Below are 144,179 nucleotides of genomic sequence, written 5' to 3'. Positions count from 1 at the left end.
AGCAACCCTCAATGAGAAGTACCAGTGGTACCTCTCAGCAAGACTCCCTTTTGTTGTAAACGCTCTGGTACATGGAAGGCAGGAGTAGAATACCTTGATAGTTGATAGGACTTATCTATCTGGAGTTGGAGACAACTGAGTGGGACTGTGGTTATGTCCTTCGGGACACCAACGGTCCCCATTGGATGTTACACAAGACGACGTAACATGGGCGCAAAGTGAGCGAGAGTATATAGGGGCGATTTCCAGTCACGGTACCAAGTTTCAAAGGGCTTACGATGAGCAACAGGCTACAGAAATGTCCGCTTATCGTATTTGGAGCTGTGTCAACTTGGACGAAGACTGTTTCCCTTACAAGCTTCATCAGGCCGCAAGCACCAGTGTTGGTACGTGTGATGACGACCACGTCACAATCACGTCTAAAGTCGAGGACAGCTATGAGCTCTACCACGGTCGCCTGCCGACTGTGTCGGCTCCAAACGGCAGTTTTAACTTGTTGGCTGAAAGATGAAAGTCACTGAAAAGTTTAGCCAGCTGTAGGGATCGAACCCACATCTTCTGGATTACTCAATTGGTAGAGCCCTGGACCGGTAATCCAGAAGATGTGGGTTCGATCCCTACAGCTGGCTAACCGTTTCAGTGACTTTCATCTTTCATCGTTGATTACTTAGGCAATTTGAGGCTTTGTTTGTTTCTGTCCCCTCTATGTTGTTCCAGCCTCAGAACATCAGTTTCTCTCTTGTTATGTGTACCTCCGCGTTGGCGCCTGATTGGGTGCTACAATTCTTGAAATGACGTAACAATGGATAGAGATATCTGAATGGCGGTACGTCTACTCTCCAAGACGCCAAACGGAGTCGTTCGCCAGACGCCAAGCGGAGATACTCATCAAGAGGTCGCGACGCAAGTGGGAATGCAACCGCATTTCGTCAACAGCGGTGTTCAAGATCTGTCTAGCCATGATGACGAAAAAGTAAACGCACCAATACATAACCAACGCGACACAACTAAACCCAAAGTACGCAATAGGGGCGAGCGTTAATTAACCCCGCCAAAACGTTGTTTCAGCCGCTTTTCTGATAAAGTGAACCCTCATACAGCGGACAGGGCGTCTCGTAAATCGTACGTAACGTCATGAAATTGGCGTAGAAGCCACGATATATATGCATGACGGAATCATACAAGCTTTCGTCTGTATGCTTCTCTGCCTTTGAGGTCATTAAAGTGTCGTTACAAGGTTTTTTTACGCTATACGGCTGCTATGCGTATCGACCGCCTACTAATGGCAAACCGATTGTCGGCGCCATCCAATTAGAAATGGGGAGGCAATGGATGTGTCGCTTACTTTTATTGCAGGGTCTGGCACGTTGCCGACTGGGCTATACTGACGGACTTGATGGCGTTTTCAAACCGAGTGCAAGTTTTATCGGGGTGAAACATTGCGAGGATGTTCGGGTTGAAACGGATCTTCCGGTTTTGACTATACTTAGTTTAGCTCGAGGAATGTTAGGCCTACTGGGTGTTGCGGTATACACCGAGCATGCATACAAACGTAACCGGAAGGAAGATATAAAAGAGCAAATAGCAACAGGTAAAAACATGATGTAGGCTGCGATAAGTACGTCAAAAGATAAAGAGTAGTAGAGAAAAAAAAATACTTGCGACGAGCCTTTGGTATACAACTGACTAAACGTCTTACGCAGTGCATTCCATGAGAATGCAGGTGCGCGGATGTTGCCGACAGAAACCAAATAACTATATATACATTTCTTGTACAAAGTGAGCTCTCCGTAGACGTACATCCCGTGGGCTTTGACGTCAACGAACGACTGGCCAATAACATTAACACTGTTCTGCGTCCTGTCCTCAGGTATACCTCTAACATGCCGGCGGGCCTTGAAGCGGCAGGGAGCGTGCAAAGCCCAACCGGATCCACCGCTCCGCTTTTTGTCCCGGTCGTTATCGTGAAGTGTATCGTACTTGTGCTGTATCGTACTGTGTATCGTACTTGTGCCGTTGAAGCAACGAAGAACTTCAGTACGAGTACTCAACAGATGGCATGTGCCTTTTCAAGCTCAGGTCTATGATGAGCCATGCACACTTCTTCTCTTTGTTTGTGGTGTGGGTATAGGGCAATTAGAAACCTTTGGGATTGACACATGGCTCTGAGGCACTTTCATCCTTTCCCCGACCAACGTGCCGCCTATCTAGGCAGGCAGACCGCTCGAAATCCCCACGTCAACCCCCCCTCCCCCACATATGGCGGCAAATTCAGTCATGATGGCCATATCACGGACATCATTCACCGCCACCTCATGGAGAATGACGTGATGTTCAGTGATAGGCTGGCATATAATGTGACGTGATGTGATGTGATATGATGCTGAAGTTGAAGTCAAATGACTGTTTTTTGAATTCGATATCCAACGAAGGGACGTCAGTCAGGTGTACCGTGACGGGATGTTGAATGAATTCCTTGAAAAGCGCAAACCAACGAATGGCCTATACGAATGCAATAGCACACGTATATATTTTTTTCGAATCCCTGTTAGCTGTGGCTGTGGCTGTGAGGGGCGTACAGACGTGGACAGTTGGAGAGAGGACTACAGGAAGGAGTGGGGGACAAGGGGTTAGTGTGCGTCCTGGGCCGACTTCAGGGAGAAGTGTGGCGACATTCTTCTGGAAAGTGTGTAGGAGAACCCAAGAAAAACCTCAGACAGAACAGCCGGTGGTACGATTCGAAGCCACCACCTCCCAATCTTCAGCACGACCATTGTTACAACCAACAAGCGGATCGATGCTTTAACCCGCTCGGCCATGCCGCTGGCCGCGGGAGCGGGATTGGCAGGAGAAAAGGTGGAGGGGAAATGCTACTTAAACCATGGGAGAAGGGCACGGCTTGTGTTTGGTGAAAATGCTGATAATGCATTATACATTTAACACACACATAGTGGCTGCATCTTTGAACGTTGTACGAAACGGGTTCAATATGTAGCATTAATGGGTACCGTCACATGGCCATATCACGTGATCACGTCACGTGGTCATAGCGTGTCACGTAGTGGTTGACCCTACATAAAGCGGTGGTTAGCGATTTCTGCACGGTGGTTAGCGTCGTAAAGCTATCGTTTTAACACACATATATAAGCGTGTGAAATGTAATCAGTGAAGCATTACATTCTGAACGCACGTGTTGCTCTCTACCGGGTCTCCCAGACAATGTAACTTGTACAATTCTAAGCTTGAAATGGAGTTCTACACACATGTGCAGAGAAATGTCTCTGCAGAGTCAACCAAGTATTATATCTCGCCTCTGCCGTCTTGCGAAGGGCGTTTAGAAGCTCCTGACAATAGTTCTTGAGCAAACAGGAAAAGGATATTGAAGACCGTCAAGTCTGGCTCCTTTGCGCTCGGTAAAATGGGCAACGTTGTGGGCAACAATATAGATGAAGACGTGACGAAACTTCAACAAAGACGTCCGTTTGCCTTTTACTTTGTTCAAGCTGAAGAACATCAGCGTCACGTCACCATGAAAATCGAAGGATGTTTTATTTACCACAATTCCAGTGTTTAGACTGCGCGAGCCCTGAGCTAAAATAGAAAAAAAAAAGGAAAGAGAATTAAAAGAAGAAGAAAAACCGACTCCTCAGGAGTTGGAGGTTTACTGAACGTGGATAAAGTGGTCGCAAGTGCGAAGGGTGATGTGTCAGGCAGAAGTTTCGGTGACGCCGATCTTAGACAAGACCTTGTGTTTACTTTCTTTTACAGTGTGTGTCTTTGACGTTTGGTGTTCGGTGTAGAACGTGATATACCAACTGTAACCCGGTGCGGAAAATTTAGGATGGGAAATAAGGAGGACGTGACGGGAAAGAACAATTGCAGAAAAAGCGGTGCGAAAGGAATTAATGGAAATGGAACGTTCAAGAAAAAAAACAAAGCAAAAACACGAAGCGTCAATTTAGATTCTACATGTCCGAAATAATGTTTGAAATTCACAGTAAAAAATACCAAATTATGAAAAGCTGATAAGTCGTGATTCGAGCTGTGCGAATAGTAATTTTCGAACCGAAGTGCAGTCGAGGCGAATATAGCTATGTATTGAACCGAACATACAAACTGCTAGATATACGGCACATGTATATAATACGTATACCGATCTTCGCGTGAAGCAGCGCTGACTTTGTTTTGTACCCTCTCTTGTGGCATTTTTGGGTACAACGAGTGGAACCTTGGAAGTGTTCGAATGTATTCAATTCTGAATTCGAATCGTACATACCATTATTCGCTTCGGTATTCGAAGTAGCATCGAAGTAAACTTGAAGTAAACATAGTATGAAGTAAACATTTGCAAGGCCCTATTACTGATAATGCTTGACTTCTCGTCACGAGGCCCCTATGACCATGAGCGACTCGAGTGGGCGGCCTGTACGTTAATTTTGCCCACCAGAAGGGGGTTCCTTAATGTGTGCCAAAGTCTCTGCACACGGCACACGCGGAGACAACGTATCTAGGAACGTGTATCCTGCTGTCAAGTGGCAGTCCTCCTCGACCAGGTTCGAACTCGCAAGCTATAGTGATCTGTAGGCCGATACGTGAATTAAGAAACGATGTAGGAAGTTAATGTCTAGAGTAAACTTTAACGAACAACACGAAATATGTACAATATTCGAGTGTATAAAGGGCACTCAGTGAAAACCCTAACAATTTCCCGCGTATTTATATTGAAATCGAGCTCTATATTGTTTATTTATGACATTCGACATTAAAATATCGTAATCAACCAATCAGAAGCCTCTCTGATGCCCCTCACCTCACACAACCTCCTTGACGATGATTTGACACCTTCCGACCATTGATTCACGACCTTCCTGTCTCCTCGTTGAAACGGCGTAATGACCTTCACCCTGCAATGGCCTGGGAACATACACGTTATTTACATATGTGCGCGCGCCCTCCATCACTTCGCTTTCATTTATCAATATTACCTTTTGTCCTTTTGTTCTCCTATCTCTCTTTCGAAGCGTAAACACGAGAGAATAAATTATGCCCGGCACTGGCGAAGGCATACCATCTATCACTCCCAATTTCTCTGTTTCTGTTTCTTCTGCCTCGTCTTCCGCAAACACGGCGAGAAAAAAAAAAAAAAAAAACTTCCTCAGGAGTTACATGCTCGTGTTCCGAAAAGCAAAATACAGCCGTGAGAATCAATAGAAGGGGGAAAGAGAAAAAGCTGAGATTCTGCGGGAATTATTTACTTCGTGTTCCGTGTGTAACCGACGAGTCCGTCAACCACTGTACTTTTGTAACGTAAAATGCTCTGTCGGTTTGTGGTCTTCTTGCAAAACACTTCGTGTTCTGTTCATCCGTGAAAAGGAAAAAAAAGGGAAAAAAAGGAAAAAAGGAGAAAAAGGAAAAAAAGAAAGAAGAAACGACAAATGCACCAATTTAAGCAAGTGACTTGCAGATAATGCACTTATGCGGGAACACTTGACTCCTGAAGTCATGGTGCAAGTAATGATACAAGTAATGACAATAGTGCAAGTAATGATACTGATATAATGATAGCTTGCGTTGCACCGGTAATATGCCGGTAACTGGATTGCACAGAGCTGCATAATTAACTGGGGGGGGGGGATATGTTTATTAGAACAGAAAGGGAGAAAGGGGGGAAAGGTCAGCGAAACTGTGTCGGCTTTCTATTCAGCAGGAAAATAAAATAAAAAGAGAAGAGAAGAAAATAATTAGGAAATAAAGGATAAACTAACAAAAGGTGAAAGAATGGTGAGATAGCCTAAAGACAAATAAGATAATAAAAAAAAAGATGAGAGTAATGTGTATGAGGGCGAGAGGTGAGGGTGGGCACTGACGAATGAGATGACAACATTACAGGACGATTAAGTTGCTCTTACAGTTATTTGACTCAGAAACTAATTTAGTTACAGAAAAAAAAGTTTCCGAAACCGAGATGTAGGTCGGTTAGTGAAAAGTAATTGAGTTAATCTTGAGTTTTTTTCGGACGGTGTTCGTTTAAAGTGGCCAGACATTACAACATTCCCACAATATATTTAAGAACCCGGTTGTTCACGCCAGAAATTCATTCATAATTTATACAACAAACTATAGATAACACAAATGCGTATCTCAATCGCGAAACTTATATGCCGAAAAGAGGACACCTCCACGAAAGCAAGAACGCGTATCTAACAACCATATTAATATTGTCGCTATAATGCTATTTATGAAAACACAGGATCAAAAAAGAGCTACAAATTAACTTGGGTTGGTTGGTGTCCTCGTCTCTTTTTGTCTTCCAACCTCGTCTTTCCCTGCACTAGGCTACTCCATCACACGTGCATTAGTGTTCACTATATCTCAAACAATTTAAACAAATAAGCAAAGTCAACCTAATCCACTCGCAACTGTTTGTAAGGAACAACATCGTTGGTTGGGTTGTGATGAGTGTACATCTAAACACTTCAAACCTTCTTGACTATGTGCTTTAAACAAATGCTAAAACACATGATGACCAGCAGTTACAACAAAAATGGGAAACCTGACTTCAGCCAAAAAGAATAAAAAATACATAAATAAATCGGTCTTTGGAATGGGACAGTACTGTCCAGAGTACTGTGTGCAGAGCAAAATTGTCAACATGTTCGTTCAAACCACAGCAGAAAGCAATTGTCCCTTGAGGACAAGTTACAGCTACAATGTAATTAAATTATAGTTGCTCATTTTTAAAAGTCTTGAAGTAATTAATTACTCTGAAAGTAATTAATTATAGTAACTGATACACTTGCAATTAATTGCCTCACGGTCCTGGTATTGCACTGCACCGCACTGAGAGTGCAAATTATGAGTGTGCATCATACTGTGTGTGTGCGTGCGTTTTTTTAAAGGGAATGATATGCAGATTCATGTATGGCTAACTTTACCCTTGTTTTTACATTACCATTAGCACTTACCATTCAAAAGGGGGCAATTGCCCTGAGTGTGCTTGAGAAGAATAACCAGAAGAACCTCCTTCCGCCTGCGTCCACTGTCCTGACGAAGCCGACGCACGGGACCACCTTGACGTTTCAAGTGCCCTTGGTCAATGGGTCCTTGTAACCGAGTCACCCTGACGTTTAAGCACTCTGTACTGATGCGCGGGGAAGTCGCTTTAGAACCACTTCGTGCACGTCTTCAACCTTACTACTCCTTCACAACCATCGAAGAACTGCTGTTAGTTCCTCAAATGTCTTACGTGCAGGAAGGGGCTGGCCACCAACAGGTAGTTGAGAAACGTTGCCGCACTCGTTCCGGTAATCCATGAAGAATCGCGTCCTTAAATGGAATATCCTGAATTCATAGCACTTTTGCAGCTGGCGTTATAACCGCCAAAGGTATCCAGTACTACCGCCAGTGTGCCGTTCTGTATCACGCAGCCTAGTTTATTCACTCGCACAGCTTTAGCGGAGGCTGCTTCGTTATTACTTGCGAGTGCCAAATAACCTCGCCTGCGGATCAACGAACCTTATCACTTTTAGAACAGGTCCCCGTGCCTGTCTCGGGTATTCAGCATATTTATCGTGATCACGAAATGTTGGTCTACTTTTCAATTTCAGCGATAAGCTTACGTAGCACTAGAGAGAGTTTTAGGGAGGTACGGAACGAGCGGGAGCTTCCATACTCCAATTGAATAATGGAAGATGGTCATAATGAAAGAAAATGGAATAAAGAAAGGGCACAAGCAGGGACCTTTTCTTTAACTATACTATACAGTCAGTGACAACTTAGGTCCTACAATTTGGACCGCCCACTCATCCGTGGAAGGCTCCTGCGATTGGCTACCAGCCTTTGCACGTCGCCTCCGCTTCGCGATGTAGTACCGGCTCTCTCTCCCCCAGTCCCCACCTGGCACTGCCGCACTACATTCGCGCGCGCGGAGCGATTCTTGTGTGGGTGCGTGGTCAGGTGTATGACTTATGTTGTCACTGACTATACCATCATTGAATTGAATTACTGGTTATGTAACGAGGTGTTGTGAGGCTTGTGTTGTGTTCCTCCTTCTATATATTTCATTGCCTCATCTACTACTACCTTCCATACTCCGACTCCTTTTCACCACCGGCCAATAGAGTTTATTCACTGACGTCACCCCTCCACGGGGCACTACATAGAGCTTCGAAAATGCGAAATCGCTGTCATGATCTAGGGTCCGTCGAGGTTTGGTTGTTTTCGTTTGCCATATATGCTATTTAGAGGAGCATTAACCTTGAAAACACGAAAATTACTTTGATTATGGTATAAAAAAAATTTGTGGCGATTTAGCTGTAAGTGCGAGAGAACTGCGTTAGCATTTTGCGCCTTTTCCAGTCCATACTTGACTTCCAGGTACCCACTTCCGGTTGAAACCCAACTTCCGGTTGTCCACTTCCCGTCTATACTGACTTCCGGTATTCACTTCCGGTCTATACCTGACATCCGGCTCGACACTTTCAATTACTTTGTGCAAGTCCGTTTAATCAACCTTTAACTAGCTTAATTACTTTCAATTATCCTGTATTTACCCCCCTTTAATTACCTCAGGCTGCCTGAGGTAATTTTGAATTTCATTTAATTCCCTTTAATTACGTTTACTTGCTTTAATTACTCTCAATTCCCCTTTAAGGAGCTAAGAACTCTATAGTCCGCACTAGCTAAAGTACTGGTGCCACGTTGTTATCGTACGCTTCACAATTGTGCAGGCAAGTTCCTATGCAATACTTATGTTTCGTAGACAAAATGCAACAAAACGAAGAGCGCACTCTTTTTTCATCCAAGCGCAACTACGAGCACCGCCATCCCCATACCCCTATCCGCTATGACGTCAAGTGAAGGACTTGTAGAATCCAATCAGACGGCGATGCGGAAGTACACACGACATCGTCTGCTTTGGTACGACGTACGGTCGAAAAGAATGCGTGAACGTATCGAACTGCGGGCGATTTGGTATACTATACGCTGAACATATGTGTGCGCGGAAAGAAAATGTGGAACGGTGCAGTTATACTTTGTCTCTTGTTTTGTAACAAAGTTTTCCTGCACTGCTTCTGGCCGTCATCGTTTACGTTTCTATATAAGTGTGTTTTCTACGTTGATGTTTCTACGACGTAGTGCTTGCTCAAAGTGCCGGACGACCTCGCGCGATTTATGCTTGCTTTTATACTTCGTTCTCCGTTGTTTCCGCGCTAGTTTTCCTTAAAAGATAGCCTGTTCGAGTGGTGTATGTTACATGTCCTAAAAATGCTTTTAGAAACCCGTTGTGGGTCCCGCGCTGCATGCTTTCGCTCTGCAGTAACAGTTCAAACAGCAATTAAGGTGAAGAATTGAAACCGTACCACGATGCAACAAAGGCAAGATAAATACAGACAAGCTAGCTACCTTATTCGCCTCCTGTTATCAAATAATGATGCCATGATGTTACACATAAGGTTTGGCTGCATCTTCAGTACCAGATAAGAAACTGGTGCGTCAACAAGGCAGACGGCAGTGAGTTGCCGTCATGACCTGCAATTTTTTCAACGCCCTATCAGTGGATTTTTCGTATTTGTTGAGACTTCTATTGTTTAGTCTTGTACAAACCTATAATAATAATAATAATAATAATAAATGCCATCAAGTTATTGGCGCCTCGGCTGGATTCGAACTCGCAACCTTCTTTTTTTTTTTTTTTACAAACCTGTACTGCGTTACCCCAAGGAGAACAGTCTATATAAGATATAAAGTGGGCAAGCTATGCAGGCAGCAGTGATATTTATAACATTTGAGTGAGCTACCGACACACGCTCACTGGTGAGCCACAAAATACAATGTAAAAACACTGAACGCTTGATGTCTTGCTTGGAACGTTTGTGTGACCAGTTTTCTCTTCAAAATTCTACCACATGGTTGTAGGGTAGAATTTTGATCTACTGTCAGTCACTGGTAATAATACACTGATAACCATTGAAAACACCTATTGTCACAGATTTTGTTGAACATGAATCAAATGAAACATCTTTCATAGCAGGAGATGAAGAGCACACACAGCACACAGGGACCTGCTCAACACGGGAATAGGTAAAAAACAGGTGAGTTGGTGGCAGATATCCATGACAAAAACCTGAGACAAAGCTAAAAAATATAAAAGGACGTACACATGCACAAGTGTACGCATACATACACACTTGTATATGTGTAAATTTCTTTGGATGTCTTAGATAGTTTGACCAGGCTTCTGTCCGACTTAACAGGGAAAACCCTGTCCTACTTCCAGGATAGGGAGGTGTCCGACATAGAGAATTTCATCCCCATGTATTTTCAATGGGAGCCCGCCGGTGCAATGAAATCTTGTCCGACATGGGGAGTTGTCCGAGGTAGGGAGGTGTCAGACTTTGGAGGTTTTACTGTACTAGTAAACATTTTTCTCTGATGCCCATTCCCAACACAGGGTGCAGTTGCCCTCGAAAGTGTGCATTATGCTTCCACACTCATGCTGGCTTTCTGCTAATCTAAATAGTCACAGCAAGCCTTCCAGTGTCAGGTCCGTATCGACTACGGTGTGTAGAGATGTCTTCTTTGTCGTATGGTGGCAGGCTGTGGCTCATTGGTGGAGGCTGTGACCTCTGGTTTTTTGTTATGGCTTGTTTTACTGTGCCATGTGCGGAGAACTCCTCCGTGGCTTTTTCCATCAAGTGCTGCACATAGCCTATTAATTAAATATAAAAATTTTTGTTTTTATTAATTGGAGTTAGATTAGAATGCTGAAACCTTACTGTAGTAGATTTCAATTTCAGTGGGGAAATGGTTGTCCTGCACTTTTTGAACTTCGGGTGCATAACCTATGTAGCAGGGAACACCATTTTTTGTTGTTGCCTGTTCTCGATCGGCATTTTCATTGTAGTGGAGAACGGCCAAGAGGGACCTACAAAAACATTTTCTCTGTGAAATGGTCAAAATGCGGAACTAATGGCAACTGCCTCCTACAACATGTTAGAAGGGGACAAAGCCATTTGGTAGTACATGGGAAAAAAAAACATACCTTGCATGCATTGCAGCAGGTGTGAAAGCCACAGATTTCGGTGCAAATCGAATAAGGAGACTGTGGAAAGATTCAAGTGCCGAAGTTTCCGTCTCTGGTGCGAGCTGCTTGATGTCTTTCACCACGCATTTTGCTGAAACAATGGCTTTCAGCTTGTTGTGTGCTGGAGATCCTAGAAAGCAGAATTCATATTTACATACAGCCAACGTCTCCAAATTCTCTGTAGCTGACCTGGTTGAAGCCAGGATCTTTGGCCGAGTGAAGGCACCTGTCGTACAGGCCCTCATGGCCCTCGTGAATATCTGCAACATGGTTGAGGATGGACATCCAGATGTCAGCAACGAGCTGACCATTTCCGTTGCCAACGCACGCATACCATACATGTGGTTCACAATTGAATTGCACCACGTAACTAGTGCACTGCAGCCTGCGGACTGGCTTGCAGCTGTGAGCTTGCATCTTGGCAGTGGTTGTTTAGCTACTTTCACGCTACTCCAATGTTGTCTAACTAGCGCAAGCTGAATGCAAAGGCACATAACAGGAAGTTACAGCCTGCAGCATAACTAGGCAGGTGTATAATTGTGGTGTTTCCCAGTGGCCAACCCATTTATTGTCGCGACACCCTGCAATGCGAACCGCTCGTGCATTGCCTATCTGGGGAAAGCGATCCAATTTTCACACAACATCATGCCACTTTTTTTTCTTTTTTTTTTCACTTTTTCCCGAATGGTGCGCGACTATGCGAAAGGTCACCGCGTGCGTGCTTTATTTCGCGTCAATTATGAGTGGTAATTTCTCTCTCTCTTTTTTTTTCTTTTGTCGTTTTCGGAATTCGCACACTTCACAACGACGCACACACAACTTCGACAACTTCAGTTTCAATTGATTTACCTCCATTTCCATTTACCCTCTTATATCCCAGTTAATTTTGTTCGGGGGCGGTGAGTGTTTTCCGTCCCGATTATGTAGATACTATCGACACATTACAATGGAGTACGACTAACAACCAGTTACATTTATTTCCAAAAGCCCCGGAGCAGCCCTACATCAGTGGCGTACAGAGAGCATCTGCCCGCGTTTTTCCCTTTCCAGGCCGCGGTTCGTCCCTTGAAGTCCCTAAAATCGGGGTTCCGTCTCTGTTTCTCGGAACGCGCTTAACGAGCGTCCTTCGGCTATGTATCACCATGACAAGCAGGGCACATGTTACTCAAGGTCAGTCCCCATCGCCATGGACTGTGGAGAGACACTTAACAGGACAGTGGAAAGACACTTAACAATCCCCTTTACATGTCCACTTATACCTCTGTCTCAGTGAGGCTTCACCATCTCACACACGGACACACACACACACACACACACTCCATTTTGGCACTCCTAATGCTAACGCACTAATAATATTCACACAGTACAACCACATGTACGGTGAATGCGATGTGGGTGAAGGCGCTAGACAGTCAAAACCTGAGGACCTACAAAATGGCGGCAAATCTGCTAGCGACAGGGGGCGCTTTCCTGTGCATGACGTCATGCGAATAAACCCTATAGGAACGCAACCGCTTGAGTCGTGGATGGATACGTTCTACGGACGGAACGACTCACGGTAGGTAGAACGGGTTCCTTTTCACAACCCCTGAACTTCAAGTGTAGTATAGCGGCTGGCGACCACGAGAGCTCACAGACTCCGGGAATGCTGAGAGGTTTATCCCGCAAGAGAGCCACGATCAACGACAACATACACGTTCTACGTGAAGTGCTGTGTGAGTACTGAGTAGTAGTTTTTTTTTCTTTTTTTTCATTCATGATACGCAGTCGTAGCGCGTGAAGTAATTCTCCTGAAACTCCCGGCTTTTTCTGTCGTCAAGTCACGACATCCTAAATTGTACAAAAGGAAACTTATACTCACGGTTACCTTAACCTTTCTATCGTGTAAATTGGTAGGTGTGAGTCTGTACGCCTCATCTTTTTCATCGTCATCCCACTCAATTAATAACCCACATGTACTAAGGTATGGTACCGCAATTGTTGCGGTGAATCACCTCATCTCATCGTCATTCATGTAGTAGTAGTAGTAGTAGTAGTAGTAGTAGTTGTTGTTGTTGGTAGGTCTACGTTTTGTACAACCTTATTGTACCCCAACGCAAGTTCAAGCTAATAAGCATCCATCCATCAGTCACACTCCAAATTAAAAGAACTCCTTCGAGCGACGAACAGGGAAATTCTTCGCCCCGGTTCATGACGTCTTTCCCTTGCAGAGACCGGCTTTACCTTATTAAATGGGCACACCGAATGAAGATCCTGCCGCTTTGTCCCAAGTGGCGGAAAGCCGGCTGCGCTGAGGATGCATCATCAAATATGTATCCAACCTCGCTGGTTGTCCGGGAGCTGTGAACGTTCGCGGTGATTCATGGGAAGCCATTTCCAATTACTCCGCGCTCGAAATCGACCGGGATTAGGAACGGAAAAGGAAAATAAGAGTACGTCTCATTGATACAGCTGGCGAAATGCCTGATAGATGAGGATAAATGAAACAGTTGCGTAACGGTTCCTTCATAGCTTCTCTCTCTCTCTCTCTTCGTTTTTGGTGAGAGAATGAAATGGGGTGTCATTTTTTATACGAATGTTTGTGCATCATATGTATCAATGGCGCTTGAGGAACTTGGCAGACGTGTAGGAGAAGGTAAGGGAGGTAAAGGGAGATGTGATCCGAACTCCACGTTGTAATGGTTGCCCAAGCATGCCCGATATTATGGAGGCCTAGTCGAATATGGAGTATCCAGAGGTAAGCTCTGATTGGCTAAAAAAAAAAGAAAAGAAAAATGAAAGAGAAGAAACATGAAAACACGTTTTCTAATCGTTTAATTTTCATTGGATTCCACATATCTTAAACTATACCTTTCTAGAACGTGAAGAAAAACAATGTACAAGTTTCCGGCGATGCAGAATGAAAAATAACAAAGACGGTTAAGAGCGTCAACTGTTTACTATATACATTAAAAACAAGACTTTCGTGCAGTAGGCTGCACTTCTTCAGGTTTGAGGACCTGTTAGAAGTGGTGAAGCATATATCAAAAACAAGTCACATGGTACGAGAGAGTTTGTAGTTCTCTTCACTCTCACCCTTTTCTCTTGTACCATGGGACTTGTTTTTTTGTATGTGCTTCACCACTTGTAACAGGTCCTCAAACCTGAAGAAGTGCAGTCTACTGCACGAAAGTCTTGTATTTAATGTATATAGTAAACAGTTGATGCTCTTAACCGTCTTTGTTATACATTTCTTCCCCCATTATTGAGGCATTCGTCAGAGTTGGGCATATTTGCAGTTTTTGCATTCTCGCATGGCAGAATGATCACGCCTGTTATGAAACCGAAGTATCATGGGCTAGTCAAGTATACCAGGACATTTCATTTTTTTATTTTTTGCACTGTCCTCATCGGTTTCATCTTCTTTTCTCTTGGGGAAAAAACGCTGTCATGCAATAAATAAATAAATAAATAAATAAAAACTTTCGTCGTCTATCCTCACAAACCGTCCGAGAACTGTCGTAGACTTCGAGCATCTGGACTGTTCTTCTTTATATTATGTAGTACGTTGTACATGAAATATTTTGAAGGTCCGGCATAAAGTTTGGAACAGAAAATCTGAGATAGCTCACAGTTCACTACGAACTGAATTGCAGTGCATTTCTATAGCAGCACTTGTGGTGCTTCAAGCTAAATGGCTATTTTGCCGACCCCCGCAAAAGAAAGTCTCTGCAAGCGCAGGTATGAGCAAAATCGAATAGGGGCTTTCCGTTATTGGACGTCACGTGGTTCATACGGGCTCTTGCCCAAGAATGCTGACAGATGCCTGTGCGGGTCTCCTCCGCCACTTTTTGTTCTCAGTGCTGGTTGCCAGACAACCTATAGGCGTATAGATTTGAGCCATCACTGCGAAAAAAAAGCATTTTTTTTTCTTGGAGTAAGAGTGTATGTAGCTTGGTGCACAAACTTTTTGGTCTATTCTAAAGCAGAGTATTGTATATCGTGTTGCGTCAAAGAGGCGATAAAAAAAATTACAGGGCGGTTACGATTGCGTAACGCGAATTTCAGCGGTAGCTGTTGTTGTGTGAGGTTGTTGACACCTTTATTGCTGATATATGCCCAACTACTTTAGAGTGATCGCCCCCTGGCGATGAAACTCCCCATCCATCACCTTAAAAATAAAATGAGGTCAGTACCTTAGAGTGACCAGTACTGCGTTGTGATCTGTGAAGCGAGCGGTGATGTGTAAGAGCTGGGATTAGCGGGACAAAAATACTACTAAAATCGGGACAAAAGCGGGACAGGAAACGCTGTAAAATCGGGACACTTTACGGGACAACGTACCTGTCACTGAATATGTAGAAACTGCTTTTATTGGCTTCAGGTTATTGTTTTGCATCACCGAAACCGAAACCGAAGGTTTTGTGATACAGCCACAGTGATTTCCCGAAACCTTCCCATTAAAAAAATACTACTTAAAGAAATTATAATACTATACTATACTATACTTTCAGGACAACGCAGAAGAGTGTGGGAGCACGTGGAGGGGGGGGGGCATATTTATTAGAACAAATAAAAAAATAAAGGAGAAAAGTCAGCCAAATGGGACGTCGGCTTGGTATTCAACAAAGAAAAAAGAAAAGTAAATTAAAGAATAATAATATAAATAAACAGAAAAGAAAAGAGTTAGGAAAGAAAGGGTAAACTAACAAACGGATAAAGAAGGAATTGATAGATTAAAGACACAGATGATGACTAACAAACGGATGACAGAAGGATGAGATGGATTAAAGAAAAAGATGACGAGCACGAAAACGTGGATTGCTGCCTCCCCACATTGCTACCGCCCTCGGCCAGGATCGAACCCGAGCTCAAGATCGCGGGTTCGATCCCGGCCGAGGGCTGTAGCAATATGGGGAAGGTAAACATTGCTTCTAGCACCGTGTGTCGGAGATTTCCGGCGCACGTCAAAAGGAACTCCAGGTGGTCCAAATTATCCGCAGTCCTATCCTGCCTCACATGCTACATGTCGCCACACTGCGCAGACAAACCTTACGTGTATACCATTACCATTATTACCTCACTCCGTTGCACTGAATGGGCCTGGACATACAAGTTCATATGCGCGCAATCGACACTTTCGGTGTAACGTGCTGCTTACGGACAAGCATTCTGTTGCACCGAACGGGGCCAACCAATACGAACACCAATTTTATGTAACTAACATTGTCGAAAAGATCGAAAGCCCCGCATCTTCCAAAGTGCTTGCCGTTACGGCATCGGCATTACGTTGAAGAAACAACTACGTACCATAATACGTACGCCAATAATTTCACCCCCCCCCCCCCCCACATGAAGCTTATGTTACAACGCAACGTTCCAAAAGGATTGGCTGCACTTGCTCCAATACAAATACCTTTGCTAATTGACAATAAGGCTGCAAAACTGCTTCACTGATCTGCAGCGCAGAGAGTTACGCAACAGTATCATACATTTCCGTAGAACGATATTGGGGCGAGAAGCTCTGTCGTTAGAAGGTGTACTCCCACATCTCTCCTTATATTGAGAACGGACAAATGACGTTGCGTGAGACCAGCAAGCAATAAGGGGCAGAGGGGGGCGGGATTTATTTATTTCTTGATGGACACTTATTGATTTTGGGCTAAGAATAGACTGTGTCGCATTCTCAGAAGGAAGAAGAATACTGTACTCTTATCGAACCGCATGAGAAGGCTGGTCATTACCCGCAGAGTTCGGCTACATTGTGAAAGCCGAGAGAAAGGGAGTACATACGCACACAGGTACACGCCGTAAAAACCGGGATATACGGGATGGGAACGTTATGACGTCTGCATATAGAGCTCCGAAGAAGACACTGGTAAAATTTCAAAGTGATTCAACACCGCAGCGCGAAGTTATAAGGCGAAACGTTCGAATCCCGTATTCAAAATAATCAAAATGGCGGCGTTACGAAGAGCAGTTGAGACGCTGCTCCCTAGACGGCGGCGTGACGCACAACACTCAAGTGCATGGGATTGCAGAGAGCTGTTTTGAAGTGAGCTGCCCTGTAACAGTGCGCTTCACCGTTGTGCGTCTGGGGAGAACCGTCTCAACTGCTCTTCGTGACACCGCCACTTTGGTCGTTTTGAATACGGGTTTCGTATGTTTCGCTTTATAACTTCGCGCTACGATGTTGAATCACTTTGGAATTTACCGGTGTTGAATCTTGCCCAGAGCTTTATATGTAGACGGCACAGCGTTCCACCTGCATTGAGCATGGCAGCAGGGATTTCCCTACACCCCCCCCCAGGGGGGTGTACACCCTCCCTGCCTTTTTGCAACACCCCCCCCCCCCTGAAATTTTTCAGGTGACCCCACCCAATTCGGCCACCAACACAATCTGGTAGTGAGTCCGGCGCTGCGAATTACATCCTGTACTGTCAAACTTATGCTGTAGGACCACAGTCATGCAGATGATCGTACCATGGATTTCTCCAAAATCATTTGAAAGTGACTGTTCAATGCATATATTATTTATTTTATTTTTATTTTGAAATACTGCCAGCACCTCTTGGTGGCCAAAGCAGGTGTGGGCAATCAACAGTACACAAGAAACCCATATACAAAGTATTCAAAGGATGCTGGAGCGCACAATATACACAAAGTAAACAAGTGCGGAAAACAAGAGTCACAAGCAAGTCAATTATGAACATTTCACGCGCATATACGAGCAAAAATGCGTGCGGGCACGCAAACTCAATATGGATCATCAAGAATCATTTGCGCCCAACTCAATCAAGCAAGGTATTCAGATTTTTTTCGTGTAAGGTTTTCGTAAGCTTCGTTAGACAAGGTGCTAGTCTTTTTTCTTTGTCGGTCGTGCGATTATGCATCTTGATGTTGAAATGCCATTCATAATGAATCTATATTCTAATGTACTATGTTCTAACGTAATAACATGTACAAATAAAACGGGAAAGCTGTGGAGATATGTCACCATTGTGCCACGATTCTTTCCGTGTCTAAGAAAACTTCCGTAAGTGGAACGTTCACCAAGCATACCCCCCTTGAAAGCGCAACACCGGACTGCATGGCAGTCCTGCACGGGTAGATTTTAATAGGGTTACACTGTATAGTCCGAACTGAATTATAGGTTGACCCTTCTAAAAGGACAAAGTGTAAAAAAGGTTGTTGTTATACCTGCCCCTTAAAGGGATCATGAAATGATTTTCGCGAATTCCGAGTACCCTGCCGGGAACGGTTCTTACGATCCCTCAATATCATATACACATCGACTTTTAACTGTATTCAGTGCGGCTGGGGCGCAGTTACCACGCAAAAATAGCGGGGCGCGACCGCCAAATACATTCCTTCAAAGCGGGCTTAGGTCATCAACACCCGGAGTGTGGACGACCGGGAGCACACACCACGCGGGAGCACGTGGGAACATGGTTTCGGTTTGAACAAGAAACTACTTTGTCATATACAGTGTCCTCGAAATGGGTAAAACGTTGCGAAACGCAAATTAACTGCGATGGAGGAAGAGATTATGCGACACAAAGCGTCTGGGTGTCGTTCCGTACGCAAGTCAGCTTCCAAAAGGCCACAGACACATTTTCTGACGATGAAGAAGCTTAGAGAGGAAGACGTGCTCCGGTAGCCATGCAGACAATCAACGGCTACATTACACTTCCGGTACGCTTCAGTGTCAACGAACAAATACGATCTTAGCTCCAAGTCAAATTAAAACATATTTCGAAGGTTGCAAGCTTGCTCGCAAATTTTTCAATTTGCTCGCAAATGACCGTCCCCTAATCGGTAGCATCACCTGCGTGTGTTTGACGTCACAGCAGCTTGCCTCTCAGTCGGGTCATAGCAGCCGCCGTTCAGGGCCGTGGTTAATATCGAATATTTTCACTATTTGAACGATTTTCAACTTCACAGGGTGAATGGTTTAGTACAGAGGAACAAAATCAAAATGATCGTAGGCTTGTCAATTTCTTTTCGTCGTCTCTTGAAAGGGAAACCTTCCTCAAAAAAAGGGAAAAAAGGGAAACCTCGACAGCGGATACGATTTAAAAAGAGTCAAAAAGAAAAGCAAACCAATAGAGCGCAAGCGACTAGCGTACTGAAAGGAAAAAGAAAAGACGTCTCCCACCACTCATTGTTGCCAGACTCATATGCTTTCTGCCAGTGAAAGTTACGTAAGACGAGGGACGATATTCTACTGTGTATTTTTCCGAACCAGTAGGATAGCTGTCTATTGGCTATCAAGTGCTCCGGCACTTTCGTCGTTAACTACACAGCTTGTGTATAAAATGAAATAAAAATAGAGTAGGAACAAAAGAAAATGGGCAGCGAATTGGTGCCCAGTGTACAACCGCTGTTTACTGGGTATTGGTGGTGGGATCGCTATTCTCGCTTGCCATAGTAAGCGTTACGTTAGAGAGCAGCGTCAGTTCTGGCGCAAAGATGGAGACGACGGTGATAATCTGGAGGGACAGCGAGTGACCGAGGATGGTTATGTGGGGGATTGTTCATGTTCTTAAGCACCATGAGGCTCGTGTCGTGTTTGTCTGTTTGTGTGTTTCAGCCTCACTACCGTTACTTAATTTCCACCACGACTATAGACGCGTGTTCGTCGTGCATCTTTGCGTTCTGTTTGCACACGGCTCGCACGAAAGATGGTCGGGCAATCGCTGGCGAAATGCGAAGTGTCGTCGTGGGTGGCGTAATGCTGCATAGCGGTGACAGGGTCAAGTTTCTCTGCACGACACTCCTGTTGCCGCTCGCAGTAACGTGTCGCCAGGGGTAGAAGCTCCGTATAAGTTTGGTACTTCGTCTAAATTATGTCATGGGAGAACCGTCTGCTTCCCGAACGTAAAACTTATAACGTAAAAAAGACATTAAAAAAATGTGGCAGTATTAACGCGAATCCTTCGCGATATTTCACCAACTTGCGATAGCTGTCGGGCCCACATGAGACATTACAAACGTGAGACTGCGGCGCCCTCTGTGAGGCGCGGGCGGTAGCGCTTTACTGGATGCTTTAGTCCATCGTGCTTCAGAGACTCTACCGCCGACTCCAGAATCCCCCCCCCTTTTATACCTCCACTTTACAGCTATCTCTGTAAAAAAAAACATATATATATATATATATAAGGAGGGGAAAAAGCCATTAAAGAAACCAATAAAGGTTTTTTTAATGGCTTTTTTCCCTCCTTATAATTCACTGGCTTGCACTGTGGCATTGAGGAGTGCTCAGTCACCCTCCCAAGTGTGTATCGCTCGCTGAGTGACCCCTGGTTCGCCAATCCTGAACGATGCGCAGCTACCCAGAGCTAACGAGCTGCCTCTCGTGCTGTCGCATCGTTCCATGAGTATATATACGAGGGCGGTTCCATAAGTTTCCGGCCCGAGGTAGAAAATGGGCGCGAATTTGAAACTGCGATTAAGGGCGCGTGGCGCCATCTGTTGGAGGGCCGGAGCACCACCCCCAACCCTCTCCATGCTTTTGTCGGTTGGAGAGCGGCATTTCAAACAGCCAGGGTGCACTCTTCAGTTAAAATGGAAAACATCGAGTACCGCGCTGTGATAAAATTCTTGACAAAAGAGGGACTTTCGCCTAAAGAAATTAAAGCCCGACTGGACAACGTGTACAGGGAAGCCTCTCCGTCGTACACAACGGGCCTTCACATGAAAAAGGTCAGTGCGAGATGGGTGCCACGACTTCTCTCGTCAGTTCAAAAGCAACAGCGCGTCGTCTGTGCCAAAGAGTTTTTGGAGCTCTGTCAAGAGAACGAAGAAGAAATATTGAAGTCAATTGTCACAGGGGATGAGACTATGGTGCTCTACACTGTAAACTTTTTCACACCTTTAAAGGTGTGCGCTATGAACATTCAAACTGGTTGCGTAACATTGCATCTCCAGGATGATATTTTACAAAATTTGGAAAGCATTACTAAAGATCAAGTGTCAGTGCAAATCTTGCTTTCATTATGTCTTGGATATCGTAGGTACGAGCTAATGCATATATGCATCGCTATCGATAATCGAGCACGCGCAAGTGTCTACAATACTGTTGAACAATGCTAAGATGTTGCAAGACTGAATTTTTGGAGGACAGACAACACTCGAGTACATCGAGTAAAGAAAATTTGTGCGAAACCGTGTTCCATTATGATGTTACCAAAATTACACCTAAAAAGGCGTGCGCCATGCACGTTGTTACACCTTTAAAGGTGTGAAAAGATTTAGAGTGTACTATGATCCCCTTCCGAAAAAGGAGTCGATGGAATGGCGCAAACCAGGAGAAGCACCCCTAAGAAAAGCCAAGGTCACACAATCCACAAAGAAGATCATGGCAACAATATTTTGGGATTGTCACGGGATCCTCCTCATCGACTTCAAAGAGAGGAACACCACAGTGAATACGACTTATTATACTTAACCCCTGCACCGACTGCGAGACGTCATCAAGAAAAAGAGGCGCGGCAGGTTGAGTCGAGGTGTCCGGTTGCTCCAGGACAATGCCCCTGTCCACACGGCTTTTGTTGCCAAGGCTGCACTGAAGGAGTGCGGCTTCGAAGAAATCCACCACCCACCCTACAGTCCAGACCGGGCACCGAGTGACTACTTCCTGTTCTCAAACTTGAAGAGGGATCTCAGAGGACGGAGATTTCAAAACGATAATGAGGTGCAAGAGGCAGTTTTCCAGCATTTTGCGGACAAAACTTCGGACTTTTTTTCAAGGGTATAAGAATGCTGGTTGAAAGGTGTCAAAAGTGCATCGAAGTTAAGGGTGACTATGTCGAAAACTGCTACACTTGTTTTGTCTCTATGACTATTAAAAGTTGGTCGGGCCGGAAACGTATGGAACCACCCTCGTATATATGTCTATATATATTACCATCCAACCAATCCGATCCACCATGATGTGTTCATGTGTTCATTTATTTGTTGTTGTTGTTTTTATGTTTTTTGAAAAGTCACACCTACATTCCAGTTTATGCGGTTCACAGACTGCACTGACAAACTGCACTGCAACCTTCAGCGAAACAACAAAGAGTGACGATGATACTGCCACGAAGAGATCAGTGTGCAAGAAATGACGAAATCGTAGAAACTGTAGCGAAGGCTACCTAAAATCATGTAATCCGATTACTTATCACTACCCACCGCACGAGTCTGAACAACTCTCAGCGACACATGGTGCATATTCTGTATTATCATGCACCGCATTACCTTTACCAAATGTGGCAATCCGTATCTCGTTACAGGTCTTCGCACACCGAACGCATCCAACGCGCAGCTGAAGACCTCAAGTGGGCGTGCAGTTGCCACGATCCTCGCCTGGCAACCAGCATCGGAACGCAAGGCACCCTCTCAATCCTCCTCATTACTGCTCATTATGTAGTCAAAGAAGTAGCTGCCCTTACACAGTCCACGTGTGGAGCGCAGCCAATTCCAGTGATTATGCTTCAATGTCCGAGCAACGCGCGCGCGCGCCGTGGAATGACGCTATACTGTACCACATAATTGCCACACGCAGGATCCAACTGGGAGACGGATGGTGTCCAAGGTGATAGGAATGCTAACTAAAGCAACCGAATAGCTCCAAGCACCACACAGTTACGACGATGAAAATAAAAATGAAGAAGAAAGGAATGCCGTTCAGAGCAGGAAGAAACTCTGCATTCTTAGATCCCTTTGTGCTTTACCGCACTCTACGAAGAAGAGAAAAAGGAGTCATTTTAGGGACTAAATGCGTTGCCACAAAAATTAGTCCCTTTAGGGAGTAAATTCATGGGACTAAAATAATGTCACAGAGTGGGGGACTACATTTCACTCTCGGTTCTAACAGTCCCCGGTACGTAATTCATGTGCATACGTGTGTGCATGCATGTGAAAATACTTTGAATGAAGCCGTCGACTGTGATATGTTATATACAGGGTGTTTCACCTAAAGCGATAAAAAATTCTAACTGGCAACATACTCGCCGGAGGATTGTGAAACTTTCTGGAATTCACTTCTGGAAACTTTTGCCGCCATTTAGGAAGGCTTTGGACAATTTTTAATTGAGGGAAATTTATTTTTTCCAATCGAACTGTGAAAATTGCGAAGCCAAACCTACTTTTTTTAAATTTTTTTACAGAAATATGAAGTACTCCATGGATAACCGCACACCCAACAAAAACTATGCACAGTACCCCAACCAACACAAGTAGTAAAAAGATTTTAAAAAATGCCGCTTTAGCCCCGTCTGCTTGATTGTCGCAAAGAAGCGCGCACGGAAGGTGCGGCGGTAGGAGAAAGTGTCCACGCCTCTTGCTTTACCTTTCTTTCCCACACTTCGACCTTGATAATTCCGTACGCTCTTGCGACAATCAAGTCTGCAGGGCTAAAGCGGCATTTTTGCTTTTTTGTTTGTTTTTTTTGCTATTTCTGTTGCGATACTGTGCATAGTTTTTGTTAAGTCTGCGGTTATCCGTGGAGGGCCCTATTTCTGTAAAAAAAAAAGTGAGTTTAGCTTGGCAATTTTCAAAGTACAATTGAAAAAATAAATTTTCCTCAATTAAAAATTGTCGACAGCCTTCCTAAATGGCGGCAAAAGTTTTCTAGAATAAGGTAGTTGCCGAAAGTCCCACAGTCCTCCGGCGAGTACGTCGCCAGTTTTTTTTTATTTTTTTATCACAGGTGAAACACCATGTGTATGAAAGATGATGAAAGATGAAAGTCACTGAAAAGGTTAGCTAGCTGTAGGACTCGAACCCACATCTTCTGGATTGCCGATCTAGGGCTCTACCAATTGAGCTAAGCTTACACGCCTTCTCAGCGACTTCCAGGGTGCGTCATCTGAAGGGACAAACCAGCCACTCTCTCTCACTCATACTCCTTTCACTCTTACATTTTTGCTCACTCATACACACATTCATACGACGGGATCGACGGAGGCGGCAACTGTTGAACAATGAGAAAACTGATGTTCTGAGGCTGGAACAACATAGAAGGAGGGACAAATACATACAAAGCCTCAATTTGCCTAAGAAATTAAGTAATGTGGGTTCGAGTCCTACAGCTAGCTAACCTTTTCAGTGACTTTCATCTTTCATCGTTAATTTCTTAGGGAAATTGAGGCTTTGTACGTATTTGTCCCTTCTATTGTTCCAGCCTCAGAACATCAGTTCTTTCATGACCATGTGTATATTACTCGTCGTTGCTGCTGTTTCTTTTTTCTTTCGTTTTTCTCTTCTTTCTTTTATTTTTTTTGTATATGTGTTTTCTATATTTCTTGTTTGTTTTTTAATTGCAAGCCGGCATCAGCATGGCTGACCTTTGCTCTTTTCTTTCTATTAAACATATCCCCCCCCCCCTGCTCCCTGTTTTACTCCCTGTTTTGGATTGGATTGGATTGGACATGAAGGAAAAATATGGAGCTATATAGCTGCTCCATAATATAATAATAGGTCCATAATATACGGATTTGAATTACTCCTCACTCCTTGTTTTCTTCGAGTGCGGAGTAATTAAAATCCGTATATTATTGACCTGTTGACGCGTAAGCAGCTATGTAGGTACACATGCAGATATACTGTGAATGTGCTTAGCTGTGATAGATGAAATGGCCCGCAAAATTCTTATATGGTACAAGGCACTGTATGACTTATAGTGTTGATAAAACAAGTGATTACTTCGAGAGGGATACAGCTAGTGATTTCTTGCTGAATCCGACTTATCGTTAGGTAGAAAGGTGGAGGCAAAGAACTCCGTCATGATTCCGAAAAGTTTTGGAGGGTCATCAAGAAGAAAGATCGTTCATTTACAACTAACTTAATTATTTTTATTTTTCCAATTAATCAATCAGTTTAACTGTAGCTCATTACATGATGCATTCATTGTACTGGACGACGGAGTACTCACGGGGAAAAAATAGGTTTCTTCGCGTTCTATTTCCATGGTTGAGTAGATAAAAACACTTAAAGAACCTTCCTCGCCGAAGCTGGATCATCACGTTGGAGAAGCGAGAGCCTCGGTTCCTTCTATTGGTCCTCGTAATCAGGTGACTTCTCCCACTGAGGTCTCACTGGCGGAAATGCGTGACTGTGACGGCACACAGCTGGATGAGTTTCGGTATTGGCGGTGCTGATTTTCTTCGCGTTTGTCACCCTATTTGGAGAAAGCACAACTTGGAGTGAAGTGTTACAACCGTTTTAAATGGGCACTAAAGTGCGAAAATTTATCCTCGCGGAATGAAAGGCGTTACCTTGACACCAACACAAAATGAACGGGTTTCTTCCGTTGCGTCGTCCGCGATTTATGAGCAAAAGAAACCTGCAATTTACGCTTTCCCTTTCCCTCTCCTTCTCGAGAAGGCCGACAATGCGGAAAGGCCTCGGATTGGTCTCCTCAAACGCCCTCCCCGCGATGAGTGGACAAATCGTTTGCGCAGACCAATAATGAGAGACCGCTCCGCATTGTTAGCCTTCTTGAGAAGGAAGAGGGGAGGGATAGCGTAAATGGAGGTCCGCTCATAAGTCACGGACGGCGCAACGGACGAATCCCGTTCCTTTTGTGTTGATGTGAAGGTAATGGCATTGTTCATTCGGCGAGGGGAAATTTTTGCGCGCTTTTAAGATAACTTGACTGCGACACGTTCGCGGGTCAATATTCAGTTGCATAAAAACGAAATCCACCACTGGTGCCGTGTCTGCGATTTTCCGGATGTTTCACGAAGGTCCTCCGGCTGAATAATTCGTATACAGGTGGCGCTATCCAAAAGCGTTCTTTTCAGTAGCCATCCCTGAGACGTGGGCCAAGAACTGAACAGTGAGCGGCTCATTTGCATACGCTTATTAATTCAATAAAACTCCTAACTTTTAAATTTTACTTTCAGGCGTTTTCGGAACCTCTGTTTTTCCGATCGGAACCTCAAGCAAAAAACAATCCAGCAAAAAAAAAAAAAAAGTCCTGCGTCGACGCTTAGTGATTTTTTGAGTAATTAATTGCTTTCGGTTTACGTATTTCTTGCGCGGAGCATCATACCAATGCGCTCTCTCGCTCAGCTCTCCAGCTGCAAATTACGTGTTCATCCACCTGGTTTATACAAGGGGGTGAACGGGAGATAAGGAACCGCCGCAGAGCGTGCCTTTATCGTGATGATCGCGAACGCACCGAAGCGTATCTTCTATCTGCTCCTTATCTTTCGTCACACCCCACGTGTGAACCAGGCGGATGAACACGTAATGGGCAGACGGACAGCTGAGCGAAAGAGCGCATTGGTACTCTGCTCCGCGCATGAAATGTGTGAACGAAAACCAATTAAATGCTCTAGAAATCAGAAACTGTCGGCGCAGGTTTTTTCGTGGAATATTGTCACCATAGTTGATTCGCGGCGGCCCCCATACTATCATTAAAGACAGCCTCCCCCTCTCCATCAAATTCAAACGAAGGAGTGACACCATTCAGATGCATTCCAACGTGTCGTGCAGTGAAGCAGCCCTGCCTATCAAATTCACACAACAAGCTGTCACTCACATTAGTGCTAGAACGCACACAGTATGTGCTGCCTGCAATCAGAGCACACACTGAACATATTGCCGGACATGTCAAAATATTTACACTTTCACAAAAAAAAAAAAAGCGGTGTTTTCAGATGCGGTGCACCATCGCAACTTCCGTATGTAGCTCCACGGGGTGGCTTGAGTAACGAAGCTAGACGAACTTTAAATAGCGGTGCTCCGCCTTTTGCATGTTGCGCGTGCTGAGAGAAACGGGTCGCAAATTATTGACGTCACACACAGCAAATTTTGTCCCTCCCCTGTTCTGTTATAGAGTCTGAGATGTATGGTACACACGGTTACAAATGGAGTTGCCGATTAGCTTCATCGGGGACTGGAGGCGAAGTGTTGCACAGTTGGCGGCAGTTTATGAAATGCAGCTATAGAGTTGTAGGGAGATATTGATGACGACAATCACTGGAAAATTAGAATGGGTCGAATTGGGCAGTGCAATAAAGGAGGGGGGGGGGGAGGGTGAAGAAGGAATGGAATTTGTCATTCCGTGCCTTTGAGAAAACGATAGAATATAATATCGGTATATAGGTCAAAATATCATAGAGTATACGTACACTTTAGAAACAGAACTTCACCGCATAGCACGCTGTCTGCCAACCATAGCCCCAAATGATAGGGCTATCGCTTCTGATTCGAAGAGAGAGGGGGACGTACTCCTTTTTGTGGCAATTTTCATATATCTAAATTGTCACAAAAAGGCGTACGCCCCCCCCCCCTCTCTCTCTTCGAATTAGAAGCGATAACCCTATCATTCGTGGCAATGGTTGGCAGACAGCGCGCTATGCGGTGAAGTTCTGTTTTTAGAGGGTAGAATAGCAAATAGAACACAATATTTGAGAAGACAATGAAACGAAGTCAGACTCACGTAGAAAATGTCTGTCAAGCTCGTTCGTTCATTTTGAAAGTAAGAAGAAGAAAAGAAAAACAGCTGCATCTTTGGAGGCATTCTGCAAAACACGTTGAACTGCGGTCCCTTTATAACGCCATTGTTAAATTTTGGTCACGTGCACTGTTAGAAATGAACTTCACCACATAGCACGCTCCTAGCCAACCATAATCTCGAATGATATCGTTATCTGCTCGGATTTGTTGAAAATGGGAGGCGTACGCCTTTTCTGTGACAATTATGAACAGCACAAGTGTCACAAAAAGGCGTACGCCTCCCGTTTTCAACAAATCACGGCAGATAACGATATCATTCAAGATTATGGTTGGCTAGGAGCGTGCCATGCGGTGAAGTTCATTTTTAAGAGCGTGATCCTATCAAGCTACGGACGGCTTTGTTTGCGCGCTCCTGGTAACCTTCCCTTGCGCGACGGTTCGTATGCCGAAGTACTCTTGTGTTAACCATTAGCACAGCCCGTAGAGGCGTCTTTACAGTCGCATGGTTCTCTCTGTGACGTGCAGTTCCGGGGTGAAGTAAACATGCATCGAATGGGCCTCTGATGGTTGAAGCAGATGCTGTACTTCACGGAGGATTAGATCTCGGCCTCTTCGTTTCGCCGCTGCCGTCCAGGTCGGACTGCTTCAGCATACAATGCGCTGTATTACGTATACCCAGGTGTGTATCTATAGACCAAACCGAAGAGTCTTATTCCCTATCATCACACTCCATTAAACACGTATGTGCGCTAAAGGAGCCGAGAACGCCGGGGAAATACATAATGCTCCATTGCTTCTCCTGCTTACACTATTCGAGTGCAGTGAAAGCCCGCTTTACAGGAGACGGAAATAGACGGACGGACGACCTGTCTGACATAAATCTCTATTTCTCGGATACATTACGCGTTAAAAACAGAATAGAAAGCGCTATGAATCTGGGTCAGTATAGATATTGGTTCGTTGAATATTTGCAGACTATCACTGTACCAATATTTTCCGACATGCGATACCCCTTCAAAAGAAAAAGAAAAAAAAACAATAAAATATATGCAAACAATACCAGGTATGTGTAGATACAAGAGATACTCTGCATTTGGACATATAGGTACTTGGGATATCTTTCAGAAGTACTCCAGACCATTGACAAAAGAGAAAAAAGCCGTCAGGTTCATAGTGAGTGTTATCTGTCTTTACTGTTACGTTTATTTTCTTTCTTCCTCTCTTGTAAAGTTCACCACCCATAAGGATTATAGCCGTCGGTGGGCACTAAGAAATAAATAAATAAATAGCAAACGATTATTTCTTTATTCCTTCGGTGTACAGCACTTCGGCTTAACTACAATCTTACGCTTGATGCGCCGTCTTCACATCGCCAGATTATTTCTCTTTCGTGTATTTTTAACACTCACATATACAAGTCCAATTGCTTAGTGTCCAATTCCTTGGTTTGAAGAGGCGTTTCCGCGCATTGATCGTGCATTTCGTCATAACTGTAATCCCTTTCTCCATGTAATGCCTACGAGGTTCTTTGGGGTATTCTGAAATAAATCAATATTTAAAAAATATTAGTGAAAGACTGCACGAGGCTGTCAAGGTCCAAAGCGAAACCAAGCTACGACGATATGCGTTCGCTGATTGCGTTTAGCCTCTGTATCTGCTGCGAAACATACCATGTGGACAGAATGAAACTATGTAACGTTGTCTCTGCAGCTCTCAGACAATCACTTGATGGCATGGACTGGCACTGGCCGTGGCAGTCCGACAGCAGTCTGAACATGCATTTTTTGTCGTACACAGCAGAGTGTTTAGACTTTTCATCGTGTCAGGCGGTATTTTTGCAAATAAGCCCCCTTATTTTCTCCCGCAGGCTAAACTGAACGGAGTAATAACTATCTTTAGTTATTTATTTATTTAACATACCTTAAGGGCCCAGGAGGGCACTACATTAGAGGGGAAACAAAATACACAACACATCACTGCGTTCAATGGTACAGAGCTACGAATAACAGAGAAGAAATAATCTTTGATAAGAAAGGGGAGATAGGTAAAAGGTTATGTAAACGCAGCAAACAAAATCCAAACCATATATGCACCGGATACACCGCACTACAAACAATGGGAAAAGAAAATCTGGTATGCAAAGAAAAACTACTAAAATGCTACTGAACTGCGTCCCGCCCACATATAATGAATAACCTCCCTTAGCGAAAATAATCAGTTACAGCAGATCTAAACTGATCAGCGTTGGTTATTTTAACAATAGATGTAGGCAACATGTTCCATTCTGAAATCGCATGCGGTATGCTTGACTTTAAAAATGCAGTTGTTCTTACTTTAGGAAAAACGATGTAAGAGGGGTGCGGCAGCGGACGGCCTGGTGGACAAAAAGCCATGTCTATCTAAGGCGCACCCATATAATAAAGCTTGTGCAAAAGACATATCTGGACAATCTTACGCCTAGTTTCCAATAGCTGGACGTTATTGTCTCTCTTTAATGCGGAAATACTGGAGAACCTTGAATAGTTGGATATAATGAATCTTACGTCCTGAACAGCCTCAAGTTCTCCAATAAGAGTCAGCTGGTAGGGACTCCCATATTGCGGCCGCATATTCAAGCTTGGTACGTATAAAGGTTTCATAACTTCATAAGCCATTAGCTTGACGCTGAGGGGGCGCTGATCTCAAATTACGTCTGAAATACCCGATAACTTTGTTAGCGTCAGAAACCAAGTGTTGAATGTGTGTTTTCCACCTGTGGGGATATATCTGTTGTTGTTGTTCCAGCTGAGGTCACTAGAAAGGTATACCCCGAGATACTTGTACTGCTCACCTACTGGGAGGCATGAGTCCCCTATAGGAATGAGTATTTTGTGTTGGTGATCGAGTGAAGGTAAGTTGCATGCATTTGGACTTGTTTAGCTGCGTTGACCAGGTGCTACACCACTCTTGTAGAGCCCGAAGATCTGGTTGAAGTGCTATGCTGTCGTCATGCGTGGAAATTTTTCTATAAATGACACAACCGTCAGCATATGGCCTCACTGAGGAAGATAGTTGCACTGGGAGTTCGTTCACGTAAATAAAAAGAATCTGTTGAAAAGATGTCCGTCTCGGTGTCCAAAGTATCCGTCTGAACCGTTGTTTCAAATGGAATATACCACCCGGAAATGGTAACTAAATAAATGGGGAATAGATAAGACGGTGTTTTTGCAAAGGAGTGCCTCCCCCGCCCCCAGGTTTTTTTTTTTTTTTTTTTGTTCTTCCGCAAGCTGAACTGAAAAGTGTAATAACTCTGTTGAAAAGGTGTCCAAAATACCCGTTTGGACCGTTGGGGAACCGTCACTCGGAAATGGGGGTATCCTTAGGAATGAAGATTTTTTGTTGTAGAATCCGCCGTTTAGAAGGGTGTTTATAAAACACCGTTCTGTATGATCCGAAAGTTACGTGCCACCACAGGGCAAGACATTTACACCCGAAAGGTGCGAAAAAAATATGGTGTACATCAGTGACGGCCACTAACTACTTCTACAGTAGTTTAATTATAACTACTAACTGCTTCGCGATGGAGCAGTTTGACTAGTAGTTCAACTACTTTTCAGGGGAGTAGTTAAAACTACTTCTTTAACTACTGCAATGTAATTTAACTACATCTATAACCAGGGTGTCGAACCGAAACGTTTTTCGTTCCGGTTTTCGTTCCGGTTCTATCATAAACCTTCCGGTACCGGTTCTGCTCCGGAGCAAAAACATAACGGTTCATACTGGTTTTAATCAGTTCCGCTTCTGGTAGGCATATTCACTCCCAGAAAAGAAAACCAATGTTGCGAAATGTAAACCCGTTTATTCCGCATACATGCTATTTGATATTAAAAGGCAGTTGTGAAATTGGTAGCTCCTGGTTCCTGTATGTGACTGTCTCTTCAAATAGGCTTTCTCCTTTCTTGAAGCCCACGATATAGACGGACTTGTTTGTCATGATGTCATACGTAAAGTACTTTCTTGCTGGATTGGTGCGATCGCGTCCGATGTGAATGTCTGTTGCTGCTTCCTAGCCAGCAAGCACCACCGCACGAGTACGACGCAAATCGAGGAACACCTTCACTCACAAACGCGCTCGACGGCTCCGTTTTCTTTTCTTCATGTCCTGTCCACAAAAGAGGCACCACTTCGCACGCGCTTGCCCTCGCGGATACGTAAATGCATTCAACTTCGGTGCCCTCAAACAAGGGACGCGTTGCGCGACATTACCGATAGAGGAGCCGTTACGCAGCCCCCTTGGGACGCTGTTTAGTTGAGGAGAGTTTGGCCGGATGAAATTAAAACCAACACTACGGCACATTGGTAGAGAGTCACAACCGGTCACATGTATACCTCTAAGTCTATGTGCGCGAACGATAAAACGTTACAAAGGGAGCCTAAGGGTCATAGTATACTGACATACATTTCGCCGTAACTGTAACCCTCGTAAAGTGTCCATGACATGACTTCAGGACACACGACGTCAGTTTCATTCTCCTATTCGTAGTCCAAACCGGCGAAATTTTTTCTTGGACCGAAAACCGTTAAATAATTTTTTCGGTTTCCTTCCTGAGCGAAGCTTTCGTTCCGATTCGCACCAAAATAGCGGTTCTTTCGGTTTTCGGTTCTGGTTTTCGGTCCGACACCCTGTCTATAACTACTTAACCGTGTCCATCAACACCAATCCCTTGTAGTGTTTCTTGGACACCTAAATATGAATCACAAGCAGTGATGATATTTAAAATATACTCTTGTGTCTACGTCGCTTAATTCACATACTATCGTCAAATCCACTGTCCGTCTCTTGTATGTTATGCGCTGACAAAAGAGCTTGCTGCGGAAATATTTTCTATGGAGTGAAAGCTTCCGCTATAAAGTTACGTACAACATACGACGGACCATGTATGAGATTTACACTCAGGCCCCTTCGTCACAGATCAATGCGCCACGCACAAATATATAAACTAAGTTGCAGAATTAATTAACACCAAAGGAGGCTTCACTAAACAAGCATTAAATGTGGAGATCTAGTACACATGCACGGCACAATTGCTCTGCACCTCCGTTCTCATCAAACAAGTAGCTGAAGGTAAAAGTCGGAAGCACAATCGTGCCGTAAAGCTTGAGGCAAAATCGGAAGTAGTTGGCGCCTGCAGTAACCTAACTACTGTATTAACTACTCGAAATAGTAGTTTAGCAAGTAGTTGCCACTACATTTCTGCAAGTAGTTGATAACTACTTTTTAGCTACAATCAGGTAGTTTAACTACATGTAGTTAACTACTGGCCATCACTGGTGTACATAACGGGTAGTTTCACCATTCAGTAGTCGAGCCTGGACTCACAGCGAAGTTATGTGCGGAGTACGCTGTTTACTCTGTAGCGGGATCGAGTTAATCTAGATCAAGCTCATTTCTGTGCTACCTTATACGTTGTTTCACGACCGCTTTTACGACTCCCGAAGGCAGCAAAAATGCAATATGAAAACATATCGCAGTATACAGTACTTTCTTTCCACGAAAAGGTGAAAACAAAGTCACATTCCATAATATTTATGTCTCCCTCCTTTCTGTACCGAATATCTTATTTCCTCGTATAGCGCGCCGCGTAGTTTTCTATTACTGTTGATACGAGGAGTTCAACGTTAGCCCAACCTGAGTGAGCCCTGGGGACAGCCCCGAGTAAGGAGTGGCGGTATGTGGGGGCCGAAATAGAGATGAGCCCGTTCCCCAGGGCTTGTTTGCGTAGTAGAAGTGGTCGAGCTGTATTGAGTGCCCCGTCGCTGATACACATATGAAGGAAACCCGAAATGGCCTCGCAAGTTCCGTTTCCTTTCTTCGTTTTCTCTGGAATGGAGCAAGGAAGGGGGCGGGGATATGTTTATTAAGAAAATAATAAGAAAGGAAAGGTTTGCCAGACTTCTAGAAGTCGACTTGCTATTCCAAAAAAAAAAGAAAGAAGGAAAAAAGGAAAGGAGAAGAAAGAATAGGAAAACAAAAAGAAAAAGAGGAAAGGAAAGAAAAAGGAAGAAATAAATAAAACACCCAAAACTAAAACTGAAAAATCACACACACACGGTCACACAATCACGAGGCGTTGACAAGGTTCGAAGCGTGGAGTTAAGGTTTCCCTTCTTTGGGTGGTGGTAGAAGTGATGGAGTGGTGGTCAGGTGCAGCCGCAAGTCCGTCGCGGAGTCGCAAGAAGACAGGCCAGGCCCAGGCGTGGAGACTGTACACGATCTTTATTTCATGACGCTCCCAATCCAAAGACCCTGTCAACCAGTATGGCGGTTCCCTATATACATCTTCATCTTACCCACTCTCCCACGGGACACCCAGTCACGTGCAAGGCAAATTCCACGAACTGTCAATTCGTGACACACTCCAGGACGCTTCACTGTACAATACAAATGTATACATATACGTGTGGATGGGCCGGCACACGTGTTGCACGTTTGCCCACGTATGCCACGAGAGTCGTAAATAACGAAAGACGACACGGCTCTCAGGGAACACTGTCCCGTACTCACCACTGTCGTTATTACGAGTCAACCAGTGCCTCGTCTCATTTTCGTGTGAAACCAACGAGGGCTGCGTCTGCGGAGGATTCCCGGAATCCATCGTCGATAACAGACACAGGGGTGGCCGAGGGGACCAGCCACGCAAGCCAGTGGCATTACCCTGTCGGTTTCTTTGACCGCTGCAGCTGCAGCCTACCCGGCAGGGTGTCAGAAACTAACACCTCCCCCCCAAAAATGTGTTGCACTGGCCTCTGGAAAGTGCAACACACAAGACCAAACGTTTCTGCAAATGATACACTTTGCACTTGTAAATTATGCACTGGACAAGTTATACACAATAGTATCAATGCTGTACAAATCTTCCATTAGCCACATATCAGCACTTTTTTTTTTTTTTTTTTTTTTGCATAGTCTATTACACACAGAAGAGGCCCTTCATACGACACTCACCAGGAACCCACCATGTCTTTATGTAGCCGAACTGGCAAGACTAAAATTCTAACCGCGATAGGCGTGCGTTGCCAAACTCATGCCTTAGTCGTGGGTCAGGTGACGCCAGTTCCGAGAAGCTGGCCGCCTTCTTCTGTCAGTGCTAGCAGCCCATTGTATTGGTGGCCCTTATCTAACTTCGCTCCCGGAGTGAAGCGTAAGTGACGCCGTACCGTCCTTTTGCGGTCAAGCCTTTCGACATTACGTGATCTTGTGTGGTCAATAAACACATCTTGGCATTCCGACATTAATTGGTCGGGCTCTCCGTTCTGCTCCTCATTAAGTTGTTGTGCAGAATCTTCCACTATCTTAGGGTGGTCTTGCAGGCTTGGAATTGGAGTGATAGGTATCTTCCCGAATTCGGCGTCTTCATCGAAGACAACGCAGGCTGTTTCAATGCGGGCCGGATGACTCCTAAGCTCGTTCTCGTGTGCACAAGATGCCTTCAGTTGCTTATCATCTATGTTTTCTGCCGCGCATTTACTTGACTCCTCACCTCTCATTTCGGGATTGAGATCGACATCGCTGCTCACTACATCAGTCCATGCAGTTCGGCTTTGATCTACTTCTCCATCTTCCTTATATACATCTGAGATGTCCTCGCATTTTAGCTCTGCAATCACTGGTTGTCTCACGTCTTCTAGTACCCTCGCTTCTGTATCGAGCTTTCGGTGTTCAATTTTTAGAGCTTCATGATCGCAAGGCGCCAGTAGCACGTCTATTCCTTCGGCTAACTCATCAGTTACGGCACATTGAGTCAGTACCTGCTGTCTCCAGCCATCCCTTGTTTCTATCTCTAGCGGGACTTCCATCAGCTGTGCACAGATAGTGTGTCCAAAGGCACTTCTCAGCCTTATCTCGCCACTTTCTCTTTCATCTTTGGGGTACGAAACAATGCTCTTCCTTAGCACTGTTATATCTGCTCCTGAGTCAAGACGGGCCGCCACAAGATTGTTTCCTACTCTAACGCGCACTAAGTCTGCGTTCACTTCTTTCCCTCTTTCTACCACCGGACTCATCCCAGCTCCTTGCAATACTGCGACTCTAGCAATTAGCTTAGATTCTTCCATTTCACGATTTCGTGATTCATCAAATTTCTTCTCTGTTTCACTTGTAGATGTCTGAGGGCAATTCCTCGCATAGTGACCTTCTTCTCCGCATCGGAAACAACGGACAACACGACCTGACATTTCGCGTGTCGGCGTCGATGCCCTGCTGTCAACATTGTTTTTCCCTGGAACAATTTTTTCCCTTACTTCAGGTGGCCGCTTTTGACTTGTCGGTGCCACCGTCCTACGCTGCTTCGCTCCTCTTTTAGTTTCTTCGAAGTTTTCAGCCATTTCGACGACTTTATTGGGTCTGTGCCATGTTCCCGTTTCTGCGAGCGTTACGTACGAGCGCGTTTCATCCGGCATCACGTACGTAAGTCTGTCGACCAAAATTAGGTCTCTCAAGTCGTCCAGTGTCTTTACATTACGACTCGCTGTGTAATGGTCAAAGAGAGCTGACAATCTCGTCAGAAACTGGCCCCACGACTCCGAGTCACCTTTTCTCGCTTGATAGAAGTGCCTCTTGTATTCGGCCGGCGTTAGACGCAGTTCGGCTAGCACTTTCTCTTTAACTTGGGGGTACAAAAGAATCATCCCATTGCCGTGCCGCGCAATCACTGCCCTCATTTTTTCATTGAGGTACGCCAACAGTACCGTACCTTGTATATCTTCCGGCACACCAAAGTTTTTGAACACTGTTTCGACGCTAACGAACCACTCGGGCACTAGAGCCTCTGATTCGGGCATCGCTGTCAAAACCCCACGTAGATCTCTGGCATATTCGCCCACTCTACTCCTATGTTCCGTGTTAGGCCTATAGCCGCTGTCACCTCCCGCTTGAATCTGCGCGAGCTTTATCCTTTCAATCTCTAACTGAAGTCGTAGCTTCTCGATTTCTCTGTCGCTACTTCCTCCGGAGCTATCCTCATTCGTTGCATGCGCGACATTTTGAGCATCGCCAACAATGTCGCCCTCATCTGTATCTGAGTTTCCTTTCTTTGCGCCTAGCCTCGTCACTACCGACATGGTGAATCTCTAATAAGGATATCGCAAAGAGCCTACCTCAGACACAGTTTCCCCCGTTGACTCCACAGTCCAACGTTGATCCTTTCCCACTTCAAGGATGGACACTATAATTGTCCCTTGGTTTCTCGTTAGTAAATCTGGGTCATCTTCTTCGGCGTCGCTCCGTCGCGTCGTTCCACAGACGATGGTGGACCTCTCCTTCCGATACCGTCCAGCGCTGCTATGTTGCTCCACCTCTGCTTCAGGGACTCCACGATGAGCTCAGACACCTCCGACCCTTTCGCGCCTATAGGCCTGCGAAGTCTCTCCTTCCGATGCCACTTCGCCGTGATATTCGATGGTGGACCTCTCCCGAAGATGCCGTCCCACCTACTGGCTATCGCCTTGTCCGAAGATATTTCTCCTCCAGTCGCTCCTATGTGATGACTGTTTCTGGACTTTGGCGCCTCTCGGTCCTGGCCGACTTCTGCTGTCCTTGCTGTTGACGCTGCACCTATCCTGTCGACTGCGCCAGTTAAGGTTTCCCCAGCTCACGGGGTGGTGGTAGAAGTGATGGAGTGGTGGTCAGGTGCAGCCGCAAGTCCGTCGCGGAGTCGCAAGAAGACAGGCCAGGCCCAGGCGTGGAGACTGTACACGATCTTTATTTCATGACGCTCCCAATCCAAAGACCCTGTCAACCAGTATGGCGGTTCCCTATATACATCTTCATCTTACCCACTCTCCCACGGGACACCCAGTCACGTGCAAGGCAAATTCCACGAACTGTCAATTCGTGACACACTCCAGGACGCTTCACTGTACAATACAAATGTATACATATACGTGTGGATGGGCCGGCACACGTGTTGCACGTTTGCCCACGTATGCCACGAGAGTCGTAAATAACGAAAGACGACACGGCTCTCAGGGAACACTGTCCCGTACTCACCACTGTCGTTATTACGAGTCAACCAGTGCCTCGTCTCATTTTCGTGTGAAACCAACGAGGGCTGCGTCTGCGGAGGATTCCCGGAATCCATCGTCGATAACAGACACAGGGGTGGCCGAGGGGACCAGCCACGCAAGCCAGTGGCATTACCCTGTCGGTTTCTTTGACCGCTGCAGCTGCAGCCTACCCGGCAGGGTGTCAGAAACTAACACGTGGAGAAAGCGGATGAGCGCTGTGGTGACTGCCCACTGGGTCGGCTGGGTCGGAGCAACGGAGCTCGATGCTGATGTTACGGTGAGCTGTGCAATGCAGCCTAAACAAGAATGTCCGTTTGACATGGCCCCGAGGAAAAGACAAATGGACAGAACAGAGAAACGAACAACCCCAGACAAAGTTTGTTGACCATGCGCGTTTATCGTGGTCAACTGATTGCGCATGCGCGTTGAAAAAATGATTTCTAAAGTAAACCACTTTCAGTTTTGCAATGCTTCCTAAAAAGCGCCTGCTCCCTGGCTGGCACCATCAGTTTGTGGCTCAACGTTCTACAGCCACACCGGGTCCCCCCCGACATTTCAGTCTGCCTCGACACTTTAGTCGGCCTTCAGTTCATGTCCTCGATACCGGACTCGGTGGCCCGTTAAAACAAGATTAGAGAAGAAAAGTACTTTTGTACCGCTGACAAGTACTGACTTCCAGATTTTGCAAAGCAGACACCAGAGCATATTTTTCTAGCTTGTACACATAAGCACTGTTTTTCTGGGACGAACTCAACACGGTGTTGAACAGGTAGGTCACACCAGCCGCGTTCACAATGCGGTTCCTGACGGTACATTAGACAGACGACATCAGAGATTGTATCCTGTGCGTGATCTCAATGTTCCGTACATGGAATGTCAGAACGCTGGATAGGAATGAAGAAGAAGAATAACAACAACTACATGTGCATGTGGGTTAATACAGGGTGTCCCAGAAAATGTGTCATTGAATTATAATAAAAAAACTACACCGCCTAGAATCGTGCGGTCAAGGGCATTTGCTCTTACTAGGTTTTTGCAACCTTCTGATGTGAATGTCATGTAACGTAAGTTTAATTATGTAAATTTCTGCGAACTGAACTCGGAAATTTGCCAAGTAAAGGTAACTTTTTTATCCCACCAATGTGAAGAGCGTGCCGAATTTACTCAAATTAATGATAATTGACAGGGATATTGAGGAGCTATTCCACTTGATGTCGCCCGCCCCAACCTCATACAGGATGTACCCACCATGATCATTCGGATGTACAACAGACTCCGTGCCAATGGTCATGCTTTGTCCCTTCAATGGGTGCCCGGTCATGTGGGCATGACCGGTAACACACGCGCAGACGCGGCTGCAAGACGAGCCGCCGCAGCTGCTACTCCTGCCTCTGCACGTCCACCACTTACACTTTCGGCTTGTCATTTAGCTATTCGCCGCCGGTGTGCAGCCCGTGCCCAAGCATTTAGATCTCAGGCAGCCGCCTACAACAGTCACGTGCAGTCCATTGACCAACCGGTTAACCTTTTTCATTGCGTGCCGCTGCAGTCGTCAGGGGAAATCGCTGCTGCACCGCCTCCGTCTCAACGTTGCCCGCACCCCATTGCTTCTTTACAAAATGGGCCAATCCAGCTCCCTCTTGTGTTCCAGCTGTGTCATTCATTTTCTTTTTTTTTTTCATTTCATTTCATTTATTGGAAACATTTGTAGGAACCTGTACATCAAAGGGTGGTCAAAAAGCAGCAAAAAAGCATCTTGACTAGGGCACCACCCTTCGTCACTCATCACTGATAGTTATATCAGAAATCTAGCCAAAGAGAAAACATATAAATAAACATATACACGAAATGCAGGCACTGCACATAGGATTCCTCATTGTCTTCCGCACATTCCGCACATTCCTCATTGTCTTCCGCACTGCCAGCAGGACATTCCCCAACGGCAAGCCCTCCATCGCTGTCAAGTACAGCTGCGCTGCAACACATTGTCCATAGCCACCCTCCTTGGTCCCGTCCTTCGACCTACTCAGTGGGCCGTCATCGCAGCCCTGCTCCGCTTCTTGAAAGACTCGGGCGTTGCGTCTGCCCTCTGACTGGACATTCTTGGGACATTCTTGGGACATTCTTTCGTGCCTGTACTGCACTGCACTGCGTGCCTGTTTTTCGTTCATTTTTTTTTGCTTTCTTTCCTTTTGTTTTTGTTTATTTTCAGTTTCTTTTTCGGAATAGCCAGCTGGCAATAGCCGGGCTGACATTTTCTTTTGTCTTTTTCCTTTCTTCTTTCACTCTATTAAACATATCCCCCTCCCCCCCCTGTTCCATCGGAAAAAATAGCCGAACATCGCATGCTCTACGAAGCTCCAAGCATGCTTCAGCGTGATCGCCAGCCAGACGAAAGGAGGTTGGAAAACCAGCCCACACCGGCATCGCAGAAAGAGATAACACAGGCATGGCTTATCGCGTCCGGCTTGAGCTGGGATCATCCTACCTTCTCCCAATTTCAGGAACTGTCCTATCTATCTGCGGGCTGGGTTTGCAACATCCTTTCGTCGGACTGATAGCGATTACGCTCAAAAAGCCGTCGCGCGTAATGCTCGGGTGCTCCGAAAAAGCATGATGTTCAGCTATTTTTTTCCGATGGGATAGCTCCTGAATATCACTGTCAATCATCGTGAATTTGAGTAAATTCGGCACGCTCTTCATATTGCTGGGGTAAAAAGGTGCCCTATACCTGGCAATTTTCCGAGTTCAGTTCGTAAATATTTGCATAATTAAACTTACGTCGCATGACATTCACATCAGAAGGTGGCAAAAACCTAGTGAGATGCCCTTGCACAAATGCCCTTGACCGCGTGGATCTAGGTGGCGTAGTTTTTAATTATAATTCTATGACATGTTTTCTGGGACACCCTGTATATTAGTGAAAAGCCATTTTGACCACTCACGAACTCTTGAAATATAAAATGCGTATGTCAAATGCATAACGTCGCATACCAAGCCTCTAGTACGGCTAACCTTTGCGTTCTTTCTTTCTTTTTTCTTATTTGTATTTTTTTTAGTGTGTACCGGAATGGTTCAGTGTCTGCACACATAAAGCGCTCCCAACTATGCAGGTATTTTTTTTAGTAGTGTATACATCTTGTGGATATTACGTAATGTAAACTCTCACTGGTAGATAGATCATAGTCATTAATCAAATGCATCTAATACGGAAAAACAGAAAGATGGAAAGACAGCCTTCATGGCTCCGTTGGTAGCGTGTCATCTCATTGACCCGAGGTGTCTGGCTCGAACACGGTCGAAGCCACCGGTAGATTTTTTTTTGCATGGTACCAGTTTCATTTTCATTTCATTTTATTTCATCACAAACGCATGTAAAACGGCAGGCTACAGGATACTGGAAAAGAAGCTACGTTATGCAAAAAAACATCAAAACACAGGAAGTAAAAAAAAACAGAAAAGTACACAGCATGTACATATCATATCACAAACAAAAATTACATATATACAGACGCATACAAGCACAAGCTGAGTTGAATTGCCATGCTAGTCCCTTTCATATTCGTTGATGCTGATGCTGATGTTGATGAAGAAACGTACTAGGGAGAGGTTGAATTCGTCACACGACAAGATTTGTCAAGGGATTAGAATCACCTATCAGAGGCAATGAATAAGGCCCTGATATTAAGAGTGTTTAATACTAGTAGATTTTATGGTTCTTAAGTATGTAATAGCGTTGGTACACTCTTAAAAATGAACTTCACCACATAGCACGCTCCTAGCCAACCATCATCTCAAATGATATCGTTATCTGCCCTGATTTGTTGAAAACGGGGGGTGTACGCCTTTTCTGTGACACTTATGCTGTTCATAATTGTCACAAAAAAGGCGTACGCCCCCCGTTTTCAACAAATCAGGGCAGATAACGATATCATTTGAGATTATGGTTGGCTAGGAGCGTGCTATGCGGTGAAGTTCATTTTTAAGAGTGTAGGGTGTAGGATATTAATTGTGATCCATATCTTGTTCGCGGTCTTGGAATCTGCAAAGTCGGAACTTTACGCAAACACCGTGAATACAAATTCTTTACTAGTTTTGCTAGAAGTCAAGGTGAGTGTTGTGTAGATAATGTGCACGTCTATAGGTTAAGCATAGTCAATAGTCATACAGCTCTGTCACCCTTGTGAAGGATAAATCTCTGAGAACATGTTTTGTGCTAGAGTCATATTCTGCATTGGTGATTCGTTGGATTGCTTTTTTCGGCAGGATTAGTAGGGTTTCTTTATTTTTCTTGCTGGATATTCCTCATACAACAGTACTGCAACAACAACAACAGGAACTTTATTTTAAGATGCTGAATTGGGAGTTTCACCGCCAGTGATGGTGCTTTTTTTTTTTTTTTTGATTGCGTGTTAGCGCCGCGAAGCAACTGTGGCTATGAGCGGCGTACAGACGTGGACAGATGGAGTGAGGACAGCAGGAAGGAGTGGGGGACAGGGGGGTTAGTATGCGTCCTGGGCCGACTTCAGGGGGAACTGTGCCGACATTCGTCTGGAAAGTCTTCGGAAAACCCAGGGAAAACCTCAGACAGCACAGTCGGCGGTAGGATTCGAACCCACCACCTCCCAGTCTTCAGCACGACCTTGGCTACCAAGTGGTGGTACTCTACCCCATTACTGGTGGGCATGGCATTATAAATTGTCAGCGTTACTGTGATAGAAAGATAGGAATGTCTATAAACTATTCCTACTGCTCTCGAGATTCTTGATTGCACGTGTTGATAATGGTAGTCCCACGGCATTGTCTGAGAAAAATATACTCCAAGGGGTTTAAACTGATCAACTATATCAATAGTGTGTGAAGCTAATTGAAGTTTAGTGACATAGTTAACTTGCTTGTTTAAAGGTCGAAACACTATAGCTGTTGTTTTCTTAGTATTAATCGCGAGTTTATTCTCCGGAGTCCAAGTACGTACACTACTAAGTATTTCATTGGCTTGCTCAATTACCTCGTTCGCATTATGTCCTGATGAAAAGAATACTAACATCGTCTGCGTACACAACATCACCTCACATCAAATCACTTCATCCCATAATCACTCATGTAGTTTTTGTTGTTGTTGTACACAACATATGATGCAGTAGTACTTGTGTTTATAACATCATGATATACAATTAAGCTGAGTAATGGTGGGCCTAACCCAACGGTAATTTCTTGCAAGTCCGATATTGCAGAAGTAATTTGTACAGATTGTTTCCCATGCGGCAAATATGTTCGGAAGAGCTCTAATGCATTTTCCCTCATACCATATTTAGATAATTTATTTAAAAGTATTTTATGATTACTTCTGTCGAATGCCATAGGTAAATAAATAAATATTCCCAGTGCAATGTATTTCTTCTCAAAAGTTTTTTTAATAATCTCTTCTACGTTCAACAGGGCGAGCTGTGGACATGTTCTTCCTAAATCCGAACTGTGCATCGGCCAGTAAAGCCTGTTCTTCAATAAACTCATTTACCCTTTTGTAAATGATTTTTTTTTCAGACCTTTCGAGAAAACCGGTGGTATTGAAACTGATCCGTAGTTGGCCACATCGTTTTTATCGCCACCCTTAAGGCGGACTCAGTTCTTAAGAAATCTATGGGGAATTTTTGTTCGCAGAGTTCTCGTAAACCTCGCGAAATTTCTACACGGGACAGGTACATGCGTGTTTCCCTCGAGCTTATCTAGGGAATGACATATTTTCGAAGGCCTGGCGCGATCCACTGATATTTGGCGTATTAAAGTTTGTCAAATTTTCAAGACACGGGAGCCTACGGGATCGAGATGCAACAAATCGCTTCTCTTGGTACGCCGTCCGTGATATTTGACTCAAAGTGATGCCATTCCTTCCAGTAACATTCCGGGAATTGATTGCAATCGACAAATTCGACAAGCTCACTGCAGTTTTCCAGATCCCCGCGAATGAAAATAATGGCTTCGTCGTTTGCTATCATGTTCTGCAGGCTGGCGCCGGTTACATTACTTCCTTAAAGCGCGGGAGGAAATCAAAGCGAAGAAAACAATTTTGCGACGGTGCAGCCATCCCTTTCCGGAAGCGAACGTTAACTAGATCGCGTGAGTCGGCCTTAAATATTAGCGACCCCCTGGCTATCTGCATTTGCTCAGGAAATAGCCCGTTTGATGGGCCGGTTATTATGGGCACTTTACGCTACTGCTTGCCTGTGTTGCACGGTATTTCCCCCTTCAAGGAACGGCAACTGCTTAATCTTCAAGCTCGTAGCCTGCGCACTTGCTTGGGAGTTCCGAAGACCACGGACCACTGCTATCGCCGAAGCGCGGGTTCCTTCCGTGCTTATCATCCGTGACACGGCAACCCTCCAAACTCACACACGCTGTATTGTACGGCACCCATGTAACCACCTTCGTGATGTTACGCAGCATTGCCCTGCTTCTGCGTACGGCCAAGCTGTTCTGCGACTACAGGGACAAATCCCACCATCGCATACATTGGTCTCCTATACGGAGCCGCTGTGGACCTTAAGTCTGCCCCCAGTGCACACATCCGTTCCTGGTCTACCGAAAACGAGCCATGTGGCATGCCAATGCCAGCTGTTGTGGCATGCCAATTAGCGCTGCAACATCTCTACTCCCTGCACTCAAATCGAATGGAGATTTACACTGACGGCTCGGTGGCATCCGATGGATCATCATCTGCATTTTACATTCCTGAGGAAGCATACGAGAGCGGTTTCAAGCTGCTGCCCGCGATTTCATTAACCGAAGCAGAAGCCTTTGCTATCTTATTTGCTCTGCGGTACATCTCTTCGTCGACACCAAGAGCGTGGACTATACTTTGGATAGTAAGTCAGCCTTGGAGGCCCTGGCATCGTATTCGCCAAAAGTTATCAACGACATCTACACGGAGATCCTTTGCCTGTACGCCATACTGTCGTCTCTAGGTCACAGTGTGTGGTTCCAGTGGATTCCGGGCCACGTTGGTATCTCGGGGAATGCCATCGCCGATTCTGCGGCCAGGTGTGCTCGCGCAGCTGGGTCTGTCACTTCTGTCCTGCTTACCCCGTCTGCCTGTCGGCTAGCGATTCACCGATACTGCAGAAATAGCTCTCAGGCCTTTTTCAAGACGCTGCAAGGACCAACCCTTTTCTGCGCTCGATTGACCCTACGATGACCCACACACTGGTAGGCCGCTACCCCAGGGAGGAAGAGTCCCTGCTTCACAGGCTTTGATTGAATGTGGCGTGGACTCCACTGCTCCTCTTTAAGATGGGGCACCTTTCGTCACCCAACTGCCCCACCTGTCATGTTGAAGGCGACATCCCGCACTTGCTGCTCCACTGCACCCGTTACCACCAACATCGTCTTCTCCTACGGTCGCGCATCGCTCGCCTGACGGTTTCGGACTTATCTCTAGGCTACGCTGCTCGCGGCCCCACACAATATAGTCAGGTGACAGAGGCACTTGTTCAGTTTCTGCGGACCTGTGGCCTTCTGAGTGAACTGCCGGTTTCGTCACCGTCACCACCACCACCACTATCTGTTTTAAGAGTGTACACAAACTGTGGGCACGTTAAGTAGCGGCTCCGGAGCACATGGAGCACGATCCTTGTTTCTCGGGACCTCTCCTTTTGCGGAGTGTAGCGCTCCCGCGCTCCTACCCACAAGTCAGTATGCTTGTTGCACACTCCATCCACCTCTCCGGTTGGACCCACCTGCACCTTAGTTAAGCTTTTTAAGGCGGCAGACAGCCGGATGGGAAGACGGCTCTACAGGAAAAAAAACATTCAGTGACACCCAGAGGCCTATAGAGGCCTTTTCACACGCAACGTGCGCACATATCACGTGCACACGCAAAGCTCTCTTTGCTTAAAAACCCAGAGGCTTCGGAGCGACAGGGACAGAGTGGACGGAGCACGCTCTGCACAGTCGCTACTTAACGCGCCCTGTGACTCGATTTTTCTTTTGTTCACATAAAATAATATCATCAAGAGGGTAAAATAATACACATTCCAGCATGTTGAAACATCGTCAACGTATACGGCATAAAATAATCTGTCTAAAGACGTGAACTGTGTATTCACACGAGCGACATCCTCACGGAAGATTCAAGTAGAAGAAAAAGCGAAAACGCTGCACACTGAGACGGAGTTTCGTCCCGTGTTATGTTGAGCACTCACACGCGGTGCGGAATATCGGGAGTGGCATAGTGCGCACTTAGCAGACGACACTTAGCAGACGGCACATAGGCAGACGACACTGACACCGTCAGCGTCTTTCCTGTCGTCTGCTACGGCATATCTTGCGGCTGTGTCGCAGGATATCCCCCACGGTTAGCACTGTACGTCAAGATTGGACGTTGAGCGCTCGCGCTCTTCTGCGGGGAATGTCGCTCGTGTGAATACACGGGAAAGTCCCCCCTTCCAAGTACAAAGCAAAAAAAAGAAAAATAGCAGGCACAATTTTTGCACATTTCCAGCTCGTATTTCGCCTTTATCCATACACAGGGTGCTGTCCCGGCGCGAGCGTTTGAGCGGGTACAGGTGTAAGCGTGTGGTACGTGCGGCGGATGCGGCTGACTGCGCCGGCCACTGCCCCATTTGTTTTCTAATGAAGTTATCGGCACGAAAAGCCGTCAACTAATTGGGTTTGCCCCGTCTAGCGGCACGTCGGACTGCGCCACGAATTTTCGGCTCCCATATACCTGTGTGCCCAAGGCAGGGGGAGATAAGATACCTTGCATTTTCGTTTTCCGGAATTAGATGAGCCAGTAAACCGGATTCTATTCGTGTATTTATTTATTTGAAAGGAGGAGGAGCAGGAAAGAGGGAGGGTCTATGACGGGAACAAAGAATCTTTGGCTGTGCGATAGATGGCGAGCCCCGAGGCGTATATCGGAATAGAAAGTGCAGGAGTTTATTTCTTTATTTTTTTTTCGTGAGACTCACGTTTTACCTTTCTGTTCATAACACATTAAAGATTAATATAATTGACAGTAGTAGAAACCCACCCGAAAGCAATTTATACAGGGGGTCCCAGAAAACGTGTCATTGAATTATAATAAAAAAACTACACCACCTAGAGCCATGCGGTCAACGGCATTAGTTGTTACTGGGTTTTTGCCACCTCCTGATGTGAATGTCGTGTAACCTAAGTTTAATTATGTAAATTTTTGCGAGCTTGAGTCGGAAATTTGCCAAGTAAAGGTGACTTTTTTACCCCACCAATGCGAAGAGCGTGTCTAATTTACTCAAATTAATGATATTTGACAGGGACATTCAGGAGCTATCCCATCGGAAAAAATAGCGGAACATCATGCTCTACGGAACTCCCACAGGATAGCGCACGATGAATTTTTCAGCGCAATCTTTGTCAATCCGACGAAAGGAGGTTGAAAACCCAGCCCACCCCGGCATCACAGAAAGAGATAACACAGGCATGGCTCATCGCGTCCGACTTTCGCTGGGATAATGCTTTCCCTCTCCCAATTTTAGGAACCGCTACTTATTCTACAATCACTCTGTGGGCTGGCTTTGGAACCTCCTTTAGACGGACTGCGATCGCGCTCAAAAAGTAATCGCGCGTTATGGTCCCGTGCTCCGAAAAGCATGATGTTCGGCTATTTTTTTCGATGGGATAGCTCATGAATATCACTGTCAATTATCATGAATTTGAGTGAATTCGGCACGCTGTTCAATTTGGTGGGGTAAAAAAGTGACCTTCACTTGGCAAATTTCCGAGGTTCGCAAATATTTACATAATTAAACTTACGATACATGACATTCACATGAGGAGGTGGCAAAATCCTAATAAGAACAAATGCCGTTAACCGCAGGATTCTAGGTGTCGTAGTTATTTTATTATAATTCAATGACACGTTTTCTGGGACACCCTGTATAGCGGAGACAGATCATCCGGAATCTCATTGCACGTGACACACAACGCAGCCAGACCTCCAAAGGTGTGTGTGTGGGGGGGGGGGGGGGGGCGTCTCGACCCCTCCCCCCTGGCGCCGGTCCTGGATACGACCACACACTCATCCTTGTGCATACAGCGAGAGAGATGAAAAAACAGAATATTTGAACGTTTAGTAATCCGTTTACATATGGGGTGTCATGAGAGGTGAGGTCGCCTCACGACAGTTGAAGTAGCGCGAAAAAATCTCATAGCATCAAAAGTATTCAAGTATGCTGCTTAGATAACTGCGAGAATTTCCGCGATCGTCACGCTGAAACCCCCCTCTATGTATATTATTTTTTCTCCTCGGATTTGCGCGATTTGCGTGGATCGGCCTGTGGCAGGTACACTCTAAAAACTGAACTTCACCGCATAGCACGCTCTGCGCCAACCATTGCCACGAATGATTGGGTTATCGCTTCTGATTCGAGGAGAGAGAGAGACGTACGCCTTTTTGTGTCAATTATCATATATCCAAATTGACACAAAAAGGCGTACGCCTCCCTCTTTCCTCGAATCAGAAGCGATAGCCCTATCATTCGTGGCAGTGGTTGGCGCAGAGCGTGCTATGCGGTGAAGTTCAGTTTTTAGAGTGTAGGGGGGGCGCTAGGGGTGGACCCCCCTAGCCCCCACCTCTCATGGTTGCACGTCTCAGTGCCAGTTAATACTATAGCGGAGAAAAGGACGGTTCTGTTGAACTGTGATAAGAGTGATGTTGATTCGTGATGTACCTCGTGGTGTGGTGTTCTGGCGGACACGATGATGATGACAATAGGTCTTTCATTGAATTTACAACAGCGCCAAAAGACTAGCACGTGCTTTCACTTTCGATTCCCATTCCCATTACAGCGAGTTTGGATGTTCTCTACACTATGCCCTCGTGGCATCCTGAGTATTTTGAGAATGTATCGCAACGGGTATTACGGGAATTCTCCGCCCAAACGTTTGCCCATCAAGGCTTACTCCCGGAAGCCCTGATGGGATCTTTATGTTGAATAAAGTTCCAAGTCTCCCACTCTGCGTAGAAGATCACCCTAAGCTCCGTTCATGGTAATGAACCCCACTCCCAGCCCGTACAACCGCTCGCGTACGAAGAAAGTCGTTTATTTTTCGTTCGCTCGCTGCCAACGCGCGATCCTTTTTAGTCTAATACGAAAGGCAACAGGGAAAAACAAAAACGTGAATGTTTCCAGCGATGTTTCCAGCAATTCCTGCGATGGACGCTGTATACACATAAGGCGATCTAAATAACTACTTATCTGTGTAAGCATATTTCTACACAGTATACTGTATAAGATATAGGACACGGCAAGCGCTAGAAGAAACAATCTTGCAACACACCGAGATTTCAGACAGGTTAAACCGCAAGCTGTCGATTTCAAACAAGTATGTCGCAGGCACACACTCTTAAAAATGAACTTCACCGCATAGCACGCTCCTAGCCAACCATCATCTCGAATGGTATCGTTATCTGCCCTGATTTGTTGAAAACGGGAGGCGTACGCCTTGTTGGGGCAGATCTAGAGGGGGTCTGGATGTCCTGAACCCTTCCTCAATTTCTGTCCTTACATAGTGTTTAATTGACCCCTCCTAAAAAAAAGCACGTCACGCGTCACGTGAAACGTGTCACGTGTTCGTGTTAACGAGAGCTCCGCACCTCGTTGGCTCGCGAACGATGGAAGTGATTAAGCCCCCAGGGGAGACAACGATATCATTTGAGATTATGGTTGGCTAATAGCGTGCTATGCGGTGAAGTTCATTTCTAAGAGTGTACAAACAAACTAACAATGAATAAATATGTACAAACTACTAAAGATATGTAGAATCTACTCTTTGTATGGGTGAGTACACATGTAAGGCAAGATTGGACCGAAAAATAGGTTATGATTATTTACACTGATTTGATTTGATTTTAAGGAAAAATAAAATGGAGAATTCGGCTTGACTAGTGTGAGGCCAGCAACTCCACATCACTTGCCCCAATTACATAGGTGAAAAACTCTTGGATCGATGTTGATGTTGATTATTATTTACACTGTTTACATAGCCTGCGTTCCTTGTTAGAAAACGACGTTCCTCACAGAGCAACGCGCTCACACTCCACAGCATGACACTGCTTGACAACAAAGAAGGACTACCGAAGGGTACTTATACCATGCTTCATAGTGTTGTATAGAGTTTGGTTAAATACAGTTACATGACCGTAGGAAACACGTCTTATTTAAACCCAATAAAAAAAAAAAGGAAAGAGAATCAAGAGGAGCAAAAGAAGGCAATCTCAGACATGCCTTCACTTTTCCAATTTCTGTAAACGTTTGTTGGCCAGGTTTTAATTTCTCGTTCAGTTACATTCCTTTGTTGCTTCCTTGAAAGAAAACACTCATCCCGCATTATATGGGCACCTCACCATTTGCGGAGAACTCGGTGAGTCTTTTGTTGTCCCGCGGGTGGCAACGTATAATTCGGGAAATTCTGCAGGTACCTCTTCGAGCGTGCGATATTCCGCCAATGCCGAGGGGAGATACGGCGATCGCAAAATGTGTGGGCTCGATGGGAAGACAATGGAAGGGCAACCCGGCTATATCGTCGAAGAGAGGGCTTTTGTGGGAGGAAGTTGGGGGTGCACATTATTTCGCGGTTAAACTCGATTACGTGCCACGCAGCGTCTCGCGTATACATAGAGGTGTCAACCACGCTCTATTTGCGAACACGCATTGAGTTTAGGATTTTTCTTCTCGAAAGGGTTTAACGATTTTTGTGTCGGGAGGGAGAAAGGAGTTAGTTTGAAGAGTTTTTGACACTTTCCTTTGTGTGCACTCTTAAAACAGAACTTCACTGCATATAGCACAACCCTAGCCAACCGCAATCCCGAACGGCATCGTTCTGCGCCCTGATTGGTTAAAAACTGGAGGCGTACGCCCCTTTGCGACACTTATTCAGTAGTTATGTTAATGGCCACAAGGTGCACTCTAAAAACAGAGCTTCACCGCATAGCACGCTGTGCGCCAACCATTGCCACGAATGATAGGGTTATCGCTTCTGATTCGACGAGAGCAGGGGGCGTACGCCTTTTTGTGGCAATTTGGGTATATGGCAATTGCCACAAAAAGGCGTACGCCTCCCCATCTCCTCGAATCAAAAGCGATAACTCTATCGTTCGCGACAATGATTGGCGCACTATGTGCTATGGGGTGAAGTTCTGTTTTTAGAGTGTGGTGGTGGTGGTGGTGGCGGTGGCAAAGGAACTGCTTGCCGTATACGTACTCTCTAAACGTGCCGAGTGTACGTGCCGCGTGTAGAGTGTACGTGCCGTACACTCTAAAAAATGAACTTCACCGCACAGCACCCTCCTAGCCAACCATCATCTCGAATGATATCGTTATCTGCCTTGATTTGTTGAGAACAGGAGGCGTACGCCTTTTTTGTGACACTTATGCTATTCATAATTGTCACAGAAAAGGCGTACGCCTCCCGTTTTCAACAAATCAGGGCATATAACGATATCATTCGAGATTATGGTTGGCTAGGAGCGTGCTATGCGGTGAAGTTCATTTCTAAGAGTGTAGTCGGCCACACTCAGGCGAGCAACGCCACGACTATAGCAGGGGGGACCGTGCGTCCTGGGCCGACTTCACAGGGGCCTGTGCCGACATTTGCCGACACGCTATGTGGTGAAGTTCTGTTTTAAGAGTGTGGTTCATGCACGAAATGTATGCAGTGTATATACACACAGTGTAATGCCCGCAAAAAAAACAAAAAAAAAAATTGACCACACGGAAAATGTACTGAACGAAAACGAAAGAAAAAAAAGCCCTCGCGGTCACCGGAGGTATCCTAATTAATGAATAAATGGGACTTTTAATAAAGATGCATCCATCGTAAAAGTCTTAAAAATTAGAATTATTTATTTATAAATCAATAAACATATATAATAATTATTTTTCTACGTGTCGTAGTTGGAGAGACAGAAACCCTGGAACGCACCTCCGCGTCGAACTTTGTCGTCACAGTGACTAAGGGCCTCCACCATTCCTAGTGGTTCCGGTAAGCACGTGACTCCTCCCGCGGCCCCTCGGAGCGGAACCGCTAGCCGTGAGGCCGATTTTCTGCGCGTCTGTCGCGCTCTTCGCTGTGATTCCTGGAATTCAGCTTCACACACACGCAAATAACAGTCTTTTACATTTATTACCTACCTACAGTCTTAGCGCCGCGAAGCAATTTTTGGCTATGTGCGGCGTACAGATGTGGACAGATGGAGAGAGGACAGCATGAGGAACGAGCGGGGGACAGGTGGGTTAGTATGCGTCCTGGGCCGACTTCAGGGGGAACTGTGCAAACATTCGTCCGGAAAGTTTTTGGAAAATCCAGGGAAAACCTCAGATAGCACAGCCGACGGTAGGATTCGAACCCACCACCTCCCACTCTTCAGCACGACCTTGGCTACCACCAAGGAGCAGGACTCCTTAACCCGCTGGGCCATATGCCGCTGGTCCAAAATGTAATTTAGAACTGCAAAATCAACATATCCATCCTACCTATCTACCTAACTCCATAGTCGATATGCAGGATGTTTATTTTTATTCGTTACAGAATTTTTATTTTAAAAAACAAGCAGAGCAAAATTGATGCCGTTTTTGCAGTTGAGTTCCACGGCAGGGCTGACACCCTCTCGAAGACATTATGCAACTACAAGATGACTAATTACATAAAATTCATCAATGAACTATTTAATTAGGGGATTTCGGGCAAAAGCGGGAGATCAGAATGAGAGACCATCCTAGTTGAAAGCCATTCCACGTTTAAAAAATCCTGAGACACGCACGTGCGTGAAGATATCCACCGCCGGATTTTGATATGCAAATGAGCCGAAACCGAAACCGCGGTGACCTGGAACGCGGGGTACAGCCCTCATTTCACGTCAGAGGGTCACGTGATTTGGAGCGATGGAGATGATTGGAGTAGGTGCCGACCTGCGGGACAGATAAACCGCTTTCCCGCCCAGATAAGCCTGCGTTGGCGAAAGTGACGCGCTTCTCAGGCACGCTTTTTCAGTTTCGGTCCATTGGCATATCAAAATTCGGGGGTGGATATCTTCACGCACGTGCCTGTTTCAGGATATTTTAAACGTTGAATGGCTTTCAACTAGGATGGTCTCTCATTCTGATCTCCCGCTTTTGCCCGAACTCCCCTAATTAAAGAGTTAATCAATGGATTTTAGGTAATTAGTCATGTTGTAGTTGCATACTTTCTTCGAGGGGATGTCAGCCTGGCCGTACAACTTAACTGCAAAAACGGCATCTATTTTGCTCTGCTAGTTTTTTAATAAAAAGATCTGTAACGATTAAAAATATGTGTGTGTGTGTGTTTTTTTGTGTGTGTTTCTTTTCTCTTTTTTCTTTTTGTCGCACCAGAGCTTTTTATAAGAAAGCCATGAGAGGATCATAGGTGCCGTTTGTGCAGCTGAGGCCAGGGGAGCATCCTCTCGCAAAAAGTATGTAACTAGTAGACGACTAATTACCTAAAATTCATAATTAACTCCTTAATTAGGGGCTTTCGGGCAGATGTAGCATCGTTGAAAGCATTTCTATTTCCTTTTCAATCCTGTAAACGAGCACGTACCTCGAAATATGAACCGACGAATTTTATGCAAATGAGCTGAAACCAAAATCACGCGCCTCAGGAGCGCATGACCTTCACCGTCGGGGGCTTATCGGGAACGCAAATCGGTTGATCTGGCCAGAGCTGATCAGCACCTACTCCAATCATCACCATCGCTCCGAAGCACGTGGCCTCTTCTGAAGTGGATCACGCGCCGTCCTCTCTACGCTCCTGCTCCGACTCCACGGCTGTTGCTTGACGCCATGTGTTGAGGAGCTACAATGCAACTCTCATTAGTGGACGATTTTGATTTTTCTTTTGCCTTCTTTGGATCAGTATTCGTACTTTAGCTTTGCATCCATGTAGAAAGCGCAACACGCACTGGGCCCTGGGACGTTTTTTTTTTTTTTTTTTTTTTTGCATTCATTATTCAATAACTGCAGTGCGATACACATTTAGCATTTAGATGCCCACAGCATTGCAAAAAATTCATCTTCTTAAGTCATAGCTTGTCACAGATCCCCCCCCCCACACACACACGCACACAACCATCCCGAATGACGACGTTCTCGCCCCTGATTTGTTAAAAATGGGAGGCGGAGCCTATTTTGTACCATTATGCACGTGCCTAATGGTACAAAATAGGCTCCGCCTTCCGTCTTCAACGAATCAGGGACGAGAACGTTGTCATTCGGGATGATGGTTGGCTATAGGAGTGTGCTATGTGGAGCAACTCGTTTTTATTATCATTTTTAAGAGTGTGGGGAAAAACTTGGTGAAAGCCTCGACCCCGTGTATTCAAACCGTTACAACGCCTAAAAAAGACAGGAGCAGTGATTTATCCAGGCCCCTCCCCCTTACAACCCCCAAATGTTCAGTGACACTCCCCTAACTTTTTCCCCAGTGTACCCCCCTTCAGGAGGTGCCCTTGCGATTTCAGCTTTAGACACATGTCAATAATGATATTTTAAGCTGTAATGGCGTAACTATAATAATGACTCCCCCCCCCCAATTTTTTGCAACACCCCTCCGTGCATGGGATTCTGGATAAACCGCTGGGAAGAAGCGACAAATCTATGCTTGCCCTACGATGACTGCGTTTTCATTTCATTTTCATTTCGATTTAAATTAATATTTCCCTTCAGCAAATCACGTGCACTCTTGAAACAGAACTTGACCACATAACACGCTCAAAATCATCCATTCGGACATTTAACGTAAGTGCGTTAGTGTCACAAAAAAGCGTACGCCTCCCATTTTCAACAAATCAGAGGACAGAACAATATCGCCCAGAATGGTGCTTGGCAGGGAGTGTTTTGTGCGGTGAACTTCTGTTTCTCAGAGTGAAGAGCGCACTTCACAGCTTTCGCCATCGTCATCCCTCTCCGCGCCCTCGTCGAAAACTACCGCACTTTCTCGTCGCGAGATGGCGCCACGTACCGACTCCTTCACCTCGACCGGCGCCGCCGGTTCGCGGAACCCGTGTCTCCATCCGAAATATTTGGCCGAAAGGTCTCAGAAGAGGCATCGGCCGGACCGCTTCCGCTCCTTTACGTTGTTGCTCCCGCAGACCTTTACTCCATGCGTCGTCAAGCAACTGCCCTACAGTGACGCGCAACAGTGCGAAGAGCGAGCGACGGTCGTGACAGGAAGGGTGCTGGTGGTGAAGACTTTGACGGTGGCATTTTCGTGGAGAGGTGGAGTCTCCCCTCGTGATAGTGGTCGCTGTGGTGTGGTTGTGCCGCGTGTATACATGCGGTCCGATGCCTGTACGTGTATCTAGCTGATATTTGGCTGGGGTTGGTGAACTGGATCGTTCCATTGACGTACGTCCGGGATGCGCTTGTTCAAGGTGAGTTGAGGACTGAGAGACATCTGGTGGTTTAAGGCAGGATAGGGGGCAGTCACGGTTTTTGTTCAAGTAACAGTGTGTGGAGATGTCACTGTCAGTGTCATAATCAGTATTTCAAGCGCAATGCCGGAAATGCGGTACGTATTGTCTGAGTGATTAGGGTAACTGTCTTCCGCGTCAAGACTAAGGAGTAAGCGAGGTTCGGACCCTTGCACAGCATGCGCCGTCCAGGCTTTTTTTCCCTGGGGTTTCCTCTGAAGCCGAATGTATTTGCACTTTTCTATGAAGTCAGCCCAGATCGCACGGTCCTCCCCACCCCCGAGCAGCATGCCGCCGCGTGGCATCTGGAGCGCATAGTAAAAGACATGATGACTGATGTCTGAGAATGTATGCTTGTGTCTGTCATTCGGGTTCTACCCTGTATTCTCTGTTTCTCTTAACAATGTCGATAAAATGACAGTCGCGCCAGGGCTTTGCTGGTCTCTGTCAGTTTTTACACGAATACTCGAGCGTTCCTCACTTATCATGTGGAACATAGGGATACCTTCAAATGATGCTCCTCACCTGGTTTCACAACCAGGTGAGAAGCCAACCCAGAGTGGTTTGGGACTAACATCTCCATTTTTTTTTCTTTTACCAATCAATCAGTCACGCTTCTCACCTTACGTGTAAGTTCTGCTCCCAATTAATATTATTAGGAATTCTGAGGAACGATCCAGACGGGATCATTCTCCAGATCTAATTCAAGATTATCACTCGGAAATAGCTCACATGTCGGACTGATTCCCATTTTTTCAGTTACAAGGTGCCCCTCACAACACGGACGGAGATGCTCCGACGCAGATCCAATATAGGAAATCAATCGGCCGCAGGCTTTACACATTATCAATCAACCACGTGGCACAGACTCCGCGGGGAACATGGTCTGCTCGTGCCTGGCTGGTACTGGAGCAAGTTAATCAACGTATCAATTCTCAGCGTATTGATCGAACGTTGTATTACCCGCAGTCAAACAACAACAACAAATATATTCTGACGATGAAGTGGGGATGACTTCCGCTCACCGCAGTCAAAACCATACACTGTAACCACCTAAAACCCGTCAAGCATAACTCCGCCAAATTTTCGGTAAAGGTATGTAGTCACGTCAGATCCAGCCCATACTTTCAGCTGTATAGTTGGCGCTTAGAAACGTCGGCTGGTGGGTGGTAGCCCGATTGTCATACTATAAGGACTGCGAAGTGCAAAAGTCAGTACAACAAGAGGCTGAGCTGAGTTTCCCTCTGAAGTCGGCACAAGACGTGTGCTAACATCCTTGCCCCCCCCCCCCCCCCGCTCTCTTCCTGATATCCTCTCCCTATCTCTCGAAGTCTACCCCGGTCAGAGCCACAGTAGATTTGCAGGGCTGAACAAAAAAAAAAAGACAAAGAGGCAACAATATCTGTCTCCTTCGCCTTTCACGTAATTAACTCACGCGTTTTCCATTTTCTATTCCCGACCTACAATCTTAATGAACGTACATTATCCCTGACCCATCACCATGCAGTCCATTCACGATCCTCAAATCCTGTCGCCTCTGTTTTAAACCCCTGCTACGCTTCAGCACCTGAAGGAAACTTGCACAACCATTCCGTTCGTAATGATGCATTGAACTTGACCTTGCCGGCACGCAACCTGGCTGGGGAGAAGCCGCTTCCTCGACTTTCTCCCTCTCTCGAAGTTGGACTTTCCTGCCGTCTAGTGGCGGAATAATTGCCAGGTGGAACGTCCGCCTCGTCGCTTCACCTGTGTTCTTTGTTGTTCGCTGGTCAGTTGTTTCCAGTTGAGAAAGGGTATTCGTTGTTCCTTTCGGAAAGGGAAACACTGGTCGTGAGCAGTTGCCGAAGTTTTCGAAGACGGATGAGGAGACAAAGTCAACGATCGTCGGGGATGACTGCAGACGGATGCGATGTCGCAGCGTCCATGTCCGTCCACGTGCGCCACGATTGTTTTAAATCACAATCTCTCTCTCTCTCTCTCTCTCTCTTTTTTTTTTTGTAGTCATGCAACGTAAAAAAAGGTGTGTTGTGTTCTGCGTAATAAACAACAAACACAACGTGGGAGGCTAGACTGCGCGGTGGAGGGCTAGAATCCTACACTCTGAAAAATGGACTTCACCGCATAGCACGCTCCTAGCCTACCATAATCTCGAATGATATCGTTATCTGCCCTGATTTGTTGAAAACGCCTGTTTTTGTGACACCTATGCTGTTCAGAATTGCCACAAAAAAGGCGTACGTCTCTCGTTTTCAACAAATCAGGGCAGATAACCATATCTTTCGAGATGATAGTTGGCTAGGAGCGTGCTATACGGTGAAGCTCATTTCTAAGAGTGTACCACCGGGTATGCTATCTGAGGTTTTCCGTGGCCATTCCGACAGACTTTTCAGACGGGTATATAGGCACAGTTCCCCCTGAAGTCGGCCCAGGATGCATACTGACCCCCCCCCCCCCGCTGTCTCCCACTCCTTCCTGCTGTCCTCTCTCCGACCGCCCGCGTCTGAATGTCGCTCAAAGCCACAGTTGCTTCGCGGCGCTAACACGGAATAAAGAAAAGAACATGTGGGCGAAGGCTACACCCTCTCAAAACGCAACTTCACCATATAACACGATCAGGGTCAACCACTGCACACGATGATGCCGTTATCATCCCTGGTTGGTCGAAAGCGCCGGGTATATATGCCTTTTTGTGACAATTAACAGCACTGTATAAATGTCGCAAAAAAGCATACGCCTCCCGTTTCCAACAGATCAAGGGGGAGAATGACGTCATTCAGGATGGTGGTTCGCTAGGAGCGTGTTATGCAGTAAAGAGAGTTCGTTATAGAGGTTGTTTCGTTGTAATGTTAGCGCTGTACACGAGCTGTGCACTGCGGTGTAGAGACATTTGCGCTTTGGTTTATTTCAGTTTTATGTTTATTTCCCAAGCAGCACAACACGTTGGCCTAATGTTGGACCAATATTGGCAATAATGGCCCAATATTGGCCCAATGTTGGACCAATATCGGGCTGACATTGCCAATATTGGGCCAACATGTTGTGCTGCTTGGGTTCTTTGCTTTATTTGTCGCTACCAAACGGTCTGAATATTTACAAAGACTTCACTGATAAGCATGCGGTACGAAAAGTCTCTTCGCCAACACGAATGTCAACGATCAGACCAGAAGGCTTCCATACACGCGGGCCATACATCAGTGGGCCCGTTCCAGATATCAGTTGAGACCGCTGCACCCAGAGCGTTACATCGTGATTCATTTCCCTACACGAACAGGAAAAGTAGTGGCGCTGTGGTGATCACCGGCACCGCTACAACATCACCTGTCGTGCGCAGCGGATGCCACCATCGATCATCGTTTCGTACCGAAAGCGTTTCCTAGGACGATATAAGAATATATTGACGACGCCCGTGCATACCTATATTCTCTTCCACTTTCCACGTTTCGGCTTCTACGTTGGTGGTGCCAATGTCTCCATGTTTTTCGTTTTCACTCACTCACTCACTCTGTTCTGCTGCTTTTGGACAGCGAAACACCGTCACAGTACGTCGTGCTACTTTCATTCCTTTTCTGTCTTCGCTCAGATGACCGTCAGGAAAAACGGGACATTTATCCTTTCTATATTAGCATACGTATTTCCCTTTCGTGTCTACGACCCAAGATAGGAATACACAGCCGGTACGATGATGACGCTGCAAAATTGCTCGCGGGCGCAATGTGTTACCTGTCCTTCCCCGTAAGATATGTAGTTCGCTTCCTGCTGTTTCGACGCGCCAGGTGTGAATTATTGCGCCACGCTTCCTACATGGCGTTCTCTCTCCTCCCTGTTTTGCATCGGCAGATATGTATTTTTTCTTTTCTTTTTTTTTTTTTTTTTACTTCTTAAACGATAGGAGAAGCAGTAAGGTCGAAATAAACTCGGCAGACACGGCGAAGAGGTAAACTCTACACTCTTAAAAATGATGGTGCTGGTGGTGGTGATGGTGAAAGGTCTCGCCGTTGCTGGCCTCACAGATGTGGGCAACGTCACGACTAACGCCCTGGGGAATGTGCGTCCTGGGCCGACTTCTAAGGAACTCTTAAAAATGGTGGCGGTGGTAGTGAAAGGGTTCCTAGTTAAGATGGTGGGGTGGGTGGTGGTGATGTTGAAAGGGCTTGCTAGTTAAGAGTTTCACTACATGGCACGCTCCTAGCCAATCATCATCACGAATGATAACGTCCTCGCCCCTGATTTGTTGAAAACGGTAGGCGGACTCTATTTTGTACCATTATGCACGTGCATAATGGTACAAAATAGAACTTATGCTTATGCAAATAGAACTGATGCTATTATGAACGGCATAAGTGTCGCAAAAAAAGGCGTACGCCTCCCATTCTCAACAAATCAGAGCAGTAAAGAAAGAAGGGAGAGCGTGCAGGCAAGCTGGTATATAGACAATCTGCCGAGTCTGAGAATTTGTCCTCCGTCCTTCTTGTTCCGTGTCTCTCGCTCCCCTACACTGTTAAAAGAGAACTTCACCACATAGCACGCTCCTAACCAACCATCATACCAAATGATATCATTCTGTGTCATGATTTGTTTGTGCAGGGGGGAGGCGCCTATCTGGGACAAGATAATCTGTCCCAGATAGGCGCCTCCTCTCATTTTCAACAAATCAATACACAGAATGATATCATTCGCAATGATGGTTGGCTAGGAGCGTGCTATGTGGTGAAGTTCTGTTTTAACAGTGTACCATGAAATCAGGGCAGATAACGATATCATTCGAGATTATGGTTGGCTATAGGAGCGTGCTACGCGGTGAAGTTCATTTTTAAGAGTGCAGGCGGCAAGCGTAGCATGTAGCCACACAAATAGGCTGCCACACCTTACGTGTAAATGTACTCCAATTACATTTTTAACTAATTAATAATAATAAATTAAAAAACACGTACGGAGCAGAATATGAAACCGCTCACTTTGTTTTGTGCCCGCTCTTGTGCCGTTTTCTGCACTACGTGCGCGCCATCGGAACTAATCGAATATGTTCGGCTTGGAAGGGCCATCGATTCGGTTCGCAGTTCGAACGTAGAACTCCATATTTGAATCAGGATTCGAATTGTCTCTGGTTTGCCGATGTTAGTGTCACTCATGTGGAGAGCGCCACGTAGTCAGGATGAGATGAGATGATCTGACAAAGTCATGGTGGTGGTAATTTTGTTACGAAACAATAAATAATAACATGTTATGAACTGCACAAGAACAATCCGGGACAAAACTACGTACGCATCTACATTATCATGTTTACATATTACATTTACGTCATGTTGTAGTCAGCTTGCATCGTTGACCTCACAGCTATAGGGCAGCCACCTTTGACCATGAAAAATACCGGCCTGGTGTGTGAGACAAAGAGGGAGAGGGTGAAGGGTAGGTGCATGCGTCTGGAGAAGAAAGCATTCATTCAACAGCGTGAACAAAAAAAAAATCGGATTGTTTGTTCCGCTTGTGTGTTTTAACACAGATGGAAAACAAGGCTTGGAAACAAGAGAAAATACTACCACTACCACAGCAGAATTGGGCCCGTTCCAGATTCTTTAGATGGGCTCGAGGGATTTGCCGAAAGTTCTCAGTGAAATGCCTTCTGTGATAAAATACCGGCAAAAGACAGCCGGTATTGCCTTTGACCCGGCACGAGCAGCAAGTAACCGCCCGTGCCGGTTGCCAACTCGCAGCTGTGGGCATCGTTACGGCTGTAGCTGATATATGACAGGCGTGATGATTGATAAAAGAAGATGGCGGCATGTGGTAAGCAGGATCTGTGATTGTCTTGCCGCCTTGGCTGAGCATGCAGACCTCACTTCTATTTTTCTGGGTTTTCCTCGGACGCTGTCAGACATATGTCGGCACAGTTCCCTTAGAAGTCGGCCCAGGACGCACATTTCCCCAGGGCGTCAGTTGTGACGTTGCCCACATCTGTGAGGCCGACAACGGCGATCCCTTCACCATCACCACCACCACCACCACCACCCATTTTTAGAGTGCATCTGAGAGAAAGATACCGATATTTGATCGCGTTGGTTGGTTGGCTGAAAAAGAAAAAGATGGTGGAATTTGGCGTTAGTCGAGACGTTGCCTAGGCAATGGTAACGGTGATGGTAACGTAAACAGAAACGGTATATTACCGAAATTGGAGATGGTAACGATAACGGCAACGGAAATGCATACCGCGGTCCTCCATTACCGGAAACAGAAACGGAAACGAAAATTATCGTCCGGTTATTCCTGTTGTGCGATGACATTTGAGTGACTTTTCATTCTATTTTTGTATTTTGATGACTCCATTCCCTGTAATTAATGTAACTACACGAGAGCATGGAAACAAAGCGCAATATTGGATCTCGAGGGTGCATCCCTCGCTTACCTACTCGTCCCAGTCATCATAACTCCATGAGACCGGCCTCGGTGGCTCAGTCGGTAGCGTGTTCGCCTTCTGATCCCGAGATCGCGGGTTCGAACCCGGCCGAGGACGCCAGCAACTTGGTGGCAGGGTACAAGTTGCTTAGACAAGCCGTCTTCCGCGAGGGACGTTAAATACGGGGTGCAGTGCGATGAGCTTTCATCGCACGTTAAAGAACCCTCAGGTGGGCAAAAGCAATCCACAGACCGACCGCTGTGGCGTCGCTCATGATCTCAGTTGTCTCGCGACGTAAACACCCAATTATTAATTATTATTAATAACTCCATGACATCAACACATGAGACTTGCACAATATAGACTCCATGCGCCCCTACTCCCACCATAGCATGAGGATGAAAGCCTGCGATTTTCATTTATTTTTTATTTATTTATTTTTACTTTTTTCATTTCACCGTGGCTATGGCAGTATTGTTTACTACTGAGAGCGTCCGCCTATGAATGCGACATTCGATGAAGGTCACGCCTACCTTGAGCTGCTGTACTCAGAGTGACTGAAGACAGAAGACCGACTGAAAACTGAAGACATGTTCCTATATTTAAAAAAAAAAATCTTTCAAGATGTGCGCATTCCAACGACGTAAAATTACTCGTGTAGTGTGTGCACGTGACACCGAAGAATCACTTGTGCAACACAGGGTGCTGACAGAGCCGGACGGGCTGTCCTCCCACAGCTCTCTAACAGCCGCTCCATTACCGGAAACAGTAACGGAAACGTAACGGAAAACGCAATTGAAAGAAAGGCTGGTATCAGAAACGGATAACGGAAACGGAAATGGAAACGGTAACGAAAATACGTCCGTTACCCACCTCTGTGAGGCCGGCAACGGTGAGCCCTTTCAGCACCACCACCATCCCCACCATCACCTTCTTCTATGCGTGCAGGCATGCACTTTACACACAGTGAAAGACACATCGCGCAGAAAGCAGCGAAAATATGCGCGAAAATTTTCTGCTGGTGAAGCATCTGAGCAATATTCGGTCACGAAACGAATCCCGGCTGCTCGTATGATACTAAGTGAACACTCGTGTAATGATATTCTGCATTTCTCATCCTGTATTCAGCAACAACCGATTATATACGCTCGATAACATTAAGTGCTGGGAGAGAAAGAGAGCAACCCAGGAAAGTAACAAAAGGTGTCTTACGCATACGAAAGGGCTTACGATAGTCCTCCTGGGAGGAATCATTCAAGCGACTTGCATCTGGGAAGAAGGGTATACTAAAGCGGAATAGAATAAGAATACTGAAGAGGGCTGTTATACGGAATTGATCCATCGCCTGAATGGCTCTAAGGAAGTGGAATGAAAATGTGAAAGGAACATGCGTGGGCACTTTGCTGTGATTGATTAATTGATTTAAAGAGTGGCCACGGAGGACACTGAAGGAGGACTCTATAGAGGTATTTCTTCGTGTACCCACATTTAAATTTTTGCGACTAAAGTGGCAGAGCAGGTGGTGATCAGGCAACCGTGAAATGTATACATGGGCCCAGGGACAGGGGCTGTGGTGTCGTATCCAATAGTAAGCCTTAGTTGCCGCTGCACCTTCTTGGGCGCTTACGTATCTACGATCGGAGTTTATTTCTTAGCACAGTCGGAGGGGTGTTTTTCGGCGCTTATTGTTTTCTGAGAATTCGCAGTTTTTCGACGTTCATTTTTGACAACCAAGGTAATACCTAAGATTCTGCGGCTATGAAACGACATACTCAGAGAAAGAATGAGAAGTAGCTTTGCAAGAATGCTTACTGCTATGCAGTAGAACTTGCATACAATGCGCGTTCCAACAACTAGCTTTCCTTTCAAGATGACAGTATGTGCGTAATCTGTGTTCCCTTGTCCACTTTGAGGACGAGAGATAACGTGGCTCACATAAAGCGGAAAGGGAAGACCCTGGGCGCTGGACTGTGTATCTGGGAAATGTTAGAAATGACATCAAAATACCCTGATATCGATAGTACCGGGTACACTCTTAAAAACGAACTTCACCTCATAGCACGCTCCTAGCCAACCATCATCTCGAATGATATCGTTATCTGCCTTGATTTGTTGAAAACAGGAGGAGTACGCATTTTTTGTCACGCTTATCCTGTTCATAACTGTTACAAAAAAAGAAAAGGCGTACACCTCCCGTTTTCAACAAATCAGCGCAGATAACGATATCATAGCAAGCCCACACCGTGGCTAACCTTTCCCTTTCCTTCTTACTTTGCATTAAACATATTCCCCCCCCCGAGATGATTGTTGGACAGGAGCGTGCTATGCGGCGAAATTCATTTTTAAGAGTGTATACCCAGTTAAGTGACTCCCATGTCGCGATTCAGAGATGGAGCATCACTCGTATCGCGCGGATGATCGTATATCGTGTTATCAACTGAAAGGCCCTTGCATTGGGTAAAGAGAGTAACCCTTTCTTGTCGCGGAGGTTGGAGATCCACGATACGAGGCCCAACCTCGTCTCAAAAGGAAACCAACCCCGCCAATCACGCAGCATGGACTGGCTTTTCCCGCTGAACTCTTCGGCTACTGGAACTGCACTCTTAAAGATGAGTTCCACCACACAGCACACTCCTAGCCAACCATCATCGCGAATGACAACGTTCTCGCCTCTGATTTGTTGAAAACGGGAGACGGCGCCTATTTTGTACATTATGCACATTCAGCAAATCAAGGGAGAGAACGTTGTCATTCGGGATGATGGTTGGCTAGGAGAATGCCATGTGATAAAGGTCATTTTTCATGAAGGTCATTTTTCAAGGTCATGAAGGCAAGCAGTTCCATTACCACCACCACTACCTGTTTTAAGAATCTGTGACAACTAATTGTGTATTTTCACCCTAGGCGTGCTAGAACAGATGACTCAGTGTACAGGCAATACGAACCTCTCCATATTTTTCATCCCTTAAATCAACCGACACGTGTGAGCTTTGTCCCGTTCACTCATCATTCATCGCGCATTCACGAGTCTGCCAGCTGTTACATTCGGAATTCGCGTTTCATAAATTAGAAATCGCTGGGATTTCCTGAGTTGCAAAAGCCTGAATTTGTCGTACGAGTTTCGGGAGGATAAATTTTAACGTTGATGCGGTACTCGAGGCCGTTGTGAATAAATGATTATTTTTGGTTGTATTATATTCATAGTTCATCTCTAATTCTGGACAAATAGATTAAGCTGGAGTTTGTGAAATTGGATTACGTTAAGGACGCTGCGCTGAATAGGAATGAGACGCGTTGTTCTAAAATGTCTAAAGGCACGTTTAAGATTAAATGAATTAACTGGATGATTGCTCTTTCAGTTAGTCCGACCTTGGTATACACGACAAACAAAAGAAAAGAAAAGATAAATCTTGCAGAAGAACACCAAAAGGGAAGTGAAGTAAACAGCCAGCGTCGAAAACAGTAATGATATGCAGGAAATCCATCAGTGAAGCCTTCTTTAATATTCACAAGCTTTCATGTATAGCAGTCTAATATTAAAGAAGGCTTCACTGTTGGCTGCATATCAGCAGAATACCAAGCTCAGAATTTCCAATGAATCGCAGTAGGCGCAGGACTAAAGTCAATCCTATACAGACATCCCGTCAACAAAACTTACATCACGGACTTTTTGTACCTCATCTAAAGATGAAGCTAGAAACAGTCAGCGAAGTCAACCTTGCGGCAAATCCTTACGCATAAAACGATTCTGGGACTTTCGAAAGCTTCCATCTCCTCGCTATTGACTTTCAGCATCCTTCCACCGGATGCCAGACACGCATACATGCTCGCAGATACATAAGAATCTCTCGAGAGATCATCCTCGTGGCTAACGGACATCTGTCGTTCTTATTTTCTCTGACGCAGGGTACGATGACCGGTCCCGATGTGGCTTCTGCCTGCATTGGACTGCTGCTGGTTATTGCTCTGCCGTGCTCTGGCGGAACAGGTAAGTCCACTCCGACAACTTCCGTCTCAGGCAGCCATACTCTTTCCTTTTTCTCTCTTTCGGTTCATCTCCACCCTTCCTCATATCTTTACGGAGGATCGTTGCTCTTCATTGGCATTCCTGTCTTTCAGTAACGCTATACGCGGACAGGTGTAGTGGTATTTCCCGGCTGAGAAGGCCAGATATAACGCCGCCGCGTAAGATACATTAGGTAGATTGAGTACGCTGTTAAAACGGAGTTTCGCCGCATTACACGCTCCTACACTCTTCGAAATGAACTTCACCACATAGTACGCTCCTACACTCTGAAAACAGAACTTCACCGCATGGCACGCTCCTAGCCAACCATCATCTCGAATGATACCGTTATCTGCCTTGATTTGTTGAAAACGGGAGGCGTACGCCTTTTTGTGATACTTACGCTGTTCATAATTGTCACAAAAAGGCGTACGCCTCCCGTTTTCAACAAATCAGGGCAGATAACGATATCATTCGAGATGAGGGTTGGCTAGGAGCATGCTATGCGGTGAAGTTTATTTTTAAGAGTGTAGGAGCGTGCTATGTGGTGAAGTTTAAAGGGACTATGAAATTTCCCGAACCCCCATACTTTTTTTCGATGGAAACTGTTCTTCCCGCAGAGAAACTAATATGCCACAAATTTTTCCGGACGAAATCGCTCCACTCTGCGAGGAGCGCGCTGGAAATGTCTCTTCCGCGTGCCTCCTCTCCCGCGCATATTTCCCTGCCGATGGTGTAACTGTACGGACCGCTCTTCGGTTTCCCGTTACGTCACCAGTGTTGCACAATGGCAAGTAATGCCGCGAGCTCGCGCTGTGGCTGCCGCCACTGCCGAAATCTGCCGATCGCGCTAAAGCTGCTGTCATGGAGATTTCCACTCCCGATGAACGCATACGCGGGATCCTACGGCGCATGCTCCTGGCGGGATTCCTCGGCTCGGCAACACGTCATGATGACGTGTGGCTGAGCCGGCCGCGGTCGCGTCAAGTTACCCGTTGTGTCTCCGCTCGGCAGCTCGTCACGGCGCGGCGCCAGCTGTCCTCCCTTCGCCGCTCCGTTTAAATTCGCTCCCGAGAAATCCGCTCGCGCGACGAAAGTAAAATTTCGGTTCTAGACTCAGAAAAATGTCTTCTTTCGAACGACACGAAGAAAAAAATCGTTTCATCGTCCCTTTAAGAGTGTACACTCTAAAAACAGAACTTCACCGCATAATACGATCTGCGCCAACCGTTGCCGCACGAATAATGTTATCGCTTCCGATTCGAAAAGAGAGTGGGGGCGTACGCCTTTTTGTGTCAATTTGGTTACATAATAGCTGACGCAAAAAGGCGCACGCTCCCCCTCTCTCTTCGAATCAGAAGCGATAACCCTGTCATTCGTGGCAATGGTTGGCGCACAGCGTGTTATGCGGTGTAGCCAACCACTACCGAAGGCTATTATGCTGTCGATAATAACAAGAGGAGGCGCATATCTTGGACATGCATAATTTGTCCAAGATAGGCGCCTCCTCCCATTGTCAACAAATCGGGAGACATAGTGATAGCCTTCGGAACGGTGATTGGCTAGGAGCGTGCTGTGCGGGGAAGTTCTGTTTTAGCGATAACGTTTCAGAAATTATGATAAGCCAACGGCCTTTTCCCTTTGAAGTGCTTCATGCTGCTGAACTGCAGCTATTTTACATCTTCTTTTATACCGTATCGTTTTCGTAGAGGGCATCCGACATACTAAAACCCTCCGCAATATTGATTGATTGAGAATCAGTAGTACTTCATGTTTACTTCATATGTTCATTAGTATCAATAAACACATTTTCTGTTACATGTTTAAGGTACCTCTCTCTCGCTCTCTTTCGTTCTTGTGCACCCTCTACGGTGTCTAAGACGTGTCATAATTGTACGTCTTCTAACCGTATACTTACTATGTACTTGTACTTGGGCCGTATAACAGGATCAACTCTTACAGTACTCAGTACACTACTCAGTCTGTAGTGTGTACTTCTAATTAACGTTATGATTGTGCATATAATAAAGATTCATTGATTCCTACCTGGGGCCTTTTTCGTCTCGGCGTTAAACGGTATATGTCGGCATATGTCGGTGTATAAAGCTCTCGCAGCATTAATGCAACTTCAATGATGACCCCCCGTGCTAGCGATTCTGCATAAGCCTCTGAGCCCTCACGTTTATTAAGTTACGACATAAAACCCTGTTAGTAGACCGCGTAGCTACTCAAACAGGGCTTGATTGAAGATTAATAAAAATAGGAAAGACAAAACTCAGTGTAGGTAATTAAAATGAAGACACGCTACTGGTATGCCCATCAACATCTATAATACACGTTTTTTTTCTTCTTCTACTTCTTCTTCTATCACATCACATCCCACGTGGGCGAAAGAAGTCGAGAAAATAAAAGACGGTGAAGGTCCTGCGCATAGATACGCTCGCATTATAAGACAAATCCGTCGATTCAAGCCGCATGAATAGCAGGTCTGATTAGAGGTAGAGAAAAATAAAACCAGAAGTGAGATAAACGGATAAAGCAACAGAAAAAGAGAGCAAATGAAATCTATTAAAGAAATGGATGGGAAAAGTTAAGGCTGCAAAGCCTGTTCTAATCGAATGGGAAAATGGAGCGTGAAGAATAGAGAAGCCGAAAAAGCAGGGGAAAAAAGAGGGAGCCTTCGCGTCTGCACCAAAAAAAAAGGGGAAAAAAGGAAAGCAAGAGAGACAGGAGGCTTCCAGTGACAAATGGCTACGCTAAATTGATCGATTAATATTGCCATGCGATTCAATTCGGGTACGTTAATGCCGATTAATTTGAGCGGAGCAGAAGTACGGGGAAATGATTGAGGTGCTTCGTGTTTTCTTTTTTTGTTTTTTTTTTTACGTCAAAAAGGGGACCCAGAAACGTGTCTTGAGTTCTAATTATTCTTAGCGGTTCTGATTTATGAGGTTCGTGTAGCTCTTGTACGACTGACGGCGACTACGAAGATGAAGTGTTCCTCTACCATTTGAGGCTGCGATTAAACTTTTCGCCTTTCGTTCCCTTTGTACGCCCGGGTCGACGTCACAGGTCAGCGATGAACGGCGCCCACATAGCGGTGAAAGTGAAGTGAACAGTAACTGTCGTTGGAGTTGAATCTGAAAGAGAAATCTTTTTTTTTTTTTTTTTTTTGCCACGCGTTTGGCATTGACTAACCTTAGTGTGCAAAGTCGGACCCATAGTTGGGTGTCCAGAACCTGTAGTCACGAAAAAAAGAGAGAGAAAACGTAGTAAACACAAACAAAAATCGACAACACAGCACGAGCATACCGGATAGCACGAGCTCAGCTATGTTCTCGTGTTGTGTTAGATGTTTTTGTCCGTGTTTGCTTTTTCTTTCGAGTTCAGCTGGTAGTTGTCGTTCAGCGCAGTTTAGTGTGCCGGTGGTGGGCTCCCCTTTCACTGTTTACAACCGTTGTTAAAGTCAGGAGAAAAGCAAGAATAATCCGCCGGTCTCACCCTTTCACAGCAGGCACAACCGGAAGTTGTCCGCTGACGCTGGGAACCCTAGACAACTTCCGGTTGTGCCTCCTGTAAAAGGGTGAGACCAGCGGATTATTTTTACTTTTCTCCGGACGTCTCCAAACATTACTATTGCCACAAATCATCATCGCGAAACTTCCAGGCCAGGCATGAAACGGTACATCTCATCCAGGCGCATGCTGAAGAAGAAGCAAGAAGCTTCCAGACACATCGCCTGCTCTCTGGCAAACGCACGTGCTGTTTCGGCGCGACGCTTAAATGCTTGTGCGCTCCAAGTTGGAGCATTCTTTCTTTGGACTCAGTTGTGTTCAGAGAGCTATCACTCTTGTGTTTTGCTACCAAGTAGTGATAGCTCTCTGAACACAACTGAGTCCAAAGAATCAATGCTCCAGCCTGGAGCGCACAAGCATTTAAGCGTCGCGCCGAAAAGTCTAGAAACTGCACGTGCGTTTGCCGGAGATCAGGCGATGTGTCTGGAATCGTCTTACTTCTTCTTCAGCACGCGCCGGGATGAGATGTACCGTTTCGTGCCTGCCCTGGAAGTTTCTCCATAGTTTCTCGAAGATGATTCGTGGCACTATTATACTAATAGATAAAGACCAGATCAGTACATCTCTTTTTATACCTCCGAGTGCCCAACAATAAAGTCAGTGCATAGATTAATCTGGCATACTGTAAAATATTTTTGTTGTTGTTGTTGTTGTTCGCGCGGGACGATTTTTCGCGTTTCTCGCGAGCGCCAAAAATTCGCTAATTTAGGTACCCACGAAGCAGATACACTGTTTACTGTAAATAAACTGCCTCCGATAGGAACATCGCGTGTAATGTAGCAACTGATACAACACCAGGATGTGAATTTCCGAATGCAACAGAGCCGCTCATTTGTACGAGACTACGTACCTGGTGTGCTTCCAGCGACTTATAGACACTATCCTAGCGTACGTACAGGGGCAGCTTTCACTAAGCCCGCAAATCATTAAGCGGGGTAATTTTTCTCTGAGGGATTGCATTGTTATCGCAAGGGGCTTGGTCGTGTAGCTTCAATGGGCTGACCTCTCAGATCACCGAGAAACATGAGCCTGTGTTTGCCGCGAATTTAAGTCCCCGCGAACTGTTTCTCAACTAAGCCCTGCGCCAAATATGCGAAAATATGTTCCTCACGAAATCAACGGCTTTTACGGTACTTTACCACATAGTTACAACACGATGCTCTTTAGTCACTCTTAGTATTACTATAACCGCTCCAATTACCAATGTGACTGACTGCCAACCTTGACAACTGACTCATGCCACACGTCATTTCCAGTTGCAACGTACGCATGTCCGGAAGGAAAAGAGGTGTTCCTCCTGGCCACGAACGCCCGGCTGGACAGCGAGGTGCACTCGAGCGTGTACGGTACTAACCTCACCGAGTGCGTGGAGTCTTGCCGACGAGACGTCAGCTGCCGCTCGCTGACGTTCGTTAAGAACAACACGGATACGCTGTGTCAGCTCATGGGAGCTGCCATCGCCTCCGGCCTGCTCATGCACGAGCGGACGCTTTCGCCTGTCAATGGTGTCTATTACCTCGAGAAGATTTGCCTCAAAGGTAAGCGCAACGGTGTTTTTAGCGTAATCCGGCTCACGAGCATATAGTGGTCGTGTCCGCGAGTGAAATGCTTTCCTGCGGAACTTGCGTTCTTATTATGTTGGTTTGAACGAGACGGTGCGATAAATCGAGTTGAATAATACGCCGTCGTTTGCCGGGAGATTCTGTATATTTCTTTTCTTCACATCGAATACTTTTTTTAGTGGTTTCTGTGGGTGTGGTCATTTTCGTTTCGTTGTGCATTGTTGTGCTACCTTTTTTTTTTTTTTTTTCGATAAGTTATGTCGTTTCACTCAGTTTCTTTTCCTTCACGGTGTCGTGCTCCTTGTCCCTGGTACTTATTTCGAGTCTGCGCCGTCTAGCTTTTTCGTATAATTTCTCGCGTGTACCGAACACATCATGCGGGCATACACACACACATAAATGGGACGATGATGCGGTGGGTCATTCATATCCGCTGCGGCGGTACACTGCTCCGTTGCTCTTGTGGGAGGGATGAGAAAGGGATGAGAAAGGGATGATGATGGAAAGGTGTCGTATTAGAGTTCGTCAATTAGTACAGTGCTCGAGAGGAACTCAGCAGTAACTCGTAGGCCTTGCATCTGATGTGCGTAGGCCTTGCATCATGCGGAGGGAAAAATGTAAATATGCGAAATAAGTAAAAAAAGTTTATGCAGAGAGGTGTTGGTTGCAAAAAGATTGGGACCTGTCGCTCCGCATTCATGGGTAGTTAACTGCTAGCAACAAGAACAACGTGAGCTTGAAATGACGATGGGTGAGGAAATTTGCGTGGCTCGCTACGCCAGTGCACACTGGTTACTATATATGAGATATAAAATGTGTTGATGGGGTGACGTGTATTACGTACTTGTCCTCGGTATGACATGAAGCCCTCATGACCGGGCGGTATCAGTGCTGCAGCAAATGAGCTACCGGAATAAAACCAGGAACGTCCAGTGTGTGTCACACACCCAAATGTGTGACCCGCACCAGCATTGACATTAAAGTTCCGCGTTTCCAGCATTTATTCCTGGGGAGTTTCGGCGAGTGTTTTTCGGCACTTATATGTTTTGTCGAATTCTGATATTTTCGGCACTTTAAAACGCTTGCGCCAAAAAAAAAAAAAAAAGAAACAGATGCCGAAAAATCGGCAAGGTACAATTACTCATGCAAGGAGTACAGCTTAGCATTAGGACATTGAGAACGCGAATAATTTCCTTCTCTTTGTTCGAGGGTTCCTCTTTTACTTGAACCCCCTTGGCCGACTGATAAAAGTGTTACAGGAGAATATTTTTATCTGAACTAGCGGCTCCGCAGAGCGGTATTCTCTGTATTCTGCCTGGGGAAACGAGGTGAAGGAAGAACGAAAATGTGATTCCCCGGAGGAAAAGAAAAATGCAATTGTGTAGCGGCATTTCCGGCATGTAGCACCACATGCAAGAGTATATTTGGATGTTTTCGAAATATGCCGAATTTCTAGAAAAATATTCGGGAAGCGTTTTTCGGCAAATGCTGAAAACGCTTATTATGAACGCGAACTGAAACGCTGAACTCGAATTATAAGATACGGTTAAAAGGACAATCGCCTCCAGAAGTGTGTGTACGAAACGAGAACCACAATTTTTAGCATCGCTCGAGAGCCTATTTGACCAATGTTTTCTCTCGAAAAGTGTTTAGACACTAAGCGAGTGAGAGTTTAAAAGTAGCATAGCCCCTGCAGCTGAGGAAGCTCCAGCGACATGGCCATCGTGGTGACGTACGTTTGAATGGCGAATCAGGGGGCAGCGCGTAGACTATTGCCGAGCTCGTCCTGCTTCGATTACTAGGCGCCCTGCGGAAGTCCACCGCCCAAGCGACTCAAGAGCGTCTCCTTAGTGGTCCGTTTCATCGTGACGTCTTCGAGTACTTCCAGGGATGGACTCTCGCCATATTCTCAACATCGGGCATCTGCTCTTGGCGGTGTATTTCATAGAGTTGCACAGAAACTACGCCATTAATTCGTGTGGGATATTCGGTATCATAGTCAGTGATCAGTGAGGATTAAAGCTACGTCATAGTTTCGGAATCGATGGGCACGAAGGCGTCCGTCCCTGTAAAGACGAGAAGCCAGTCCAGTATCCGCAAGGAAAAGAGCCTTATCAGTGTTCTCATCATTACAGCATGTGATCATCGTATAAGTAGGAATGCAGACCGACCCCAGCAACTCAGGAACTGTAAAAAAAAAAAAAATAATAAGTAAAAAAGAAATAAAACAGTGAAGGAAGTTTATTCCCAAAGGGGGATGGAACCCTAACTCCGATAGGAAATTCGATCAAGAATGCAGGAAAGAAAAGGACAAAAGCAACACAGCGTATAGGCGACAAGGTGACAAGCACAAGGGAAAGAAAAGCAAGATGGAGCTGGGGGGGGGGGGGGGGCGCCACCCATTGTTGCGAGACTCGTCGTGTTTTCTACCGATAACTGGTACAAAAGACGAGAGCTGAATTTTTCAGGTGTATTTTTGAGAACAAAAAAAAAAGATGTTCAACCTACGCACTGGTTTTCACATGGACGCTCTTATTTGTAATTATGAACAGGTCGTGAACTATAGCGAGAGACGAAGAGTGAAAACAATATATACCAGACAGGGACACGCTCGAACAAACAACCTTGCTAATTATTAGTTCGAGCGTGTCCCTGTCTGGTGTATTGTGTTTTCGCTGTCCGACTCCCGCTTTGTCTGAAATCCAACTACCGTATTTTCCTGTGTATAACGCGCGCGTTATGCAGTAAAAACATGCCCTGAAGAGGTCCTGCGCGTTAGCTAACGGTGCGCGTTATACACGGAAATATTTTCCTACAGAGTTTCTTTTCTGGTCGGTGACGTGCAAATTCTAGCCTTTTCCAGGGTGTGTAGGCGAGTTTCTCCCAAATCTCTTAGGGTCAATGGACAAAACCAGCGAAAGGGCGCTGGACTTCATAAAAATTAATGATGGTGCTGAGGGATGCTGTTGAGCAGTCAGTAATCCTGAATTCATTTCAGAAGGCTTGAGTGATTGAGAAGGGACGCGAAATTAAATATGTTTCAAATAAAGCGTATGCCTATATTATACACCGCCTTGGTTTATTGTGTATAGTGGTGGCAGTACAGAAGCTTGTAGCAACATTGCGGTGCGCGTCATCCAAGGACTTTTTTTTCAAATTCGATTCGTTTTTAGGGGAGCGCGTTATACACCGGAAAATACGGTAAGCCAACTTTCTACGCTATGAGGCATATGACTATTTGGCATTTAAACTTCGTAAAACTGAACCTCACCACGTAAGACGGTGATATCCAACCATACTGTGTCAGTGAAGCACTGTTTTTTAGATTTTATTGTATTGCATTGGAACAAGAGAGACAAAGAAAGAAAAAATCGATGGAGGTTCCATATGCAGGCTAGATGCAGGATCGATAAGTTGATAAGTCAATTTTAAAAAAATACGGTGGAATAGAATTCGACACACGACCAATTCTGCAACGCAATATATATATATATATATTTCCGGCTTTCCGGCGATATTCAGAAGCTTTTAAACAGAACAACAGGCGCAAAGAGAAGCGTGTGCTCAGTATTTTTGTACGGTTACTTTTATTGGAATCCCTCCACCACAACCAAAATTGAAAAACGGAATTCCAGCGTGTAGTTCTGCTGGTCTACCCAATAGACTTTGCAGTAGTAACGGCTCTAGGAAGGCCTCCTCCCACAACTGGAATTGTGTAGCAGTTCGGTCCGCTGCAACTGGCCACCCTGACCAGTCGCAATATCCTGGGACGACCGAGATAGGGAAAGTAGGAGAAAATTTGACGACGGGACCGAGCGTTTGGAGCATGCATGGACGGTGACGGTCTCATGAAGCATGAATAATAGGAAGGTTGCCATGTATCCTGTTGTCTGCCTCCTGGTGCAGAAGATGTGCGACCATAGGTGCCACCTTGCTCAGCCGAGCATCCACTGTCGCTGACGTCGTCATCTTCGCGTTCGTCGTCGTTTTCGTGGGACATGCTTGCGAGTGTTGCGGATTCCTGCAAATAGTTTCGCCGTTGGTACACCCTTGAAGGAGAACTGCACCGCGTAACATGCTCCCACACGTAAAAACAGAACTTCACAGCATAGCGCGCTCTGCGCCAACCACTGCTACTAATGATACACGCTTAGAAATGAACTTCACCGCATAGCACGCTCCTCGCCATCCATCATCTCGGATGATATCGTTATCTGTCCTGATTCTTTGGAAACGGCAAGCTATTTCGGCATCACCTCCCCCGCTCTGTTTTTATTTGTGATTCGGGGAGAGAGAGAGAGGGGGAGGGGGGTAGCTTTTTGTGTAAATTTCGATATATGATAACTGACACAAAAAGGCGTACGCCTCCCTCTTTAGAGCTTCGAATCAGGAGCGATAACCCTCCAACGATCACATAGTTCTCTACCACGATTTTTTGTAAACGAGAGAGGTACACGTTTTTGTGACACTTGTGCAGTTGCGCAAATTGTCACAAAAATGGGTACGCCCGGCGCTTTCCACAAACCAAGACTGATGTCGGTATTATGATATGACCCCCCCCCCCCCCCCCCCCCCCCGTTTTAAAGGCATGCAACTCAAAAGGACGCTCTTCCACTGCCATGTCCACCAATGAATTACGTCCTTACACCAATGAATTACGTCTTTAGCACTTCGCCGCGGCCAGCCGCGACAAAAATATGTAAACCGAAACCAATTAATTACTGCAACAAATGACCCGCTTTAGTGACAGATTTTTCTCTAAAAGGTGTTCACTGAAGGTCCCAAAATGGGTAGTACCCATTTTAATGTCGACGGCACGCTGCTTTAGAACTTATGTTTTCTCACGAAACTCATTTGAATTTTTATTTAAATAATGAGTGCCTCCTACTCATTCACACGGTGCGCAGGTTGTAGGCGGTATCGGACAGATTCTTGTAAAAAAGAAATTTCTTCGATTGGTGCACCGGTTCGAGGAATTATTTAGCACGGAGATTTATCTGATACACCCTGTATTGTTGGAGTATAGCACAAAGATATATTTTTCTCTGGGCTTACAATTACTAGCCGTATAGGCCTTAAGGAAAAAAAAAAAAAACGGTGTCATGGGGACTATGGATGCATTGCCGCAACTGTTAGTCCCGTTCTGGACTAAATGCAGCACAAAAATGCTAAAGGCGGTGAAGACCGTATGTTCCCTGTCAGACTAAATGCACGGAATTTTAATCCATTTTCTTCCAGAGATCCAGAGTTCCACTTTCGAACCGAACGAATGGTTAGAGCGCGCTAACGTCTAGATTGCTTTCCCAACTTGAGCTAATTGGTCTGCAGTAAGAATGTTTCTTTATTGGACAAGGCAATTAGAAGGGGAACTTGGAAGATATTGTAAAGAGAATGAGGTAAAAGGAGGATAACTTGGTACAGCCGGAAGAAGAATCCTTCCTTTAGAATGTGGAGATGTAACGGCTGTTTTCTTCATCTCTTTCATTGTGTGTCATTTACTGGGGCGGTGCAACCGCCTAATCCCACGAAGTACAAACTTTTCAGGAAAGTCTCTGCAACAGCACACAAATTGTAAACTTACCGCAACGCAGGTCTCGTTAGAACAAGGGGCTTCCGTGCCGAGTGCATCATCTGTCATGCCTGCTGCACTGGTACTTTTCGTTACGGGCAAAGTTGTATCGAACGATTGCGTGGACAACGTTGAGGCAGCTGAGACAGAGACAAATCTCGTTCCAAAACTCAACGATAAGAGCAGGAGAGACTGCAAGAACTTCATCTTGCAACGTGGTCCTGAGCAGTCTGCAAATTTGCCTTTGCCAAGCCAAGGCAGAGATCACACTAGCATTTATACTGTTTGCAGGAACAGAGTGAAACTATTGTAATTTTTAGCAAATACGGCCTCGCAGCATGGTCCTCGATTCAGAGGAAAGAAAGCCCTACGCAAACTGTCTAGGTTCGCAAAAGCAGTGAATGAACGTAAGTTCAGCTGGACAAACAGCACTATTCAGCTTCATCGAAGGTCGAGGACATGAAAGGTTCGGTGTGACACAACGTCGAAAGTTTTCTCTCTCTAAGTGACAGGCGTACATTTCACATCTTGGCTTTTCGAACATACTCTATCCAGCTGCGTAGAGGTATGCTAGTGCGGAGTTACAGAGGAACTGCATTTTCTAAGCCTGTTACTGTCGCGTATGCGTCAACGCAAGTTTTTGTGTTCTTGCTTCTGTGCGATGTGACGTACGTACGCGAGAAAGAATAGGAATTGGAAGATGAGGCAGGAAGGTTTGTTCGCGTCGTAGTGCAGAACGAATCTGTTACCCAAGTGGCTTATACTTGACAGATGTGATGTGATGTGATGAAAAAAAAATGGGGATGTGAGTTTCGACGAAGTCGAACTGGCTACCTCAGTACACTTACACACAAAAAGTACAAACAGATGATGAGATGATGAAAAAACAAAGAGATGATGCCCAGAGAAGAACAGACACCAGAGAGTTGAACTTGGCAGAATTGTATTGAATTGTATTGAAATTGTACTGCAGTGTACTTTGGCGCATTAAATATCCTAAACAGAAACATGCGAAAAAAGTGTATAGGGTATATTATATGATTTGATTTATTTACAAAATCACGATACAAATTGCAAAAGGCGTATTGAGGTGGAGGAGCCAGAGGGTGTGTGTGGGAGGAGATATATTTAATGGCTGAAAAAAAAGGAAAGGTTAGCCGTACTAGATGCTTGCTATTTCCAGAAAGCCAGAGGGAAATATTAGTGCGGTAGCTGCATCGGGCGAACCACTGTGTAGGTCCGTCCGTGACTTTATTTGGCCACGTGACAGTGCCACGTGATCGCCCGACTGTATTTGCAATACACGGAAATTGTCTAACTACCACAGTGACAATACAAATAAGCAAAGAGGAAGCATACAAGATGTAGGAAAGCATGACTCGCAATAAAATTTTAATAGCATTCCAAAGAGAACTTCGTCGAAACTTTACCCCAATACCGCCAACAATTGCACAATAAACTGCATTTAAATACGTGCATTTAAATACGTGCACTGCATTTAAATACGTTTGGCACAATGCCAAAAGAGCAATTCTGTTTCCCCTGCCGGAATCTACTCCTTAATCAGTGCGAAAGAGGTACTAGTGAGCACGAAAGAGCATTCTCAAAGTTCTACATTACAGCAACACTACACTTCATATAACAATACACAACAATGGCAAATACACAAGTCGCATCACAGAATGTGCGAGCGCACCGCAAACCGTACCGTACCTTCCTTACCGTACCGTTTCCTTTCTTTTTTCTTTTCTGCTTTGTGGTGTACCGTCTTTCTTTTTTTTGGGGTAACAGAATTCGCTTGCGCGAATTCAACCTCCCCTTGTTATTTTACCAACCACCACCACCACCACACAAGTCGCATGACGCGACCACAAAACTGGAAATGTCACTTTAAAAGTCACACGACACACACACATACATTGGATGGTGGTGGGGTGGGTGGGGTGGTGGTGGGGTAGTCACACGAAGTTGTCCACGCATCATTTGAGCTTTGCATACCCGTGGCTGTGAGAGACGAAGAGAAATCTTCTTGGAAAGCGAATTAAATTTGACAGCAGAATAATTGAAGCAGCCAATTCTGCTGTGATGTACCAACTACCCCGCCTTCAGACCCTTATAAATTTGACACCCGTCTGGGCCGTCGTTCTCGTACATAACCGAGAAGAGAAACGTGAATGGCCACAGCGCACTTGTTTATTTACAAAACACTCGCATATGCTAAGGCGGCACTTCAACAGCGCTATATATACGATATAGTAATTCCTTGGGGAACCACAAAGAACGTCGGTTGAATTCCAATCGTGGATAAAACCCGCGGATTCCGTCGTTCCCGGTTTCCAAAATGCTCGAGTAGAAAAACATGGGGCGAAACGTTGTTGGTCTGGTTTCCTGTCTGCCCGAAATGGAGTTTATTCTTGCGGTAAACAGCGGGAAGCCATGCCGCGTTTTCTACAACGCAAATCTGTGGAGATTCTAATAGCTGTTTCAGAAGACGTGCTCGCAATTTTCATGGCTCCAGGGAAGGAAGGCAAACATACAGCAACAGAACGATATGAAGGGAAAATTAACAATAAAAAAAATCGAGCATTTCGATTCGCACTTGTAATAACACTTGTCACACTCAACACAGGCCAATTGCGCTGTACCCTAAAGATAGAGCTTCACCGCATGACACGATCCTAGGCAACCATAATTCACAATAAGACCGTTTCCCAAACTGATTTGCTGAAAATGTGAGGCGTACGCCTATATAGTCACTCACTCACTCACTCACACACTCACACACACACACACACACACACGTACATTGGATGATGATGAGGTGGGCGGTCCACCGCCGCTGTAGCCGCTGGAGTAGCCGACCCAACGTAGAGTTGGGCTAAGATATCCATATTTTTCTTTTTATACCAACCAACCAACCGCCGCTGTGGCTGAACACTGCCCTGTTGCACATTGCATATAAATACTGACAATGACTGACAATAAACATTGACTGCTTTACTACTGTACGAACTGTATGCATATCTTCCTTTCGTTGTCTTCAACAAACACTTCTGATCCGCTGATCTCGGACGCGGCTGTGTAGATTTCATACATCTCTACAGAAATAGTGGTCTGTGTTTCTGTATTCTTCTTCCTTTTCCGTTTTGGGAATAGCAACAACAACAACAACATATATATTCTGATGATGAAGTGGGGAGGTTTTCCATTTTAGGAGTGGAACGCTGCCCCATAGCTAGGCGGTCTAATATGAGTGGTGACAATGACGACTGATGAAGATGAGAGATGACGGGAATGATCGGTGCGGCGATGGCGATGCTGAACGTGATGGTGATGGTGGGAATGTCCGAGAGCGCTGCTGGGCTCATAATGAGTCCTTTAGGCCTGTCGCCTCAAAAAAGCCAACCACATGACGTAAGGCCGCCCTGGAGTGGGCCGCGGTGTCCCAAGGGCCGAGGATGGTCGACAAGTTGAGGGGGCGGCAGCCAAGGGTGGCAAGCTGTGACTGCAGTGTACGCCTCTCGTTGATATACGAGGGGCGTTCAAGTCAAACCGGGACTTTTCATTTTTCGCAAAAGTAAAATGAACTTACAGGCGAGAAATTAGTTTTATTTTTCAACGTAATCTCCAGCTGCACTAATGCACTTGTCCCAGCGTTTCACGAGGGCTTGGATGCCAGCAGCGTAGAAATCCTTACCGGCGCTTAGCAGCCACGATCGGACCGCATTTTTGACCTCGTCGTCGCAGCTGAAGTGGCGGCCTTCAGTGGCCTGAAGAAATGGAAATCGCTCGGGGCGAGGTACGGACTGTAAGGGGGATGTGACAGCAACTCCCAGCCAAGTTCCTGTAAGGTGCGTGTCGTGAGTTGCGCGGTATGCGGGCGTGCATTGTCCTGTAGGAGGACGACTCCTTTGGTGATGAGGCCCGGCCGCTTTTGCTTCAGCGCCTTATGCACATTCCTGAGAACCTGGCAGTAATATGCACTATTGATCGCACTATATGCACTATTGATCGCACTATATGCACTATTGATATCGAGACATGTTATCCGTCGGTCCTTAAGGATCAGGCGCTCCACAAGTTGGATGTTCTCAGGAACTCTGACACTGGGCTCTGAGCCGCCCCGGCCGGGATCGCCCAGCACTGATGTACGTCTGTCTCGGAACCATTTGCACCACTCAAACGCTTTGCTGCGGCTAAGTGTATCGTGGCCATACTGAGCCTGAAGTTTTCTGTGAATTTCAGATGACTTTACGCCTTCATTCACGAGAAACTTCATGACAATTCGCTGTTCGATGTGCACGCTCACCTCGTTGCGGCCATCTTGTCCAGCACGTGCCTTCTGTTTTGCACAAACTTTGGACCACCACGTGATGAACGCGGAAGCCTGTCGCGTGTGAAAATGACGAAAAAGAAGTAGCGCGAGCCATTTGTACACTCAGGAGACAGAATGTCCCGGTTTGAGTTGAACACCCCTCGTAGGCCGGGAAGTATGTGTTCTACGTTGGCAAGTACACCACACTCGTTGCACATAGGGCTAGCCTCACAGCCTAGCTGGTAGCGATAGGACGGAGCGAAGGCCACATTCAGACGTAGCCTGTGGATGAGCGACTTCAGAAGACGAGGAAGCTTTGTAGGCAGCCGGTATGACAGCGTTGGGAATAGCAAGTCTTGTGTATGGCTAACCTTTGTCGTTCCTTTTTTCTTCTTTGTCAGCCATTAAACGCATCCCCATCACACACACAAAAAAGCTATTCTAAACCAACTCGTCATTATATATCGTAGACTGTGTACATGTGCTTGTTGCAGCGGACGGGCACACATACTCGAAAATAGGGCATTTTTTTGTTTTAATAACATTTTCAAAAATAAAACTATGAGAGCTACCTATAGAGGGATTTTCACAGGTGGGTTATGCGGCCAGGCAGGAGGCATCCTGTCGGGGGGGGGGGGGGGGGGATATGTTTAATAGAAAGAAAAGAAAGGAAAGAGGAAATGTCAGCCAGATGCCGGCTTGCTATTCAAAACAAAGAAAGAAAGCAACTCAACATAAACATAAAAAAGAAAAGAAAAAAAAAAAGGCAGCGTATGCAACTACTGGACGACTAATGACCTAAAATTCATTAATTAACTTATTAATTTGATCTTTTCCGGGTAATGCCAGATAGCTTAATTGGAGACCAGCCATTGTTTAGCAAAAAGTGGGAAAGGAGGTTCGCGTCGTTGGGCTGCGTGTGTTCTAGCGGTGGTGCTGATTGGAATGGGCGCTGATCTCATGACTATAGATAAAACGCTTTCCGGCCCAGATAAGCCGAAGCAATGTTGTTTTCGTGCTCGAGAAGTGCCTAGTTCTGGGTTCGGCTCATTTGTATATGGAAATTTGACGATTTATATGTCAAAGTACGTGCTCGTTGAATTTTAGTTAATTAGTCGTCCAGTAGTTGCATGCTCTTTCCCACAGAATGTCCGCATGACCGCGTAACCAGGGTGCAAAAATGGCATGAGTGCTGCTCTCTCACCTTTTTCGTTTTTTTTCTGTTATAAGTCTGCGCTGTAAAATAAAAAAAAAATCCGTAATTTTACTCACAAGTGACTGCTAAATCTGTTACCGGCATATATGCCGTAACCTTATTGCAAAAATTGGTTTCGAGTGCACACTGCACAGCCCACATTTGCGAAAATAATTTCTTTTTTCGTTTATTAAACCTTAAGGGCCTTTCCAAAGGGCATTACATGAGGGGGGATTACATAAGGGGGGGTATTACATGCTACATAAGAATGACACTTGCATTAAAGGGATATTAAACTGCGAAAGCCCAGCCCGGAACTGTGAAGTGTGCACTCCAAACGGATTTTGTGCAGCATATAGGGGGGGATATGAAGATTTATTAAAGAAAAAAAAAGGAAATGTCAGCCAGACACAGGTCATTAAAAAAAAGAAAGAAGAAACAGAAGGAAGGAAAGAAAGAAGAGGAAAGAAAAACTGAAAAATTACACAATCACAGGGCGTTGATAAGTTAATCACTAAAAAGAAGAAGGTACGATGCGTGGAGAAAGCAGAGGAACGCAGTGAGGGTGGTGTTGTTGTTGTTGTTGTTGATTAAGGGCTAGGGAATGTTAGCCACCCTGTCGCCCACTTTGTCGGCTGAGGAACGCGACCCAGTAAGGTAGCCAATGTTAGAGGGCTGTAGCGCCATAATGAGTGCCTCTTTCTCCATATTTTTTTCTTCTCTCTTTCAACTCAACTCAACTCAACTCAGAGTGCTGTAGCCAACTTGGGATACACGACGACAGAGGGCGTCACGGTATAGAAGGTGTTGCCGGCAGTGTAGGATGTAATGAGGAATATCAGCCACCACGCCACAGTTAGTGCAGAGGGGAGTACTGGATTGACCCATTTTGAATAGAAGCAGCGGTGTGCGGGCGACTTTGCGACAGAGGCGGTGAAGCAGCATATAGATTACGGCACATATATGCCGGCAACAGAGTTAGCAGTCACTTGTGCAGTAAAATTAAGGACATTTTTCTTACAGTGTGTAAAGGTTGGAGAATGTAGAGGGTTGGGTCAATATCCACTTGACAAAAGTAACAACAAAAATGTAAAACACTGAAGCTTTCCTTTAATGGATACAATCTTTCATGCAGTACACCGCATGAAAGCTTGTATCCATTAAAGGAAAGCTTCAGTGTTTTATATTTTTGTTGTTACTACCGTGTAAAGGATTTAAAAAAGACTGTTTAAATGAGACCTTTAGAATTTGAAGTCTTCACACACACATAAACTTAAAGCATTCTCAGCACAGCCACTCTCTACTTCTCTTGACAGACACGGAACTTTTATCGAAGCTATTAACCCAGAACGTTGATCTGCCATCATACGCGGCATACATGAGGCATCAGTCGTGAAAAGACGTCAAAGAAAAAGTCGTGAAAAGCCATCAGTCGTAACAGGTCAATGATGCGTTCCTATGCGACAGATCATGTCACATATAAAGTGTGCTACATGTAGCTATTGTAATATTGCGGTCAAAACTGCATTCGTCCCGCTTTTTTTTTTTTTTTTTCAGGAGCCTGCGACCGGCTATTTGTCGTGGAATGGATCCAGGGCATGGAGTTGGAAGGCCACGACAACAAGGTGCTACAGAACATTACTCAACATCAATGCTTGGAAGCCTGTTCTACGGAAAGAGCCTTCGTCTGCCGTTCAACGGAATACGACAGTTCAGTATCCGAATGCCGTCTCAGCCGTTACGACCGTTTCTCCAGGCACATTCATTTCAAGAAGGCCGACCAGTCAGTCAGTTACTACGACAACACTTGCGCGTACAACCCCGGTAAGTTTACTTCAGAAACAAGTTCGCCAAGCATGGCTCGCCTATATGTGAACCACTAGCAGGCTGCGGCCGATCTCGGTGGATTCACGGATATTCACTGGATTTCGTCCACCAGCTTGCCTGCCTTTATGCCATGTTATCGGTGGATCAGTTACCACGTAATCCACTGAGGCCTGTTTTGTATTTAATAGCGATAGATCGTTCTCGGTGGATAGGTTATTACCTGCTCTCCTACTCACAGAGGCCCTTTTTTTCCCTTTAATACCGGTAACCTGGTCTCGATGGATCGAGGACAAAAACGCCTCGGTGGATCAGTTGTCCACTGAGGCGTTTTTGTCTTTAAAATACTGATCGACTAGCCTTTGGTTATTAAGTTATTGCCAGCTGATCCACTCACAGAGGCCCTTTTTTTCCCTTAATAATGAAAACCCGGCCACCCTGGATCAAAGACAAAAATGCCTCGGAGGATCATTTGGTAACATATCCGTATTTTGGTACCAGAACTGCGGGTTCAAACCTACGCTATGAGACTGCAACTTAGTGGCTTAGTACAAGTTGCTTACACACACCGTCCATCAACAGGGGTGTTAAATACAGGGTGTTCCGTGCCGGGATTTCGGCGCACTTTTAAAGACCCCTCAGGTGGGCAAAATTAATCTACAGAATGACAACTATGGTGTCGTTCGTGATCGTTGTTGTCTCGAGATATAACTTTTTAAAATTTACGTATCAACTTATCGAGATATAACGCCACTAATTATCATAGCCAACATCTTTCCACACTCTTCTTCTGGGTTATCCTCGCGGCTGAAATCCTTTGTGCAACAATAGTAATTGACAGTAGATTTACGTATAATGTGAGTGATACTATATTTGTGTGGCGACATTCTCCACGTGCCGAAGGAGGGTAGGACAGCGGATAATTTGGCCACCTGGGGTTCTTTAAAGTGCGCCTGAAATCTGAGACACACGATGGCGCAAGCAATGTGTGTGACAAAATATGGGTGCTCGTTGTTGAAGGATAATATGTGCATAATGTGTTAAGAACGCAATAAGAGAGAGAGAGATAGAAAAAAACGAAACATAAAACGTAGCCGTTCAAAACTCCTGAGAGACAGTCTCACAGCATACATACCAGTGCGCTAAGGTAGGACAGAGGACAAAATAAAATAGAATAAAATTCAGACGGCTGGGAAAATCTAGTTTTAATGACAAGCTTTCCTGCAGAGTCCGCACTTCATCAGAGGGGAAGAAAAAAAAAAAAGACCATGCAGTGGAATATACAGCTAACAAGAATAGAGTACTTGAGAAATGCTTTGGAGATAAATGGAGTATGCTTCAGGACGTCGTCGGTATTGTTTTGGAATTCTCAAGAGCCCCCGGGAAATTTCTATAATTGCAGTATAGAATTCTCCAGTTATGAACAAGGTAAAGAAGGAAAGTGCATAAAGCTTCTTTTTTCTTTTTTCTTCTTCTTCTTACACATTTGTAGCCGATATTTGTGCAACGGATATTGACTATATATTAAGAAAATTTATTACAATTATTACGCAATGAAAAACTACAAGCTGAATGAATTTACTGGCTTGCTTGCGTTATTTTACTTGCATTTCGCCTATACATTCACGTCTTTGCACATCCGCCGGACGCAAGCAGACATGACACCTCGACATTAAATAACGCAAACGAATTAGCGATTCTATAAAAGGCGTGGTATTCAATCTTCTTTTTACTCCCGATTGATGCTCGATCCACGCTGTCGCAAAAATAAACAACAGAAGAAGCGGCTCCAGTAGGCCCCCATGAAACGTTCCCCTTTCACTTCATCAACCACTTGAAAGACGACCTTCCGAATTCAATTTACCCACCACCGCGGCTACTCAGGGCACGCACAAGACAATGACTCGGAACCTCAGTCATGTCGGCTTCACTCCACCTTTCTCAACGGGAGTTTATTGGGAGCGTTGCGCGTTTCTCTTCTTTCTTCTCCCCCTTTCACATGTTTTTTTTTTCTTTTTCTTTTCTTTTTTTTTTCCTCGCCTGAGCTAACTTGATTTGGGGAGACCCGCTTCTTCAAAGACGCGAGTTCTGAGCGGGTTAGCCTTTTGACTGGTCGCTGTGTCCGTTTCGTTCTGTGTCCGAAATGTAACCCGTTACAGCATCCGGAAACGGAAATTGAGTTACCGCAAAATGGAAGACATCCGCGAGGCATCTGTCAGCCTTCGTGGTATCGGCAATACAATTCCGTGCCAGTGGCTCCCTCTTTTTTTTTTTTTTTTTTCATTCTTCTTCTTTATTTGATTTGATCGCTAGGGCTGCGTTGTCAGTTGTCACTACTTGCGGAGCTCCATCCGATGGGGAACTTAAGGGATCACCGTGCGGTTGCCCGTTGTTGGTTGCAGCAGTGTCACGTGACAGGGGCAAGTACAAGTCCCTTTCACGGGCTCAGTTTCGTGAAGATCTTGTCCTGTACGTCGCATTGCCGAAAACCCATCGAGATGAAGCGACGAAACGAGAAATGAAACAAGAGATATGACGAGATGTTTTACAGCGACAGCTTTTATCTTATCTCGTTTCTCGTTGATCACTTGCAACCTCGATGTCTCCGACTGGATGGAGCCACAGCCATCCTAAAGCACATCGACTTTGACGAAGAAGGTCTACCGGTGCCCGCGTGGTTTCACTTCGAAGGAGACGACACGGGCAAATAGATAGCTCTGTCGCCGTCGTTGATTTGATGCCACTGAGCGCCGCGAAGCAACTATGGCTATGAGTGGCGTACAGACGTGGACAGATGGAGAGAGAACAGCAAGAAGGAGTGGGGGACAGGGGGTTAGTATGCGTCCTGGGCCAACTTCAGGGGGAACTGTGCCGATATTCGTCTGGAAAGTCTTCGGAAAACCCAGGGAAAAACCTCAGACAGCACAGCCGGTGCAGAGATTCGAACCCGTGTCACCTCCCAGTCTCAGCGTTAAAAACGATCATCCTAACCACTATGCCACGGGAGCTGGCCACTGTAACATGCATCCTATTTTTTCAACGTCTTCATGAACGGCGTTCGCCAAGTATGTATACAAGTTGAAGCGCTTCCGAGACCTACCCTCTTGTGGTTAAGAGAACGCGTGGGGTGTATCTTGGTTATTCCCAACTGTACAAATCAAATCCGACAGCCCCATGTGAAAGTTAAAATATTGATGAAGCCTGTTTCGCAGCACTTGAGGAGCAATAGTGCCCAGGGGTGATGGGTACGCTGCAGTATCACGGGGTCTGGCGTTGTGCGGCGCAGTCTCATTGGGGATAGCATCGTGTATTTCTAATAATAATAGCTAACGGGTTCCCCCGCTTTACTTTTTATTTTGCATTGCCCTTATTTTTCTATCCCCATTATTTTTTAACATATAGCGCGTGCATAGCGCAGCTCTAAAAAATGTTGTTTTCCTTGCCAGACTTCTGCTTCCGAATTTTTTAGATCAAGGACATGTATTCATGTCTCTACAGCAGTATGAATGGAAGTAAACATTCCAAAATTTACTCTAGCGACGGCGTTCTCTATACGTTCTGGAGTTGGAGTTGGACGGACTAAAAATGCGTTCTATTTTGCGAATAACAAGCATGCGCTGTATGTAAAGCAAAGGCGCCATGCACGCATATAGGTGAAAGATAATGAGCCATCTGCCCCATACCTCTGCCCCCATCTCCAACATGAAACCTCTTCGTCAAAATTAATTATATCTGATTACCTTTTCGCAAAGGTTGACCCAGTTAAGCATGCCATGTTTCGACGCGCTATCGGAAGCATGATATGGAGCTCGGCACGGCATCCCCTTCTGCTCCTCAGCAGTTCACAAATCAGAACTCGTGCCTCTGGCGGAGAATATGAATAGCTGTCAGATCCAGGCGCCCTGAACTGAGGCTTCGAGAACCTTATTAATCGTCAACCACGTCTATCCCCGCTATTTGGTATGGAATATGCCCCTGGCAGTCTTTCACCATATGTCCCCTGCAGTCAACAGGGGTGGGTCGTTTTGTTGTCCATAGCTTGATATAGGTACTTCGAAGCGAGCTTTCTTGCGTGACGTGTGCAAGCCAATGGGTCCGGTGGGGTGTATGAGGCACGTGATGTGGAAGCACTCCCGTCTTTAACACCGAAATGAAATGATAGAGGACCGAGTCCGATCTGAATCTGCTTCGATCTTTCTTGTTCAGTGGAGGCGAACTTCATTTGGGAAAGGCGAGGTACATTTGATGATGTTTGTGTGATGCGCTCGAAAGCGAACTAACAATTTCTAGCGTATTATGGCAAAACAATTGCGATATTGAATGGGCCAAACATAGACATTAATTATTGTGGTTTTGTAAATCTATTGAGATACTTAGGAGAGCGAGAATGATAAGATAAACACAAAGATGACTTTAAAAAAAAAGATGAGGTTAATGCGTTGAGGGTGAGGGGGTGAGGGTGGAGCACCGAAGAATAAGATTGCACGGCCTGAGTTCGCTCAGGCACGTCAAAACGGCTTTGGTCACAGACCGTTCTTTGGGATGTCGTACTGGGCCGAGCAGTGTGGTCAGAGAAAAGTCTGTGCACTGCAGCTCGAGTAGGCGTCGTCTGAACATGGCTCGAGGTGTTTCGGATCTGCGGCAGTCGAGGAGAAGATGTGGAATATCAGCTTCAACAGCATTATCTTTGGGCATGACATTATTTTGTGACTATTACAGCATTAAACGTACCTATTATCTATTTTTCCTTTGTTGTTTAGATACAAATGCTACTTGTGTAGTCCGGCTGTGGCTGTCTCCACATAAAGATAAATTCGTTCTGAAGCATTATCATCGAAGAAATTGGATAGTATACGTTGTCTATTCGCGATCAAATGCGCCGGCTTTTCCATCGTTAATTAAACTGCTCGCATGCATAATAAAAATAAAAGGGAAGGAACAAAGGGAAAGGAGGAAAGGAAATGAAGTTCAGTGTACTACAGCCATTTACTGGGTACTAGTGGTGGAGCTGGTTGATCGATTGATTGATTGAAAAAAGAAAAAATAAGGTGGTGAACCTGTTATTCTCCAGCAGATTTTAACTAATAATAACTAATGTTAATAATACCCTGCTCATTTTTAGTAATTTTTAGCTCTGACGTTTCAACGCTTATGACATGAATTGCTACTAACAAGCACAAATCGCCACCGTTTCCCATCCTATTGCTATTCTCGCTTGCCGTAATTGGTGTTATGTTAGATGGCGTCGTATAGCTTGGGGGCGCAAAGATAAAGACGATGGCGATAACGACCTTAAAGGACGATGACTTCGCTGGAGCAGTATGTGGAGGAGATGATTTCTGTATGCTCCATAGTTCTTGACCATTTAGGAATAACCTTTTCGTTTCCCTTTTTATTTGCCTTCTGTGATTGCTTGTACATATAGTAAGCACTTCCATATCTTCCATAAAGGATATGTGCGTCTTCACCTCCATTGATCGGTTGATCCTCGTTCGCCGCGGCTCCTCTCCCGACTTGGAAACACTATTTTGAACGGCCGACCTTTGAGTATTCCGGAGTAACCAACTTCACATTTGTGGAGCCGTTGTCTCCATCCTTTTCTAGCATCTGTCCAATCTATGGCCCCCTATGATTCAACCACTTCCTTGCGGTAGCTCTCATGGTGTCTCAAGTCGTCCCAATCCTGATGTCGTTGATTTTCCTTACAGTTAATGGTGGCCATACAGCGGAAATCTTGTTGCTAGGCAACGTGGAGCACCCGTACAGCCTGGTAGAATTCCGAGACCTCTCTGTGAGCGAGTGCGGCGAGATGTGCCTTCGGAACGCCCTGTTCCCCTGCCGGTCTTTCCTATTCGGGCGACAAGCTGGCCAAGGCACCTACTGTGGCCTCACGCATCAGAACAGGGCGGGACTGCTCCAGAATCCCGGCAGCTTTGAACCGTCTCACAGTCTCAACTATTATGAGATCGCAAGGAACATTGACTGTAAGTCTTCGTTTAACGCTTTTTCACTTTGCTAAAAACGGGAGGCGGAGCCTATTTTGTGCAAGAGATAAACTGTCAGAAATCCAGAAAGAACTGTAAAAAACTGTGCAAAAAACTGTAAAAAACTAGAAAGAACTGTAAAAATCCAGAAGATGTGGGTTCGATCCCTACAGCTGGCTAACCTTTTCAGTGACGTTCATCTTTCATCCTATTTTGTGGCCATTATGCACGGCACAGAATAGGCTCCGCCTCCAGTTTTCAACAAATCACTGGCGAGAACGTTGTCATTCGGGATGATGGTTGGTTAGGAGCGTGCTATGCGGTGAAGTTCATTTCTAAGAGTGTAGCCTTAACTGGGATGCTCGCTGTACCACGGTAAATACCAGGATGATCGTTGAAGCTACGCTATTACTGACAGGTATGGCAAATACAACAAGAGGTTCAGTAAGTACCTGTTCGTGCTCTGTTTCTGTGCGTATTGTCGACCAAGACCAATGCACTTGCGTAACGCAAAACTTGACTTCTGATGCAGCATGCGATGACGAAGACGTCAAGTTCGAGCTGGTTTCGGGCAAGTATATGACCGGTCGACCCCTGAAGAGTTCCTTCACGACATCCCCTCACCAGTGTCTAATGCAATGTCGGGTGGAAATCAAGTGCCGTTCCGTGTCGTACGACTACCGGAAGCGTCTCTGCCACACCCATTCCGACACGCTGCGGACGGGACCCGACTCCAACGTCAAGGCTAATCCGGAGATGAATTACTTCGAGAAAGTGTGCCTGTCTAGTGAGTATATTTCCCTGCCGGATAATGTAAAATACACTTTGTACTCTGACGTAGCAACTTAGCCGGGGATGATCGGGTTTGATGGGGTATCGTTTTGGGCACGCCCTTTTCTCGTCTATTCTTACTCATAATTATTTTACGCTGCCGTCAAAAAGTTGCGTAATATATATAATTTATGGGTGCACTCTTACGAAACCTTACTTTAACCTTCACTCGTTACCGGTACTGGGACCTGTACCGCGACCTGTATATGATAGAAATACGAAAACAGATAAAGCCAGCAAAACAAACCTCAGTGACTACCCGTACGACTGCTACTGACTATTGCATGACTACTCCCATGTGACTATACGTCCGCGTTCCACATGCGTGAAAACAGGGAATATAAAATTGTAAGGGCAAAAAAGGAGGTACCACGTTGTAGGGCGGTACCTCCACAATCATGTGCTCGCTCGTTGCGCTGTTATCTTGAAATTAAATTCTTTATCCTTCATTCTATTCATTCGCTTCTTTACTGTATGAATATAAATTAATCGCTCGCTTGTTTCCCAAGGCGTTGAACGCTCAGTATAGTCTCGAGGAAGTTTCCCTTCCTCTCGAACAAAGCATAGTTCACAGGCTTCTAATGGTGATTTATAATTAGGGTTCCCCGTTTTCGGCATTTCTTCCTGGGGAGTTCCGGCGGGTGTTTCCCGGCATTTATATGTTTTGTCAAACTGATATTTTCGGCACTTTAAAACGTTCGCGCCAAAAATAGATGCCGGAAAATCGGCAGCTACAATTACTGATGCAAGGAGGGCAGCTTAGCATTAGGACATTGAGAACGCGATTAATTTCCGTTCCTTTGTTGGATGGTTCCTCTTCTCCTTGAACCCCCTTGACTCACTGATAAAAGTGTTACAGTGGAAGATCTTGAACTAGAGGCTAGCCGCTCCACAGAACGGTATTCTCCGCATTCTGCCTGGAAACGAGGTGAAGGAAAAACGGAAATGTGATTCCCCGGAGGAAAACAGAAATGCAGTCGGGTGCCGGCATTTCCGGCATGTAGCACCATATGCAAGAACATATTCCCCAGTTTGCAAGAATACACCGAATTTCTAGAAAAAATATTCGGTAAGCGTTTTTCGGCACCAGAAAACGGGGAACCCGATTTATAATGCAAGCACGTGAAAACATACGATGTAGCCTTTCTTATCTAGAGATCTTCCTGATGGCGTCATAGTGGTAAAGCTCACGCAGGCTCTCATACCACGTAAGGTTTCGGGGGTCATCCTGTTTCCGCTGGATCACGCCCCGCAACACGCTCTGCAAGTAGGTCAGCTGTCCGCGCAGCCCACCAGTTCCCCTCTCTCCCCTATTGCCCGTGGAGTGACCTCATTGGTCCCTCTTCCAAATAAGGGGAGGTCGGGGCCACGCATGTGGTCCTTTGGGAATCCATGTCGGTTTACGAATACCACTTATTCCTTCGTTGTGAGTGGACAGACACTTGGTCACGTGATTTCTCCAAACTTTACCCTTTCCCCTGCGCAAAGACAAACTGCCGTAGCGTATTGTTGCTGCGTCCCCATAGTAAAAAAGCTTGGGTCTGAGCACAGGAAAAAACTATGACAGGGCACTTGCCGACTGACAGCAGCAAAACGTTTCAGCCTCCCTGCGTCACGCATAAAGATGCGTGCTTTCCTGTCACGTGTTACACCTTGATAATCGGCATGTACCGTTGCAGCCGGCACATCCTGCGACAAGCATTGGGCCTTCGAGCGCGTACCGGGCAAAGAACTCAAAGTGGCGGACAAAGTGGTGGTGGAAGCCAATACCCGTGAAGAGTGTCAAGCTGCGTGCATGGCTCACACAGACTTCCGTTGCCATTCAGCCGAGTTCAACTATCAGCTCAGCGAATGCCGTCTGTCGGCACATTCACGCTTCACCATCTTGCCGTCGGGAGCCAAGTTAGAAGACTCAAAATTCGTCGTGGACTACTTCGAAAACAACTGCTTTCAGGGTAGGATACGTTACGTCATGCATCAGCATCACGTAGGAATTTTTGAACGACAGAGGTGGAAGCAATAGCTTACACAAACATTTTTGTCTATTTGAAGTATAGTGGGTGTTTGTCTTTATTCTACACAGATTATTTATGAACAGGATTATGAGAGCAGCACAGATGCTGTTGTTCCGGGTGTGTTATAAGCTGTCAAACAAGCAGTTCTTGAATGATAATTTAAACGGTCATTGAACATGCGCGTAGCACCATCTAGCGTGTAACGTGACAAGTTCTCGAAGAGCATTAGAATCAATGCTCCCTGACAGGTTGACACGTTTCAAGGTATGTGGCGCTTCGCACATGTTAAATTACCATTGGTTTCATTGAAGACTTCATGTCATTGAAGACTGCCCTTGTGGCAGGGATGTTATAACCCCGTAAAAAAAAAAAAAGCAGGTTTTGAAATATGGTTAGAACCAATCATCATTGAGCTTGCGTGTAGCGCCACCAAACGTGTAATGTGTCAACCTGTCAGGGAGCATTAGATCTAATGCTCTTTGAGAAGTTGTCACGTCACACGCTAGATGTCGCTACGCGCGCGTTCAAAGAACATCGGTTACAATCATCGTTCAAAGACTTCTTGTTTCACAGGGGTATTACACGATCATGCGGAAATTCTGTGCAACAGATAACGTAACAACAAGGGAACTAAGCTAAGCTAAGACTCATGAATGATCTTTTTACTTAGAGCCGTCTGAACGCATGTTAAATTTGGAGATTTAGAAGCAGACACTTTATTAAAGCTCTCCTATTGTTTAAAATAATGGGTTGGATTTAAACAATGGGAGCTTGCAATTCCCCTAAAATACGCATGCAGTACCAGAAGGCTGCTAAATAGAAAGTTTGTTAGGTAATTAGCCACCTGGTGTTTACATACTCTGTCGCACATAATTTTCCGATTCGCTGCATAACATCTCTGCTGCTCCCATACCTTTTTTATAGATGCAAAATATGTATCAAAGAAACGCAAACATCCTGTGTATGTAGCCTTCTAAATACACATGTGACGGTGTCAGATTGTCAGATAAGAGGGGATTGCTGAGTACTACGCTTTAAGCGACATATACATCTGCCTGCAGCCCCGCACGTTGACAAATAACAACAACAGACACGTAGAAGATGATGATGATGACATGGGGTGTTGAATTACTCCCCATCGTTCCTCTTTCATGTTTTCATCTATTTCGCAGAAATCCGGAACTTCTGCAACACGAAGAAACAGCGCGACCAAGAGCTTGTGCTCGCGGACTTATCCATCGGAACGGTGTCCTACGAGGACTGCTTCCAGAGGTGCCTGCACAGCGTCGACTTTGTGTGTCGGTCGTTCAGCTTCGAGAAGGAGACGCAGACCTGCTACCTGAGCCACCACACGCTCAAGTCAGCACCCAAGGGTGCGGCGCTTCGCTTACCAGGCACGGACCTTGTGGAACTCGCAGCTTGCTTTGATGGTTAGTACAACGTTTCGCATTAACTGTATATTTCGCATTAACTGTCACATTCACTGTTCATTATGTATCGTGTGGTGTGGGCTACAAGATCTGACGGGGTTGTCGGTCATTGGAGAAGGAGGGAAGTTCAAGGGGTTGCTATAGGTGCTGCGGAGTATGGGTGACATTCTTCGGAACCATCGAAAAGTGGAAGATCCAGCGGTCTGGTGCTGGTGGATAGAAGCAAAAGTCTCGTGTTAGGAGTCACTGATTTTTCGAAAAACGACCGTTGAAGAGAAGAACACAGTCTATGTTCGAAATACCGGCGGTTCCCGGACATGAGGCTCTTGCTTCAACCTCTTCTGAAACAGTACGTTGAAGAAAAACGAAACGGCAACTGCAATTAATACATTTATTTATATACATACCCTCAAAGTCATTAGGCAATGTACGAAATACAGATCGCGTTGGCAATGGCCCTTTTTGCAACAATTAACATAACCGCATGGGTGTCACAAAAAGGCGTACGCCTCCCGTTTTCAACAAATCGGTGGAAGAGAACGATACTATTCAAGGCTATGCACTCTAAAAACAGAACTTCACCGCATAGCACGCTGTGCGCCTTCACTGTTAAAACAGAACTTCACCACATGGCGCGCTCCTAGCCAACCATCATTCTGAGTGATATCACTATCTGTCCTGATTTGTGCAAAACAGGGGGGATGTGCCTATCTGGGACCAGCGTAATGTGTCTCAGATAGGTGCCTCCTCCCATTTTCAACGAATCAATGCACGGAATGATATCATGCGGAATGACGGTTGGCTAGGAGCGTACTATGTGGTGAAGTTCTGTTTGAACAGTGAAGGCGCACAGCGTGCAATGCGGTGAAGTTCTGTTTTTAGAGTGCATAGTCTTGAATTGCTAGGCATGATAGGGTTACCGCTTCTGAGACAGCGGGGTGGGGGGGGGGGCGTACGCCATTTTGTGGCCATTTGGATAAATGCAAATTGCCACAAAAAATGTGTACGCCCCCTCTGTCTTCCTATCACCGGCAATAACACTATCATTCGTGGTAATGGTTGGCGCGCAGCGTCTATGCGGGGAAGTTCTGTTTTTAGAGTGTAGGGAACCACACTCTTAAAAATGAACTTCCCCGCATAGCACGCTCCTAGCCAACCATCATCTCGAATGATATCGTTATCTGCCCTGATTTGTTGAAAAGAGAAGGCGTACGCCTTTTTTTGTGACATGATGCTGTTCATAATTGTCACAAAAAAAGGCGTACGCCTCCAGTTTTCAACAAATCGGGGGGCTTAATCGCTTCATCGTCGTTACGGTCGTTATGAGCTAACGAGCGGCGGGAAATTCAAAAAGATGGGCACGTGACACATTGCGCGTGACGTATCCCACGCCCTTCACGTACCGCGCGAAGAGCGCCGTGCACGTGTTTTATCACGTGCCCTTCTCGACGAGTGCCCGCCACTCGTTAGCTCCTAACGTGTGCAAGTGATTAAGCCCCCCCCCCCCCCCGGGGCAGATAACGATATCATTTGAGATGATGGTTGGCTAGGAGCGTGCTATGCGGTGAAGTTCACTTTTAAGAGTGCAGTTGACATAGTGTACGGAGAGGCGTACGGAACTCTTTGGCCGCAGCGGCACTTAACACCAACTGTTGGGTGTGGCATGCACCGGAAACGGCGCCCCGCACGAAAGCAGCTCTTCATAAAAACTCTCAATCCGCATAGATTCCTATGCAACCTATGCGTGACCTTGAGCCGCCGCCGAACCGCGTAAACGGGAAGCAGCACCTCCAACGCTTTAGAAATCGCAACGGCATTTGTCGCACTAGCATTTCCGATGAGCTCGTCATTGAAAATTCTTCGGCTGTTCGAACTTCCGAAATTCTGCCGCTGAAATTCCACTAATATATAGCATCACTTGGTAGCGCTCAAAAGGGAGGCTGTAGAGATTGCGGCCTTCGGCGTCTGATTTTGTATTCCGAAGCGAAGTGTGTATATGCAAATGAGAAGCGGTTGCCTGCCAACGGTATCTCGCGCGAAGGAATTCCTCTCAAATTCGATACACCTGCTCATCATCTAAACGTCAATTGAAGTTCCACAGAAGGCAGCACATCTGGCTTTGAGAGTTTCCTTGATTGCCACCGATGGATTTTGCGACGCCAGATATTAATTTGCTTTGCAAATACAGTTGTGACGTGGATATTTGAAGGCTTTTGATGAGTGTGTTGGGAGTATAGACGAGAGATTATGTGACGTGCATTCAGCCATTTTAGTCATATGAGTCGGTTATATGGTGAATGGTGTGCCATGGCTCCAGGGCTGCACCGCATACGACGTAAATCACCGGTAAATATGGCACAGTGAAGGACACGGTGTGCAAGAAATGACATTTCATATGCAACAATGACAAAAAAAAAGAACACAAAGAAAGGACGGACGGATGGAGGACAGAGGAGGATGAAGGATGGGGATGCGGTGAGGGTGCTTTAACGCATAGCACGCTCTTAGCCAACCGTCCATCCCGCATAACACCATTCTCTCCTCCGATTTGTTGAAGACAAGGTACAAACACTTACGCAGGTATTATAATTCTCACAAAAAGATGCGTACGCCCCGTGCTTTCCCCGTATCGTTTTGTGCAATGGATGGCCTTCAGTGCAACGTGGTGAAATTGGTGAAGTAAGGCCTTTTTTGCGTCAATTTGTATATACGGTGGTGGTGGTGGTGCAGGCGAAAGGGCTCGCCGTTGTCGGCCTCACATATAGGTGAGGCCTCACGCCTATAGGCCTCACGCAGGATCAGTTCAGGTCCCCGAACTCTGCTTTGCCCCTCTTCCCGAATGGTGAAATGCAGGGTAACTTTATGATATCAGTCAGTATTTTTTGTACTTAGGAGTCTTTATAAAGTATTTACTAAATTAAATATCCAGAAATTTGTATTTAAAGATAATTAAAAATGCATTTTTTGAGACTGTATTTAAATATACAACCTATAAATAAGAGTGTTCATATTTTAAATAGTATTTTAATTACAATGTATTTAAATACTGCCCATCCCTGGCTCAAATACACTGTGCAGATACACCACGAGTGTGCGTAGTTATCGTAACGTGCGCAGTAAGCCTCTTGCCGCTGAAGTACTTATAAGGTTCGACCATAGTCTAGACAAACGGTCTGAAGAAAGATTCCTAATTTTCATTATTACTCCCTACAACGATATATCCCTATTTAATCTGTTTACGGCGACTTAGATCAGAAGCTTGCCGCGACGGAAAAACAATCATTAGCATGCTAACAACCTAACATCAATACACAGGCTTTAGCATCACCGCCATAACAGCCCATTAACTTTCTTTGCTTGCGCACGCGTAATGGCCTTCAGTATCTCTGTACACCTTTTCGCGCTGACCCGCGAATAAAAATTACACCTGACCGGCGATGTCGGGCGCGGACGCGTTTTTCCCGGGAACACGGTGTCAGAACTAACGGCCCACGAAAAGGAAACCGAGCAACACTGAGAGTAATGGCTGCCATTAGCGGAACCGTGACGTATAAAAAGGGGTAACACGGGTTGTCCCTTTTACGGTGAGAATTATTACCCCGAATGTATATGTATATATATAAAAAAAATAATAAAAAAAGAACGTGGTCGTGGCTCGGGCCAAACGGAGCAGAAGAGAGGCGACCCATTTAACGTGTGAAGGTGGAGATACCAGCTTCGAATTGGATACGGCGTTCCGGACGAATTTGTCCTGGGCTACAAAACAATATTTTTTTTTTATTTTCTTCATCCTTCCCCTCCTCGCGCTATGTCACTTTATAAATGAAAGGAATGATTTATGAAAGTAATTCCCGAACCATTTCGTATACCGTGTTCCTTTCTTGACGCAACTGTTTCTGAGAATGCGTTTATGGAATGTGATTGCGACGCTCTAGAAAGGTTAAGAATATGATTTTCGGTTGATTTTGAGCTGTGTAATGGGCGTAGGCTCATCGTTATTATTTTGAACATGATTGGGGTTAGGTAGCTTATTTTAAGTGTATTACGACGGTGTATTACGAGGAACATCAGAGCTAAATTTAGGTAGCGACACCACAAGTTTATGCATGTTCAGAGCCTGTTCGCATAATAGCTTGTTAATATGCAACCACGTGGTTATTATGTCATTCTTGTTTAGCAACCGTGAAGTACCATTCGGAACAACATAATGAATCACGATGTCAATATAAGATATCATCCACATTGTCTCTCATGTTGTCGTGTAAATAATTTGTATTCTACTCACCGCACTCACTGCCCACGCTAAAGTGTACAAGTCACGTGGTCTCTTTAGTGGAGAACACATTTTGCTCCCATAAATGGTGGTGGTGGTGGTGGTGGTGATGGCGATAGGGCTTGCCGTTGTCGGCCTCACGTATGTGGGCAACGTCACGACTGACGCCCTGGGGGAATGTGCGTCCTGGGCCGACTTCTAAGGGAAGGGCTCCCATAAATTTTCGCCCCCCACCCCCTCATGTAGCCAATCAAACGTCGTTTGAGTAGCGCCGGCACAAAAAGAAGAAGAAGAAAAAAAGTATTCTCCACAGACAAAGCATTATTGCTACGGTCCTCTTGAACTGAACAAGAAAAACAGGGCTTTTCCGATTTCGCTTTTATGGTAATGTAGTTTTTGCATTACACCCCATATTGAAAGGCTGGAGCGACCTTTTGTCATGTGGCCAGCCAGTTATATTTCAGCTCATCTCGTTCGTTTCGAAATTTCCCGTGCGGTTTTAAAAAGGGCGTTTCGACGCGTGCCTGTCTAGCCTTTATCGGAGGCTTGAGAACAATAAAATCTTTTGTGTTGCGCACGGCCTTTTCTGTGCACTATTATTGTGGCTTCCGTGGGGCAATAGGGCTTCGTTCAGAACTGAATATTTACGCGGCGTGATTTTATTCCCGTTTTAAGTATGCTAAATTGCAGTCTGAGGGAACAGAAACACACGTTCGAAATAATACGTGAGCGTTACGACAAAAAGTTTATCGCCGTGTCTCCTGTGTTTATGTATTTTTGTGGCTTCTGGCAAGAGCATTGTGCTTGCGCTTTTTTCTTGAAACATTTCTCTTCTGCTCAAAGAAATACACTTTTTTTTTTCGTTCATTTGCAGAAGATCTCGGGTGTGCGTGCGCATTCATATTCCTGAAATCTGCAACTTTCTTATTTCTTTTCTTCTTCTTCGTCTTCTGAAACAAGAAGGTAGCCTCAGACATTCGTTCATTTTAAGGATCGTAATTCGTGGAACAGCATACGGTACAATTTTCGTAGTGTTCGTGCGGGTGGCACATTCTTCACCGCCCGTGCTCCCGGAGAAAAGCGATCCTCACAGTGTAATCCGTTTCCCAAGACAAATTACGTTTGGCGACGGTTCTACAGGTATAATGGAGGAATCGCGCCCAAAGGAACATGAGGGTGCACTTAGTATAAATTGTAAGAAGCCTCACTTTTTTTTTTTTAGGGAGCGAGAGCGATTGTACGTATCTGTTCTACACTCTAAGAAAAAAAAGGGTGTGAAAAGGTGGTAACTTCTATAGTTACCACCTAGGTCAACATAGCGTCTGATAAAGGGCGTAAATGGGTGGTAAAAGCAATTATCGTATATCCAAATTGCTACGAAAACGCGGGCAATTTTCAATGGTCATTGAAATTAATGGTCATTGAACTTGTGCGCAGCGCCACCGAGTGTAAGAACGTAATCAACGTAATGACCGTGACATAATCAACGTAAAGTCTGATTAACATTACTCTGCCTGCAGTTACGCGTGCGTGTTACGTCCGCTGACAGTGACGGAACAACGGTGTACAGCTGAACATTCCTCAGGATGGAACGAATGTACACGTAGGACGCTGTACCCAGCCGTAAACATAGTAATGTGAATCAGCCTTTATTGCGAGAGTGTTACAAAAGGACGACCGCCTCTCGTTTTCAAATCAGAACAGACGGCGATATCATTCGGGATGATGGTTAGCAAAACCAATGAGATAGGGAGGGTAATAGAGAGATAAACCGGCAGCCATATTTGAAGCCATCCTGGATGGCGCCATGTTGACCTCACCTTGCCCTGTTTGCAAATGGCGGACATGACAATGACGGACTCATGCGGTGAGCGTCTTTGCGCGCGTACGCTTCGAAATTCCGTGGCATTTATTGGTTCCGTAATGCCGGCAACAATGTTTCTCAAGCCTATGGAAGAGATACTATGATAGTCACATAACCAAACAGTGTGATAGCGAGATGTACGAATAATACCTCCAGAGAAATCACTGAGGCCGAAAGACAGCGGAATTCGAAACGTCGTGTATCAGCACCCCGTCTTTGGCGCTGTCTGATAGAGTGATAAGGAACCGGCTTTAAAGGAGGCAAGAACTCCTATCTACATGTATTTAGTTAAGGGTTTAATAGATGTAATATTGTTCTTCTACGCTTCGTAATTCTATTTACCCAATTTACTGTTCAATTCTTCTCCTTCATAACTTGTGCAGCGTTAACACAAAAACGCACTCTCTTTCGTATTCGGGCGAGTAGACGCACCGCCGTCCAGATACCGCTATCCATCGTTACGTCATCTGAATAATTGTAGCACCCAATCAGAAGCCAACACGGAGGTACACATAATGTTCTGCTTTACCCTCTTCAAGATGAACTTCACTACATGGCACGCTCCCAGCCGACCATCATCCCGAATGACAACGTTCTCGTCTGTGATTTGTTGAAAACGGGAGGCGTAGCCTATCTTGTAGCCGTGCATAATAGATACATAATAGGCTCTGCTTCTCGTTATCAACAAATCATGGGCGAGAACGTTGCCATTCGAGAAGATGGCTGGTTAAGAGCGTGCTATGTGCTGAAGATACGCACCTATCAAATTCACCTATACAAAAGGTGTCACAGACAACACCTTGAAATAGCCGTTTGGAGCCGACGCAGTCGGCGGGCTCGCTTGGTGCAGTTCATAGCTCCTTTAAAGCGAATTCAGCTGATTATTTTCGTGCAGAAAAAGTTGCACTGGCTCGAGCGTGCATGTCCCACGTCGGCTTCAACCCAATTTGTGTTGCGCACTCGCGTTTCATTGGTCCTTCGGTTCGCTCTTCGTTCGTTTTTGCCTTGACAGAAGGAGTGCGAGATAGAAAGGAGAGGGTCGCCTACTGGCATCAAAGCTTGGAGCCTCGCCAAGGCGGCTGCGCACTCTATTACATATCGTTGAGCAAAACGCGTATTCTGTTTTAACCGTGCGGTGTACTATAAAACGTGTTTTCGCGCCGTCGTAGGGTAAACACGTAGCGTGTTATGGTATAGCGTATGATCTACTAAAATCGCCTCGCAATTTTCGTACGTATAAACCGCCTCATTTCATCCGCGTGTTGTATACAATCCTTCTTCCAAAGTGCATTCCTGTCTATTCTCTCCCGCAGTATCCGTGGAATGCGAGCCTCACGTGATGCGAGCGCAAGTTCGCAGCAACATGGTGTTCAAGGGGAAAGTTTATGCCAGGGGAAAGCCCAGTACCTGCTCGCTGGACGTAAGCAACAGTATGGACTTCACACTGCCCATCCACCTCACTGGACCTGACTGCGGTACTGTCAGCAAGGTACTTTAATCTTCTGCGTTCCTGTTGAGTAACTGGGAATATATTATACTGCAGATTTTGGGACGCGAAAGACAAGGACTGAAGGAATCAGTCTCAGACTACTTTAGACTGAAGGAAGCACACAAACACAAGCGTCACTCACAACCTGAAATGTATTGCAGGAAAAGAATGCATAAATACACAACCGGTAGGCGACACGTGCCGAGTTACAAAGCCTTAAAACATGCTGATAGGCGCACCGCTGCCAGTAGATAGTAAGGTGCGTAATTAGGTGTTTAGGAAGGCAAGTTCTTTTATCAGATAGTACTAGAGATGGTTGACTAACACACTTGCCTTCCCCCGCCGAAAGTATGTGATGCGCTTCTATTACTCGGCACGTGTCGCCTACCGGTTGTGTATTTATGCATTCTTTTCCCGCAATACATCTCAGTTGCGAGTGACGCTTGTGTTTGGGTGCTTCCTTCAGTCCTTGTCTTTCGCGTCCCAAAATCTGCAGTATGCTGTCCCACCAACTAGCCCAACTTTCTGCGCTTGTTTGGGAATATATTTACAGCAACTTCAAGCTCAAAACGACCACAAGCTTTCTTTTGTGTTTAGAAACGCTTACAAATCCGATCACCGTATAAGTTTACACTTGTATAGTGGCCCACATACGTCCCGAAATCTTGAAATCTGAGATAGAACGGCGAGAAAGCGGACATTGATGATGGTGTGACGAACGTCCGAGTATGAACGAAATCTTGAGTGTTCAGAATCCTACCAAATTTGTCATTGCAAACCACGCGTCTCACATTATCAATACTCCCAATATACCTTTTCTTTTTGCGACGCTGAAGTGTCGTAAAATTAATTTCTGGTTTCGAGACGAATCACGTCATATAGGGTGTGCGTCTTGCAACATTGCTCCTCCAAGGGCGGTTTCCGTCTCTTCACCACAGCCACTGGTTGTATTCCAACGTGAGGTCGAGAGTGGAGACGGGGAAGGTGCGCGCGCTGTTGCTAGGAGACACATGCCACAGCTGGCGATGACGTCAACTGCTCTTGGAGAAGCCGAAACTATTAAGCTTCGCGGGTTCCTCATCCACAAAATTTGTGGAAGCGCGTAATCTTCACTGACGGCGCTATTGATATTTTGTGTACTGAGCCTGTTAGTCAGGTTGATTTATGGTACGAAATGAAATAAGTATCATTGTTTTATTCCGCAGAGGCTGTCTAAAACCCTGAGAATTGGGAAGGAGGAGACGGACATGTCGAGAATCCGTCGTGTTCTTTCGTGTCGTATTCATCTTCTTGGCTTTTCTTCCTCATTCTCAAACAGTTTCACGTTTCTACAGACATCGTACAATCTTCAGTCTTCGAAAACGCATAGATACTAAATGTTGGCAGTGCAAAGAAACGTGCCTGGACCGCCGAACACGAAGGTTTAGAAGGAGGAGAACATTTTGACGAACCCATTTTAGCCAAGGCAGAAATGCCCCTTACACAAGCTCAGAGGCAACTTTCCAGATGTGATCACCCTCTCCTTCAGGTAACACACAGGCTAAAACGTTGGCATATTCTTCGCCTTTACAACTCCGTCGCACAACCGTGAGATCTAAAGACATATACATTAATATTTACATGTTTATATTCTATAGGAGTACATTCCAAATGCAGTTACAAAGAAACTCTATTATTAGATAGATATATATATATATAGAAAAAAAACAGCATTCAATTTAGATATGCGAGTCCCCTGTACGACCCTACGCATGGACTGCAGCAACGAGCCGGTTCAAGTGACCAAAGAGAAAGCTAATGGGACAATTCGTTTCGTCATATTTTCTCAGTAAGTTAAATTGCAAGTTTGAAACTGGTCCCCATTCAACCCTTAGGGGTAATTTGTTCCCTTCAAAGTCAGCTTTTCTCCTGCAATGGAGATATCATTTACCAGTTCTCCTCATGCAGCATTTTCCCGTCAAAATTTTGCTCTATATGGCATAAGCCCATTTGGGAGTTTTCAAACATTTAAAGATAAAGCTGACATTTCCAGCGACAATCTTCAGGATCAAAATGGATTGTGCTATTACATGACTTGAATAGTTGAAACGAGCTCGGCGGATTTTCCTGAAACATCTAGTTGTGCTTGTAGGGGCCGGAATTATCTTTACTTTCTTGCTATATTTTAACAATAACGTAGACTGGTATCAGCCGTAATGTATTGCCATTGGTGGTTCGAAAAACAGGCGTTGCGTTAGATCCATTTAAATGCGCACTAGTGTCTCTTCTCAGAAGTTGCTGTGCCACTTTGCTTTCTGAGAAGCTAAAAGTTGCTGTCAAGTCCCGTTTACTGATGTTTATTCGTCGAGTTTATAAACCAGTAAACGAAATCGGACGTGGCTGAACTGGAACTGCCTACGTACCTGCTGGAAATTGTCTAACGCCCTGACAATGCTCGCTTATCTCTAAGTGATAGATTTATCCCTACTTTACTGCTGTGACAATGGGTGCAAAAGCAAAAACGGGTGCAAAGAGCTTTAAATACTCTACAGCGCAGACAGAGCTTTTAAAAACGGAACAGGAAACAGTGTAAAACTGCAACGACTGGCAAATAAACGTCAGCCACAAATAAAACTTGGCTGTATAGCACAGGGCACCTATAAATGCGGTAAATTTTTAGGGCAATCATTTTCGTTCATTCATGGTCACGTGGCCCAATAAAGCTACGGACGGACCTACAAGGTAGTTGGCCCTATATAGCTATCGCTTTACTACGTTGAAATTCAGGAAAATAAAATATGAATCCATGCTGTCATATGTTTTTTTTTTCCCTACTGTTCCTTTTTGTTCCTGCTTACAAGGGGGAGGGGGAATGTTTATTATATAAAAAAAGGATTGAAAGGCTAGCCTGCGCTACGGCGGCTTGCTATTCCCAGCAAAGAATGAAAAAAAGAAAAAAGAAAAAGAAAAACAAACAATCAAACAAAAAAGGAAAACAACCACGAAATTGATCACAGTTCACCCAGAAGGCCACAGATCCGGAGGATCTGAACCTTTGTCACCTTTGTCACCTGACTATGTTGTGTGAGACTGTAGCGGGCCGTGGACAACGACGAAGATGGCCACGCGCCTGGAGCACCCGCCTCAGTTCCACCGGCGCGGCCATGGAGATAGGCCACCGTCATCGCCTCTCCGTGGCATACCATCATCGCCGGTCGGGGCTCATGTAGAGGAACTCCACCTCCTCTACATTTGGTGACCCGAACGATGAACATCAAGTTCGGAGCAATTCGGCCCTTCTCCATCCCAAATTTTTGACAAAATCGACTAGCACTACCAAGGCAAGCTATCCCTGGAAGCCACCACCATTACCCGACGCATCACGACCGACACGCCGACCGCATCCGTCCCGCTTCCGTCCACGATACCGATCCGACCGACCTGCGCTGTCCACGGCCCCCGGCACACTCACCACACTCTTCATTTCTGCGTCTCAACTCGCACTCACTGCCGGCCGCGACACCTGAGCAACATGCTCGCCTGCCGGTTTCGGCAGTCGCGGCAGCCGACGCCACGGCACGCATCAGCCGGCGTCTCGGCAGTCCTCACGGCTACGCAGCCTCACTTCCTGGGACCCTACGAGCTCTCGCTCGCGTGCCGGTTGCGGCACCCCAGGCCACGACTCCAACGCCAGATCACGACTTCGACGACGTCAACGTTCATCTCTCGCAAGCCTCATCTCGGCCGCTCCCGCCCCACTCATCGACCTCTGCCTGCAACGTGTGCTGTGCCGCCCGTGGACATGTCCAGCAGTGCGCGTCATCCACGGTCACTCTTGCTCTCTCCCTCCGGTATAGACGTGATTCTTGGATCTTTCTTATCGCCGCTCCGCGTCTGAGGGGGGGAGCACTGTAGCGGGCCGTGGACAACGACGAAGATGGCCACGCGCCTGGAGCACCCGCCTCAGTTCCACCGGCGCGGCCATGGAGATAGGCCACCGTCATCGCCTCTCCGTGGCATACCATCATCGCCGGTCGGGGCTCATGTAGAGGAACTCCACCTCCTCTACAAGACCCAGCAACGTAGCTAGGGAAAAGTCCGAAATCCTGAGGCGAGCGATGCGCGACCGTAGGAGAAGACGATGTTGGCGGTAAAGGGTGCAGTGGAGCAGCAGGTGTGGAAGGTCTCTTTCAACATGACAGGTGGGGCGGATGGGTGACGAAAGGTGGCCGATCTTAAAGAGGAGCAGTGTTGCCCGCGCCACATTTAGTCGAAGCCTGTGGACTCCCTTGGGTAGCGGCCTACCACTGTGAGGAGGTGTTGTTCCTCTACATGAGTCCCGACCGACGGTGATGGTATGCCACGGAGAGGCGATGACGGTGGCCTGTCTCCATGGCCGCGCCGGTGGAACTGAGGCGGGTGCTCCAGGCGCGTGGCCATCATCGTCGTTGTCCACGGCCCGCTACAGTGCTCCCCCCCTCAGACGCGGAGCGACGATAAGAAAGATCCAAGAATCACGTCTATACCGGAGGGAGAGAGCAAGAGTGACCGTGGATGACGCGCACTGCTGGCCTATACGCATCGTATAGGGTCAATCGAGCGCAGAAGAGAGTTCGTCCTGACAGCGTCTTGGAAAAAGGCCTGAGAGCTATTATTGCAGTATCGGTGAATGGCTAGCCGGCAGACAGACGGGGTAAGCAGGACAGAAGTGACAGATACAGCTGCACGAGCACACCTGGCCGCAGAATCGGCGAGGGAATTCCCCGAGATACCAACGTGGCTCGGAATCCACTGGAACCACGGACTGTGGCCTAGAGACGACGGCATGGCGTGCAGGCAAAGGATCTCCGTGTAGATGTCGTTGATAACTTTGGGTGAATACGATGCCAGGGCCTCCAAGGCTGACTCACTATCCGAAAGAATACAATACAATACAATTTAAATACATCACATTAAGACATTTAAGTGATGATGACGATGACGACGTCGTTGATGACGACCAGAGAAAGAGATAACCTTCAACCGAAATGTACACACACTCATCGCCCTTCTCAATACATTTGATAGCAATGTTTACAAAACAACAACTTTTTTAAGATGAGGAATGGGAAGTTTAATCGCCGGGGGCGATGCTCTACCCTACCGCTGGTGGTGAAATGGTGAATGAAATAATGAGCCCCTTCACAATAAGGATCAAAGTCCTATGCTGTCCAAAAAGGGCAAAGGAGCTTTGAGGGCAGAGCGTTGGTGGGCTGGATTTGGCCAGGGACCAAGCAATTTTGAGAGGGAGAAGGGGGCGAGAGTACAGCTGACTAAGAGTCCCGAAGAGTGCGGTTCGGGAAGGTTGGCAGTGTGGGCAATGAAGAAGAATGTGCTCCAGATTCTCTACAGCACCGCAGTGACAGCATCTGGGAGAGTCAACTTGTCTCAACGGGTAACGCCACTGAGCTGTAAAAGCCACATCGAGTCGCATTCGATGAATTAATGCACCATCTTGACGGGAGGTGTTTCGTGGCATGCGGAAAGCGAGCGTTGGATCAACTCTGGTTGAACGTTTACACTTTTCTTTGTAGTCAGTTACACCGGGAACAAACAGAACATGCTACGTAGCGCATCAGTGAGGGGTTTATATCCCTCAGTGCCTTTCCCTGTCTCTGTGCCTCCCTTATACGTGCCCTTGATTGAATGATTGATTTTAAAAGAAAAACTACACTCCTACACTCCTCAATTCTTCTAATGTATTAGTACCAACGAGCCGAACACTTTGCTCCGCTCGAGGATTATATGTTAGGACATGCACAGTCCTACTCTCCTGCGCTACCCTATAGTCGTGTTCAACTTAAGAAGGAAAAGAAATCTAGTCCATCCGCTACATACGCCGTTGGAGATAAGGAGACGCTGTAGCGCGCCATGAGACATACTGCAGCGCCACCACGCACCGTCAGTAGGGGAGCGCACTTTCTGCTGCAGCGTAGTGTCATGCGGCAAGTCTTAACAGCCAATACGGAAGCAGAGTGAGTATGATGGATTACATTATCTGGTGCAGGGAGAGAGCGTGACGTCACTGCGTCCAGCCATTCTATCTGCGGCGCACTAATATTTTGAGAGCTGACGTACTAGATTTCTTTTCCTTCTTAAGTTGAACGCGACTATAGTCAATCTCGAACACCATTTAGCGATGTGCATGTCTCAAAGCCAAATCGCGCACCGCGACTTCATTTACCGGTCTCATCCGGGCCCCCGCGATCACAATCTTCTCTTACCAATTACGTAAGAAAGTCACAAATTCTTACACCCACGCGTTACCACACGAAAACCACGAACGGGCTAACAAATTGCATCTCGCCGTATAGCGATCGATCAGAGCAAGTCTTGTAAGGCGTCTTGGCACGTGTGATGCTGCCAAGAAAAGAGTCCGTCTGCCTCCTTGCTGTAGTTGGCGGTGTAGGCGTACGGTGTCGCTGGGCGACGTGCTCGCGTTGACAGTGTGTGTGTTTCCAAGCGTATTCAAACGAAGACGGATCTGCTACGTGCTTTATCGGACTGGTGGAAGAATCCGTCCTCATTTGAGGGGCTTGGTACCTTAGTGGGCATTTCGTGCTTGTCAGGCTTGGATGGATGACAGGAATGCGAGCGTTATTCCGTGGGATATATTCCTTCTTTTTTTCCTTCTTTGCTTCCGGTTTCTTATTTCTTTTTTTAATACGGTGTCGGCGCTCAAAATCGGGACGAGAAATTCTTATTCGTGGTGGCGTTATATACGCGTTAAAGGTCTCGAAAACGGTGTGTTAAAAAAAATAGATACACCTTTGGGCATTGTGCCAAACACGTTTAAATGCGCGGCCGTCTAGGCGGAAACTCTTTTTCAATTTCGAATAAACTTTTATGGAAAAGCCTTTCAATATTTTGTGGAATCGTTAGTTATATATTTCTTCTTTGCATCGTTACTGTGGTGGTTACAAAATTTTAGCGTACCACAAACCGAGTCTGGCAATCACGTTGCGGTGGCACGTAACAGGTCACGTGGTCATCGGTCGCGGACAGACCTACGCGGTGATTGGTCCTATAAATGTATCACTTCAAAATGTAGATGTGTGCCACGCAACTTTGCAGAAAACTTTATGAAAGAAAAAAAAAATCCGAGTAGCTGTCCAACATTTTGGTAGTCGCAGCCTGCTCGCAGCTGAAATACAGCAACAGCTACTTGCAGGGGCGATACGAGAAAAGAAAGCCCGGAGGATCGAAGAGGAGGGGGCACGACAAGCACAGACGGACCAGCGTAGAAGAGCCCAAATGAGTAGCGCACTTACGACAACTCGGTTACCCCAAATTCCCTTTGGCCACTTTGCTCGGCCCAGTGCTGCACAACCAGGGGGCGGTCACGACTACCTTCCTGCGCTTCCTTCATGCCTCTGGCCAATCGACCAGCCTCTAAGGCTACTTTTTCAAGTACAATTTTTTTTTATAAGGAATAGCCAGTCGGCCTGTGCCCATCTCCTCTAAATGAGTGTAGAAGACGAGGCTCGACATGCACGCATAAGCGGAAAGAGAATGAAGATCCCAAATGAGCGAGAATAGAAGGCACAACGAGCCAGAAATGACGAGAAGGAGAAAGCGATAGCTGCGACGGACAACGCACGCACGCTGTCAGATGCTCAACTCCGCATATCCGAGTAGCTGTATACGCACACACTCACGCGCAACACACGCACGCACGCACGCAACGTATCAGACATATTTCTGTTCCCAAAACCAAAAGAATGTTGTGTTTCTCTCTAATCCCTCACCAACAAAAAAGAACAAAAAAAGGGGGGAAAGAAAGAAAGAAAGAAAGGCGTCTACGGTTGTAACAGAATTTGCATTTCACATTTCCTGTAGCTTACAGCCGGTATTAATAAGAGTTCGTTCAACTATTCTGCAGACGGAAGGCCACTTCGCAAATGTACTGGTGATTCAGAGCAACGACCAGGTCGTCACAGCTATGGACAAGGCCATCGGCGTCTCTTGCACGTTCGATGTAGGAAACAAGACCGGGATTGCCGACACTAAAGTCATGTGAGTCTGTCTCTTCTGTGCCGTTTTCATGTTGTATGTACCATATTCGTTGTGTAATACTCACTAACTACTATTATGTACCTATGCTGTACGAACCCGGCAATGACGGGTAGCATCTGTCGCCTTTTGCCAGCGCGCTACCGCAGAACTTTGCAGTTATAAACTGGTGAGCATTTTCGAGCTTTTTGGTATTTCGGTATTGACCGAGGTACCAAATGGACGTCTGTAATTACCATTGAGATGCATTGGTAGCGATGAGATACCGAGGACATGGAACATTTTCTGGTTGTTACACATGTATAAACATAATAATCAGGTCGTATTGCCTAAGACTTCACATGGTAACTTGCAATGCATAATAGACAATTGTAGTCTAATCAAGGGCGAATGACATCCACATGGAGTTACAAATATATGTAACTGAAATACAAAAATATTCGAAACAGTCCATTTAAGTCTGAAAGAAACAATAAAATAACAACAGAAGTGCGATAAGTGTCACTCGATATTTCAGAATGTCAAGCAAAATTCCAGAAGATCCGAGAAAATCTGAAAGCACCGGCACAAACAGAAATCCGAAAGAAACATTGAAGCCTAATTAGTATGAACGAAGCTCCAGAGAAGTCTATCTAAAATCTAAACTAACACCAGAAAGACACCATTAGAATCATCAAAGATAGTTAAATCGAGAAGAATCTATTAAACTAAGTAAGTAATCGAGGAAATTCAGTAGAGACCCTTAGAATTTAAAAAAAATCGAAAAAATTAATTCATCGAAAGCCTGTCAAAATCAATGCAACACAATCAGCATCCAAGGCGATCTAAAAAATCAACTGAAATCCAAGTAACTTGGAAAGGTATTAGCAATATCTAGCGGAAGGAATTAAAATTCAGCGGCATCCATTAATCTAAAAAAGAGTGCATTACTAATGCAACAAACAACAACAGCCTTATTTGAATGATGATGAGTGGGACTAATGCAACACAAGCACCGGGAACAACCATATAGTTCTCCTACCGAATAAACAGATTCTCTTCCCCTCCCCTCATCCCCCATCTTGACCTACAAAAATACAGAAAACGTGTACAGTCAAACTCAAATTGTACAGGGCAGTCAAGGAGAACCACGTACTACTTCAAAGGAAGCCATGAGGTCAGGCAAGCCCACCGAATCACTGCGTAATTCCGAGGAAACCAAGTGGACAACAGTACACTCTTAAAACTGAACTTCACCGCATAGCACGCTCCTAGCCAACCATCATATCGAATGATATCATTATCTGCCCTGATTTGTTGGAAATGGGAGGAGTACGCCTTTTTGTGACACTTATGCTGTTCATAATTGTCACAAAAATGGCGTACGCCACCCGTTTTCAACAAATCAGGGCAGATAACGATATCATTCGAGATGATGGTTGGCTAGGAGCGTGCTATGCGGTGAAGTTCATTTCTAAGAGTGTAGTATGCACAACTGACAGTAGTCTAGGTTATAATGAAATGCCTTCAGTTACGACCCACCTCTGTTCAGAGTAATTGTTTAAGCATTCATTCGTTACCTCCTTTATTCATAGTGTTTGATTTAATACTGCGATGCAGATTGCATTGCCGTTTTCAGAGTAGTTTAGATGTCAGATCGATTCGTTTAGACGGAGCTTGGATTTAGTACACTCTTAAAAATGAACTTCACCGCATTGCATGCTGCTAGTCAACCATAATCTCAAATTATATGGTTATCTGCCCTCATTTGTTGAAAACGGGAGGCGTATGCCGCCTTTTTTGTGGCACTTATGCTGTTCATAATTGTCACAAAAAAGTCGTACGCCTCCCGTTTTCAGCAACTCAGGGCAGATACCGATATCATTCAAGATCATGGTTGGCTAGGAGCGTGCTACGTGGTGAAGTTCATTTCTAAGAGTGTAGCAGAAAACTTGGAGTAGAATGAGCGTGCAAAACACGTAAAACAACGGGGATATGAGCATCTGTAAAGCGTGCTCTACCACATATGCTGCGCTAGTGTGACAGAGCCAACTTTACGCCCGCGTTCTGAGAACTCGGTTCATTGCACTGACGGCGTGGACGGTACAGATTCTTCGCGTTAACTTCAGTGACAATAGTAAAACGTTTGTCATAATCTTTGGACGGACGCGAACTTCATGAACTTTATCATGGCCAGTTTCGCCTTGGCATTAATAAATACGTATCGGAGCTGGCTTCTCGCCAATCTCGTCTGAGTCACAATGCGGCAGCGAAACCGTTTCCATCATCAAATAATGCAGTTAAATATTCATTTATCCTTCGAAAAATGGAAGGAGAGCTCAGAAAACATGCTTTAATATAATAACACCGTCATTTACTGCTAATATATAACGTACTTTATTTCTTTCAATAGCTTGATGCGTTAAGTATGCTCTCTCACCTTTTCGTAAAAGCGCATCACAATGTATTGCATGTTAGAACGCACTCTTGTGCGCTGTAATAGCATTTGCATTCCCTTAGAGTTAGGAGCATATGCACATAAATAAATGAAAATAAGATAGCTAAACAAAAACTGCGACGTGGTTGTACCAAATACTGTATTTCGTTCCTCTCGAAGTAGTAGCTTGATCACGCATTTGTTTCTCGTTCGTTTAAGAACGTTTAACTTTTAATCAGCCGGTTGAGCATTATTCCGTAACAACGAAAAAATCGTAACACTTCACACACACACACACACAAATAATAATAATAAAGGCGAGGAAACAGACATATAATCGCATTCGCAAGCCCCTGCTTCTTAGAAAGTGCGGGCATGAAACTTTCAAGAAATCGTTTTTCATCGACCGTTAATGAATCATCCATCCTCATAGCGAACACTTTGATGGCCAGTCAGCCCCGCTCTGCTCCATAAGCTCAATTTTCTTAATGCATCCAGGATTCATGAGTGGTTTCCCCGTTGCACCTTCGGACATTCTCTAACATATGAGCGGTGATGAGCTTTAATTTAGGCGTTGCAAAATCATGATAAGGAGCCTTTGATAAATTATTTCCGGAGCCTATCCATGCCTTTGTGCGCATTGCGGGTCAACTGAAGGTTGCCTTCATGAAGGAGGTTTCTTTCTCTGACGGCCAGCGCTCTAAAAACGGAGCTTCACAACATAACGTGCTCAGAACCGAATGCACTATTTGTCCTGATTGTGAAACCTGATAAGGTGATGAGGTGATATGACCTGATTTGTAGAAAACGGGAGGTGTACGCCTTTTTGTGACACTTATGGAGTTATTTTAGTTTTCAGACAAAAGCGTGCGTCCCTCTCTCCCATAAAACCAGAAGCGATAACTGTATATCATTCGGTGCACTCTTAAAAACGAACTTCACCTCATAGCACACTCCTAGCTAACCGTCATCTCGAATGACATCGTTCTCGGCCGTGATTTGTCGAAAACGGGAGGCGTACGCATTTTTTGTACCATTATGAACTGCATAATGCATACAAAAAAGACCGCGACTCCCGTTTTCAACAAATCAGGGGCGAGAACATGCCATTCGGGATGATGGTTGGCTAGGAGCGTGCTATGCGATGGTGTTCATTTCTAAGAGTGCATATACTAAATCCTGATTACACGATGCCTGTGGCGTGTTTTCGTAAGGAACACTGAGATTTCGCGTACGAGATAAGTGTTACCTATGTGTGCACCATTCACGAGATTAGTAACATGCAATAATAGGGAGTTTTAGGAAAACGTTGAAGTTTCACGATAGCACTTCCGAAAACGTGATAAGCCAATCGCCTGATTCCTTTGGGGTGGCTGACATCATGTTGCTTATATCTGATTGGCTGACAGCGATTCGGAGTCGGTATCGGAGGGAGCTTACAATTTCCTAAAACTCCCTAATTATTATTATCGAGTGGGACATACGCCTTTCAGTGATCGTTAATGTAAATTTCAACGAGTCCCCAAGGAGTTGTACTCCTCCAGTTTTCGTTAAAAAGGCCCGGAGTGCTTTCGAGTATAGCATCTATGTTGCATGCACTCAATTCAGTCTAATTGAGTTCGAAATTGTGGATGACCACGAGCGCTTTATGTGCTTGGTCTTGCTCGTACAGCTCCGAGGAGATTATCTGGAGAAATTGTCCGGGTACTATCAGTCTTGGGTTGTAACTAAGTTACAGGTAACGTATAACCGTAACTAGTTACTTTTTGCGGTATCTATAGTTACCTTTCTGCAAAACTAACTTGCAACTAGTTACCATTTTTTGTTACAGTAACTGTAACTAAGCTACTCAGGTATTCTAAGACCAAGACTTCCACGAATTTTGTCATCTCATTACGCTGCCATGATGAACTATGCTAGGACGATACAAGTACGAAAACATTTTTTTAGTTACATTTATTGTGATTTTTTCCATAAAGTGTAACAACAAAGTAATGAAGTTTCTTTAACGTGGAAACTGTAGCTGTAACTAACTACATTTCAAAAACAGTAATTGTAACTCTACAATAGCTACTTCTTTTTATGTAGTTTACCTGTGGCTGGGTACTACCAATTCGTTAGATTACGCTTGGGGGTACTTCGTGATCGTCCTGAGCGCATGAAGTGTCAGATATAATAATGCGAACTGCACTGCATCGTTCGGAACTATTGTAATTGTAATTGTAACTATTCTAATTGCACAATAATGACAAGGGCTAGTCCGCACCCGGAGGGCCGTGGGAGTAAATAACTCAAGTTCCTTTTATCCTCCCCCGCCCTCTTTACTTCGCATCTTTTGTATAAATACATAATACATAAAAATCCAAAGCAGTCTAAGTTCTTGCCAGACTTCGTTGATTAGAATTACGATTTTTCCAGCAGAGATGCTGCGCCATTTATTGTGCACGACAGAAACAGTGCGTTCATGATTACCGCCGCCTGCAGTCCAATTTACGACATAGAGCAATTTACAATGTGCTTTCACCGACTGTTTGCGCAGGGACCCGAAGAAGACAGACAGCAGCAAAGGGAAGCCCAACCTCCCCGATCTGTCGCTCCACATCCTGGATATGCGGGGCAACGAGAGGGATTCCGTTTCACTCGGGGAGTTGTTAAAGGTTCAAGTGAGGATGTCGGAAGAAGGTAAGCTCTTTCCGCCCTTCCCGCCCCCCTACGGGTGAGCTCTGGTGTTAATTACTTCACCGAAATGAGGGGTATGGTACGGAGGCGAATAGTAGAATTAGTAATAATAATAATAGTAGTAATAGTACCAATAATAATAATATTAGAATTAGAATAGTAGTACTGAACAGTGAACTGCTAAAATAATTTTTATCGCTTTTTCGCAATTACAAAGGAGGTCCTTCTAAATCTTCCTTGCAATTTCTATGAAATCAGTAATATACGACATCAGAAAATCCCAGAGCCTGGCGCCGCTTTGGACTATCGAAACTTCACTATCAGAAAGGAGGATGGGTTTCCAAACTGATTCCATGCCTCCTCTCTCGGCCCACTGTCCGCGAGGTATCAAGGCCAGCGAAAGCGAAACGTAAAGGACTCTGCTCCTTTCCTCATGACAATAATCTCCCAGTACGCAACGCGAACACCCAGCACATTCTTATGGAATGTGCACTCTACGGCCCGCAAAGGCGGATACTGTGTGATGAGCTTGCTCGTATCAGCAAGAGACCGCTCAACCTAGCCGCCCTCATGGGCCCCTATAAAGATCCTGTGCTCCATCGTGGGGTTCTTCACCTGTTCATGGGCTTCCTGTCGTCCTCTGCATTGCTCCAGACGCTTGAATTCTTTCTCGTGTTTTCATCCTTGCTTCATCATCTTCATATAATGTTCCACGTGCAATGGGGTAGGGTACCGCACCGCCGCGGTGAAACGCCCCATCTCATCGTCAGCATCTATTGTTGTTGTTGAGAAGCGATAACCCTATCATTCGTGGCAATGGTTGGCGCACAGCGTGCTATGCGGTGATGTTCTGTTTTTAGAGTGCAGACATATGAGCAACATATCTCTGTTCAAAAAGTAGAAGATAAAAAAAAAACACGCGGTCGTCTTTACAAATCCGATAAACTGACGAGTTAAATATTCTCATCCTTGTCGCAGTACACCCTCGGAATTTATCTCCCATCAACATCGAGACGCTACGGAAAAACTTCTCCGGCTCATAACTCTGCACGGCACAACGCCTCCTTGCATCTCCTGGCCCTAAAATAGGTCCACTCTCCCCCCTCCCCCGCCACTTTTACTCAGCAATCCGCCCACGTACAGGACACTATGCACGAGAACGCCCCTATATAGCTGCCCTGATACCCCCTCAAAGCATCTCCAAGGGCGATCCGCATCTAGGGAGATCTCGAATGAGGTCTCAATAAAAAAGAGAGAACGCGAGGAAGTGAAAGCGCCGCATTTCTACTGCCGGCGATTATGGTAGTGTGGAAGGGGGCGCCACTATCCGGCAGGATACTCATCGTTATAAGCGGGCGTCGTGTACGCTAAGATCCGGGCGTCACGAACTCCATTAGCGTTTGGTTGTTTGGTGGAAGTTACCTTCTTAGTATAATGGCATGTCTGATTGGGGTAAGTGTTGGGAGTGTGTCTCCGCATTATTTGCAGTATGTACATGAATATTTGAACTGCTTAGAAAGTGACTAAATCGACGGACGTCTGGGCCGAAAAGTGCTTCGAGCGATTCGACGTGAAAAGGGGCAGTAAAAGTCACTGCGTGGCGTGAAATTGGTGTATAGTTCACGGTGTTCTCCTTTTATATCATTATGTCCGATGAGCTTGAGGCCTGTTGTATGTTTTCACCGAAAAGTACGCGGGAAGGCATTACCGTCGTTGTAATTGGCGTGGAATGCCACACCGTAAAAATGGAGGTGGTGGTGGTGACGAGAACCGGCTTGCCGTTGTTGGCCTCACGCTATGCACTCTTAAAAATGAGTTTCACCGCATAGCACGCTCCTAGCCAACCATTGTCTCGAATGATATTGTTATCTGCCCTGATTTGATGAAAACGGGAGGGTACGCCTTTTTTGTGACAATTATAAACAGCATACGTGTCACAAAAAAGGCGTACGCCTCCCGTTTTCAACAAATCAGGGGGCTTAATCGCTTCATCGTCGTTACGGTCGTTACAAGCTAACGAGTGGCGGGAAATTCAAAAAGGTGGGCACGTGACACATTGCGCGTGACGTGTACCACGGCCTTCACGTATCGCGCGAAGAGCGCCGTGCACGTGTTTTATCACGTGCCCACCTTTTTGAATTTCCCGCCCGCCCTTTTGAATTTCCCGCCTCTCGTTAGCTTGTAACGACCGTAACGACGATGAAGCGATTAAACTCCCATGGCAGATAACAATATCATCCGAGATGATGGTTGGCTAGGAGCTTGCTATGCGGTGAAACTCATTTTTAAGAGTGTGTGGGCTGCGTCACGACTGTAGCCAGGATGAGATGAGATGGTGATAGCAAAATGGAATTTCAGGACACGGCACGCTCAAGGCCAATTCGGGCAACGAGGGGGGCGTACGCCTTTTTTTCAGCAATGTGGGTATATAATAATTGCTTTCACCACCCTTTTACACCCTTTATCAGACGCTATGCTGACCTACACTCTTAAAAATGAACTTCACCGCATAGCACGCTGCTAGCCAACCATCATCCCAAAATGATATCGTTATCTGCCCTGATTTGTTGAAAACGGGAGGCGTACGCCTTTTTTGTGACACTTATGCTGTTCATAATTGTCACAAAAAAGACGTACGCCCCCCGTTTTCAACAAATCAGGGCAAATAACGATATCATTCGAGACGATGGTTGGCCAGGAGTGTGCTGTGCGGTGAAGTTCATTTTTAAGAGTGCAGTTGGTAACCATATAGAAGCTACCACCTTTTCACACCCTTTTTTCTTAGAGTGTACGGTGAAAATGAGAAACTCTAGTGGCTTTTCTAGAGCATTCGTTAAAACTGCTGCTACATACTTCACATACATTCACTGCTACATACATAACTTCGTTAAACCTGCTAGCGTCATATATCTCCCTGTGGCAGGGACAATCGATCTCGCCTACTATTTCGAAACTTCTTTCCGTCATCTGTGTTTCTCTTAACAGCAGGCACGAATATTTCGGAGCAGCCGAGTCACGCTTAAATATGCAAAAGGTATTCCACGTTCCCGATGCGCGCTTGACAAAATGGAAGAAGGCTGAAACGTGACCCTACAAAGCCCCGCACCTTCTGTATAGGGGTCACTTCAATATGATTCCAGATACGTATATTTTATACACGTTCCAGACAAAAGAAAGCACATCCATACTTTCACCGGAACTAACTGCTCCGGAACATGGAACAGAATACGTGCTTACATTCTGCGTAAGAGTCCTGACGTCTGCACGAAATTAATACTGTCGAAAGCTATCCTATTTCGGAGGCCATTACTGGAAATAGATATACGTTGCTATAGGCTTTGTGTTGTGGGAGACGTGCATTGATATAATTGGGAATATGATACCGCATTCGTTCACCTCAGGTATACACCGTGCACGTGCGTATTATTGGATACTGAGCGTACGTGTTCGATGTCACATTTCGCCATCCGGCAAAACATGTATTCGGTCGAATTTCTCGTGCTGCGTTTGAAGACATACGAAAGAATAAAGTGAGGAAAAGAGCATGGTATTCCGGCAAGTTGAGGAAGAAAATGTGGAATATGAAAAAATCTCAGTGAGAGCTCACTGTTAAAACAGAACTTCACCACATAGCACGCTCCTAGCCAACCATCATACCGAATGATCTCATTCTGTGTCATGATTTGTTCAAAACAGGGGGGAAGCGCCTATCTGGGACAAAATAATCTGTCCCAAATAGGCGCCTCCTCCCATTTTCAACAAATCGATGCACAGAATGATATCATTCGGAATGATGGTGAGCTAGGAGCGTGCTATGTGGTGAAGTTCTGTTTTAACAGTGCAGCTTTCTTGGACAGACAAGCGGATAAGGCTAGTTGATAAGATAGCAGCGCGTGTCACTCATCAATTCAGGCGCACGATAACAGGGTTAGTGGTCCTACAGCACGTACGCTCTTTAAACAGAATTTCACACACTCCTTCCTGTGACAATTCACATAGCCACAAGAAGGCGTACGCCTCCCGTTTTCAACAATCGGGGAAGAAGACAACAATGTCATTCGGGATCATGGTTGGCTAGGAGCACGTTATGCGATGAAGTTCTTTTGGCGTGAAAATTTCTATAAGTGCGGTTTGATAGCCAGGTCAAAATTTACGATGCAACGAAATTATGCCGATTTTCATGACGCGATAACTCGGTGAGTGATAAACCGATAGCAATGAAACAGCTAAATCCGGATAGCTTACACATGTAATATTCTACCTAACAAGGTAATTGCGGCGACTGACGCAATCTCTAGGTGTGGCCTGCGCGTGCGAGAGAGACGGAAATATAGGGGTACGCGTACCATGCGGGCAGTCTATCTCGCGAAAGCGTGCAACTCGGACGCCGATCGAGATGTCGTTGGAAAAGTGCTTGAGAGGTTCCAGCTGGACCTGAAGCGATATCCGCTTCAACAACAACAACCAAAATTTTATAAGTTTGCCAAATTTTAATATCAAAATTTTGCCAGGATGTCGGCATACATGAAACTAAAATATGATCACAATTGAAGGAAACGTCAGTTAGAAGAAAGAGAGGCTCGAGAGGAACCCAAAAAGCTCCTAAAGTCTAGCACCGAGCGATCGAGAGAGCTACGGTAGCGCCGAAGAAGGTTTCGCGACGGAGGCGAATTTGAATGCCGGCGCGCACAGCGAGCCCTTACCCACTAATAATAAATGACTAATGCCCTAGTCAGACGGCAAACCTAAGTCCGTTAGTGGAACGGCCGTTACTTCAGCTGTAGTCCAATCATGATTTCGAATGACATCGTTCTCCGCCCTGATTTGTTGAAAACAGGAGGCGTACGCCTTTTTTGTGGCAATTAAGAACAGCATAATTGTAATAAAAAAGGTGTACGCCTCCCATTTTCAACAAATCAGGGCAGAGAACGATGTCACTCCAAATGATGATTGGACTACAGGTGAAGTAACGGCCTTTCCGCTAAAGGACTTAGGTTTGCCGTCTGACTACACTCTTAAAAATGAACTTCACCACATAGCACGCTCCTAGCCAACCATCACCCCGAATGACAACGTTCTCGCCCTACACTCTTAAAAATGAACTTCACCGCATAGCACGCTCCTAGCCAACCATTATCTCGAATGATATCGTTATCTGCCCTGATTTGTTGAAATCACGGGGCGTACGCCTTTTCTGTGACAATTATGAACAGCATAAGTGTCACAGAAAAGGCGTGTGCCTCCCGTTTTCAACAAATCAGGGCGGATAACGGTATCATTCGAGATGATGGTTGGCTAGGAGCGTGCTATGCGGTGAAGTTCATTTTTAAGAGTGTAGATTTGTTGAAGACGGGAGGAGGAGCCTATTTTGTGTCCATTATGCACGGCACAAAATAGGCTCCTCCTCCCGTTTTCAACGAATCAGGGGCGAGAACGTTGTCATTCGGGATGGTGGTTGGCTAGGAGCGTGCTATGTGGTGAAGTTCATTTTTAAGAGTGTACTGTATAACGAATGGAATGAATAAATGAATAAAGACTCGTATTTGTTTCACTAAACTCCTGCAATGGAGCAAAGGCACCGGAGATCATGACGTTTTCATGCAGAACACTCCGGCTCGGACACGCCTGAGTTTTTTCTCCTTTGCTTCGCTTATTTATTACTTTCTAATAGGGCGTCGGCGCTCAAATAGATTGACGATAAACGCTCAAATAGATAGACGACAAATTCTTATTTTTGAGGGTGAACAATGATACGGTTATTACAACACTGATACGAGGGCCGTAGGGGACTTTCTGTGATAATTTACGAAAATGCGAAGGTTGACAAAAAGGCCTGTGCCTTCCAGTTTTAGCAAATCAGCTCGAGAAAAACGATCATGGGAACTATTGATTGCCTTGGACGGTGTTATCTGGTGAAGCCCTAATCTTAGATAAAGACTCTGCGAACGTCATCACCACCACGACCACACCACGTCGTATACCTCCAGAAGAACGAAAAAAAAGATGAAAGAACTAAGCCGCGTTGTTCTCTCTCAATTTTATCTGTTCAGCACAGCATATCTTCTCATGCAAGCAACTCTGCCACCGGAGTGCTTTATACTTTCTACTTGCTTTCGTCCGACTCTGTTTCGCTCCCCAAGGGAGCATACACAGCGCTGCATCGATCTGATGGCTTTGTTAAGGAAGCGCCACTGACGACAGCCAATTGTCAAACTATGCCCCGCGGATTTCCTTGGGGTAATGTGCCTTCCACCCAGTCTGCGAGGCTCTCATTTGCGAGAATGGGGATGTTCATTTGACTGCTTGGCGAAAACGCCTCTCACAAGAAGTCGACGAGCTGTCTTCCATGTCTCTACGATGGGTATCACTGCCTTTGTGTGGCGGTCGCCCGCTTATTGTGACACTGTCCAGCAATGGTTTGTCGTTAGGGACGGTCCCGGAAGTCCTATCTCAAAAGAGCCCTGGCGCACGACTCCGTCCCACCCCGAGCAACATGACAGGAAGATCGTTCGGCAGTAACAGGAGTCGGGAACCTTTACAGTTCCAAGGGCCATCATTTCACCCGGCAACTTTTTTTCCAGGGGACGCTAAAGATATTTGAACCCATTCTGAACTAAGTCTAAATTAGCTTGCCGAAATTATTAATCGTTGCTGAGTAACAAGCTGGTCATTCCCTTGTGTAACTGTTACTGTTTAATAACCGCAACTGTACGGAAAGCTTGCTCGTTGCGTTCACAAGGTTATAGTAAGAGAATACGACAAACATGTTTTGTTAATTTTAAGAGCGGGAAAGGCAATTCGGAGAGCGCACTTTCGCCTTATGAATTCACCCAGCTAAACACCGGGATTTTTGTCCCGCGCTCGGTCGGGCCGCGGGTTCCCGATCCCTGGGCAATAAGAACGCTACCAAGCAATCGAGCAACGAACTCTGAAAGCATGCAGTACTGTGTGCGCATTATCGGATCTCGATAGTTACTATTAAATTAATATGTGAACAAATAGTTTTAATTCGGGTTAATTAGTTTGTAAATTAAAGTTTAAAAGCATGAACAATAACAAATAGGGCACGTTAATAGCCCTTTAGACATGTACAATCAAAATGAGGATAAGGAACTTTTGGAATCGCATGCGTATGGTACGAGGGTAAACGAAACATGCCGTTGCTAGGCTTAGACGTTGCACATAATTGGGTGCTCCCGGGCCATTAGTTTCATGTAAAGGGCATGTAGAAATAAGATAAACAGTGTCGCTGCATCACAACAACAACAGATATATTCTGATGATGAAGTGGGGAGGTTTTCCACTCTAGGAGTAGAACGCTACCCCATCGCCACCACCACCACCAAAATGCGATGTACCCATGCGCATGTGGAGTAAGCGCAGCTGAATTCGCAAATTAGTCGTTAAGTGACAAAACCGACAAAAATTGAGCGACATTGCTTACATTCAGTAAACTGTAAGCAGTAAGATTTAAAGTTTTTGCAGCCAAACTAAAAGTGATGTGGCAATGACGTCACAGGCGTCTGACAACAATAAATGCGACAGGTACAGTGAAAGATATACAATAAACCACACAACAATAAACAATATACTTCAGCTCCTTCTGAATATTGGAATGGTTTGATTTCCTGCAGATGACTATACCCTGTCGTGTGCTTAAAAAGTGCTGGAATGTGGAAAGTAGTTTGTTGCAACGCAACTGGTCTGTTTCGGGGAAACGCAAGCTTCCATGTGCCCTAGCGTTACACAGCGACTCTAAATATGTTATCTCTCTTTCAGACACTTACGGCATATTCATAAGGAACCTCATCGCCAAAGACGGCATCGGCTCAACAAACCTCACCCTTATCGACAACTCCGGGTAAGCTTTGCTCACCCCTTTCCCATCGCCTTTCTTGCCCTTTGCACGTCACGCCATCTCCAACATTCGAAGAAATGAAATGGAAAAAATGCATTCAGTAATCTCCATCTATCGGTGATCATGCCAGGGCAAATCCTTCGCTGAATACCTCCGCCTCTCGACACAAGCTAGCAGACGAAATGCGATATCGCGCTCATTGTCGTTTTCCAACGCGATATGGCGAGATTCTTGCCTCGCTTCCCTCGATTTCATTTTGTGTTTACGACAGTCTGAGCATTTGTCACCGTCACATGCGCTTTCGATTTGCGCGAGCGCGCGCGCTGATGTCGCCGAAACGGATTTGAATTCCGAACAGGCTTCGCATGCGACAAGATTTACGCCCCAGTTCGCATATAGAAAGGAAAAAGAAAGTAAAGACTGCGCAGCATGCACGTATGCACGAATACGGAGTGCATTTTAAGCAGCCAGATTCTGTCGTCTGCAATGACTGTCGTCTGCGACGTTCTCTTTTCACTCTGCGCATGCGCGAAGAAGGCAAAGCTGTTCTATGACGTTCGGAGAGTCACCACATTTTCAGCGTTTTTAATCAGTGTTTGCCCTCTATTTTTTCCCCCTTTTCTTCTTTTTTTTTAGATCTGCGTATTTTTGCGTGCCTTGACGCGTGAACGAGGAATGTGCAGGCTCGAATAGAAAACAGTAGATTCAATAGGCTATGTTCGAAAAGCAGGTATGCACTAAAAAAGGACGACTTGCGGAAAAAGCTTTGTAGTTAGTTCCTTGCTGTAGTAAGTCCATTATTTGGAAAGCGTACAGAAAGCATCGCGGAACGTGCTATGCAATCGCCAAAAGCGATTTCTCTGGATACCGGGAAAACGCAGAAAACGAACATTTGTACTGCTTTATTTTTCCGTGTCAGTTTCTTTTGGCAGTTGACATATATATATATATATATACAACTGTAGCATCGACGTCGACAAAGTTCTTGCTGTTTTCGTTCGCGCCCTCTGATGTGAGCCACAATAAACACTATATACGTCAACCGGATCAGCCGTGGTCGGGTGTCACTGTGGAGAGCTCCCACATTCGGGAATACTAATATTAATTAATATACGTATTAATAATTAATAATTCGGGAGCGAACAATCGTGCGGAGTCGGGTTGAACACGAATATCAACGCTACTATACTCTTACTCTGTACTACAGTGGTTATCGGCGAACATCGTAAGAGCTCGAATTAACTTTCGTTATTGTCGCAGTTACAACTCATGTTCTAAACAACCTCAGGAAGCTTTGCTCGGGAAGATTCCAGAAACAATAGGTCTCCGTAACCGCGTAATAATCCAGCAGTACCTCGCAACATTCTCTGTATGTTTTTCTTGTTTTTTTTTTTCCTACAAGATGATTCACTCGCTATACCCCAGAGAGAAACATTAAACGGGTGTCACGGTAAAATTAGGTCCTCCTCAAGAGATAATTAGTAGAGACAATGATCGTCGTGAGAAGAGTTCCCATGAGAGTCTAGCAGAATCTCATGTGTATAATATTCTTGGTTCTTAACGACCCAGCTGTCCCGTCGAGGCGAAGATGATGCGGGAGATACGGACCATCGATTCGCAGAGCAAATCCCTGGAAAGCTACTTAGAGGCATTCGCCTTCACGGGGAGCAGCACTCTGGAACTAGAGGCTGAAGTGGTCACGTGCCTGGAACGCTGCAAGCCGGTGAGATTCCGACTTTCCAGATTAACCCGGATATCCGAACAGTTTCTTGATAAAAAAAGATGTAGCAAACAACTTTCTTTTTTCTTACACTCTTTCCCTTGTGTATGGTATTGGGTCTACCCGGGAAGCCACACTCTAAAAACACGCCTAGGTGTCTCACGAATGTCTGACCCCTATCGAAAAGCTTTCGTTTCAGTGATCATCCCTGAGACATCGGTAAAAAGATCTGAGCAGAGAGCGGCTCCTTTCAGTACGCTCATTATTTAAAGAATACTCTTCACTTTTAAATTTTACTTGGGACGCTTTCGGAACCTCTGTTTTACGGATCGGGACCTTCGGCGAAAAATATTCCAGAAAAAAAAAAAAAAAAAACACCCGCGTCGACACTTCGTGATTTTTTCTACTAATTATTTGGTTTCGGTTTACATATTTCTGCGCGGAGCAGCGTACCAATGCGCTCTTTCGCTCATTTATCCGGCCCCCAATAACGATAACGACATAATTCGAGATGATGGTTGGCTCCCAACGCTCCCAATGACGTCTTCATCCGCCTGGTTAGAGACGCTTCGGTATGCCTTCTCCTCCTCTATACCCCACTATAGCACACGCTACTTCGCACAAGAAAGATGCAAACCGAACGCAGCTACGTAGTTATTCGAAATATCACCAAGTGTCGATGCGGTTTTCTTTCTTTCTTTCTTTCTTTCTTTGTTGTTGTTGTTGTTTTTTTCTTCAAATATTTTTCGTTCAATGTTCCGATCGGTAAAACACAGGTTCCGAAAGCCTCCGAAGTAAAATTTAAGAGGCTGGAGTTTTATTTATGCCAATCCAAAGTATGTAAATATGCCGCTCCATGCAGACCGCTCGAACCACTACGTTACCCCCAGAGCTTAGGGCCGTATGTAACTTACGGCCAATCCTTAATGCTGTAACTTTAAAGGCCGTATATGTGCCCGTCTGACAGAGGTATTATAGAGCCGGGGGACCTTCATGAAACACCCGGTATAGCCCGGTAAACACCAGGCCAACCATTGCACAGAATGATGAAGTTGTCACTCCTGATTTGTGGGACAGCGTGGGGCGTACGCACTTTTGTGACAATTAACATTACTACACTCTTAAAAATGAACTTCACCGCATAGTACGCTCCTAGCCAACCATTATGTCGAATTATGTCGTTATCTGCCCTGGTTTGTTGAAAACGGTAGACGTACACCTTTTTTGTGACACTTATGCTGTCCATAAGTGTCACAAAAAGACGTACGCCTCCCGTTTTCAACAAATCAGGCCAGATAACGATATCATTCGAGATTATGGTTGGGTAGGAGCGTGCTATGCGGTGAAGTTCATTTCTAAGCGTGTACACAAGTGTCACAAAAAGGCGTACACCTCTCGTTTTCATCAAATCAAGGGAGAGAACGATGTTATTCGAGATGGCAGCTGGTTAGGAGCCTGTTATGTGGTAAAATTTTGTTTTAAGAGTATACATAATATCGCTCACCTGTACACTTAGTGACATTTTTAGTGCAACCTACAAGTCTAAATTAAAGCATGATGTGGTAAACCTGTAGCGCTATTATGTGTAGCCTGACCTCACGAGCAAGAAAATAAAAGTAAAGGACAAAAACACTGTGCCAGAACTCTACACAGCGACAGGTCACTGAATGACTCATCACATCTCTTCATCACAACTCAGCAGAAGCAACAAGAATCAGCTGCACTTTCAGCACGCCATATCGAGTACCCTAACAACCAAGAGAACATGCCGGCTGGCTCTATGAATGCAGCCACATAAAAATCCTGCTCGGGGAAAGGAGATTAGAAAAAAAAACACAAAAAGCAAAAAACCTGGGCTATAAAAACCCTAGAAATTTGTTCCAATCATGTAGTACACACACACACCCTGCCCGATTGAAAGGGGGGGGGGGGCTTCATTCGTGAACGCCAATCTCAGCGTGACCCTCATCCATTTTGGGGCCCCCGATCTCGGAGCTCCTAATTGGCTTTCAGCTAATTGCGTCATCATCGGTCTCTTTATGGACCCTGTTATCTTCCTACCCGATTTGGCTTTAACCTTCCATCACGCTGCCCTTGTTTTATCGTTATTTCTTTACTCTGGTCTCCCTTTTTTCTTTTTTTCTTTTCCCACACTATTGCATCGTTGTTGCGGCAGGGAATGAAATCACCTGAACTTTCCATGGACAGGAGGAGGGTCGATACCGGTTAGGTGCATTAAAGAATTAGGAGCGCGCGATCTTCCGTAGCCATATGGAGCGGAATGACGTAGTGAGCAGGGTTGCTGCCTTTCCCGGAGTTTATTGACCTAAATAATTGAATCGAACCCAATAAAGGCATGCTACACCGTTAATGGGGGACTAAAGTGCAATAATTTCTCCGCGCGTAATGAAAGATCCCGTTACCTTGAAACCAACACAAAAGGAACGGGATTCGTCGGTTGCGTCGTTAGGGATTTATTATGATCGATAGAAAAAACGCAGTTTACGCTTCCCCCTCTCTCTCCTTCTCAAGAAGCGCGACAATACGGAGAAGCCTCTCATTGGTCTCCTCAAACGATCTCCCGCGATGATTGGACATATCGTTTGAGGTGACCAATGAGAACCCGCTCCGCATGGTCGGCATTCTTGAGAAGGAGAGGAAGAGGGAAAGCGGGTTCTTTCGCGAATAAAACACGAACAACGCAACCAATGAATCCCGTTCCTTTTATGTTGGTTTCAAAGTAAATGGACCTTTCATTACGCGAGGAGAAATTTTGCCCTCTAGTGCCTCCTTAAAACAGAGCTTCACCGCATAGCACGCTGAAGACCAACCATTGCACAGAACGATGCCTTATCACCGTTGATTTGTTGAAAGTGGGAGGCGTACGCCTTTTCGTGAGACATATGTGACTATGTTAATTGTCACAAAAAGGCGCACGCCTGCCGCGCTATCCACAAATCAACAGTTGTGATTAAAGGTACCATTCTCTGCAATGGTTGACCTTCAGCGTGTTATGCGGTTTTAAGAGACATCATCGCGAATGACGTGGTTCGTTACGGTCGTCACGAGCTAACGAGTGGCGGGAAATTCAAAAAGAAGGGCACGTGACACATTGCGCGTGACGTATACCACGCCCTTCGCGCATCGCACGAAGAGCGCCGTGCACGTGTTTTGTCACGTGCCCTTGTCGACGAGCGCCCTGCCCCAGGTTAGTTCCTAACGCGTGCAAGCGATTAAGCCCCCAGATATGTTAAAACGGGAGGTGTGCGCCTTTTTGTGGCACTTAGCATTTCTGTCAATTGCCACAAAAAGGCGTACGCCCGCGCTTTCTACAAATCAGGGGGTTGTAGCGGTACCATTTTGTGCAATCACTGGCCTTATTTCAGAGTGTTATGTGATGAAGTTCTGTTTTAAGAGTCATGCCGGCAAGCCGGTCCCGTCACCACAGCCATAATGTCTTTTAAATGAGCAGAACATACTGCGTTTCTGCAAAAGAAGTTGATGTTGGCGAAAAAAATAAAACGGAGAGATAGAACAAGTCCAATACATTGAATACATTGCTTACACTTTAAAGAAAAGTGCAATACACAAGACAAGTCGGGAGACGAGATCAATTTCTCCTCTTTCTTTTTTTCCTTACAAACAAACAAACAAAAGTGCAATATCATATCGAACACTGTTTTCGACCGCTCAGCAGCACCCATGCGGTTCGATGTAATCAAATTAATTGATTACTTCATTACCCGGAAGAAGTCGTCGAGTGGCAAATTGGGCATTACCCTTGTTCCCTCTAATTCAAGTGGCCCGACTCTCATAGAGAGTACAAGCAGCCAATCTCGAGGCGCAGAAACAAACAGACGAAGTGCATGTTTGTTCCAGTCAAGTGCCCTCGTCCCTCGAGTGGTACAGGAGAAATCTGCCAATCGAAGAAACTTTCGGTTCGAGATGTTCCATTGGTTGGACTTCCAATTAGTTGCAATAGGAGCTTGGCCCTCTTGAAAGGGTATACTATACTCTCGGCGGAAACAAAGGTTGGAGCAAATCCCTAATTCGGTTGCGACGTCCCGTTCTTCTTGCGCCTGTAGTACGAAAAGGTTTGTTGATGGGTAGCGATAACGAGTTCTGAATGGTTGTGGGATTCGAAGATTAGATCCCGTATGGCAACACACAAAGAGATATTGGCTGAGCGCCATGAATACAGTTCAACTATATTCATAGCAATTTACCATGACGCTTAAAGTACCACAGAAGTCATCTTTAACACCCTGTTTCCTTTGTATAAAACTGCTAAGCAGGCCAGTAAGATGCACCATAGGAATTAGTTCACCCCATAGCGTCATTCGCAGAAATAAATTGAATTTAAAGTACGCCGCAAAAAGCGACCGTACGCAACGGCGGTGGAGAGCAGTACCATCCTGTGATCTGCCTGGGACCTCGCGCTGACGCTACAGGGGCCACGCTCGCTGATTGGTCCAGAGAAATGTTGTCTGCTACTCAGCTGTCGTCTGCTACAAGGCTGCTCGGGGTACCTGAAAAAGCATTGCTCCTGGCTCTGTCACGATTCGGCCGCTCCTTCTATCCCCAATTCTCCGGGGGAACTGGCAAAACTGGTTTACGGCGGCAGAGGGACAGGGCCCTGACCCCCACTGTCCATGCCGCGAACCAGAACGAGTTGCCCCTGTAATGTCATCGGTGACGTGGCATCATACTTCTCCTTGTTTGAGCTTTTTCTTTTCTTTTTCTTTCTTTTTTTTTTTCTGGGAAACGAATTGCACACATCAAAACCTTTCGCGCTATTCGGTAAAATGACACACACTTTCATCAGACGTCTTAATCTGAAAAATTTTTTTGATGGCCCTCTGTACTCCTTTAAGTGTGTGTACTGCTCTATTTTATATTGTACAACGACATTTTTGCTTTCCTTGTTACAGCCTGAGTGTGAACTTTTTTTGAACTTTTTTACTTTTATCGCTTTTAAAGTAGCCTGTGTGTGAACTTTCAGGTGCATATTTTACACGCATGATGCGCGCCGCTCTGTAGTTCAAAATATTCGTAATTTAGCAGTGACAAAAATTCACGGGTAGTGGTTCTGCAAAATAGCGCCTGACATCGCTATCGCCAGTGAAGTACGTCAAAACGCGGACGACCTCGGATTGGCAAGTGTTGGCTATGATCTGAACATCTGCAGCCTTCATCGGGGCAGCTTGGAGAAACGATTGGAGTAGTTTGTCCTGCGTGTGTGACAGCAACGTAGTTTCGGATTCCTACGTCGAGGTAACCAAGCTTCCCAAAATGAACGCGTGGTGGCACTTTCACGTTGTGCGACGAACGTATAATGGCGGATATAGAAGCCTCGTAAAGGAGCGAAAGGTTGCGCTTCCATTTTGCATGTTCTCTATTGGCAGACCACAATACTAGCACCTCTTATACCAACTACGGCGAGCTGCTTCCAACACCAACACCAGCTGGGTAACAAACTCTGTATTCGCACGAGCGACATCCCCGCGGAATATTCTAGTGGAAGAAAAAGCAAAAAGCTACCCAATGGGCTGGAAGTTCCGCCACGTCTGATGTTGTGCATGCGCACGGCGCCGGAACATTGGGAATGATGTACAGCACATAGCATCGCAGATATAGCAGACGACACCATCGGCTTTGTCATCTGCTACGGAATATATTGTGTCTGTGCCGCAGGATATTTCTCATGGTTAGAAGAGAACAAAAAGACATTACATTCGCTTGACCAGCAGAAAGCTATGAAAGCTTTCCAGGGGAGGCAATACGAGCTTTCCTGGGGAGGGAATTGGTAAGATATGCGGGGTGGTTTAAATGTGAAGCACAGTGGTGTTGGCACTCCTCGAGAGTATACGATGGGATGCTGCACTTCAGTGCGATAGCAATGTGGCAATGTTTTAGAACTTGTCTCAGCTGATGACTCAAGGGTAGAAATAGGCAAGATACGAATAACAAGTGGGGTAACAAGCGGGATCAATGGTTAGGGAAAGTTTAGGAAGATGAGTACACAATCTTCTGTGGCTCATCCCATGGAGTCAACAATACAAAAAGCTATGACGTTTTGTGCGGAAAGTTTTTTGGGGAATGCTATGGGAAATCCTTTAGGGAAGTCTGGGAAATTTCGCTCATTTCAACCGGTCATTTCGAACCGACTCTGTAACGCAGGTTTTATGCCAAATACCAACGGGAAGACGAGAAGACGACACAGAAACGGTGACGTCATTTGGTAGACGACGAAGGAGCGCACACGACCCTCTCCCGTCGGATGAACTTGGCCAGACAACGTTGACAAAAACCCTTTCCATCATGGCTGCTGAATTTGGAGTCGGAGGTCCAAAAGAAGACGTCAACTACGCATTTCCGGTCACTGCACCGACGCCATCTGGTGAGTATTACGATTTGCGGGCTTCTCGGCAGTTGTCTTTTATCTTCTTCAGCAAACGATTACTCAACGTGAGAGGACCATATTGGACACCAAACGTTTTGTTTCTACATAACATCCTTCACACTACAATGACTTCACATCAGCTGATGGGACGTTCCGTTCACATAATTGTCCCAGAACAACATATATACCGGGTGTTTCAGTTAAATCCCCGGGCTAAATAATTCGCGAACCGGTGCACCAATCGAATAACTTTCTTTTTTACAAGTATCTGTCCAATACCGCCTACAAGATGCGCACCGCGTGAATGAGCGGGAGGCGCTCATTATTTAAATAAAAATTCAAATGAGCTTCGTGAAAAAAGCTAACTTCTAAAGCAGGGCGCCGTCGGCATTAAAATGGGTACTACCCCTTCTGGGACCTTCAGTAGATACGTTTTAGAGAAAAATCTGCAACCGAAGCGCGTCATTTGTTGCAGTAATTAATTGGTTTCGGTTTACGTATTTTTGTCGCGGCTGGTCGCGGCGAAGCGCAAAAGGACGTAAATCATTGGTGTAATTCATTGGTGTAAGGACGTAATTCATTGATGGACATGGGAGTGAAAGAGCGTCCTTTTGCGCTTCACCGCGACCAGCCGCGACAAAAATATGTAAACCGAAACCAATTAATTACTGCAACAAATGACCCGCTTCGGTTGCAGATTTTTCTCTAAAAGGTGTCCACTGAAGGTCCCAAAAGGGGTAGTACCCATTTTAATGCCGACAGCGCCCTGCTTTAGAAGTTAGCTTTTTTCACGAAACTCATTTGAATTTTTATATAAATAATGAGCGCCTCCCGCTCATTCACTCGGTGCGCATCTTGTAGGCGGTATTGGACAGATACTTGTAAAAAAGAAAGTTATTCGATTGGTGCACCGGTTCGCGAATTATTTAGCCCGGGGATTTAACTGAAACACCCGGTATACGTATCCACCCAATCTCGCCTTATCGGCAAAGTGTGCAAGCGCTACGATGTTAATTTGCATGCCAGCTAAGCAAGCGATATGAAAACCCACCTAGGTGCAATGCTCGACTATTTATAAATATATTATCTTACTAATACACCATTGTTACCGCTCGCGTGATATCAGACGACCCCAGCACACATCGGCAGGGTACAAGTACAGTATGATAAATACTATTAATGTTGGCAACGGTCTATCGCAAATGTAGGCTGCAAAGACAGTAATGGTTATCTATATGTGATATAGTACAACGGTTCAGCTGCGACGAGGTCGCAACGGACAAACCGGTTGACTGAAATCATTTCATTGAAGAACCTCAGACAGTACCAAAGGCGCAGACCGGAATGTTTATTGGAAAAGCAGCACAACCCTTCTGACAGGCAAAGGATGCTATGAAACTGCGCTGCTACCTAACGCAATTTATCTCAAAGGCATCGTCCCACAAGAAAACAGAAAGAGCACATTCTTTTTTTTTTCTTTGTTGTTGTTGTTGTTGATGATGATTTGTTTTTAGTCACGAGGCCTAGTGCACCCCTACGACGTCTGCATTATCTATGGCTTGTTTTCTCGAGAGACTACGTACAACAAGCCCCGCCATAGCGCTATTCTTTAAACAACAGTCTGCATTGTCGATAACATGTCGCAGAATTGCCTGGGACCATTACAGTGTCTCTTAGCCATACACTTCGCAAGAGCCCGAAGCCAATTTTCCAAGTACTCCTATCCACGATATCCCGAGGAGACGTATACATAAATTGTCTGCCTCAGGAGACATGCAGCGACGTAGAGAGAGAGAAAGTGAGCGAGAAAAACGCGGGCCGCCATTTCGACTTCCGACTGAGCCCTGGGACTTCCTCTGGTTCATTTCCTGCATATAGGAGTCGTCGGCATCTAGTTTTGAAATTCACGGAACATCAGGAATAAATAACGACTGGGATGACCACTGCGGGATTGGATGCTTATGTGCTGAGACCATGTCTGCGGCCAAAGAGGTTTCAAGCCGGAGCCATATATCGTATTGAAGCACGCGGTCATACAAAGCCACGCAGGGGTCGTTGAGGATAATGGAACGGGAATTGGATATACCTTTATATACATTTGTTGCAGTGGCGTTCGTGGAATGCAGACGGTTGCGGTATGGGAGCCGCTAAAAATGTGTAGCCGTGTCGCGGAGCCCTGTCGCATATATTGAATACGTCGCAAAAGCTCGCTAGATAATAGGGAGTTTCAGCAAACCGTCGGTAATGTTATCGTTCCTCGGAGCCAATCGCTGTCGTGTGTGACTCAGAATGTTATCCACTGATTGGTCCGGTTGATACGATTGGGCGCAAGCCACGTTACCAACAGTTTGTTAAAACTCCTGAAACTCATTAAAACTCCTGAAAGCCGCCTTCCGCTTGATGGCGTGTACGGCCGTCATACGGTTAGCCACTATCAATTAGGTCAGAAATGTATAAACGTATTTTTATTCCCGATGTATTAATTTTCGCGAATCGCGCGCATTCAGTCATCTGCGAAGTTATTCGTGAGTGTTTAATTTCGTGATTCCAGGGCTGTTCCCTTTCGCGGGATAAACGTCAAGCTGTGTTCGACAGTACGATTTTTCGGGATTTTTTAGCGGTTGCGAAATTGGCGAAAATTAATGCATCGCGAATAAAAGAAATACATTTACCGTACACAACGCTGAAAAGTTTCGATGGAATTGGTTTGGAAGCAAGCGGCCTTGTCAATGTATTCTATTAGATCTACTACTGGGTAGGTTCTACTACTGGGCCTACTAGATCAACTACTGGGTCTACTAGATCATATTCACACGTCGTAGTATCATTTCGAAGTAAGAATACCGAGCGTCATGTGTCTAAAAAGTTAGTTTTCCATGCCGTTACAGGAGCAAGGAAGTTATATCGAACATGGTTCGAAACCCTGTTTCATTCATCAAGCAATACAATCCGGAGTCACTACCTCTTTCTAATCTATCAGGAGGAGGTCAATATTTTCACTGTGCGGTGTATTGTCAATGCGCAACCAAATTTACAAAAACACCCGGAGAAAGCAGCCCTCGACCCGGCCCGATGTCCTCGTGTGACGTCACCAGATCCTGCGTGATATCAGGTAGCCCTACGTAGGGAGCAACCACGAGCTCTGAAAGGCACTGAAAATATAATTCGTCTGCCACTGCTGCAGCGCTCGGGGAAGCGCAGGGCACGTCACGAGTCATCTGGCCGTCCCATCGGGACTGAGAACGGCGGGAAGCGACGTCGGCTTCCCTCTCTCACTTACACGCTCTTTTCAAAGAGTATGGGGTTTCTAGAGGGTGTGCAGATGAGATGCCTGTCTCGCGCGGGTCGTCAGATTCGTGGTTCTTTCCGACGAGCTCATCTGTTACTTGTTGCACAACACGTAGCAACCAAGAACGAAAAATTGACGGCATAACGCCTCGGTACCGTAATTTTAATTTTAATAGCAGTGTCTTCTTGCAGATCCTCAGTGTGAAGCACAGCCGTGTCCGTTATGTTCCGAGTAGAAACCCGAGTCGGGGAAAGAGTTGTTTGTAGTCAGCACGTGCCAGCTCGTCCTTGCCCCAGTTGCCTTTATTGCCGACCTGCATGTTTCCTGCTTCTGAATATGCATTACTTTCACTTCTTACAGCTGGGAAGTCGGGCAACATGGATGACCTTATTTCCGAACACCTCGGTGTCGTCTGCTTCGAACCGACAACATCAGCTGTCATCGGCGGCATGCTACTCTTCATCGAAGTGTTCTGCTTCAGCACGTGCCTCGCTTTCGCACTGCGCAGGCGCAAGGGGAAACCCAAGGACGAACCCATCTGCTACGATAACACTGTAGAGAGTTCAGACTTTCCGTGCTCACCGGCCTATTGAACATGCGTCGTCGTCTCAAAGGAATATGACTACAACTTCACATTTCTTGTCTTCTGCGACTTCAAAGTTATATTTTGTACGACTCTATCCTTGAAGGTGCACTACACCGAGGCTGAAAAATGAGACTACGAAGGAGCCGTCTTGACATTGTACGTGAGTGTTCGATGAAGACGGCAGCGTCAATCCTCAACGGACATTGCAAACTTTTATTGAGACACAGATGATTCGACACGGATAGACGGACTTACAGTTCTCTTGGTGGTATACAAGGTACGACTACGGGATGCGTAAGACTAAGACCAGACTTGGCCTGGACCAGAACGACGAGGAGGAGCCAGTGCCTGCTGTGCTCGAGATAAGAAACCAACGCGTCTACGACCACAGTTTTCGCAAGACCAAATCCCAGAGGTCCTCCTTTCCTAGCTATAACAGAACGAAGGAAAGATGGCTAGTTCAAGGAGTGGCACTTGCTACTTCCTGGCCACTTGTTCACGGGGATTTATCTGTACAACATCACGCCATGTGAAAGATGCTGCACTGGTTATCTCATGACCTGCGTCATTGGTGTTCATGCTGAAGCATATTATGGTAATGCAGGTCATGCAGGACTGCTGAGTCTGCGGTGAACCAGAATAAACGGGTGCGGTACATCTGCCGGCAGTGTGACATCGCGCGGTGTCTCGCGTTTATAGGGCTAACGTCTCGCAACGGCTTTCCTGAACGCGACCTACACAAAGACGCTCCCAAAGTTCCTGACATTAAAGCCAGTATTTCAACAGTGCGATGGTCACAACTAAACAGTGGAATTGTGGACAACACATAGCTCCTTGCAGGTCAACCTGCTCCGACCTGATCTTTCCATATTTATTCTCCACGTCCCCTTGGGGACAGTCTTTTTGAAAGCGCCCTTGGGTATACAAAGATGTAGGGTATGGGGTATTCTCTTCTGGTGAAGGTGTTTTTTTTTTTTATGTTTCGAAATTCGTTCCAGGGGTGAGCGATTTCAGCAGTGACAATGCATATTTTAGACATCGTTACTGTTCTGTGATCCGGGGGGTGTTGGGGAAACCGTTTTTTTTTTTCCTTTTTGCTGTATGAACGATGGTTGCAATTCTTGCGTGCGTTCTTGTCTTTTGTTCAGTGGTGTGGCTTCCAGAAATCCAAACTGTTACGTACACGATCAACTTCGACACAGAACAAGCCTGGTCATGTTAAGACCGCAATGCCAAACTCCGTCCAAAATATTTGAAAAGGAAAACATGTCATGGTCATAAAAAGCAATACTGCGACGGTATTGGAAGAAGTCGTGTTCTCAATTCTGTACCATGTTCCTCTACGTTTCTTCGCGATGAAGAAGTGTGATCATTGTTTACAAATAAAGTGTGGGAGCTCAAATCACATGGCTGTCACTGTAGGTACATCAAATGCCTTTCTTGTACAGCCCTCTCACAGCTGGTGGAAAATACCATGTCAGGCTTTAGCACAAGTTGAAGACTGACTACTTTGCAGTGGCAAGTCCCTTTTAAATGACTTGGTAGGTTAAACAGTAGGCGTTTTCCCAAGTAGAGGTTCTCAACTACTGTTCGCTAGGATATCATGTGCACTACCGGTAGTCTCTGATCCATTTTCTGGACAAATGCTGAGGAGGGGGGGGAGATATGAAAGTTTATTAAATGAAAAAGTAAAGGTCAGCCAGAGTCGGCTTGCTATTCCAAAATAAAAAATAAAGCAGAAACAGATAATGCACAGTCGAAGAGTGTTCACAGGGCATTCAGGCTACCACAGGCAATCACAATCACAGGGTGCTCACAAGGACCGAAAAACTCGACAGCTGAGGACTCTGCATGGATGTTGTTCTTAACGGCACCTCGCATGCGGAAACCCATCTATGAAACCGATATCAGTACCTTCGACATCGGCCGACAATCCACCTGGCTAATTTTTTCGTCCGAAAAGGGCTTAGCTGTTAAATAAACGAATTTTAAAGCTCAGCGCTGCTTCCGCGGCCGCAAAAGCTCCGGCGGCGTGACGTCACTCCCTAAGCGGAGGAGTGAGAGTGCGGTGCTCAGAGGAGGAATGGCGCCGTCCAGACGCCCAGTTACTAAATGAGACGCCCGCACAGCCGCGGCATTCTTTTTCTCAAGGGCGCGCCCTCATTGGTTCTTAGGGAGTGAGGTTTTCTCGTTTTTCCTGAGAGGGAATTTCGCCATACCTTCAATATCCGGCGCCCGCTCTTGCCGTGTATTCCGTCGAATAACAGTCAATCTGCACCACTATTTCACGTGGGATTTTCGAAACCGTGGTCAGTAGTCCAGGAGGAATAAAATTACACTATAGCTTTGTAAATCGACTGTAACGGATGCGACCGTCCCTTTCAAGATAATCCCTTTATAACGAGTAGCTGACTGTCTTTTTACAGGTATGGTTTTTACTCAATTTGTCTTCTGCTGCACGTCGGTAACCCGAGCATACACTCTTAACTCCGTACCCTTTAGTAAAGGGTAAGAAATCGCAATATTTTACCCTCTGTTTCAGAAGCTACCAGGTACCCTCTGAGCGACCCCTTTTATAAAAGTTACAAGGAAACCCACTAATTAGAGGTTACGGCCTTCAATCCAGCACCTGCCCGTAAAGGTTACGCCAACGTGCGGCTTTTTATACAAGATGTTCATTTTTATTCGCAACAGAGTAGCGCTCATTTGGCAGGTGGGTTATGTGAATCTTTGCTAATTAGTCGATCCGTAGTTACAAACACATGCGTCAGGAAATGTCGGAAATGTTTGTAACTACGGATGGGTTAATTTGCGAAAATTAACATAACCCACCTGTCAAATGAGCGCTGGTGTGATGCGAATAAAAACAAACACCCTGTGCGTGGGATATGGACAGACATTTACAGAACACACCAAGGTACCAAAATGAACCAGCAGAAAGGGAGATCTTGAACATATGTATATTACAAAAACAGAAGTCTGTCGAGAGGTGACACGTTGTGCACAAGTGCGATTCTGGTGTGAGGAGAAACCATGGTCGCTTTACCATGTATGTGGAAAAAAGAACTATCTTCTAAGTGAGAAGCAATGCATAAAAGTGCGAGGAAGCTAGCGAGTCAAAACAACTGACCTATGTTTGCTAAGCTGAACACACCCAACGAAATGGAGAACTGCAGCGGAAAAGAATTTATTCCACATTCGTGTTGCAGAGGCGAGCGCAAATGGCAATACAGTATTACATAAAACGCACACAACCTTGAGGAATATGAGTGTACAGTAACGCAGGAGACACTACATTACTGCGTTATCAGCGTTGGAGGCACTCTGGGTCGTGTTTGTGAGGTACTGCATTGCGCTGGTGACGGTATGTGAACCTGCATGTGGGATCCTGGGAACAAAAGTTTGGGCAATGAGAGTAACATTTACGGAACCATTCAAATCCGTACAAAGCACAAGGTACAAAGCAGCATAAATGCGGGAAAGCGTTCACTCCGCGATTGAGTCTTAGAATATCGTAAGAATACAACAAGTAGGAAGCTGCGAATTATATATCTCGATGCATATATCCGCAGCTCGCAAAATGCACGCCGGTGTATTGACTTGGCGACCAAGTAAGAGCAGAAAAGTAGCAAGCGTAAGTGGCGTTCATATGCAGGACCGCAAAACGCTTGCCATAATCACAACAAACCTGCGCTAAGAGCTCTTGCTATCAAAATAACGCACGTACCTAGCACAAAATGTACACTTACCCAGTGTATGAAGTGTGTGAATTAGGGCTGCGGTGGTGACGTTCGTTTTCGGTTATATATTCTTTGCAATCTTCGCACTCACTACACTTTCCCCTGAGAACACCGAAAATATACTTGTTTGCTAGCGACATCTAGCTTTTCCGTTGTTCCTGACGATACTATGATAAACGCGAGGAAAACCACTGATTAAAACAGATTACACTTGTTAACGGACGGACGACGAGCGTTAAGCGTTTCAAGGAAACCGCTCTCAGTGTGGATAGACCTAGACCAGGCTCGGCTACGCAGCGAAATCGGAAATCTTGGTGGTTGCGGCATTGACAATTGTTTTCCACCCTTTAGAAAGAAACATACTATCAGTATTTCAGACTGCGAACATATAATCTGTGTTCATACAGCATTGATAACATGTAGTTGACGTATAGGTGACGCTGAAACAGATAAAAAATAACAGCGTAGATTCGCAACTGTCGTCTCGAATGGGAGGCTGAAACGCGGCATTATGCTGAAAAACAAAAGGAAAAGAAACGATAAGAAACTAACAAAGAGATTATCGTTGGAGATTTCGCTTAGAAGTTACAGTGTCGGAGTAGAGGGTACATTTATAAGTTACAACAAGCTGTTTTTGTTTTTTCCGAGATGTAACTTCTATTCGTGTTGTAAAGACATGACCTTGGTCGCTTTTAACCTCTAAATATACGTTACAGTGGTGTAACCTATAAGAAATCTCGAAATCTACGTCTATATAGAAGTTACATGTTTCTAAAAGTTACAATAAAAGGTACGGGTTTAAGAGTGTATCGGATGCAGGGTAAGTAGTGGTGGTTACCCAATGCGCTTCCAACGTTACTTAAGCGGTTTGGAAAACTTTAATCTGAACCACCTCTGCTAGCGTTCAGCAAAAGCGCCATGTAGCATGAATGCCTGTGGTACAACGGGCATCAATTAAAAAAGAAACAGCATTCACAAATGAAAATGTGAACTTTAAAAAATGTACTTTCTAAACGTTTGCCTGATGTAACATAGGGACCTGATTCATTGCTCTAAGGAGATTTGAGTTCATCCGTCACGTGTAACCAGGTAATGGTGACAGTACTGCTAACAGAAACAGCAACGGTATGTTACCGAAATTGGAGCCCTCAACGTGTTCGCCCCAAGATCGAACGGTGTCGGCGCGCTGCGGAGAAACGATGAACTACCGTAGTGTGGATAGCTTCCACGCGTCGTCTGCTTTTAGACGTTTATTTTCCGCGTTCAGTGCAGCACGCGGAGCATTGGGGAATCGGACAGTATCGTACAATCGGGACACAAGTGACCTTCCGGTGAATATACACGAGAATTACGAATTCCGAACATCAGTCGGCGTGTTATCCACACTATAAAGGTGACGGTGTCGCCCCCTATAGGTCGATCTCGCAGCCAATACGTAAACGCGTTCCTTCATTACGGGAAACGGAAACGGATAATGATCGACTGGTATTGAATCCGGGTAACAGATATTAGCATTATGCGGCGACGTTAGTTATTTTTTCGTTTGTCTTTTTACAACTGCATTCCCAGCAATACAGATGGCCTAAATATCACTCGACAGCAATGAAAAAAAGAGCATGAGATCTGTAGGTTGCAGCCGTCCCTCCTTCGTTCCGGTCAGATGCGTCACAACACGCGCAAAAGTGGACGAGGACGGGCGCCTAAGAGTTTTTCATTCCGACTTTGGATGCCTGCTTAGGTGGCATGCGTTCGTGGAGGCGACTCTTGAAGGAAGTCTGGTTGCGCCCACGTAATGTTACTGAACACATAATGTCAGCACCACAATATACGTACATAGCGTACGGTGTAGGTTTTCTACAAATTTTCTTTTAGATCAGGGATGATTTACGATTTCACCGGAACTAAATGTCTTGCGTGGTGTTGACCGAGCTTGTGGAGTGCTGACAGATCTGGAAGGGGTGTCCACCTGCAGGACCATAAGTGTCGTAGCAGTAACCGAAGCGTAACGCGTAACGAATTGAAAGAGCGGCACCAGAAAACAAAAATCGTAGCGCTTGAATGTATTTGGAAATATGCGAAAATGAGAACGGGAAATGGAATACGTATTACTAGGCATGTGCGAGTAGTAATTTTATAACCGAAGTGAATAGTTATACAGCATAAATACAGATATCCGGCATACGCAAAGATACAGCGTGCACGATATGCGTGATATATGCGTACGGACATTTGTATGAAGCAGCACTCATTTTGTTTTGTTTTGTTTGTCTTGTTTTGTTCATTCATCGGGTGGATCCTGCTTGTTTCGTTCTGTTTTTTCTGTGGTTTTCCTTCTGTTTTTTTAATGCCTTTTGGTCGTCTTGAGGTTGGTTTTCTTATTTTCTTTTCTAGTACTGGAGTAGCCTGACTCGACTTTGTCAGGTCTCACATATCCATATTTTTATATATCAATCAATCAATCGATCAATCAATCAATCAATCAATCAATCAATCAATTTGGTTTATACCCTCGCTCCTGTCGTTTTGGGGCTTCGAGTGCTGCTTGGGAACCATTTCAATATATTCGAATTGAAAGAGACGTGACTTTGATTCAAATTTCGAATACAGATCTCCATATTCGATTCGTGTTTCGAATAGGAGGTAACATTATTCGCTTCACAATCCAAGAAATCTGAATATATTCGCACAGCCCGACCTTTTACCCAGCTAAATGCAGGGTAAAAGAGGGAGCATAACACCGGTATCGCCATCTACGAGAGATATTCGAAAGTTTCACAGAACGAGAGCGGACGGCGGTGTTTCTGCAAAGCCAGGTTAGCCGTCAGTCATGTTTGCATTGGATGTATTGTGATTACATACTGAGTCAGTTGTGACTGTTGTTGCTCGCAAAGGTGAGGCCAGCAATATAAACCTCAAGCTGTTGGCACCATCAGCATCACTACCACCACCAGTGGTGAACTTGCCCAGTAATTCCACTCCACTCCTCTTCATCTCAGGCGTCAACATTACAGCTAAGTATCGCAACCTTCGACATTCCCAAACATTCTTCTAAGATGAGCCACTACGGAATTAACCCCGTGTACTCAGAATCCCATCTAATAATCTAATCTAATCTAATAAGGGGTGGGTATAAATACATTTTTAAGTATTTAAATATAAATACAAAATACTTTGTTGAAAGAGGTATTTAAATACTCTGCATAAATACTTTTCGATGCGAGTATTTAAATACAAAATATAAATACAGTATTTAAATACCATAACCACTACTATAAATACTTGAAGGACGATGTCCTCTGGAGTTACAGAAATAATGATGATCATGACAACAAATCAGCAAGGAACAATAGTACTTATTTGTTGGATTATCAATGCGATTTTAATATTAGAAGTTCTCGAAGAGTGCATCTTCTAGGCATCTTCTGTTCGACCGTAGGATCAGATTCGCAAAGGAGAACACCTCTCCACAGGTGCCGATGAAAAAATATAGTATTAAATTATTACTATTAAATCACCCGACAGTTGTCCCCAACAACAGTGAAAAACTCGCCATGTAAAATTGTTTGTCGCATGTGCGTGCTTGCGAAAACACTCCATAACTGCCCGGCTCTCCAAACTCTGCTTTGCCCTTCTTACCGAGCGGTCAAACGCAGGGTAACTTTAAGATATGAGTCAGTATCTTGCTTTATAAGGGGAATTTATAAAGTATTTACAAAAATAAATACCCCAAAATTGGTATCCAAGTATAATTATAAATACATTTTTCAAGTCTGTACTTAAATACAAAATATAACTGCATGCTTTGACATTTTAAATACTATTTTAATTACAATGTATTTAAACACTGCTTATCCCTGTCTAATAGCTATTGCAATCTACGTGTCTCACACTGTATTCTTCCACAGTATTATTTCTCTATGTGGCGTGGAAGTATCATAAAATTAATTTCTACCTTTGAGAAGTATGATGTCAAGATGTACGCAATCTGTCACACGTCAGGCAACTGACATGGAACTTGGACTGAGAACTGTGACCGGGCAGTGTGCTTGCGCCGGTGCTGTACGCGTGTTCAACCTAAGAATGATAGGAAACGTAGCCCGTCAACCCTAAGTTACTCCGCCTGAGAAATTATACCGCAGCGCCACCAGGCATCACCTATTGGGTCCTATAGTTTCGGTATCGGCGCACTATACTTCTCGCGAGGAAGAGTGGTACGGCTAGCCATACGAACATGCGCAGTGTGGGGCCTAAACGTGCCGTTCTGAGTTGTATAGGTCAACACGACTATAGGAAATAGATACCAGAGCGCTTGATGTCGTCATCTACTGTTGGAGAAACCGAGACTATGATATTTTCTTTTTTTCGGATTCTTTCGAAAATTTCTGGAAGTGCGCCATGTGCACTGGTGGCAGTTTTTTGCCGGCACCGCTCGTTCATGTTAGGCAAGGTCTTGCTGGAGCCTGGGAGGTAGTGAGTTCGAATCCAAACACCGGCTGCGTTGTTTGAGGTTTTCCCTGGACTTTTTCGGCAGACTTTCCAGACGAATGTCGGGACAGTTCCCCTTAAAGTCGGCCAAGGACGCACACTAACCCCCTGTTCCCCACTCGTTCCTGCTGTCCTCTCCCTACCTGTCACCGTGTGTACGCCGCTAGTAGCCAAAGTCGCTTTGCGGGGCTGCTATGATGTATATATATATATATATATATATATATATATTAGTTTTGGTGTGGAGTAGCGCTTTCACATTTTCCTTGTTTCTGGGACGAATCAATCGCGAATATAGACAACGAGCAACGTCCTCATACCTCTGGTTTTGGCGTCCATCGCAAAGCAAAGCGACTTTGCATTGTATCGTTATTGCTTCTACGCGAAATGTAATTACGTATATTGTGGTATAATAGACAGCAAACCAGGGCCCATAAGGCCAGTAACACAGTTTGATCACTGCTTTCTCCGCTTGCAAAGCAAATCTGAGCGCTCCACTTACGACCGACGCTGCAATAAATCGCTAACATTGTTTTGTGTCAAGCCCAGGAGACATGCCCCGCGGTAACTAGAAAAACCGGAAAATCCATTGTCATTAAAAGTGCAGTGACATACGACCAAGTCACCCATTGGTTATCCTTTTGACATAGTCCAATGACACCGTATTTTGTTCAATGCTAATGGAGTTCGAGAAGACTACTTATTCGGTCGAATGATGTTTTCTTTCGTGGCTATCGGGGACTGTCTTTCTTTTGTGCGTGCCTCTTTCCTGCTGTAGGTAAATTAACGTACGGTTGGAGCGCAGGTTCATCAGTGCAGAATGTCACTGGTTCGTCTTCGTGACCGTGAGACACGACGTTTCGATGGAGCGATTTGTTGTGTTGGCGGCGGTGGTGCCTTATTGCACAATGCCCTAATGTAGTCTCTCTTCGTGCCAGCTGAAAGTTACGTACGCCGCCGAACTCTCGACTGGTGTAACGAAAATACGATTTATTTATTTCGATGCACGTCAATGGCTTTTAGGGAACCGGAAGTTACGTAGGGGAGAGGGACATGGATGCGCAATAGCAAAGAATTACATCGCATAAGTAATTAGATACATAGGTTACACACTAAAAACATAAATTCACCGCATAGCACGCTCCGCGCCGACCATTGCCACGAATGATAGGGTTATCGGTTCTTGTTCGAAGAGAGATTGGAACGTACGCTTTTTTTGTGTCAATTATCATGTATATCCAAATTTTTTTTGTGTGGGAGAGATTTACTAGACAGATTTCACATGGTACTATACAACAAGCACAACACACACATAACATACACAACATACACAACACAAGATCAACGATACAGGGCGATGCAAATTGCGGATATTAACAAATGAGAGGCAATGAATAATAAATGATCATGGATGGGAAAAAATATGGATGGTGAAAAAAATATGTACAAATATGTGTATATCCAAATTGACACAAAAAGGCGTGCGCTCCCATCTCTCTTAGAGTATATAACGGAAGTAGTTTTATAAAATATAAAAATAACAGTGATAATAGTGTTAATATTATAATGCAATAACATGAGTTATAACGTAACAATCATGGGAACCGAAAACTGTTGAAAA

At 45.4% G+C, this 144,179-nt stretch overlaps 1 protein-coding gene and 2 long non-coding RNA genes across 3 annotated transcripts; 1 reads left to right on the top strand and 2 right to left on the bottom strand.

The window, feature by feature from the left end:
- Positions 1–10,148: 10,148 nt before the first annotated feature.
- Positions 10,149–11,159, bottom strand: LOC135391205 (uncharacterized). Its single transcript, XR_010421891.1, has 3 exons — positions 11,045–11,159; positions 10,779–10,927; positions 10,149–10,711 (listed from the first exon to the last, which is right to left on the bottom strand). It is a non-coding gene; the product is annotated as an uncharacterized LOC135391205 (long non-coding RNA).
- Positions 11,160–54,673: 43,514 nt separating this feature from the next.
- Positions 54,674–135,732, top strand: LOC135391203 (uncharacterized). Its single transcript, XM_064621357.1, has 15 exons — positions 54,674–54,989; positions 65,326–65,407; positions 70,257–70,538; positions 83,199–83,465; positions 89,174–89,449; positions 89,982–90,236; positions 91,960–92,235; positions 93,468–93,725; positions 101,176–101,351; positions 109,252–109,385; positions 114,338–114,480; positions 122,257–122,338; positions 123,905–124,058; positions 130,236–130,455; positions 134,108–135,732. The coding sequence occupies exons 1-15, from the start codon at positions 54,975–54,977 to the stop codon at positions 134,338–134,340; spliced, it is 2,853 nt and encodes a 950-aa protein (XP_064477427.1). The 5' UTR covers positions 54,674–54,974; the 3' UTR covers positions 134,341–135,732.
- LOC135391204 (uncharacterized) lies at positions 74,131–90,100 on the bottom strand. The gene is made up of 2 exons (XR_010421890.1): positions 89,902–90,100; positions 74,131–74,583 (listed from the first exon to the last, which is right to left on the bottom strand). It is a non-coding gene; the product is annotated as an uncharacterized LOC135391204 (long non-coding RNA).
- Positions 135,733–144,179: the final 8,447 nt, after the last annotated feature.

The sequence above is a fragment of the Ornithodoros turicata genome, chromosome 4 (genome assembly GCF_037126465.1).
Source record: "Ornithodoros turicata isolate Travis chromosome 4, ASM3712646v1, whole genome shotgun sequence".
NCBI lineage: Eukaryota > Metazoa > Arthropoda > Arachnida > Ixodida > Argasidae > Ornithodoros > Ornithodoros turicata.
The sequence above is the reverse complement of the archived record's forward strand: the minus strand, read 5'-3'. Positions and strand labels throughout refer to the sequence as shown.

What these genes read in the sequence shown, in the direction of transcription:
- LOC135391203 (XM_064621357.1), top strand. An exon ending in ATTGCCGACACTAAAGTCAT is followed by an intron (nt 109,386 to 114,337) that starts GTGAGTCTGTCT and finishes CTGTTTGCGCAG; the next exon opens with GGACCCGAAGAAGACAGACA. An exon ending in GCCTGGAACGCTGCAAGCCG is followed by an intron (nt 124,059 to 130,235) that starts GTGAGATTCCGA and finishes TCTGTAACGCAG; the next exon opens with GTTTTATGCCAAATACCAAC.